Source organism: Lagenorhynchus albirostris, chromosome 3 (assembly GCF_949774975.1).
Source record: "Lagenorhynchus albirostris chromosome 3, mLagAlb1.1, whole genome shotgun sequence".
In the NCBI taxonomy this organism is placed as follows: Eukaryota; Metazoa; Chordata; class Mammalia; order Artiodactyla; family Delphinidae; genus Lagenorhynchus; species Lagenorhynchus albirostris.
This window is the reverse complement of record NC_083097.1, coordinates 125,814,271-125,942,776: the sequence shown is the minus strand read 5'-3', so window position 1 is coordinate 125,942,776 and position 128,506 is coordinate 125,814,271. Positions and strand designations below refer to the sequence as shown.

Sequence of the window (128,506 nt, the reverse complement as noted above, 5' to 3'; positions counted from 1 at the left end):
TGGGGAAACTGCCTGCATCTCAGGGCATGGGCTGGGGCTGGGGTTGAGTGGTCAGGAGAGTGGGGGCTGAGCTCTCCCTGCCATGGGGTCCGGAGGTGCCAGGAGCCCAGAGCCAGGCAGGGAGATGAGTACAGGCCCTCGGGGTGTGCAGGAGCGTGACGGGCCCACACAGTTGCTTCAGGACATCCTAATGTTCAGGCTGACATGCAAACCCTTTGCAAAGCTCCTCTGCCACAGGAAGGAGTCATGGCAGTCTGGGGTCCCTGTTCATCACCCTCCCGGCAGCATCACTGCAGCTTCCCCAGTTAGGGTCACCCCATGAGCCCAGGGCACTCCCACCCACATTCATGGGTCGTCAGCACCCTCACATCTGAGAAAGACCCAGGGTCACCTTGTGCATTTTGATGGTCATTAGCAAAGTCTTTGCAGCCAGCTCTGTCACCTGCTGGCTCTAGGACCTGGGGCAAGTGCCTAACCTCTATGAGCCTTGGTTTCCTCATCTGCAAAATGGGAATAATTAACAGAACAGGTCTCCTGGTTGAGATGATTAAACGAGATAAATATGCAAAGAACCTGGCATGGTGCCTGGCACATAAACAACACGTGGATGATATTAGGCCTCCAAATGCCATATTTCCAGGAGGGTAGAGTGCCTTCCTGCTCACAGAGCTTTGGAACACAGCATTCGTTTGTTGATTCATTCATCCTTCAGACATCTAAAATCAGTGGATCAGAATGGTCAGGTATACCACAGGTTCAAGAGGCAGGAAAACCCTCACCAGCTGTGTGACCTCGAGAAAGTGACTTAACTCCTCTGAGCCTTGGAATAATAACCACACCTACCTCTAGGGTTGAGGATTCAGTGAGAAAATTCCAAAGAGAGCTTGGCATGCTGCCTGACATGTGGTGAGAACCTGATAAACCTCGGAGGCCTGCAAGTGAAAAGAGAACTGAGATGGGTGTGAACCCAGAAGGCTTGGGATGCGTAGGCAGAACCCCTGCCAGCCTGGCAGGGACAGGTAGGGAGTCCAAACTGTTGGAGTTATAGCTGGGTGAACAGAAGTGACAGCTTCCTCTGATCTCTGGGATGGAGACAGATTCTACTGAGGTGGCCTATGTCACTCCTTGGGGTCACTGTGACCTCCATCCCCCTGGGTAGCCATATCCCTTCTCCACCTCAACGCCCTCCATCAGGGAGGGGTCCCCGCCAGCCCAAATCAGGGACTTTGTGAGAATTGAATGGAAGCTGAGCGCCCAGTCCTGAGACCAGACACGAACTTCACCTACATCTTAGAGATTCTCAGCTTTCCTCAAGGCCATCCGTGGACTTTGGAGGACAATGGCCTCAGACACAAGGAAGCATCAGAATCCCCTAGAGAGCTTGTTTCCTGTGCAGGTTCCCATATCCCACCTCTAATTCCACAGGCCTGGGATGGCCCTGGAATCTGCATTTTAGCAGGTACCCCTGTGATTCTGAGGCTGGGGTCCCTGGACTGTACTTGGACCCAGACTGTACTTGGAGGTACCCCCCCTCTTCCAGTTCCCATGAAGAATCCTGGCCTGTAGGATAAAGCCTAAAACCCCAGCCGCATGGTCAGGAACACTTTGCACTTGGACCTCGCCCCTTCCTACTTCTGCCTCTGCTCCCTTCCTCTGGCCGGCCACGGGGAGCTCTGACTTTTCACCCTCTCTGCCTTCATGCCGGTCACACTCCTGGGTTTCCTTTCTGCCTGGAGGAGTCCTCCAAGGACCAGCTCCAAAGTCACTGCTCTGGAAACCCTCGAAGCCTCTCCATCCTATCCCCCCATGCCACCTGATTGTGCCCCTGTCACCACACGAAGGGGCTCCTTCCAAATATATTGGACTTGAAAAAGTTAACGTCACATTGCTGACCCTGCATATTGTTGAAGATCTGATGAGGGTGAGGATGACCAGATGTGTTGGGAGACCAGGTCCCAGGAGGACCGCTAAGGGATGAAGTGCTTGCCCTAGAGACATGGTGCCTCCAGGGGCCACAGGGGCTGCCCCCACACAGCTGGCCTGTTGGGGGACAGGGAACAGAGTTGCCGGGGGATCCTGAAAACAGCACCAGTAGTGACAGGTGAGTACCCCAGGGAGACAGATCTGTTCCCTGGTAGGGAAGAATGGGCTACAGCTTTCTAACTACAAGAGGTACGCAGGTGACCTGCCAGGAATGCTGTGAGTGTGTGGGGAATGGTATTGGCCAATTGACCTGGCAGCCGGGAGGGGTATCCTGGACCTGAGTCCCTGAGAATCCCAGTACTGCCTCTAAGTCTTCCCCAAAGTGACTGTGTGACCTGAGTTAAGTCACTTACCCTCTCTGACCTTTCTTCTTCTTATCTCTAGTGGAGATACTATGCACTTCACTGAGTCCCTGTGGCCCAGGCCTCTATGAGAAAATGGAAATGAAAGTGCCTTGTAAACGATTAATGGCTCAGCCTTCCTAAGCAAGACACAAAGCCCAGAAACCAGAAATGAAAAGACCAGCACATTTGACAACAACAAAGTAAAACTTCTGTGTAAACAGAGATACCAGAAAAGAAAGTTGAAAGAGAAGTGGTGGACTGGGGGAGAATATTTTCAATGTATCTGATAATACGGTTAATAGACAAAATACAGAATATAAATAGTGCCAACAAATCAATAAAAGGCAAGAAACAAATGGGAAAATGAGGCAAGGATATCTGTTGAAGAAATCCAAATAGCCAATATACATGTTAAAAAAGCAATCACTTTACCATCAACCTCACAAATGCATATTAAAATCCCAATGAAATAACATTTCTTTTCTATCAGATTGGGAACATCTTTAAAGGTCAGTAAAAGCCAATGTCAGCAAGAACGTAGTGTAGCTGGTTTCCTACACACTGTTGATAGGAATGCACATTTACACACTCTTTTTTTAAAAATTTGTTTTAATTTGTTTATTTTTGGCTGCGTTGGGTCTTCCTTACTGAGCGCGGGCTGTCTCTAGTTGTGGCAAGCGGGGGCTACTCTTCGTTGCAGTGTGTGGGTTTCTCATTGCGGTGGCTTGTCTTGTTGCGGAGCACGGGCTCAAGGCGTGCAGGCTCAGTAGTTGTGGCTCACGGGCTCTAGAGCACAGCCTCAGCAGTTGTGGTGCACGGGCTTAGTTGCTCCACGGCATGTGGGATCTCTCCGGAACAGGGCTCAAACCCGTGTCCCCTGCATTGGCAGGCGGATTCTTAACCACGGCGCCACCAGGGGAGCCCCACACAGCCTTTGTTGGAGGCAGTTTAACAGTGCCTCACATTTTACTGGACCCACCCTTGGACCCAAAACTCCGGAATGGATCCCGCTCAGATGATGTCACACACGCACAATCATCTAGGTGCTCAGATGTGCACCGCAGTATTGTATACAGTGGAGAAAAATAAGGTAACTAAAGTGTCCATTCAGTAGAGGAATGGCGAAAACAATCATGGTATGTTTATCTCATGAATACAGTGTAGCAATTTAAAAACTGAGGTAGATCTCAGCGTATTGACATGGAAAGACTTCTAAGATGGGTGATTAAGTAATAAAACCCAAAGCCCCACAGTGCAATAAACAGCAATGGCTACTGTTTTTTAAAACCACAAAATATGGCTGAGGGGATGGATGAATGGACCCATGGATGAGCATATAGCTGTGTGGACAAAAGTCAGGAAGGGTGGAGCATATACATGATTCGTACCAGTGGCTGTTGCTGGGAAAGGGGCTGTGGTTGGGAGAAAGGTTTGTTAGGGGGACTTCCATCCGGGGGGAGAATAGATCCCTCTGTATGTATGACTATCTTGCAGTAAGCACTGTGGGGCAACAGGACTATAGGATGCTGCTGGGAAGGGATTCCTGGCACTACTGCTCTCTGCCTGGGTTCTATAACTGCTAGTGGCCAGCTAGCTGCTCTGCTAATGGCCTTTGCTCTTCATTTCTTTCTAAATGCCCTTTCTTTTTTCTTCCCTGCCTCTGCCTGGCAAAACCCAACCCTCCCCAGGCTTGGCATTTATCCCAGATCAATACATTACCAGTTAGCTTCCCTTCTATAGCATTCAAACAAATAAAACCCCACAAATCTACAATAATAATAAGCAACATTTATTTCTCTCTCATCTACACCTCGTGTGGCTGATCCTGTTGGACTCTGTAGGGTTCACTCATGCATCTACATGGCGACTGGGGATTCTGCTCCAGGCTGGGCCCAGCAGAGGTACCTTAGCTGGTGCAGCTCTGCCTCCCATGTTTCTCATCCTTGCCTTAGGACCAACAGGCCAGCTCACTGATGCTAGAAGCATCTTCTTGTGTCTCTGCAGAGATTTGTCCATTTTATCTAACTTGTTGAAGTGATGTACCTAGAGCATTTTCTACTATTCCCTTTTTATCCTTTTAGTGTCTGTACACTAAAACGGTGATGTTGGTGATGATGTCCACTCTGATTCCTGACATTTGTAACTTGTGTCTTTCTTGTTTTGTTTTTCTTGAATATTTTATTCTTTTTTTTTTTTAATGAAACGGCTTTTGGCTTTACTGATTATTCTCTGACATTTTCTGGATTTCATTCATTTCTGCTGTTATCCCCTTTCCTCCCTTATAGTTGCTATGGGTTTAATTTGTTCTTTTCTGGTTTCTTAAGGTAGAACTCAGATCATTGATTATTTTTTCATTCAATTAAAAACATTGACTAATTTTCCTTGGGATCTCTTCTTTGACTCGTGGGTTGTTTATAAGAGTGTTGTTCAATGTCCATATGTTCGGATTACCCAGTTATTGTCCTGTTAATGATTTCAAGTTTAATTCTGTTATGGTACAAGAAATACTTCGTATGATTTAGATATTTAAAGTTTTTATGCTTTTAAAATTTTTAATGGTTTTTCATATACATGAGTATATGGTACATCTTGGTGACTGTTCCATGTGTCCTTGGGAAGAATGTGTATTCTCTTTTTGTTAAGAAGAGTATTCTCTAAATATCAATTAGGTCAAGTCGGTTTGTGCTTTTGTTCAGGTCTTTTATATTCTTACTTTCTCTGTACTTGTACCATCTGTTACTGAGAAAGGTGCGTCACCAGAGATTTGTCTAGCTCTTCTTTCAGTTCTCAGTTTTGTTTCATGTATTTAGAAGCTCTCTTCTGAGGTGCACATACATTTAGGATAGTTGTATTCTCGGATAATTGACTTCTTTGTCATTATGTAATATTCTTCACTATCCCTAGAAATATTCCTTGTTCTAATGTCTGCTCTGTCTGAGATTAGTACAGCACTCTAGCTGTTTTTTTGTTTATTCTGATTACAGTTTCCATGTAATATCTTTTTCCATCCTTTTACTTTTACCCTACCTATGTCTTTATATTTAAAGTGGTTTCTTTTTTTTCATTGTTATTGAGGTATAGTTGATTTACAATGTTGTGTTACTTTCAGGTGTAAAGCAAAGTGATTCATATATATATATATATATATAAAATTTAGATTCCTTTCCATTTTAAGTTATTACAAGATATTGAATGCAGTTCTCTGTGCTATAAAGTAGGTCCTTTTTGTGTATATATTTTATATATAGTAGTGTGTAGCTGTTAATCCCAAACTCCTAATTTATCCCACCTTCCACTTTGGTAACCATAAGTTTGTTGTCTGTGAATCTGTTCCTCTTTTGTAAATAAGTTCATTTGTATAATTTTATTTTAGATTTCACATATAAGTGATATATGATATTGTCTTTCTCTGTGTAACTTACTTCACTTAGTATGATAATCAGTAGGTCATGTTGCTGCAAATGGCATTACTTCATTCTTTTTTATGGCTGAGTGATATTTCATCATATATATATATATATATATATATATATATGCTACATCTTTATCCATTCCTCTGTCGATGGACACTTAGATAGCTTCCATGACTTGGCTGTTCTGAACAGTGCTGCTATGAACATTGGGGTACATGTATCTTTTTGAATTAGAGTTGTCGTCTTTTCAGTTTTATGCCCTGGAGTGGGATTGCTGGATCATATAGTAGCTCTATTTTTAGTTTTTTAGGGAACCTCCATACTGTTCTCCATATTGGCTGCACCAGTTTACATTCTAAAGTGGGTTTCTTGTAGAAAGCGAATATTTGGTTTTGCTTTTTTATCCAGTATGACAATGTCCTTTAACTGGTGTAGAGCTGACCCTTGAACACTGGGTGTTCATCCACCTATTGCTTATCATCATCCCTCTGTATTCAAGGTTCCTCCTCATCCGGGGGGTCAACCAAGGCAAGGCCCTCAAATCTGTCTCCTTGGCAGCCAACCTCATAATAAAGCTCTTCCTTCTCTCAAAAGCCAGACCCATAGTGATGGCTCTTATGCACGTTGGGTAGCGAGCCCTTGCTTAGTAACAATTTTGGACTCCATGAAGGGACTCAGTCTTTTGGCAGCCTGACCGAGGCACTGTAACCTCTTGCGGAGTGTGGGCCCTCACCACAGACCCTGAGTGGCCACCCAGACCAAATTCATCTAGAGGGTCAGCTGTCGAGTTCCTGCTTCCCCGCTGTGGCCCTCCAGGCCCCTCAGTGCTCCTTTCACTTTTGTGAGAAGAAACAGCTCCGAAATCAGATGTCTTTGGGGGTGAGTAAGCTTGTTAAAATGCACCAGTGCCTATATTGTTGAATAATCTCATCAGGATTGTGGGTTAGAGTCCCACCTTAAGAGAGACACTCTAAAAGGTTGCAGCCACTGAGGTACCAAAGGATCAATCAGGTTAGAATCCCAATCCCTGAGTTAAGCCCCATGCCTTTTTGTTTGCCTATGTCTGACTGTTTCCTTCTTAGGATTGGCTGATAGGGGTTGGTTCCTGGATAACTATAGCAAAACTTTCTGGACCAGGATTAATGGTGGGGGGGCGGTCCTCTGACCCAGGAGGTAAAAGCCATCGCTCCCTGATTAGAGAGCTTGCCTTACAGAGCTGTTGGGAGTTTTCGCCTGTGCCTAATATAATTACCTGGCGCTATTGATAAAGGTGTGTATTCTTAAACCAGCCCGGATTACCTTGTTGGGGCGAGAGGGTAAAGGGGAAATGAGGGAGCGTGAAGCAGGAAAATCTCGACCCCAGAAGAATGTCACCCGTGTCTGGATTAAAAGAATTTCATATAGTTGGACGTTTTCGGTTTTCCTCACTGAGAGTTTTAACCCTCTATTGCATGAGCCAAACTAGCAGGGAGTTAGCATTGAAATGCCTTTCAATTTGTGTGAGAGAGAGTGTGTGTGTGTGAAAGTTTGCTGGAGGAACAAGCATTGGTGGTGATGCTAAAGGCCACATGCTATATGGAGGTCTTGGGCGGAATGTATTCTACCTGGAAATTTCCCAGGCGCTGAGCTGAGCGTCTCTTTGATTTCTGCTGGGGAGGTAAAATGTTTCGCTCATCTACCTGGAAGATTAAACCCCAACATGCCCTCAAAGGCAGTCAGAGCTTGGGTGTTTCAACCTGTATACTCCTGAATTCGTCTCTCAAATTCAGCTCTGAGTCTCAGACAGCCTCCTCACTTTGGTTTCTTCAAGGTGATCCTGTCACTGCCTCCACCTGCCTCGCCATGAGGTAAATTTATCCAGGCAGTGCGTGAGACAGAGCCTGGGCTCTCCCAGGCCCCTCTGCAATAGGCACGCCTGCCCTCAGTACTCGGGTAGAAACTCTTAGGAGCCTCTGACCACCGTGGCTGAAGCCTCAGAACTGCCAGGACAGATTTCTTGGCAGACAGGCAGCACGCGTGACGTTTAGGCTACAGTGCTTGGCAACCATCTTTAATGGAAACCTTTTCAATGTTCCCTAAGGGAACCCTCAAATCCAAGCTGGTCATCTTTGAGGCTCTCCATTCCCCTTTGTGGCTTCTCTAGGGAATTCGGTTTTTTTCTTTTTAAGTGAAAAGTATTTTTTTTTCTTTTTTTTTGGCTGCGTTGCGTCTTAGTTGCTGCACGCGGGCTCTTCTCTAGCTGCGGCGAGCGGGGCTACTCTTCCTTGTGGGGCGTGGGCTTTTAAGGGCGCCTGAGGGAAGGCCATTTTCTAGAGACTTGCAGTCCATAGACTGTTCTCAGATCTTGGGTTTGAAACCTGTGATATTGACTAAGCCTTTGACTTCGGGGTTGCCCTGTTTTCATGCTCTCTCTCCCAAAACATCCATTCTCAGGGGGGCAAGCTAACCACTCAGAACAGGCACTAAGGTGGGGAGTAGTTGGCGGCGCAAGCGGCCCGTGTGCCCAGGTGCTGCCTATATAGGAACAAAGGGTGCTCGTAGCCACAGATTGGCAAGTCCTGGTGCTTTCCTTCATGTCCCGTGAACGCCCAGGTTTTCCAGGTGCAGCCAACTTTGCAGCATCACGCAGACCTGAGTCTCTGATAAGACTGCTGATTGGTGTGTGGCCCCAACCATAAAGGCTGGGAAGCGGCAGGCGTTTGGTGAAGGTAGTTGTTGCAGCCTCTTCTGGGGTTTTGCTGGCCAAGAAGTAAACTATCTTGAGCACTGCAGCGGAGGAAACCCAGTCAGCCAGCTGCAGAGCCCAGCTTCACTAAGTGCTTGTTTTTCTTCGAGGAAGGACTCCTGGCTGTGCTACCGTCAGCTCTCTGCCGTGCACTGTGGTTATCAACTTTCCTCAGATCAAGAGTAGCAGGTACGTCTGACCTCCACTGGTTTTTCTAAGTTATTTTGCAAAGTAAGAATTTGTGGAAGAGATGTAAAATTATGGTTCAAGGGAGGACCCTCACTAAAACCTGTTCTCCCTGGCGGATTTTAAGGTGTATTCTTTTTGTTTTGTTTTGTTTTTTGTTTTTTTTTTCCTGCGGTACGCGGGCCTCTCACTCTTGTGGCCGCTCCCATTGCGGAGCACAGGCTCTGGACGCGCAGGCTCAGCGGCCATGGCTCACGGGCCCAGCTGCTCCGCGGCATGTGGGATCTTCCCGGACCGGGGCACAAACCCATGTTCCCTGCAGGCAGACTCTCAACCACTGCGCCACCAGGGAAGCCCTAAGATGGATTCTTAACCACGGCGCCACCAGGGGAGCCCCACACAGCCTTTGTTGGAGGGCAGTTTAACAGTGCCTCACATTTTACTGGACCCACCCTTGGACCCAAAACTCCGGAATGGATCCCGCTCAGATGATGTCACACACGCACAATCATCTAGGTGCTCGGATGTGCACCGCAGCATTGTTTACAGTGGAGAAAAATCAAGTAAAGTGTCCATTCAGTAGAGGAATGGTGAAAACAATCATGGTACGTTTATCTCATCAATACAGTGTAGCAATTTAACAACTGAGGTAAATCTCTATTGACATGGAAAGACTTCTAAGATGTGTGATTAAGTGCTTAACCCGAAGCCCCACAGTGCAGTAAATAGCATTTACTACTGCTTTTTAAAACCACACAGTATGGCTGAGTGGATGGATGAATGGATCTGTGGATGAGCATATAGCTGTGTGGACAGAGGTCAGGAAGGGTGGAGCATATACATGATTCGTACCAGTGGCTGTTGCTGGGAAAGGGGCTGTGGTTGGGAGCAGAGTTTGTGGGGGGGACTTCCTACCGGGGGGAGAATAGATCCCTCTGTATGTATGACTATGTTGCAGTAAGCACTGTGGGGCAACAGGACTATAGCGTGCTGCTGGGAAGGCATTCCTGGCACTACTGCTCTCTGTCTGGGTTCTGTAACTGGTAGTGGCCGACTAGCTGCTCTGCTAATGGCCTTTGCTGTTCATTTCTTTCTAAATGTCCTTTCTTTTTTCTTCCCTGCCTCTGCCTGGCAAAACCCAACCCTCCCCAGGCTTGGCATATTTATTTATTTATTTAATTTTTGCGTTATACGGGCCTCTCACTGCTGTGGTCTCTCCCGTTGCGGAGCTCAGGCTCCGGACGTGCAGGCTCAGCGGCCATGGCTCACGAGCCCAGCCGCTCCGAGGCATGTGGGATCCTTCCATACCGGGGTACGAACCAGCGTCCCCTGCATCGGCAGGCGGACTCTCAACCACTGCACCACCAGGGAAGCCCCAGGCTTGGCATTTATCCCAGATCAGTACATTACCAGTTAGCTTCCCTTCTATAGCATTCAAACAAATAAAACCCCACAAATCTAAAATAATAATAAACGTTTATTTCTTATCTACACCTTGGGCGGCTGATCCTGTTGGACTCTGTAGGGTTCACTCATGCATCTACATGGCGACTGGGGATTGTGCTCCAGGCTGGGCTCAGCAGAGGTACCTTAGCTGGTGCAGCTCTGCCTCACGTGTTTCTCATCCTCGCCTTAGGACCAACAGGCCAGCTCACAGATGCTAGAAGGATCTTATTGTGTCTTTCCAGAGATGTGTCCATTTTATCTAACTTGTTGAAATGATGTACCTAGAGCATTTTCTACTATTCCCTTTTTATCCTTTTAGTGTCTGTACACTAAAACGGTGATGTTGGTGATGATGTCCACTCTTTGATTACATTTGTAACTTGTGTCTTTCTTGTTTTGTTTTGTTTTTCTTGAATATTTTATATATTTTTTCTTTTTCAGTGAAACGGCTTTTGGCTTTACTGATTATTCTCTGATATTTTCTGGATTTCATTCATTTCTGCTGTTATCCTCTTTCCTCCCTTATAGTTGCTATGGGTTTAATTTGTTCTTTTCTGGTTTCTTCAGGTAGAACTCAGATCATTGATTATTTTTCCATTCAATTAAAAACATTTTCTAATTTCCCTTGGGATTTTTTCTTTTACTCGTGGGTTTATAAGAGTTTTGTTCAATTTCCATGTGTTTGGATTTCCCAGTTATTGTCTTGTTAATGATATCAATTTACTTCTCTTATGGTACAAGAAATACTTTGTATGATTTAGATATTTAAAGTTTTTATGCTTTTAAAATTTTTAATGCTTTTTCATATACATGAGTATATGGTACATCTTGGTGACTGTTCCATGTGTCCTTGGGAAGAATGTGTATTCTGTTGTTGTTAAGTAGAGTACTCCCTAAATATCAATTAGGTCAAGTCGGTTTGTAATTTTGTTCAGGTCATTTATATTCTTACTTTCTCTGTACTTGTACCATCTGTTACTGAGAGAGATGCGTCACCAGAGATTTGTCTCTCTCTTCTTTCAGTTCTCAGTTTTGTTTCATGTATTTAGAAGCTCTCTTCTAAGGTGCACATACATTTAGGATAGTTGTATTCTTGGGTAATTGACTTCTTTGTCAATATGTAATATTCTTGACTATTTCCTAGAAATATTCCTTGTTGTGATGTCTGCTGTGTCTGAGATTAATCCAGCACTCTAGCTGGTTTTTTGTTTTTTGATTACAGTTTCCATGGAATATCTTTTTCCATCCTTTTACTTTTTTCCTACCTATATCTTTATATTTAAAGTGGGTTTTTTCATTGTTATTGACGTATAGTTGATTTACAATGTTGTGTTAGTTTCAGGTAGAAAGCAAAGTAATTCAGATACATATACATATATAGTTACATATATAATTTAGATTCCTTTCCAGTATAAGTTATTACAAGATATTGAATGTAGTTCCCTGTGCTATGAAGTAGGTCCTTGTTGTTTATATATTTTATATATAGTAGTGTATAGCTGTTAATCCCAAACTCCTTTTTTATCCCCCCTTTCCTCTTTGGTAACCATAAGTTTGTTTGTTATGTCTGTGAATCTGTTCCTCTTTTGTTAATAAGTTCATTTGTATAATTTTATTTTAGATTTCACGTACACGTGATATATGATATTGTCTTTCTCTGTGTGACTTAATTCACTTAGTATGATAATCTGTAGGTCATATTGCTGCAAATGGCATTAGTTCATTCTTTTTTATGGCTGAGTGATATTCCATTATATGTGTTTATATATGTATATATATATGCCACATCTTTTTTTTTACATGATATCACTTACATGTGATATCCAAAAAATAGCACAAATGAACTAATTTACAAAACAAAGAGTCTCATAGACATAGAGAACAAATTTATGGTCACCAAAGCGTGGGAATGGATAAATTAGGAGTATGAGATTAACAGATGCACACTCCCATATATAAAATAAACAACAAGGATTTCCTGTTACAGCACAGGGAACTATATTCAATATCTTACAATAAACTAATTATAAGAAAAGAATTGAAAAAAAAGAATATATGTGTTTAAACAAATCACTTTGCTGTGTACCTGAAACTAACACCATTATACTTGTGTTATATTTATACTTGTGTATATTTATACTTGTGTTATATTTATACTGTAAATCAATTACATTTTAATGAAAAAAAAGTAAATTATCACTAGAGTATGGACCATGAGGTCACAGGGAGAGGTGGGGCTGAAGAGAGCAAAGGGTCTGGGTCTCAGAGGGTCAAATGGTGAGACTTGTATATTCTGATCATCTCCTGCTAACAGTGGGATCTGCAGAAGTGGGACACAGGGACCTGGGGTTCAATCAGCTGTAATACCAACCAGCAAACCTGCAGCAGGTTCATCACTTCTCTTCTCATCATCTCAATCACCATATTGGTACGATCAAGCTGACGCATCTCCTGGCAGCAAAGGCAGGAACTAGAGCAACCCAGGGCCCCACAGGGCTAAGGTGCTGAGGACAAAGCTTGCTGTTCTGCTCTCTCAAGAATAGTCACCTACACGTCCCTCCCCGAAAGAAGAGGCTGAGCTCTTCCTTCCAGGCTAGTGTGTTTTTAGAAAGTTCTCCAGGTGTTGCCCATTTCAGATGGGTCAGGGACATGTTGGAAGTTGAGAGGCCCTTAGCCTCTCGCAAACAGGCTGGGAGAGTCTTAGGTCAGAGCCCAAAGGAGAAGGCTGTGAGGTTGCTCATTGGCATCCAGGAGAGATGAAGCTTGTTCCAATACTTCTCTCTGCTCTTAGCTCCAGGCTCTGCCACAATGCAGGACTGTTGGAAAGTGGGAATCCTGACAGGTTCTGGGAAACAACAGGAGGCTCTGCCACATCTTCTTTATCCATTCCTCTGTCGATGGACACGTAGATAGCTTCCATGACTTGCTTGTTGTGAATAGTGCTGCTATGAACATTGGGACACATGTATCTTTTTGATTATTAGAACGTAAAGACGAAATTAGAGTTTTTCCAGTTATATCCCCCTGGAGTGGGATTGCTGGATCATATGGTAGCTCTGTTTTTAGTTTTTTAGGGAACCTCCATACTGTTCTCCATAGTGGCTGCGCCAAATTACATTTTAAAGTGGGTTTCTTGTACAAAGAAAATATTCGGTTTTGCTTTTTTTTTTTTTTTTTTTGCGGTACGCGGGCCTCTCACCGCTGTGGCTTCTCCCGCTGCAGAGCACAGGCTCCGGACGCGCAGGCCCACGGGCCCAGCCGCTCCGTGGCATGTGGGACCCTCCCGGACCAGGGCACGAACTCGTGTCTCCTGCATCGGCAGGGGACCCCGAACCAGTGCGCCACCAGGGAAACGCTCGGTTTTGCTTTTTTATCCAGTATGACAATCTCCTTTAACTGGCGTAGAGCTGACCCTTGAACACTGTGGGTGTTCATCCACCCACTGCTTATCGTCATCCCTCTGTATCCAAGGTTCCTCCTCATCTGGGGGGTCAACCAAGGCAAGGCCCTCAAATCTGTCTCCTTGGCAGCCAACCTCATAATAAAGCTCTTTCTTCTCTCAAAGGCCAGTCTCATAGTCTTGGGTTTTATGCACGTTGGGTAGCGAGCCCTTGCTCAGTAACAATTTTGGACTCATGAGGGGACTCAGTCTTGTGACAGCCTGCCCGAGGCACTGTAGCCCCTGGCGGAGTGTGGCCCTCACCACAGACCCTGAGTGGCCACCCAGACCAAATTCATCTAGAGGGTCAGCTGTCGAGTTCCTGCTTCCCGGTAACGCTGTGGCCCTCCAGGCCCCTCAGTGCTCCTTTCACTTTTGAGAGAAGAAACAGCTCCTAAATCAGATGTCTTTTGGGGGTGAGTAACCTTGTTAAAATGCACCAGTGCCTGTATTGTTGAATAATCTCATCAGGATTGTGGGTGAGAGTCTCACCTTAAGAGAGACACTCTAAAAGGTTGCAGCCACTGAGGTACCAAAGGATCAAACAGGTTAGAATCCCAGTCCCTGGGTTAGAGCCCCATTCCTTTTTGTTTGCCTATGTCTGACTGTTTCCTTCTTAGGATTGGCTAATAGGGGTTGGTTCCTGGATGACTATAGCAAAACTTTCTGGACCAGGATTAAAGGGGTTGGGGGGGGCGGTCCTCAGACCCAGGAGGTAAAAGCCATCGCTCCCTGACTAGAGAGCTTGCCTTACAGAGCTGTTGGGAGTTTTCACCTGTGCCCAATATAATTACCTGGCGGTATTGATAAAGGTGTGTATTCTTAATGAAGCCAGCCCAGATTACTTTGTTGGGGCGAGAGGGTAAAGGGGAAAGGAGGGAGCATGATGCAGGTAAGTGACCACCCCAGAAGAACGTCACCCGTGTCTGGGTTAAAGGAATTTCATACAATTGGACATTTTGGGTTTTCCTCACTGAGAGTTTTAACCCTCTTTTGCATGAGCCAAACTAGCAGGGAGTTAGCATTGAAATGTCTTTCAGTGTGTGTGTGTGTGTGTGTGTGTGTGTATGAAAGTTTGCTGGAGGAACAAGCATTGGTGGTGATGCTAAAGGCCACATGCTATATGGAGGTCTTGGGCAGAAAGTATTCTACCTGGAAATTTCCCAGGCGCTGAGCTGAGCTTCTCTTTGATTTCTGCTGGGGAGGTAAAATGTTTCGATCATCTACCTAGAAATTAAATCCCAACATGCCCACAAAGAAGTCAGGGCTTGGGTGTTTCAACCTGTATACTCCTGAATTCGTCTCTCAAATTCAGCTCTGAGTCTCAGACAGCCTCCTCACTTTGGTTTCTTCAAGGTGATCCTGTCATTTCCTCCACCTGCCTCCCCATGAGATAAATTTATCCAGGCAGTGCGTGAGACAGACCCTGGCCTCTCCCAGGCCCCTCTGCAATAGGCACGCCTGTCCTCAGCACTCGGGGGCAAACTCTTAGGAGCCTTTGACCACCGTGGCTGCAGCCTCGGAACTGCCAGGACAGATTTCTTGGCAGACAGGCAGCACGCGTGACGTTTAGGCTACAGTGCTTGGCAACCACCTTTAATGGAAACCTTTTCAGTGTTCCCTAAGGGAATCTTCAAATCCAAGCTTGTGGTCTTTGAGACCCTCCATTCTCCTTTGTGGCTTCTCCAGGGAATTCTTTTCTTTGTTTTTAAGTGAATGGTATTTTTTGTTTGTTTGTTTGGCGGCGATGGGTGTTGGTTGCTGCGCGCGGGCTCTTCTCTAGTTGCGGCGAGCGGGGCTACTCTTCCTTGTGGTGGGCGGGCTTTTCTTTTTCTATCAAAAATATTTTCTAATGTAGGATGAAGTACTGTAAAATATCCAGAAACAAGTCACGACGAAACAGAGGGCTATCAAAATTGGCCAAATCGGACTTCCCTGGTGGTCCAGTGGCCAAGACTTTGCCTTCCAATGCAGGGGGTGCAAGTTTGATCCCTCTTCGGGCAGCTAAGATCCCACGTACCTGGCGCCGCCGCCCCTGGCTCCGCCGTGTGCAGGCTTTTATGGGCAACGGAGGGAAGGCCATTTTCTAGAGATTTGCACTCCATAGACTGTTCTCAGCTCTTGGGTTTGAAACCTGGGATATTGACTAAGACTTTGACTCAGGGTTTGCTTGTTTTCGTGCTCTCTCTCCCCAGACATCCATTCTCAGGGGGGCCAACTAACCCCTCTGAACAGGCACTAAGGTGGGGAGTGGTTGGCGGGGCAAGCGGCCCGTGTGCCCAGGTGCTGCCTATATAGGAACAAAGGGTGCTCGTAGCCACAGATTGGCAAGTCCTGGTGCTTTCCTTCATGTCCCGTGAACGCCCAGGCTTTCCAGGTGCAGCCAACATTGCAGCATCACGCAGACCTGAGCCTCTGATAAGACTGCTGATTGGTGTGCGGCCCCAACCATAAAGGCTGGGAAGAAGCGGCAGGCGTTTGGTGAAGGTAGTTGTTGCAGCCTCTTCTGGGGTTTTGCTGGCCAAGAAGTAAACTATCTTGAGCACTGCAGCGGAGGAAACCCAGTCAGCCAGCTGCAGAGCCCAGCTTCACTAAGTGCTTGTTTTTCTTCGAGGAAGGACTCCTGGCTGTGCTACCGTCAGCTCTCTGCCGTGCACTGTGGTTATCAACTTTCCTCAGATCAAGAGTAGCAGGTACGTCTGACCTCCACTGGTTTTTCTAAGTTATTTTGCAAAGTAAGAATTTGTGGAAGAGATGGAAACTTATGGTTCAAGGGAGGACCCTCACTAAAACCTGTTCTCCCTGACGGATTTTAAGGTGTATTCTTTTTGTTTTGTTTTTTGTTTTTTTTTTCCTGTGGTACGCGGGCCTCTCACTCTTGTGGCCGCTCCCATTGCGTAGCACAGGCTCGGGACGCGCAGGCTCAGCGGCCATGGCTCACGGGCCCAGCCGCTCCGCGGCATGTGGGATCTTCCCGGACCGGGGCACAAACCCGTGTCCCCTGCAGGTGGACTCTCAACCACTGCACCACCAGGGAAGCCCTAAGATGGATTCTGAACCTCGGCGCCACCAGGGGAGCCCCACACAGCCTTTGTTGGAGGGCAGTTTAACAGTGCCTCACATTTTACTGGACCCACCCTTGGACCCAAAACTCCGGAATGGATCCCGCTCAGATGATGTCACACATGCACAATCATCTAGGTGCTCGGATGTGCACCGCAGCATTGCTTACAGTGGAGAAAAATCAAGTAAAGTGTCCATTCAGTAGAGGAATGGTGAAAACAATCATGGTACATTCATCTCATGAATACAGTGTAGCAATTTAACAACTGAGGTAAATCTCTATCGACATGGAAAGACTTCTAAGATGTGTGATTAAGTGCTTAACCCGAAGCCCCACAGTGCAGTAAATAGCATTTACTACTGCTTTTTAAAACCACACAGTATGGCTGAGTGGATGGATGAATGGATCCGTGGATGAGCATATAGCTGTGTGGACAGAGGTCAGGAAGGGTGGAGCATATACATGATTCGTACCAGTGGCTGTTGCTGGGAAAGGGGCTGTGGTTGGGAGCAGAGTTTGTGGGGGGGACTTGCATCCGCGGGGAGAATAGATCCCTCTGTATGTATGACTATGTTGCAGTAAGCACTGTGGGGCAACAGCGCTATAGCGTGCTGCTGGGAAGGGATTCCTGGCACTACTGCTCTCTGCCTGGGTTCTGTACCTGCCAGTGGCCAGCTAGCTGCTCTGCTAATGGCCTTTGCTGTTCATTTCTTTCTAAATGCCCTTTCTTTTTTCTTCCCTGCCTCTGCCTGGCAAAACCCAACCCTCCCCAGGCTTGGCATTTATCCCAGATCAATACATTACCAGTTAGCTTCCTTTCTATAGCATTCAAACAAATAAAACCCCACAAATCTAAAATAATAACAACATTTATTTCTCTCTCATCTACACCTTGGGCGGCTGATCTTGTTGGACTCAGTAGGGTTCACTCATGCATCTACATGGCGACTGGGGATTCTGCTCCAGGCTGGGCTCAGCAGAGGTACCTTAGCTGGTGCAGCTCTGCCTCACGTGTTTCTCATCCTCGCCTTAGGACCAACAGGCCAGCTCCGTGATGCTAGAAGCATCTTCTTGTGTCTCTCCAGAGATTTGTCCATTTTATCTAACTTGAAGTGATGTACTTAGAGCATTTTACAGGATTCCCTTATTATCCTTTTACCTAGAGCATTTTATAGTATTCCCTTATTATCCATTTAGTGGCTGGTGATGTTGGGGATGTTGTCCCCTCTTTGATGCCTGACATTTTTAACTTGTATCTTTCTTGTTTTGTTTTGTTTTTCTTGAATATTTTATTGATTTTTTTCTTTTTCAGTGAAACGGCTTTTGGCTTTACTGATTATTCTTGATTTCATTCATTTCTGCTGTTATCCTCTTTCCTTCCTTGCAGTTGCTATTGGTTTAATTTGTTCTTTTTCTGGTTTCTTAAGGTAGAACTCAGATCATTGATTATTTTTTCATTCAATTAAAAACATTGTCTAATTTCCCCTGGGAGATCTTCTTTGACTCATGGGTTGTTTATAAGTGTTTAATTACCATATATTTGGATTTCCCTGTTGTTGTCCTGTTAATGATTTCAAGTTTAATTCTGTTACAGTACAAGAAATACTTTGTATGATATAGATGTTTAAACTTGTTTTGCTTTTTAAATGTTTCATGGTTTTACATATAGATAAGAATATGGTACGTCTTGGTGAATGTTCCATGTTTCCTTGGGAAGAATGTGTATTCTCCTGTAGTTAAGTAGAGTATTCCCTAAATATCAATTAGGTCAAGTTGGTTTGTACTTTTGTTCAGGGCTTTTATATTCTTACTTTCTCTGTACTTGTACCATCTGTTCCAGAGAGAGATGTGTCACCAGAGATTTGTCGATCTCTTCTTTCAGTTCTCAGTTTTGTCTCACGTATTTAGAAGCTCTCTTCTAAGGTGCACATACATTTAGGATAGTTGTATTCTTGGATAATTGACTTCTTTGTCATTATGTAATATTCTTCACTATCCCTAGAGATATTCCTTGTTCTAATGTCTGCTCTGTCTGAGATTAATCCAGCACTCTAGCTGTTTTTTTGTTTATTCTGATTACAGTTTCCATGTAATATCTTTTTCCATCCTTTTACTTTTATCCTACCTATGTCTTTATATTTAAAGTGGTTTCTTTTTTTTCATTGTTATTGAGGTATAGCTGATTTACAATGTTGTGTTAGTTTCAGGTAGAAAGCAAAGTAATTCAGGTATATATATATAGTTATATATGTAATTTAGATTCCTTTCCTTTATATGTTATTACAAGATATTGTATGTACTTCCCCTGTGCTATAAATTAGGTCCTTGTTGTTTATATATTTTATATATAGTAGTGTGTAGCTGTTAATCCCAAACTCCTTTTTTATCCCCCCTTTCCTCTTTGGTAACGATAAGTTTGTTTGTTATGTCTGTGAATCTGTTCCTCTTTTGTAAATAAGTTCTTTTGTATAATTTTATTTTAGATTTCACATACAAGTGATATATGATATTGTCTTTCTCTGTGTGACTTACTTCACTTAGTATGATAATCTGTAGGTCATGTTGCTGCAAGTGGGATTAGTTCATTCTTTTTTATGGCTGAATGATATTCCATTATATGTGTTTATATATGCCACATCTTTTTTTTTTACATGATATCACTTACATGTGGAATCTGAAAAATAGCACAAATGAACTGATTTACAAAACAAAGAGTCTCACAGACATAGAGAACAAATTTATGGTCACCAAAGCAGGGAAGGGATAAATTAGGAGTATGAGATTAACAGATGCACACTCCCATATATAAAATAAACAACAAGGATTTACTGTTACAGCACAGGGAACTATATTCAATATCTTACAATAAACTAATTATAAGAAAAGAATTGAAAAAAAAGAATATGTGTTTAAACAAATCACTTTGCTGTGTACCTGAAACTAACACCATTATACTTGTGTTATATTTATACTTATGCATACTTATACTTGTGTTATATTTATACTGTAAATCAATTACACTTTAATGAAAAAAAAATAATTATCACTGGAGTATGGACCATGGGGTCACAGGGAGAGGTGGGGCTGAAGAGAGCAAAGGGTCTGGGTCACAGAGCGTCTAAATGGTGAGACTTGTATATTCTGATCATCTCCTGCTAACAGTGGGATCTGCAGAAGTGGGACACAGAGGGCCTGGGTTCAATCAGCTGTAATACCAACCAGCAAACCTGCAGCAGGTTCATCACTTCTGTTCTCATCTTCTCAATTACCATATTGGTAAGATCAAGCTGACGCATCTCCCGGCAGCAAAGGCAGGAACTAGAGCAACCCAGGGCCCCACAGGGCTAAGGTGCTGAGGACAAAGCTTGCTGTTCTGCTCTCTCAAGAATAGTCACCTACACGTCCCTCCCCGAAAGAAGAGGCTGAGCTCTTCCTTCCAGGCTAGTGTGTTTTTAGAAAGTTAAATTCTCCAGGTGTTGCCCATTTCAGATGGGTCAGGGACATGTTGGAAGTTGAGAGGCCCTTAGCCTCTTGCAAACAGGCTGGGAGAGTCTTAGGTCAGAGCCCAAAGGAGAAGGCTGTGAGGTTGCTCATTGGCATCCAGGAGAGATGAAGCTTGTTCCAATACTTCTCTCTGCTCTTAGCTCCAGGCTCTGCCAGAACGCAGGACTGTTGGAAAGTGGGAATCCTGACAGGTTCTGGGAAACAACAGGAGGCTATGCCACATCTTCTTTATCCATTCCTCTGTTGATGGACACGTAGATAGCTTCCATGACTTGCTTGTTGTGAATAGTGCTGCTATGAACATTGGGGCACATGTATCTTTTTGATTATTAGAAAGTAAAGATGAAATTAGAGTTTTTCCAGTTATATCCCCCTGGAGTGGGATTGCTGGATCATATGGTAGCTCTGTTTTTAGTTTTTTAGGGAACCTCCATAGTGGCTGCACCAAATTACATTCTAAAGTGGGTTCCTTGTACAAAGAAAATATTCGGTTTTGCTTTTTTTTTTTTTTTGCGGTACGCGGGCCTCTCACCGTTGTGGCCTCTCCCGTTGCGGAGCACAGGCTCCGGACGCGCAGGCTCAGTGGCCATGGCTCATGGGCCCAGCCGCTCCGCAGCATGTGGGATCTTCCCAGACCAGGGCACGAACCTGTGTCCCCTGCATCGGCAGGGGACCCTGAACCACTGCACCACCAGGGAAACCCTCGGTTTTGCTTTTTTATCCAGTATGACAATCTCCTTTAACTGGTGTAGAGCTGACCCTTGAACACTGTGGGTGTTCATCCACCTATTGCTTATCGTCATCCCTCTGTATCCAAGGTTCCTCCTCATCTGTGGGGTCAACCAAGGCAAGGCCCTCAAATCTGTCTCCTTGGCTGCCAACCTCACAATAAAGCTCTTCCTTTTCTCAAAAGCCAGACCTATAGTGTTGCTTCTTATGCACGTTGGGTAGCGAGCCCTTGCTCAGTAACAATTTTGGACTCCATGAAGGGACTCAGTCTTGTGACAGGTTGCCCGAGGCACTGTAGCCCCTGGCGGAGTGTGGCCCTCACCACAGACCCTGAGTGGCCACCCAGACCAAATTCATCTAGAGGGTCAGCTGTCGAGTTCCTGCTTCCCGGTAACGCTGTGGCCCTCCAGGCCCCTCAGTGCTCCTTTCACTTTTGAGAGAAGAAACAGCTCCTAAATCAGATGTCTTTTGGGGGTGAGTAACCTTGTTAAAATGCACCAGTGCCTATATTGTTGAATAAACTCATCAGGATTGTGGGTTAGAGTCCCACCTTAAGAGAGACACTCTAAAAGGTTGCAGCCACTCAGGTACCAAAGGATCAAACAGGTTAGAATCCCAGTCCCTGGGTTAGAGCCCCATGCCTTTTTGTTCGCCTATGTCTGACTGTTTCCTTCTTAGGATTGGCTAATAGGGGTTGGTTCCTGGATGACTATAGCAAAACTTTCTGGACCAGGATTAATGGTGGGGGGGTGGTCCTCTGACCCAGGAGGTAAAAGCCATCGCTCCCTGACTAGAAAGCTTGCCTTACAGAGCTGTTGGGGGTTTTCACCTGTGCCTAATATAATTACCTGGCGGTATTGATAAAGGTGTGTATTCTTAATGAAGCCAGCCCAGATTACTTTGTTGGGGCGAGAGGGTAAAGGGGAAATGAGTGAGCATGAGGCAGGTAAGTCTCCACCCCAGAAGAACGTCACCTGTGTCTGGATTAAAAGAATTTCATATAGTTGGACGTTTTCGGTTTTCCTCACTGAGAGTTTTAACCCTCTTTTGCATGAGCCAAACTAGCAGGGAGTTAGCACTGAAATACTTTTCAGTGTGTGTGTGTGTGTGTGTGTGTGTATGAAAGTTTGCTGGAGGAACAAGCATTGGTGGTGATGCTAAAGGCCACATGCTATATGGAGGTCTTGGGCGGAATGTATTCTACCTGGAAATTTCCCAGGCGCTGAGCTGAGCTTCTCTTTGATTTCTGCTGGGGAGGTAAAATGTTTCAATCATGTACCTGGAAGATTAAACCCCAACATGCCCACAAAGAAGTCAGGGCTTGGGTATTTCAACCTGTATACTCCTGAATTCGTCTCTCAAATTCAGCTCTGAGTCTCAGACAGCCTCCTCACTTTGGTTTCTTCAAGGTGATCCTGTCATTGCCTCCACCTGTCTCGCCATGAGGTAAATTTATCCAGGCGGTGGGTGAGACGGAGCCTGGGCTCTCCCAGGCCCCTCTGCAATAGGCACGCCTGCCCCCCGCTCTAGGGGGGAAACTCGTAGGAGCCTCTGACCACCGTGGCTGCAGTCTCCGAACTGCGACGACAGATTTCTTGGCAGACAGGCAGCACGCGTGACGTTTAGGCTACAGTGCTTGGCAACCACCTTTAATGGAAACCTTTTCAATGTTCCCTAAGGGAACCTTCAAATCCAAGCTGGTCATCTTTGAGGCTCTCCATTCCCCTTTGTGATTCTCCAGGGAATTATTTTTTTTTGTGTGTGTTTAATGGTTTTTTTTGTTTTTTGGCTGCGTTGGGTCTTAGTTGCCGTATGCGTGCTCTTCTGTAGTTGCAGCGAGCGGGTTTACTCTTCCTTGTGGTGTGCGGGCTTTTTTTTTTTTTGTATCAAAAATATATTTTCTAATGTAGGATGAAATACTGTAAAATACCCAGAAACAAGTCACGACGAAACAGAGGGCTATCAAAATTGGCCAAATCGGACATCCCTGGTGGTCCAGTGGCCAAGACTTTGCCTTCCAATGCAGGGGGTGCAAGTTTGATCCCTCGTCGGGCAGCTAAGATCCCACGTACCTGGCGCCGCCGCTGCTGGCTCCGCCGTGTGCGGGCTTTTATGGGCGACTGAGGGAAGGCCATTTTCTAGAGATTTGCACTCCATAGACTGTTCTCAGCTCTTGGGTTTGAAACCTGGGATATTGACTAAGACTTTGACTCAGGGTTTGCTTGTTTTCGTGCTTTCTCTCCCCAGACATCCATTCTCAGGGGGGCCAACTAACCCCTCTGAACAGGCACTAAGGTGGGGAGTAGTTGGCGGCGCAAGCGGCCCGTGTGCCCAGGTGCTGCCTATATAGGAATAAAGGGTGCTCGTAGCCACAGATTGGCAAGTCCTGGTGCTTTCCTTCATGTCCCGTGAACGCCCAGGTTTTCCAGGTGCAGCCAACATTGCAGCATCACACAGACCTGAGCCTCTGTTAAGACTGCTGATTGGTGTGCGGCCCCAACCATAAAGGCTGGGAAGAAGCGGCAGGCGTTTGGTGAAGGTAGTTGTTGCAGCCTCTTCTGGGGTTTTGCTGGCCAAGAAGTAAACTATCTTGAGCACTGCAGCGGAGGAAACCCAGTCAGCCAGCTGCAGAGCCCAGCTTCACTAAGTGCTTGTTTTTCTTCGAGGAAGGACTCCTGGCTGTGCTACCGTCAGCTCTCTGCCGTGCACTGTGGTTATCAACTTTCCTCAGATCAAGAGTAGCAGGTACGTCTGACCTCCACTGGTTTTTCTAAATTATTTTGCAAAGTAAGAATTTGTGGAAGAGATGTAAAATTATGGTTCAAGGGAGGACCCTCACTAAAACCTGTTCTCCCTGGTGGATTTTTTTTGTTTTGTTTTGTTTTTTGTTTTCTTTTCCTGTGGTACGCGGGCCTCTCACTGTTGTGGCCGCTCCCTTTGCGGAGCACAGGCTCGGGATGCGCAGGCTCAGCGGCCATGGCTCACGGGCCCAGCCGCTCCGCGGCATGTGGGATCATCCCAGACTGGAGCACGAACCCGTGTCCCCTGCATCGGCAGGCGGACTCTCAACCACAGCACTACCAGGGAAGCCCTAAGATGGATTCTGAACCTCGGCGCCACCAGGGGAGCCCCACACAGCCTTTGTTGGAGGGCAGTTTAACAGTGCCTCACATTTTACTGGACCCACCCTTGGACCCAAAACTCCGGAATGGATCCCGCTCAGATGATGGCACACACGCACAATCATCTAGGTGCTCGGATGTGCACTGCAGCATTGCTTACAGTGGAGAAAAATCAGGTAACTCAAGTGTCCATTCAGTAGAGGAATGGTGAAAACAATCATGGTACGTTTATGTCATCAATACAATGTAGCAATTTAACAACTGAGGTAAATCTCTATCGACATGGAAAGACTTCTAAGATGTGTGATTAAGTGCTTAACCCGAAGCCCCACAGTGCAGTAAATAGCATTTACTACTGCTTTTTAAAACCACACAGTATGGCTGAGTGGATGGATGAATGGATCCGTGGATGAGCATATAGCTGTGTGGACAGAGGTCAGGAAGGGTGGAGCATATACATGATTCGTACCAGTGGCTTTGCTGGGAAAGGGGCTGTGGTTGGGAGAAGGGTTTATGGGGGGGACTTGCATCCACGGGGAGAATAGATCCCTCTGTATGTATGACTATCTTGCAGTAAGCACTGTGGGGCAACAGGGCTATAGCGTGCTGCTGGGAAGGCATTCCTGGCACTACTGCTCTCTGCCTGGGTTCTATAACTGCTAGTGGCCGACTAGCTGCTCTGCTAATGGCCTTTGCTGTTCATTTCTTTCTAAATGCCCTTTCTTTTTTCTTCCCTGCCTCTGCCTGGCAAAACCCAACCCTCCCCAGGCTTGGCATTTATTCCAGATCAGTACATTACCAGTTATCTTCCCTTCTATAGCATTCAAACAAATAAAACCCCACAAATCTACAATAATAATAAACAACATTTATTTCTCTCTCATCTACACCTTGGGCGGCTGATCTTGTTGGACTCAGTAGGGTTCACTCATGCATCTACGTGGCGACTGGGGATTCTGCTCCAGGCTGGGTACAGCAGAGGTACCTTAGCTGGTGCCTCCCATGTTTCTCATCCTCACCCTGGGATCAACAGGCCAGCTCAGTGATGCTAGAAGCATCTTCTTGCGTCTCTCCAGAGATTTGTCCATTTTATCTAACTTGTTGAAGTGATGTACTTAGAGCGTTTTGCAGTATTCCCTTGTTATCCTTTTACCTAGAGCATTTTATAGTATTCCCTTATTATCCTTTTAGTGGCTGGTGATGATGGGGATGTTGTCCCTTCTTTGATTCCAGACATTTTTAACTTGTATCTTTCTTGTTTTGTTTTTCTTGAATATTTTATTGATTTTTTTTCAATGAAAGGGCTTTTGGCTTTACTGATTATTCTCTGATATTTTCTGGATTTCATTCATTTCTGCTGTTATCCTCTTTCCTTCCTTACAGTTGCTATGGGTTTAATTTGTTCTTTTTCTGGTTTCTTAAGGTACAACTCAGATCATTGATTATTTTTTCATTCAATTAAAAACATTGTCTAGTTTCCCTTGGGATTTCTTCTTTGACTCGTGGGTTTATAAGAGTGTTGTTCAATTTCCATATATTTGCATTTCTCAGTTATTGTCCTGTTAATGATTTCAAGTTTAATTCTGTTATGGTACCAGAAATACTTTGTATGATTTAGATGTTTAAACTTTTCTGGCTTTTTAAATTTTTAATGGTTTTTCATATAGAAAAGAATATGGTACATCTTGGTGAATGTTCTATGTGTCCTACGGAAGAATGTGTATTTTTGTTAAGAGTATTCTCTAAATATCAATTAGGTCAAGTTGGTTTGTACTTCTGTTCAGGTCTTTTATATTCTTTCTTTCTCTGTACTTGTACCATCTGTTACTGAGAGAGATGCGTCACTAGAGATTTGCCTATCTCCACCAGAGATTTGTCTATCTGTTCTTTCAGTTCTCAGTTTTGTTTCATGTATTTAGAAGCTCTCTTCTAAGGTGCACATACATTTAGGATAGTTGTATTCTTGGATAATTGACTTCTTTGTCATTATGTAATATTCTCCACTATCCCTAGAAATATTCCTTGTTCTGATGTCTGCTTTGTCTGAGATTAATACAGCACTCTAGCTGTTTTTTGGGTTTTTTTTTTATTACAGTTCCATGAAATATGTTTTTCCATCCTTTTACTATTTTCCTACCTATGTCTTTATATTTAAAGTGGGTTTTCTTTTTCTTTATTATTGAAGTATAGATGATTTACAATGTTGTGTTAGTTTCAGGTAGAAAGAGATGTGATTCAGAGATATATATATACGTACATTTATATATAAAATTCAGATTCCTTTCCGTTATAAGTTATTACAAGATATTGAATGTAGTTCCCTGTGCTATAAACTAGGTCCTTGTTGTTTATATATTTTATATATAGTAGTGTGTAGCTGTTAATCCCATACTCCTAATTTATCCCCCTCTTCCTCTTTGGTAACCATAAGTTTGTTTATGTCTGTGAATCTGTTCCTTTTTTGTAAATAAGTTCATTTGTATAATTTTTAGATTTCACATACAAGTGATACATGATATTGTCTTTCTCTGTGTGACTTACATCCCTTAGTATGATCTGTAGGTCTTGTTGCTGCCAATGTCATTAGTTCATTCTTTTCTCTGGCGGAGTAATATTCCATTTTATGTATTTATATATATATATATACATATATATATATGCCACATCTTTTTTTTTTTACATGATATCACATGTGGAATCCGAAAAATAGCACAAATGAACTAATTTACAAAAGAGAAAGAGTCTCACAGACATAGAGAACAAATTATGGTTACTGAAGCGGGGGAATGGATAAATTAGGAGTATGAGATTAACAGATACACACTACTATATATAAAATAAACAACAAGGATTTACTGTTACAGCACAGGGAACTATATTCAATATCTTACAATAAACGAATTATAAGAAAAGAATTGAAAAATAAGAATATATGTGTTGAAACAAATCACTTTGCTCTGTACCTGAAACTAACACAATAATGTAAATCAATTATACTTTAATGAAGAAAAGATTAATTTTCACTAGAGTACAGACCATGGGGTGACAGGGAGAGGTGGGGCTGAAGAGAGCAAAGGGTCTGGGTCACAGTGCGTCTAAATGGTGAGACTTGTATATTCTGATCATCTCCTGCTAACAGTGGGATCTGCAGAAGTGGGACACAGGGGGCCTGGGGTTCAATCAGCTGTAATACCAACCAGCAAACCTGCAGCAGGTTCATCACTTCTCTTCTCATCATCTCAATCACCATATTTGTACGATCAAGCTGACGCATCTCCTGGCAGCAAAGGCAGGAACTAGAGCAACCCAGGGCCCCACAGGGCTAAGGTGCTGAGGACAAAGCTTGCTGTTCTGCTCTCTCAAGAATAGTCACCTACACGTCCCTCCCCGAAAGAAGAGGCTGAGCTCTTCCTTCCAGGCTAGTGTGTTTTTAGAAAGTTAAGTTCTCCAGGTGTTGCCCATTTCAGATGGGTCAGGGACATGTTGGAAGTTGAGAGGCCCTTAGCCTCTTGCAAACAGGCTGGGAGAGTCTTAGGTCAGAGCCCAAAGGAGAAGGCTGTGAGGTTGCTCATTGGCATCCAGGAGAGATGAAGCTTGTTCCAATACTTCTCTCTGCTCTTAGCTCCAGGCTCTGCCACAATGCAGGACTGTTGGAAAGTGGGAATCCAGACAGGTTCTGGGAAACAACAGGAGGCTATGCCACATCTTCTTTATCCATTCCTCTGTCGATGGACATGTAGATAGCTTCCATGACTTGCTTGTTGTGAATAGTGCTGCTATGAACATTGGGGCACATGTATCTTTTTGATTATTAGAAAGAAAGATGAAATTAGAGTTTTCTTCTTTTCCAGTTATATGCCCTGGAGTGAGATTGCTGGATCATATGGTAGCTCTATTTTTAGTTTTTTAGGGAACCTCCATACTGTTCTCCATTCTGGCTGCCCCAAATTACACTCTAAAGTGGGTTTCTTATAGAAAGAAAATATTGGGTTTTGCTTTTTTATCCAGTACGACAATGTCCTTTTACTGGTGTAGAGCTGACCCGTGAACACTGTGGGTGTTCATCCACCCGCTGCTTATCGTCATCCCTCTCTATCCAAGGTTCCTCCTTATCCGGGGGTCAACCAAGGCAAGGCCCTCAAATCTGTCTCCTTGGCTGCCAACCTCATAATAAAGTTCTTCCTTTTCTCAAAAGCCAGACCTATAGTGTTGGCTCTTATGCACGTTGGGTAGCGAGCCCTTGCTCAGTAAAAATTTTGGACTCCATGAAGGGACTCAGTCTTGTGACAGCCTGCCCGAGGCACTGTAGCCCCTGGCGGAGTGTGGCCCTCACCACAGACCCTGAGTGGCCACCCAGACCAAATTCATCTAGAGGGTCAGCTCTTGAGTTCCTGCTTCTCTGCTGTGGCCCTCCAGGCCCCTCAGTGCTCCTTTCACTCTTGAAAGAAGAAACAGCTCCTAAATCAGATGTCTTTGGGGGTGAGGAACCTTGTTAAAATGCACCAGTGCCTATATTGTTGAATAAACTCATCAGGATTGTGGGTTAGAGTCCCACCTTAAGAGAGACACTCTAAAAGGTTGCAGCCACTGAGGTACCAAAGGATCAATCAGGTTAGAATCCCAACCCTGTGTTAGAGCCCCATGCCTTTTTGTTTGCCTATGTCTGACTGTTTCCTTTGTTAGGATTGGCTGATAGGAGTTGGTCCTTGGATGAGTATAGGAAAACTTTCTGGAACCAGGATTAATGGGGGAGTATGCGGTCCTCTGACCCAGGAGGTAAAAGCCATCACTCCCTGACTAGAGAGCTTGCCTTACAGAGCTGTCGGGAGCTTTCACCTGTGCCTAATATAATTACCTGGTGGTATTGATAAAGGTGGGTATTCTTAATGAAACCAGCCCAGATTACCTTGTTGGGGTGAGAGGGTAAAGGGGAAATGAGGGAGCATGAAGCAGGTAAGTTTCCACCCCAGAACGTAGCCCGTGTCTGGGTTAAAGGAATTTCATACAATTGGACATTTTGGGTTTTCCTCACTGAGAGTTTTAACCCTCTTTTGCATGAGCCAAACTAGCAGGGAGTTAACACTGAAATACTTTTCAGTGTGTGTGTGTGTGTGTGTGTGTGTGTGTGTGTGTGTGTGTGTGTGTGTGTTGTGTGTGTGTATGAAAGTTTCCTGGAGGAACAATCATTGGTGGTGATGCTAAAGGCCACATGCTCTATGGAGGTCTTGGGCAGAAAGTATTCTACCTGGAAATTTCCCAGTAGCTGAGCTGAGCTTCTCTTTGATTTCTGCTGGGGAGGTAAAATGTTTCGATCATCTACCTAGAAATTAAATCCCAACATGCCCACAAAGAAGTCAGGGCTTGGGTGTTTCAACCTGTATACTCCTGAATTCGTCTCTCAAATTCAGCTCTGAGTCTCAGACAGCCTCCTCACTTTGGTTTCTTCAAGGTGATCCTGTCATTTCCTCCACCTGCCTCCCCATAAGATAAGTTTATCCAGGTGGTGCGTGAGACAGACCCTGGCCTCTCCCAGGCCCCTCTGCAATAGGCACGCCTGTCCTCAGCACTCGGGGGCAAACTCTTAGGAGCCTCTGACCACCGTGGCTGCAGTCTCGGAACTGCCAGGACAGATTTCTTGGCAGACAGGCAGCACACGTGACGTTTAGGCTACAGTGCTTGGCAACCACCTTTAATGGAAACCTTTTCAGTGTTCCCTAAGGGAAACTTCACGTCCAAGCTGGTCATCTTTGATACTCTCCATTCTCCTTTGTTTATTCTCCAGGGAATTTTTTTTTTTTGATTTTTAAGTGAATGGTATATATATATTTTTTTTGGCTACATTGGGTGTTGGTTGCTGCGCGTGGACTTTTCTCTAGTTGTGGCGAGTGGGGCTACTCTTCCTTGTGGTGCGTGGGCTTTTATGAGTGCCTGAGGGAAGGCCATTTTCTAGAGATTTGCAGTCCATAGACTGTTCTCAGCTCTTGGGTTTGAAACCTGGAATATTGACTAAGACTTTGACTTAGGGGTTCCTTGTTTTCGTCCTCTCTCTCCCCAAACATCCATTCTCGGGTGGGGGCAGCTAACCCCTCAGAAGAGGCACTATGTGGGGTGTGGTTGGCAGGGCAAGTGGCCCGTGTGACCGGGTGCTGCCTACAAAGGAACAGAGGGTGCTCGTAGCCACAGATTGGCAAGTCCTGGTGCTTTCCTTCATGTCCCGTGAACGCCCAGGTTTTCCAGGTGCAGCCAGCATTGCAGCATCTCACAGACCTCGAGTCTCTGATAAGACTGCTGATTGGTGTGAGGCCCCAACCATAAAGGCTGGGCAGAAGCAACAGGCGATAGGGAAGATGCAAGCAATGTTTAACAAAGACCTAGAAGAATTAACGAACAGACACCCAGAAGAATTAAAGAATTAAAGAACAAACAGAGATGAACAATACAATAACTGAAATGAAAAGTACACTGGAAGGAATCAATAGCAGAATAACTGAGGCAGAAGAACAGATAAGTGACCTAGAAGACAGAATGCTGGAATTCACAGCTATGGAACAGATTAAAGAGAAAAGAATTGAAGACAGTCTGAGAGACCTCTGGGAAAACATTAAATGTAACAACATTCGCATTATAGGGGTCCCAGAAAGAGAAGAGAGAGAGAAAGGATCTGAGAAAATATTTGAAGAGATTATAGTCCAAAACTTCCCTAACATGGGAAAGAAAATGGCCACCCAAGTCCAGGAAGCACAGAGAGTCCCAGGCAGAATAAACCCAAGGAGAAACATGCTGAGACACATAGTAATCAGTGACAAAAATTAAAGACAGAAAAATTGTTGAAAGCAATAAGGGAAAAATGAGAACATACAAGGGAACTCCCATAAGGTTAACAGTTGATTTCTCTGCAGAAACTCCACAAGCCAGGAGGGAGTGGCATGATATATTTCAAGTGATGAAAGGGAAGAACCTACAGCCAAGATTGCTCTACAACCAAGATTGCTCTACCAGGTAAGGATCTCATTCAGATTTGATGGAGAAATCAAAAGCTTTACAGACAAGGAAAAACTAAGAGAATTCAGCACCACCAAACCAGCTCTACAACAAATGCTAAAGGAACTTCTCTAAGTGGGAAACACAAGAAGAAAAGGATCTACAAAAACAAACCCATAACAATTAAGAAAATGGTAATAGGAACATACATGTTAATAATTACCTTAAATGTGAATGGATTAAATGCTCCAACCAAAAGACAGGCTCACTGAATGGATACAAAACAAGACCAATATATATGCTGTCTATAAGAGACTCCAGACCTAGGGACATATTCAGACTGAAAGTGAGGGGATGGAAAAAGATATTCCATGCAAAGGGAAATCAAAAGAAAGCTGGTGGGCTTCCCTGGTGGCACAGTGGTTGGGAGTCCTCCTGCCGATGCAGGGGCACGTGGGTTCGTGCCCCGGTTCAGGAGGATCCCGCATGCCATGGAGCGGCTGGGCCCGTGAGCCATGGCTGCTGGGCCTGCGTGTCCGGAGCCTGTGCTCCGCGGTGGGAGAGGCCACAGCAGTGAGAGGCCCATGTACCACAAAAAAAAAAAAAACTGGAGTAGCAATACTCATATCAGATAAAATAGGAATATTAAAATAAAGAATATTACAAGAGACAGGAAGGACACTACATAATGATCAAGGGATCAATCCAAGAAGAAGATATAACAATTATAGATATATATGCACCCAACATAGGGGCACCTAAGTACATAAAGCAACTGCTAATAGCTGCTAATAAAGAGGAAATCGACAGTAACACAATAATAGTGGGGGACTTTAATACCTCACACCAATGGACAGATCATCCAGATAGAAAATTAATAAGGAAACAGAAGCTTTAAATGACACAATAGACCAGATAGATTTAATTAATATTTATAGGTCATTCCATCCAATAACAGCAGATTACACTTTCTTCTCAAGTGCACGTGGAACATTCTCCAGCATAGATGGCATCTTGGGTCACAAATCAAGCCTCGGTAAATTTAAGAAAATTGAAATCATATCAAGCAACTTTTCTGACCACAATGCTATGAGATTAGAAATCAGTTACAGGGGAAAAAACGAAAAACACAGACACATGGAGGCTAAACAATACGTTACTAAATAACCAAGAGATCACTGGAGAAATCAAAAAATAGCTAGAGACAAATTACAATGAAAACACGATGATCCAAAACCTATGGGAGTTGTGACTGGTTGGGTCAGTTGGTTAGAGCATGGTGCTAATAACGCCAAGGTCATGGGTTCGATCCCCGTATGGGCTATGGGTTCTTTTACTCCTTACCACCCAAGGTGGTTACACGTCTCTAGCTGAGACTTGGAAGGCACAGGTTACTTAAAGAAAAAAAAAATCAACATGTCAAAACCTATGGGATTCATCAAAAGCTGTTCTAAGAGGGAAGTTTATAGCAATACAATCCTAACTCAAGAAACAAAAATCTCAAATCAACAATCTAAACTTACACTTAAAGGAACTACAGAAAGAAGAACAAACAAAACCCAAAGTTAGTAGAAGGAAAGAAATCATAAAGATCAGAGCAGAAATAAATGAAATAGAAACAAAGAAAAGAATAACAAAGATCAATAAAACTAAAAGCTGGTTCTTTGAGAAGATAAACAAAATTGATAAACCTTTAGCCAGACTCATGAAGGAAAACAGGGAGAGGACTCAAATCAATAAAATCAGAAGTGAAAAAGGAGAAGTTACAATGGACATTGCAGAAATACCAACCATCCTGAGACTACTACAAGCAACCCTATGCCGATCAAATGGTCAACCTGGAAGAAATGGACAAATTCTTAGAAAGGTATAACCTTCCAAGACTGAACCTGGAAGAAACAGAAAATATGAACAGACCAATCACAAGAAATGAAATTGAAACTGATTAAAAATCTTCCAAGGAACAAAAGTCTAGGACCAGATGGCTTCACAGGTGAATTCTATCAAACATTTAGAGAAGAGCTAACACCTATCGTTCTCAAACTCTTCCAAAATATAGCAGAGGGAGGAACACTCCCAAACTCATTCTACGAGGCCACCATCACCCTGATATCAAAACCAGACAAAGATACTACAAAAAAAGAAAATTACAGACCAATATTTCTGATGAATATAGATGCAAAAATCCTCAAAATACTAGCAAACAGAATCCAACAACACATTAAAAGGATCATACACCCATGATCAAGTGGGGTTTATCCCAGAGATGCAAGGATTCTTCAATATATGCAAACCAATCAATGTGATACACCATATTAACAAACTGAAGAATAAAAACCATATGATTGGGCTTCCCTGGTGGCACAGTGGTTGAGAGTCTGCCTGTTGATGCAGGGGACACGGGATCGTTTCCTGGTCCGGGAAGATCCCACATGCCGCGGAGCTGCTGGGCCCGCCTGTGAACCATGGCTGCTGAGCCTGCGCGTCCGGAGCCTGTGCTCCACAACGGGAGAGGCCACAGCAGTGAGAGGCCCGTGTACTGCCAAAAAAAAAAAATCAAAAGATGGGCAGAAGACCTAAAGAGACATTTCTCCAAAGAAGACATACAGATGGCCAAGAAGCACATGAAAAGCTGTTCAACATCACTAATTACTAGAGAAATGCAAATCAAAACTACAATGAGGTGTCACCGCACATCAGGTACAATGGACATCATCAGAAAATCTACAAACAACAAATGCTGGAGAGGGTGTGGAGAAAAGGGAACCCTCCTGCACTGTTGGTAGGAATGTAAATTGATACAGCCATTATGGAGAACAGTATGGAGGTTCCTCAAAAATCTAAAAATAGAATTACCATATGACCCAGCAATCCCACTACTGGGCATATACCCAGAGAAAACCATCATTCAAAAAGACATGCACTCCAATGTTCATTGCAGCACTATTTACAATAGCCAGGTCATGGAAGAAACCTAAATACCCATCAACAGACGAATGGATAAAGAAGATGTGGTACATATATACAATGGATATTACTCAGCCACAAAAAGGAACGAAATTGGGTCATTTGCAGAGACGTGGATGGATCTAGAGACTGTCATACAGAGTGAAGTAAGTCAGAAAGAGAAAAATATCACATATTAACACATACATGTGGAACCTATGAAAATGGTACAGATGAACTGGTTTGCAGCGCAGAAATAGAGACACAGATGTGGAGAACAAACGTATGGACACCAAGGGGTGAAAGTGTGTGTGGGGGGGATGAATTGGGATATTGGGATTGACATGTATACACTAATATGTGTAAAATAGATAACTAATAAGAACCTGCTGTATAAAAAATAAAATTTAAAAAACAAAACACAGCTCTCTGTATATGCCTGAATGCCCTGTTCCCTTGTTGGGAGATCTACAAACAGAATTAAATGATTTTCTCACCAGAAAAAGTAGGCCTTAGAGAACTCCCAGATCAAGCGTACGCCCTGCAAACTGTGCAGGAGACAAGCCTCAACCAGAAGGTCCTGAACAAATTCTACAAAAGGTTAAGAGTGGATGTTTGGGCTGATGGGAGGCAGGAAGTGCTAAGAGGGCTGACCCAGTAGTGGTAAAATTCTGTCTAGATGCTAAGACTCCAAATGTAAAGCAATACCCTTTAAAGAGGCATGTGAGGGAAGATAGAAAGTCTCTGATAACCACCTTTCTTAAGCGCCAATTAAACTGACCTTGTCAGATACAAAAAAACTGGTACTGGGAATTACTGTTTTGTACGGGATTTGCGAGGCACTAACCAAGTTGTAGATATGTACATCTGGTAGTACCAAATCCTTACACTTTGCGTACAACTTTATTTGGAGACTTTTGCTGGTTTACAGTTCTGGACTTAAAAGCTGCCTCTTACTGCATATCCCTAAGTCCTGAGTCCCAGAAACTGTTTGCCTTTGAATGGGACAATCCAGAGATAATATATAACAACTGTATTGTTGGATGGTACTCCCACGGGATTTAAGAATGCCTCCACCATCTTCAGGGAAGTCTTATCCAAGGACTTAAGTGATCTCCCATTAAATGAGGGAGTCTTACTGTGATATACTAATTACTAATAAAAATAAGGGAGCCTCAGACCAAAATACAATCCTCACTTTAAAGTTGCTGGCAGACCGGGGATATAAAGCCTCCAAGGGAAAATTGCAAATCTCTCAACCAAGTGTAAAATACCTAGGATTTGAGTTATCAGAAAGACGGAGACCTTCGGCTTGGAGGGGACCGAAGTGCAACTTATTCAGTCCTCCCGAATCCAGGTTCATCTGACCCCAGCTGCCTCCACCCTGCCGCCTAAGTTGGACCCCAACGATACCAAAGTTGTATACCCGAGGTGTGTCAGTGGGGAAGTTTGTGCCACATCTGCCCTGGCCCCCGAGATCTGCCCCTGGGTCTATCTGAAAAAAATGGTTGGTGAGGACATCGCCAAGGCAACTGGTGATTGGAAGGGTCTGAGGAGTACAGTGAAACACCATTCAGAACAGACAGACCCAGATGGATGTGGTACCTTCTGCTTCTGCCCTGATCATCAAAGCCCTAAGGGAACCACCAAGAGATAGAAAAAAGCAGAAAAACATTAAGCACAGTGGAAACATCACTTTTGATTGTCAACATTGCCTGATAGATGCATCATCAATCTTTAGCTAGAGAACTCTCTGGAACCATTAAAGATATCCTGGGGACTGCCCAGTCTGTGGGCTGCAATGATGATGGCTGCCACCTTCACGACATCATAGATGACATCAACAGTGATGTGGTGGAATGCCCAGCTAGTTAAGAACTGCAAGGAGAAATAATTTAATAATGGGATATTTGATAACCATTTAAAAAAAAATTTAGGGCTTCCCTGGTGGCGCAGTGGTTGAGAGTCTGCCTGCCAATGCAGCAGACACGGGTTCGAGCCCTGGTCCGGGAAGATCCCACATGCCACAGAGCAACTGGGCCCATGAGCCACAACTACTGAGCCTGTGCGTCTGGAGTCTGTGCTCCGCAGCAAGAGAGGCCACGACGGTGAGAGGCCCGCGCACTGCGATGAAGAGTGGCCCCCGCTTGCCACAACTAGAGAAAGCCCTCGCACAGAAACGAAGACCCAACACAGCCAAAAATAAATAAATAAATTTATTTTAAAAAAATGAAACACTTGACATCCAAAAAAAAAAAAATTTCCTACTGGACCATTAGCTAGGGTGACTGTACCCACCATCAGAAGGCAATGGCGAGGATTCTCAGGAATGGCTAGGTTTTGTCCTATTTGGATCCCTAACTGTGGTCTCATGGCCAATTCCTATGTTAGGTTCTCAAAGGAAATGACAGCCATTAAGCTGGACTGTGGAATGCCAAATGGAGTTCTATCCCATACAAATAATCAACAACGTCTGTTCTAGCAGATTTGACTGATCAGCCTTTAGAAAATTGGAATATGGAAATGTTCATGGACAGGAGCAGCTTCATGGACCAGGGACTCCGAAAGGCTGGGCATTTAATAGTAACTCATCAGGAAGTCCTAGAAGCAGAAGCCCTCCTCCGGGAATGCCTGCCCACAAGGCAGAGCTCAAAGCCCTCACGAGAGCCCTGCACCTTGGAGCAAAGAAAAAGGTAACCATTTATACTAGTTCTATGCTTTCTCTGTTATACATGAACTTGGGGCCATATGGAAAGAGAGAGGTGTACTATTTCAGGAAGGAAAGAAATTAAACATGCAGAGGAGATACTGGCCTTATGAGATTCTGTTATAATGCCAGAAGAAGTAGCCAAAGTATATTGCCCAGGCCACTGAAAGACATAGTTACATAGCTAAAGAAGGTAATTTGGGGCTTTCCTGGTGGCACAATGGTTAAAAGTCCGCCTGCTAAGGCAGGGGACACAGGTTCGAGCCCTGGTCTGGGAAGATCCCACATGCCGCACAGCAACTAAGCCCATGCGCCACGGCTTGTATCTGCACTCTAGAGCCCGCCAGCCACAACTACTGAAGCCCAGGCACCTAGAGCCCATGCTCTGCAATAAGAGAAGCCACTGCAATGAGAAGCCCGCGCACCACAACAAAGTAACCCCCACTCGCTGCAGCTAGAGAAAGCCCGCATGCGCTAATGAAGACCCAATGCAGCCAAAAATAAATACTTATTTAAAAAAAAAAAAGTAATTTGGCTGATCAGGCCACAAAACAGGTGGCCCGAACCACAAGCCCAGATCCCAAGGCCCTAGCACTCATTCTGAGTGTGGACCTATCCCTTTTAAGCCTTGGTATTTGGAAATGGATCTAGAGAGTGCAGACGAATGGGGATTTCATGTCGACCCTTGAGACTTGGTGATCAGTACCAAACAACCAAAGAAGGCTGGATTGATAGTGAACAGAGACTAGTGCTTATACCTGAGCATTTAATGGAAAGGAAAGCATTATGGGAGGGACTCAGCCTATCACTGGTTACAAAAGCCTGTTGATCCACAAATGCAAAGGACTATCTAAAAGGTAATATAAAATCGCCTGATCTGTGCCAGAAACAATCCGTAAGCTGGGCCACACCCAGCAATAAATGGGGTGCAAACCCAAGGGACAAAACCAGGAGATGACTGGTAAATACTGTTATGCCAAGAGCCATGGGACATAATATACACTTGCTGGTGTTTGTGGACACCTTCACAGGATGGGTCAAAGCTTTTCCAGGCTGGATAGAGAAGGCTTCCAAGAAAACAGTGGCCTTACTAAAAGCATTTTTCCCTCATTTTGGTTGTCTCTTTCAATTCAAAGTGACAACAGAGGAGCTTTCATAGCCACGGTAACTCAAGAGTGTCTGGGCCCCTCAGAACACAATGGAAATTACATGCTTCATGAAGACCTCAGTCTGTGGGAAATACTGAAAAGATGAATCGTACCTACAAAAAGACAATCGCCAAAATGTCAAGAAACCAACTTAACTTGGCAAAAGGTCTCACCAGTTGCCCTGCTTAGGCTAAGAGTAGCCCTAGAAGCCCGGTCCAGCTGAGCCCTATGAAATGTTATATGGGAGACCCTTCCTTAAGACTAAGTGTTATTAGTCTTGAAAGTGATCATATTGTAAGATAATTAGATACTATAAAACGTGTACAGTTTCTACGTGTTACTGTATCTGCTATACATAAAACACTTCTAGGTGATGAATGTTTCCCACAGATATTGCCCTGCTCTGCATAAGCTGGGGGGTTGGGTCCTCCTCAAGACTTGGAAAAATCAACACCCTGAGGACAACTGCAACCTAAGTGCAATGGAGCCTGCAACGTTCTTCTGGTTACACATTCTTATCTTGTATTTTTAAAAAGGCCTCCCACACTCGCCTGATGATTGCCCAAGACTTAAGAGTTCAAGGTGGGACTTGCAAATATTTCAATTTCATTCCTCTTATAAAAATCCATGCTCCTAATCAGCAGAAAACAGCTAGAGCAGCCCTCCCCCTATTTCCCTCAAGGCTGAGGAATGTACCAGAAAAAAGGGGGGAATTGAAACAGCACCAAATTAAACTGGTTTGTGTCCTTAAATAGGTTGTAGATCAAACCTATTTAAGGAGCTGTTTTGCAGACAGAGATGGGAACACACGCCTACAGGGTAACCCTGAAACCAATAATAATTAGTCTGTGGAACTCAAAGAATAGAAAAGTTGCCACCAGAGTCCTTTACAAAGTGCTAAATCCTTCGGAAAATCTGGCTTCCAGCAGCACATGTAGCTTCTATGGACTGATTCAAGACTAGCCAATCACCTTCCAAGCTTGAAATTTCCCCAACCCCTTAAATTTTCCCCAATCCTGGAAAGGAGAGAGAGGTTTGAGAGCCTTGCCTCCTGTCTCCTTACCAGTTGACTGTGCAATAAAACTCTTCGTTTCTCAGAAGCCAGTGCCACAGTATTGGTTTCTGTTCATGTCTGGCACTGAGCCCTTGCTCGGTTACACCTAGGAGTGGAATTGCTGGGTCACATGGTAATTCTGTGTAACTTTTTGAAGAACTATCAAATTCATTACCACAGCAGCTGCTCCACTTTAAACTCTCACGAGTTGTACAAGGGTTGCAGTTTTTCCACATCCTTTGCAACGCTTGTTATTTTCTGACTTTTTAAAAAAAATGATGGCCAACCTTGTAGGTGTGAGGTAGTTCACACTGTAGTTTTTATTTGCATTTGCCTAATGACTAATGATATTGAGCATCTTTTCATGTTCTTGTTGGTCATTTGTATATCTTCTTTAGAGAAATATCTATTCAACTTTTTTGCTCACTTTTAAATTGAGTTTTTGCCTTTGTTGAATTATAGGAGATAACTCTAGGATATATGGGTATATTCTAGATACTTAACACTTGTCTATATGGTTTGCAAATACTTTTTGCCATGTTGTCTTTTTATTCTCTTGTTGGTATTCTTTGCACCAAAATGTTTAATTTTGATGAAGTACAATTTATTTTTTTCTTTGGTTGTTTGTGCTTTTGGTGACATAGCTGTGAAACCATTTTCAAGTCCAGGTCATGAATATCTACCCCCATGCATTCTTCTAAGAGTTTTATACTTTTAGTCTTTGTATTTAGGTCTTTGATCCATTTTGAGTTAATTTTTGTATATGGTATGAAATAAGGGCTCGACTTCATTCTTTTGTATGTGGATATCCAGTTCTCTTCACACCATTTGCTGAAAAGACTGTTTTCTTCCTGTTGAAAGGTCTTGGCACCCTTGTTGAAAATCAATTGACCGTTGATGTGAAGGTTTATTTCTGAACTATCAAGTTTATTCTAAGAATAAATCTCTGTATCTGTTCTTAGTCCAATAACACACTGTTTTCATTTCTTTAGCCTTGTAGTAAGTTGTGAAATTCAGAAGTGGGACTCCAACTTGGTTTTTTTCCAAGATTGATTTGGCTATTTGGAATCTTTTGAAATTCCATGTGAATTTGAGAATCAGCTTTTCCATTTCTGCAGTTAAGTCCATTGGGATTTTGAAAGGGACAGTATTGAATCTATTGATCATTTTGGGGAGTATTGTCATCTTAACAACATTAAATCTTCCAATCTATGAATAAAAATCTTTCCATTTATTTAGGCTTCTTTCAGCAGTGTGTTGTGGTTTTCAGTATTTATGTCTTGCATCTCTTTGGTTACACTGGTTCCCAAGTATTTTACTCATTTTGATGCTATTTATTCCAAAAAAAATCAGTTTTTAAATTTCTTTTTTGGGTTGTTCACTGCTGGCATAGAGAAATACACGTGAGTTCTGTGTGTTGATCTTGTATCCCGTAACTTTGCTGAATACATTTCTTAGCTCTAATAGATTTTTGAGGGGTTTTGTAGATTCTTTAGGATTTTTCTGAATATAGGATTCTGTCATCTGTGAATAGAGATAGTTTTACTTCTTGCTTTTAATTTGGATGCCTTTTATTTCTTTTTCTTCATGATTGCTCTGACTAGAACCTCCAGTACAAGGTTGAAGAGAAGTGGTGAGAGCCGCTGTCCTTGCCTTGTTCCTGATCTAAAGTCGGGGAGGGGGGCGGGGCGGGCAGGGAGCTTTCAGTCTTTTATCATTGAGTTAGCTGTGAATTTTTTATATATGCCCTTAATCATGTTGAGGATGTTTGTTTTAATTCCTCCGCTTTTAGGTGTTTTATCATGAAAGCATGTTAGATTTTGTCAAAGACTTTTTATGCATCAATTGAGTTAATCACGTGAGATTCTGTTCTTGCTCTGTTGATGTGGTGTATTAGATTGATTTTCATGTGTTGAACATCTTTGCATTTCTGGGATAAATACCACTTGGTCATGGTGTATGATCATGTTAATATGCTGTAAGGTTTGGTTTGCTAGTATTTTGCTGAGTACGTTTGCATCTATGTTCTTAAGGGATACTGGTCTCTAGTTTTCTTGTGATGTCCTTGTCTGTTGTTGGTATCAAGGTAATGCTGGCCTCATAGAATGAATTGAGAGGTGTTCCCTCATCTTCTCTTTTCTGAATGAGTTTGAGCAGGATTGGGGTTAATTCCTTAAATGTTTGGTGCAACTCACCAGCGAAACTATCTGGTCCTGGGCTTTTCTTTCTTGGGAGGTTTCTGATGATTGATTCCATCTCTTTGCAAGTTAAAGGTCTGGTCAGAGTTTCAATTTCATCCTGACTCAGTTTTGGTTGGTATTCATGATTACTAAAGGTTCAAAACACTTTGCTAAAACACAAATGTATTTACAATGTTTATATATCTAAGTAGATGGAAAGAATGATCATCTTCCTGGATCAGTGTTATATGGGTTTTTTCTCTTTGTTTTGTTTTTTAGTTTCAAGAAGTAACTTTATAACCATGTGAATCGAAATAAGAAGGAAAATACTAAGAGAATCAACTAAAAGGGGTAAACACAATTGCCTCCAGGAAAGGAGGGGGCAGAGAATCTAATCTTGTTAAGAAATACAGGGCTTCCCTGGTGGCGCAGTGGTTGAGAGTCCGCCTGCCGATGCAGGGGACGCGGGTTTGTGCCCCGGTCCGGGAAGATCCCACATGCCGCGGAGCGGCTGGGCCCGTGAGCCATGGCCGCTGAGCCTGCGCGTCTGGAGCCTGTGTTCTGCAACGGGAGAGGCCACAACTGGGAGAGGCCCGCGTACCACAAAAAAAGAAATACAGCAGCACAATTAGGCTCTTTGTAAAAAATAAACTTAATTAATCCACAAAAAGAAAGTTCTTCAGCCAGGCTGCCTGGATTCAAATTCCACCTCTACCATTTGGTATATGACCTTGGGCAAGTTTACAGCGTTTGATCTCCATGAACCTCAGTTTCCCATCTGTGAAATGGGAATGATAACAGTACCTACTCTATAAAATTTTTGTGGGAACCAAAGGAGACAGTGGAACGTAAAGGGCTTGGCTAGTGAGTGTCCTATGAATGGAAGCTTCTTGATGCTGTTTATTATCAGGCTTGTCCAGACCAACCTAACTTCTCTTTCAGCTGAGCAAGAGCCACCTGGTCACTCTGGGGACCCCCATTTGTGCCGTTGACTGCCTGTCTGACACTGGGCATGTTTCTTCTCCCAGAGCCCCTCAGAGGTGGCTTCAGAAGGGCCTCAAACTTAGCCAGTCCTGCCCCAGACTCTAACCCCTCCCCCTGGGGGTCATGGCTCTGTTTTTTAGTTTTTTTCTTTTAAACAAAGATTTCCAAACTCTGTGGTTGCCTTGCCTAGCTAAAAGGGGAAGAGGGGGATCAGCCCAAGAAGAAGGAGGAAGAGACAGACAGCCAGTGCAGTGGAGAGGAGCTCATGTCCAGTCGTCCTGGTCCCTGCAGAGCCAGTGTCCAGGAATCTAGCTCCCTGACCACCCCCAAGCCCTGCGTCGGCCTGCCGCCTTCCCCCTGAGGCTATGGGCCCAGGGACTCTGCTGATCCTGTTGGTGGCCACAGTTTGGCACGGTAAGAACACATCTGGAGCCTTGGGGGATTGTGGGGGGTGACGAGGATGTGACAGAGAGGGCTCCTGTGGAAGGACTCTCTAAACCCCTGCCCCTCACTGGGTGTCCCCACTTCGTGCTTCCATCTCCCAAGCCCTGGGCTGTAGGTATGTGGGTGTCTGCTTTGGAGAGGCAGTGGGGGGAAAAGAGGGTATGAATGGGGTGGAACTAGCCTGGCCAAGGCTGTGGATCCATCCCAGCTCAGATGTTGACTGTCCGTGTGTCCTGAACACGTCCCTGATGCTCTCAGGGCTCTTCAGTGTCCACTAAATAGTCAATAGCAAGTTGTTGGGGGCGGTGATGGACTAGACTAAATGGTTTTCAAACTTCACCGTGCATCCAAATTCCCCAGGGATCTTGTTACGGTGCAGATTCTGACTCAGTAGGTCTCAGATGTGACTTGAGATTCTGCATCACTAACAAGCTCCTAGGAGATGCCAATGCCCCTGGTCCAGACCTACACTGGGTAGGGAGGCCCCAGAGAACCCCTGATGGCTCTGCTGGTTCTGCCAGCCTGTGAATCACTAGGCAGACTAGGCAGGATCTGACTGGGAGAGGCCTGAGAGGCAATGATCCTTCCTTGGGCGGCTTGGGCAAGGGGTTAGAAGGAGACATAAGAGGCTAGCCTCCGGGCTTCCCTGGTGGCGCAGTGGTTGAGAGTCTGCCTGCCGATGCAGGGGGTACGGGTTTGTGCCCCAGTCTGGGAGGATCCCACATGCCGCAGAGCGGCTGGGCCCATGAGCCATGGCCGCTGAGCCTGCGTGTCCAGAGCCTGTGCTCCACAACGGGAGAGGCCACAGCAGTGAGAGGCCCGCGTACCGCGAAAAGAAAAAAAGAAAAGAGTCTAGCCTTTCTGGCCCAGGGCTCAGAAGAGGTAAATTTGGGCGGAGAGAGTACAGGGCAAGAGGCTTTTCCGGGGGAAGGACAGCAAGGGTCTCCTGGGCTAGAGCTCTCCCAAACACAGGCTGCTGGGGCTCAGGATGGAGAGCTGTGGGGCAGACCCCAACCTAACTCCATCCCTCTGGCAGCAGCAGTGATGCAGGATCTCCATCTAGGAGGGTGGCTCACTGGAGGTGAGGGGCTGGGTGCTTGGCTTGTATCTACAGCTGGCCCAACAAACACATTAAATTTTATTGCTTATTTGGAGGGAGCTCAGGGAAGGATGGGGGCTGTGGGTGGGATGGGAAGGCAGCCCTCAGCTCTGGCCTCCCCACCATCCTGGGGCTGCAGGACCCTGGGGAGTAGGTGCGTCTGGTCCCTGAGGAGGAGATGGCCCACTGAAGGTCTTTTTCTGGCCCAGTCTGTCCCACTGGGCTTGCATGTCCGTTCTCTTTTGTTGAGATGTAATTTACACATAGTAGAAAGCACAAATTCTTAAGTGTACATTCGATGAGATGTGACAAGTGTACACACTTGTGTCCCCACCAACTCAGTTAAGATAGAGACTATTCCCCTCACCCTAAAAAGCTCCGCGGGTTTTATTTCACTGCTTTGTCCTGTCCTCCTGCCCAGAACCTGCCTGTGGGGGACTGTTGGAAGGTGGAGGGGCTATCCAGCATCTAGCCTCAAAGGAAAGAAGAGATGGGGACAGCAGGGTGGAAACCTAAGCTTTCAGCCCAGTAGACCGGTGGTGAGTGGCGGGGGGCAGGGGGCTGCTGTGAGAAAGTTGGGGGACAGGATCAGAGCGCGCTAGCGACCGGGAGAGGCGCGCCAAGAGCCTGGGCTGAGGAGGGAGCTCTGCCCCAGGCCTTGGTCTGTGCTGCGTGTGTGTGTTTTGGGGGAGAGGAGCGGAAGTTGGGGCACATCTTGGGAGCTGATGATGGAGAGGGGTCTCCCAGACAAGTGGGAGGGTGTGGGGAGGTTTGGGGAGATGAGACGGTGGGGTGAAGGGGCAGAAGGGGTCCAGCCCCAGCCCAGGGAGGACGGCCCTACCAGGAGCAGGCTTTTTCTTCCTGTCAGCCAAGCCAGCAGTGGGGAACTGGGGCGGAAGTTGAGGGTGTCAGCCCTGTCCTGCGTGAATATTTGAGATGACAGGACGAAACAAGAGAGATGCCTCTCTGACTACATTTCCAGGAGGCCGAGGCCAGAGCTAGAGGACAGAGCAGGGGAGGGGAAGGGAGTAGGCACCTGTGAGACCAGGCGGGGGCAGAAGCGGAATACAGAATCACAGAATCTGAGACCAGGGGAGGTTACAGGCATAGGCTGTGATCTTTAAAAGTTAAAGACTTCAGCTATCAGAGTGTCAGGACCAGAGGGAAGGCTAGAAGTGTAGCAGTTGAAGCCAGTAACCCAGGGCAGGAGAGTTGATGAGCCAGAGGCAGCATATCACCTCACTGAATCCTCCTAAGACCTCTCAGCGGTGGGAATTGGGATTCTTCTCATTGGATGGAAGAGTAGCCTGAGGGTCAGAGGTTAAGCAACCTACGCAGTTAGCAGGGGAAAACCAAGTTTTAGACCCAGGTTGGTGTGACCCCACGATCCAAGCTCTTTCCTACGATACAACCCTGCCTGGGGCCCTGCACGGCTGCAGCAGTAATAGGCCAGCACCCACTCGGTTGGGACTTGCCAACAGCCTGCCAGAAATGATGTTTGTCCCCATCCCTGGTGTTCAGCAGCACAGGAGTGCTGGCTACAACCCTCAGGTGCTGGCTTTGGTAGTATTCACTCAATCCTTTATGCCGATCAGAAGCTCGGGCAGAGGGGCTGCGCACCTCTGATGGGTACAAAATGAAAACATAAGCCATCCTGATATCATTTGACAGAGAGGATCTTTCCAGTTCTGGCGTCTATGATGAGGGCGGGGTGGTGGGGCAGTGGATGGAAAGACCTATTTAAGGAACTTTCGTGCAGGACGACGTAGAGTCCCTGAATTTAACTGGTGCCCTCAGGGCTAGCGTGTCCGTGGCCCCATCGCTGGGACAGAAGGTTTAGACTCACTAGGGGTACCTAGTGGGTCAGTGGCAGAGCCAGGACCCACAGCCTGAGATATGCCAATGCCCAGCAGGTGGTATCCCCTGTCCTGGGGGCGAGGGGTTCTCTCCCCGTGGCCGGGAAGCAGAAGTGAGAGCATCTCTGGGAGAAGGGCTGCAGGCTGAGCGGAAACCGGGTCTGGGCCGGGCGCCAGCAATGTGCTTCCGCCTGCACAGGCTGGAGGGCGCCTGGCAGCCCCTCCAAGGCCTTGAATCAGCTCTCACTTCCCTCCACTGCCCCTATTTTAGGCCCTGGAAAAATGCTGACGCTGCAGAGGCGATGGGCCTTCTTCCCGGAGGGTCTGAGATGAGTTTCAAGTTCTCTTTTCTCCTTCAAGAAAATTTTCCTTAAAAGAGATTGTCTCCCTAGTAAACGCAGCAGTGCTGGGATGTCAGGGTGGGTTGCTGGGGGTGGACTAGGTAATAAACATAAGGGCTAACCTTACTGAGTATTTATATTTGGTGACAGGTGATGTTCTAAAGGCTTTCCATGCGTTTAAATCTCCTGGTATCTATCCCAATAAATGGGTACAATTATGGTCCCCATTTTATAAGTGAGGAAACTGAGACACAGAGCCTCTGAACCATCTTACTGTGTTCTAGACCAGACGTCCAATGATGGGAGTGGGCACGACAGAAGACTTCTGAACCTGTCTAACTCTGCTGGGCTAAGATCCTACACTGCTTTTCTTCTTCCCCGTGTAAATTAACTCAGAGGACTCTGCCATGAACATTCCATTCATTTGTTTCTTCCTTTGCTTGTCTGAAGCCCCTTCTTTGAGCTGGGTGCTGGGCTTAGCAGCAGGGATGCAGCCCACTTTGTACATGGGGCTGAAGGAGTCCACTCCTGGGGAGAATGATGCAGTCATTGCCAGTGAGACTGAGGCCAGAAGCTGGGGGAGCCCCCATGGGACAGCGGCTGGGTTGGAGGCCGAGAAATCTCCCAATACCCTTCCATCAGAGACATCAGTCATCACAGCAGCTTTGGGCTGGGGGCCTGAGCAAGTGACCAGAGAGGGGCAGGAACTTGTTCAAGGTGATCCTGCAAGTCAAGGCTGAACCCCAGAACCAGCATCACCCCTGCCAGGGCAGCACCCATCTCAGAGGCAGGGTGTGGCCAAGGCGGTGTCACCTCAGGCCTCAATTCTGTTTGCCACCCCCCCCCCGTCACCAGGTCAGGGGGTCCCGGTGATAGAGCCCAGTGGCCCTGAGCTGGTCGTGGAGCCAGGCACAGCCGTGACCTTGAGATGTGTGAGCAACGGCAGCGTGGAATGGGATGGCCCCATTTCCACCTACTGGACTCTGGACGCTGACGCCCCCAGCGGCATCCTCACCACGAACAATGCCACCTTCCTAAACACGGGAACCTACCGCTGCACTGAGCGTGGAGACCCCCTGGGGGGCAGCGCCACCATCCATCTCTATGTCAAAGGTGAGGACTGTGAGCCCACTCCCAAGAGGACTAGCCAAGCAGGTCCCACCACGAATGCGCAGGAGGGCTGGGCCCTAATGTTAACAATCACAATAAGCCAGCTGCACATTTGCTGGATACCTGCCACGAACAAGGACCTGTGGCAGTGCTTCTAATTTAACGTTGTCCTCACAACAACCCTGTGAGGTGGTTCTGTGATTCTGCCCATTTTCCAAAGGCTCAGAGAGGTTGAGTCATTTGCCCAAGGTCACACAGCATTAAATAGTGGGGCTGGACCTGGCTTCAGAGCCCCAAGCATCAGCTGAGCTTCCCTGGTATAGTGTGACCTCAGGCAAATGATCAGCATCTCCGAGCTTCCCTGTCACCAATGTCCAGGGACCTCTATGGCCTGGTGGAGGGAAGGCAGTTGTAACCCTGTATCCCCACGTTCCCCAGACCCTGTTCGGCCCTGGAGGGTCCTGGTCGAGGAAGTGACGGTGATGGAGGGTCAGGACGCGCTGCTGCCCTGCCTGCTCACGGATCCAGCGCTGGGGGCAGGCGTCTCGCTGGTGCGGGTGCGTGGCCGACCTGTCTTGCGCCAAACCAACTACTCCTTCTTGCCCTCGCATGGCTTCATCATCCACAAGGCCAAGTTCATCGAAAGCCAGGACTATGAGTGCAGTGCTCGGGTGGACGGCAGGATGGTGAAGTCCCTCAGCATCCGGCTTAAAGTTCAGAAAGGTGTGTGGGCCGGGAGGGACAGAGAGCTGGCGCCTGGCCTGAGGGGAGGTAATGGGGGAGGGGGGGCAGTGGGGGGCTTTGTTTCATCTCTTCCTCCTAATCGCGACAGAGTGATCTATGGGGCATCTACTGGGGCAAGACGGTAAGGTGTCGGGCACAGAAAGGCAGGGCACACATAAGCCAATAACTCAACGGGCAAGGTGGTCTCAGATCGTGAGACAGGCTGTGAAAATCATTGAGCAGGGAGATGGAATAGAGTGTGTGGGAGTCGGGGGGTGGCTCATGGAGAGAGTGACATTTTATTTGAGCTGAAATGTGAATTATGAGAAGGTGGAAACAGCAGAGGAAACAGCAGGTACATAGTCATGAGCTGGGAACAGGCTTCGAATGTTCCAGGAACGGAAGGAGGGCCCGAAGCTCTCCCACACTCTCAGACGTGGATTTCCCACTCAGTGCCGGTCTGGTGCTGGGTGCTGGGCACAGGAAGGGGGGTAGTGAGCCAGGCAATGGGACATCGTGGTGGCGGGTGCGTGGGACACCTCTCTCAGGGGGGCAAAAATGCTGGTGAAGTCTCACTCCTATTCCGCCTTGTCTCTGCTGGGCTGGTGGACGGGATTCTGGTTTCTGGAAGGATTGGTATGCGTCAGCAGGACCCCAGGCTCGTAACCTGGGCTTGAGACAGGAATCAGGTGCCTGTAATGAGGCCAGGGTCAGAGCGGCATGGCTGACCCAAGGCCCTGTGCTCTGAGGCCACGAAACTGTCCAGGAAGTCAAAGGACCCCACTCTGTGGGCAGAGGGAGCCATGAAGGCCCTTTCCCTGCACTTTGCAGAGAGCGCGCTGGGCTCTAGTTCGGCCATGACCCTCTCAGTGACCACGGGTGAGTCCCTTAGTGTCTGGACCTTGAGGAACTGAATTAGGTTATCTTTCAACAACAGCAACAGCTAGAAATATTCATTCAATTCCTACTATGTGTTAGGCACTGGGCTAGCTGTGAGGGATAGCGTCTTCATGGATCTGACATTTACTGGGGAGACAGACGGGAGAGAAAGTCAATAAATACCAATTGTGATGATCAAGAAATCAAGCTGAAGAAATATGGGGCGGGGGGATGGGGGATGAGGCTAATTCAGCGAAACTGTGACAGGAGGCCTCTCCGAGGAATGTCTGAGCTAAAGATCTGAAGGATGAGCAGAGGCAGGCAGTCAACGCGTGGGAGAAGGCATTCCTGGAAGGAAGGGCAAGTGCAGAGTCGCTGGGTGGGAAAGGTAGCTGGGGGAGTGGAGGGTGGCAGGTGTCCACGGGTCGGGAGCGGGGCCTGGGGAGGTGGGAGGGACTTCGGCTTTTATTCTGAGAGTGATGATGAGAAGCCACTGAATATTGTCACGAGAGAGAGGCATGATCCAATTTTCATCGCAAAGACCTCCCTTTGGCCGCTGCGAGGAAGGAGGGAGGCCTCCCAGGTGCCTGAAGGGGTCCAGAGCAGAGAATGAGGGTGAGACTGGGGAGAGGCACTGGTGATGGAGCAAAGGGGACTTTTCAAGGTCTATTTAGGAGACAGGACTTGTCGTGGGGAAAACTGAGGCGTCGGGGCTGCCTCCCAGGATTTGGAATGGGAGCCTGGCCCATGGCAGGAAGCAGAGTGACAGCTCTGGCCTGGATGTTCATGGGTCCCTTGCCCTGACCTCAGTCATCCCAGGACCCCCGACCTTGACACTGAAGCCTACAGAGCTGGTGCGGATTCGAGGAGAGGCTGCCCAGATCGTATGCTCAGCCAGCGACGTTGATGTCAACTTTGATGTCTTCCTCCAACACGGAGACACCAAGGTCAGTCCCTGGGGAGTCTGTCCATCCTTCTGACATGCCAGGCCCTGCAGGATGCAGCCCCCAGCCCCACCTCAAGCTGGCTCTCTGGGCTGAGGGCATGGCCCAGACCCAGAGAAGGGGAGTGGATTCACCCAAGATCTCACTGCCAGTCAGTAGCTGATCCAGAAGCAGGACTCAGGCTCGTGCCGCTAAATCTTGTGGGGGTTGGTGGGAGGAGGCAGTACTCCACCCCCTTGACCCATGACCTTTGCCCCAGCCTGTAGACAAGAGCCGCATGTCAGCTCACTTCTGACTCAGCGAGGAGTTCCTAGGCCACCTCTGAAGCCCAGGAATGTAAGGGTCCTTTCAGAAAAACTCTGGAGAGAGGACAGAAGAGGGGCTCTTCTCAGGAGGAAATGGCGGCTGCTTCTAAGAACAACCTTCCTCCTTGTGCCTACCGTGTGCCAGGCTAGCCCTGTGCCATTTGCCTGCTCCTTCTCACTCTACAACCCTAAGAGCATGGGGCCAGTGTCAGTCCCATTTTGCAGATGAAGAAACTGAGGTTCAGAGTTCAGTCCCTGCCCAAGGAGAGGCAGATAGTAATTCTTAAAGGCTGAGAATTAGAGACCAGATCTTTCTAATTCCTAAACGACCTCAGTATACCATTTCCATTCCTTCTGGCTGCAGCTCACAATCTCTCAACAATCCGACTTCCATGACAACCGTTATCAAAAAGTCCTGACGCTCAACCTCGATCACGTAGGCTTCCAAGATGCTGGCAACTACACCTGCATGGCCACCAATGCCCGGGGCATCCACTCCACCTCCATGGTCTTCTGGGTGGTAGGTAAGCATCAGGGTGGTGGGGAAGGGTCATCAGGGATCCTGGGGTGAGGGGGTGCATAAGGGGATTGAGAGAGAGGGAGCTGATGGCAGGGAAGGAGGAGACATTGTTAGAACAGCTCGCTAGAGTCCCCTTTTTCTGGGCCTGGTTAAGGAGCCATGACACTGACAGCCCTCCCAGGTCCCCCGCCCCCTGCCCCAGAATCCCTCCCTCCCCCCTTGGAGGTCCCACAGTGCATGGCTGCATCTCATTCCAGCATCATTAGTTCTGTTTGGGGATTGGTGTCCAGTAGCTCCCTCCTGGGCTTCACTGTTCACTCATTCATTCCTTCCTTCATGCCTGGGAAACTCACATCACAGGGACACGTGAACAGACAATGATTACCCAGTGCGGTCATGGGGGGAGTGTGGGGTGTCCTGGGAACACCAAGCGAGACTCCCAACCAAGGCTTGGACAAAGTGGCCTCTATGCTGGGACCAGAAGAATGGAGGTGGGTTAGCCAGGCAGAGGGGTGGAAAAGGAAGGGGAACAGCACTGCTGGCAGAGGGAACAGCATATGCAAAGGCTCAAAGGCAAAGAGAGCAAGAGCATGTGAGACATCCAGAGAAGCTGACAACAGCAGGGACGTGAAGGGGAGGCAGGGATGGTCACAGGAAAGCAGTGCTGAAGGTAGTGTCTGAGGGCAAATTGGGTGGGGAGTTTGCATCGTATCCGGTGGAGGTCGTTAAATGTTTTAAGAGGAGAGTGATGAGATCAGATTGCACAGAGGGTCCACTGTGTGGTGGTCAGGAACCCGCACTCCTGGGGCACATTCCAACCCGGCTCCACCAATGACTTAGGCAGGTTCCTTACTCTGTTTCCCCATCTGCAAAATGGGGATGCTAACAGTAACTGTCTCATAGGATTGCTGTGAGAATTAAATGAATATATGAATATATATATATTTGAAGTACCTAGAATAGGACCTGGCATACAGTAAATGCTAAGTGTGCACGAGGAGATGGTATTTGAGGAGGCTCAGCCCTACGCCGTGTGGATTGGATGGGAGACTAGAGGCTGGAGACCCATGAGGGCGGTTAATGCAGTGGTCCAGGCTAGAGATTGCGAAGGGTGCTGGACCACGGCAGCGGCCCAGGAGAGTCTGTCATCCAGAACGATTTCGGAGGGATAATGGACTTGGTGACTGCTGGGATGAAGGGGTGAAGGATAAAGGAGCCAAGATGACTCCCGGGTCTTTGGACAGAGTGATTGGGTGAGAGGCAGCAGCGGTCACTGGGCTGAGAATCCAGAGCTAAGGGGAGTTTCTTCAAGGTGGGGACAGGCTCTGAGTCACTTCAGTCTGGCCACACCTCATGTGTTAAAAGTTATGGGAGTCCGAGGGGAGGCGGGGAGGGGGGAGCATGAGAATCGCTACCCTCACAGCACAAACAACGCATTAGGCTTACGGAAGCACCTAAGCTTTGCTGTGGGCCCATCCTACGCCGGGAGATTTGAGGGCTAAGGCGGGAGAGGAGAACATTGAACCGTCTCCCAGTTTTGGATTCTAATCCTAACTGTTTTCTAGTGCAGACATACGTAGTCACTCAGCAGATGTTTGTTTTCCTTCACACATCTGGCCGGATACTTCTCAATGCTGAGAATACAGCTACAAATGAAAGAGATAGAAAAACCCCTGCCCACTTGGAGTTTGTACTCTTGTTGGGAGAAGACAGCAATAAGCAAAATAAATTATAAAAAAGCAAATCAGTTTAATAGGGTTTTCAGTTTAAAATAGGGTGATCATCAAGGAAGATCTTACTGGGAAGCTGACATTTGAGCAAAGACTTGAGGTGGGTGAAGGACCAAGCCGTGTAGAATCTTGGAGAAGAGAGCTTCAGGCAGAGGGCAAGCAATGTTGTTAAGGCAGGTCCATGCTCACCACATGCAAGGAGCAGGTCAGCCAGTGTGGCTGGGCTGGAGCTCAAGAGGAAGAGCGGTAGAAGCTGAGGTCAGAGGTGAAGGGGAAGGTCCCCGTAAGCCAAGGTGAGGACTTGGGCTTTTCCTCTTGAGAGAGATGGGGTGCCATTGGAGGGTCTGAACAAAGGAGTGACATCATCTGACTTGGAGGTAACAAGATGTAACATGGCTTTCTGGTGCTCTGTTGAGGACTGTCTATATGGAGATGAGGGTAGAAGCAGGGAGACAGGAGGCTACTGCTAGCCTGAGCTAGAGGTGATGGTGGCTTGATTAGGGTGGTAATGGTGGAGGTGGTGGGAAGTGGCTGGAGTTTGGATGGATGGATGGATGGATGGATGGATGGATGGATGGATGGATGGATGGCTAAGGGGAGAAGAGAGAAGAAAACAGCCTTGCCCTAAAAGCTCACAGACTCAGAGAAGACAGCTACCTCAAGGAGGAACCAGATACATGAAGTAGTGTAGATGTGGTGCCTAATGAATGTGTCATCTCAAAGGGCAGCAGAGGGTACCATGCTAAGTGAAATAAGTCAGAGAAAGACAAATATTGTATGATATCACTTACATGTGGAATCTAAAAAAGTACCACAAATGAATGAATATAACAAAAAAAAGCAGTCTCACAGATATAGAGAACAAACTAGTGGTTACCAGTGGGGAGGGAGAAGATGGGAAAGGCAGTATAGGGGTAGAGGATTAAGAGGCACAAACTACTATGTATAAAATAAATAAGCTACAAGCATATGTTGTACAACACAAGGAATATGGCTACTAATTTATAATAACTGTAAATGGAGTAAAACTTTTAAAAATTGTGAAGCACTCTGTTGTAGACCTGAAACTTATCAAATATTGTACTCAACTATACCTCAATTTAAAAAAAAAAAAAAGCAACAGGAATCCAGAGGAAGGAGAGCTCCCTTTAGCCTGGAGTGGATGGATGGAGTCTCCCTAATGGGTACAAGTCTTGGAGAATGAGAAGGATCTAAATAGAAGAGAGGAAGAATATGGGGTTCCTGGTGCAGGAAATGACTTGAGCACAACATCCAAGGTTGGAATGACTGTGGTGTGTTCAGGGGACATGAGAACATCGAGATGGGTGGAGAAGTGTGTGTGTGTGTGTGTGTGTGTGTGTGTGTGTGTGTGTGTGTGAAGTGCGGACGTGGCTAGATGGGCATAGGGAGACTTGAATGAGAAGAGCCTTGAATGCCAAGCTGAATAGTGGAGGTGATGGGGAATCACAGGGAGCTTTTTGAGCAGGAACAACACAGGGTAGAAGAGTGAATTTTAGATGTCATAGAATTGAGTAAGAAGAGGAGCCCTGAGAGATCATCTGGTCTTTTTGCAAAGCCTTGGGATTTTAAGAGGGTATTAGAGTAGCTTCCATGAGAGGCAGAGAGAGGCTGAATGGATGGGGGTTTTTGCACCTCTCCTTTGCCTACAATTCAATCAGAGCAGCTTGATTTTAATTCATGCATTTACTTAGAAGAAACCAGCCAAGACTCTTTCAGTTATAGGTACTAGAAATCAACTCAAACTGGCCTAATCAAAAGAGGAATTATAGCTAAAACCCCCATGGATATGAGCTTCTGGTTTCGTTAGATTTAGGTGTTCAGGTGTGGACAAGAATCTGTTGCTTCCCAACTCTTAGCTCTTTATTTTTCTTGCGGGGCAGCACCAAGTTTGGAAACCCCAGTGGAATGAAAGCTTCTCTTTCCCTCGAGTTCCAACAAAAATCATGGAAATTAGAGTCATGGACTCACATGCCTGGCCCCAAAACCAATCACTGGTCCCAAGGGGACAGATTACCCTGATTGGCTGGCCTGGATCACGTGCCCACTTTAGAGCTGGTTATGGAAGCTGCATTGACTATACTACTGAAAAAAGGGGAAATGGGTGAGAGCATATGGAAAAAAAAACCAAACTTTTTTTTAACTGCTAGAAAAATTTCCATAAAGTTATAACAACATAGATATATTCAATCTCTTCATTATATAAATAAAGATGTACAGGTGCCAAGGAGGATAGGAATTTGCCCAAGTTGTCCCAGGAACTCAGTGAAGAAGAGAAGAGTTTGGAGCCCTGGGAGTGGTGGGAAAAGAGATGAGAGAGGGCAAGTCTGGGTTATGGGCGGGGTCTGTGTGCCTGGCACACGGTAGGTGCTCAGGGAGGGCCCAGCTGAAAGACTGGCTCAATGGGTGGATTGCTAAATGAACACACACACTGGGGTATCTTCCCACTAATGCCAGATCTCTGTGCATTCTGCTTTCCAGACAGTGCCTACTTGAACTTGACCTCTGAGCAGAACCTCCTCCAGGAGGTGACCGTGGGTGAGAAGATCGAACTCAAAGTCAAGGTGGAGGCCTACCCAAGCCTGCAAAGTTTTAACTGGACCTATCGGGGACCCTTCCTTGGCCACCAGCCCAAGCTCAATTTTGTAACCAACAAGGGCACATACAGGTATCACCTATTAGCTCGCATCCGCATAGCCCACAGCCAGATGGAGCACCTCAGCCAGGAGTCAGGTCACTTGGGTTCTATCTCAACCTTGCTGCGTGACCTGGAGCGAGTCCTTTCCGGTTTCTAGGTCTCATTTTTCTTGACTATGTAGGACCTCGATATCCGTCATCAGCGTCTGAGATGCAGATCAAATTAGTGTATCCCTCTGTCCTATATCCTTGGAAAATCCAATGTCCTCTTCAAGAATTCTACCATTTCTTGGGGGCGTGCCTTCTGATGGTCACCCAAGGTCTCGATCTTATGCCTCCTTTTCTGTGACTAATCCAAATGCAGAAGACACCCCCCCATGACTTCCACTCATAGTCACACTCCTAATAGCAATCGCACGACGTATCTGCCACATACACAGGTTTGGGGAATAGAGGGAATTAACATCTCTCAGTCACAGATACATCAGAAGTTCTTTAAAAGCCTGTGGTCATCCACCCCTGAGAATTTCTCACCAGCTGTGCTCTTCTCCACAGGCTCAGAGCTCTTCTTACAGAGTGCCGTGTGACTCTGCGTCCTCCCGTCTCTCCACTCCCAGAATCCTGCTCATCCCACATGCACAACATTTTAGAAATCTCTTTTTCTTGTCTCCTGTGGACTCTATCCTTGGGGTCTTACTTCCTCATCCAAAGTGACCTAACCCCAGGTAGTTTTCTAAACAAGAGAGTTTCTTCCCCAAGGAGGAACACTGATACCAAGTGTGAAAATGATAATTTCTTTACGCTGTTCTATTTGAATGAGAGAGTACAGCTCCATCAAGGACAGCGAATATGTGGTGTGTGTGTGATAACTTCCCCTCCCTCACTCGTGACCGAGACCCCTAATTAATTTTTTTTTTTTTTTTTTTTGCGGTATGTGGACCTCTCACTGTTGTGGCCTCTCCCGTTGCGGAGCACAGGCTCCGGACGCGCAGGCTCAGCGGCCGTGGCTCACGGGCCCAGCCGCTCCGCGGCATGTGGAATCTTCCCGGACCGGGGCATGAACCCGCGTCCCCTGCATCGGGAGGCAGACTCTCAACCACTGCGCCACCAGGGAAGCCCCCTAATTCATTTTTGAACCCTTTCCTAATTCATTTTTGAACCCATCCTGCCAGATGCAGCCTCAGAGTCCTTCTCAACACAGTCTCTAGGCTATATTTCCATCATAACTGGCTCATGAGAGGAGACCTGCTCGCCATCCCTGGGCTAGATAATCCCTAGACATCTTCCAACTCCCAAATTCTCTGGAGTTCTCTTCCTAGCTCCAGAAGCCCAAACCTCTTTGATTCCTGGATTCTTGTGTTGTCGATCATCAGAATCAACAAGGATGTTCCCTTGTCCTTATCTTCCTCTTCCCAGTTCCCTTCTTGTCCTTTCCGGCCAGGATTTCTAGCTTCCCGTCGTCTAAAGCAGAAGTTCTGAATCTGGAGTCTGCAGACCCCTGGAAGGAGGCTGGTCCATGGATAGGTTTCAGGGGTCTGTAAGCAACAGGGACACTGTGGAAAGGAACCATGGAGATGCCCTCAAACATAGTAATCTGGGGCCATTCAGCACAGGGCAGATAAGCGTGGGCACCAAAGAGCCCACGTGTGTGTTCATAATGGTGATTTTGACTCATGCAGAAAGTTAAATTCTTTCAGTTTAAGAAGGAGATGTTAGTTATCTCAAGGATTGCTCTCTGAATGCCATGGGGTTTAGTCTAGTAATGGCTGCAGATATTTTCCAGTAAAGAGACAAGTGCCTACAATGAGTCAGGCACTCTATCAGGCACTCTGAATACATATCCCTTTAGTCCTTAGGTTGAGTGTGTGGATTAATTACTGTAAGTGTCACCCTTACAGAAAAGGAAGCAAAGGATCAGAGAGGTTAAGTACTTGTCTAAGGTCACACAGCTAGGAAATGGCAACATTAGGACTTGAGCCCTGTTCTCTGGAGCCCATGGCTACATCCTGCCTCTCTCCCCTCTCAAGGCCCCTCTTGGCAGGATTGGCGCTTTAGGGATGGAAGCTGACGTGGGTGCTGGCATCTTCAGCAAGGATTGTTTAGCCCAGTGATGGTGGTGAGAGTAGGTACATTCACTGGGGCCTGTGATGTGCCTCCCAGTGTTGGCATTTTACAGACATCACGTCTACTAAACCTCAGAACAAAAGTGCTTTATGGATGAAAGAAGCAATTAAGGGAAGCGGGTTGGGGGTTTTTGCGTGTCTCAGGGGCACTCAGACTGGGTACTTGAAGGACTTTGTGCCCCGGACACTTTACCAAAAATAAATCCCTTATAAGGTGGTTGTCTGAGCCCACTGTCCTCACCCCAGATGGCCTGCTCCTCTCATGCAGGTACACCTCCACCCTCACCCTGCTTCGCCTGAAGCCCTTCGAGGCCGGCCACTACTCCTTCCAGGCCAGAAATGCCAGAGGCGAGGAAACCCTGACCTTTGAACTCACCCTTCTATGTGAGTGATGGAGTGGGGCTGGGGACATGGGGTTCCTGAGGCTGCCGGGATGGCTGGGCTGGGGGAGAGAAGACTCAGTGTCGGGTGGTCAAGCCAGGAGGCGGGCCTCTGGAGCTGACTCCTCCCTCCTTTGCCCCTCCCTCTACTTCAGACGCCCCAGAGGTAGAGGTCACGTGGGCCCTCATCAACGGCTCTAAAACCCTGCTCTGTGAAGCCTCAGGGTACCCCCAGCCCAATGTGACGTGGGTGCAGTGCAGGGGCCACACGAACAGGTAAGCGGGCTCTGGCTGCCTTCCTCACCTGGGCGCAGGGGCTGGGGCAGGGACCAGGCACCCTGAAACTCTGAGCCACATTCTGTTCTTCCCAGATGTGATAAGACCCAAGTGCTGGTCCTGGACGACCCGAACCCTGAGGTCCTGAGCCAAAAGCCCTTCCACAAGGTGACCGTCCAGAGCCTGCTGGCCACTGGGACCTTGGAACACAACAGGACGTACGAGTGCAGAGCCTACAACAGCCTGGGGAACAGCTCCCAGGCCTTCGGGCCTGTCTCTGTAGGTGAGCCTTTGACCCGCCTGCTCCAGGCCAAGATGGGAAGGGGGCCCAGGAAACTGCCCCACAGCCCCACCCCTGGGAACCGAGGGCCAGAGTTCCAGTGCCAAGCAGATCCCAGCCATACCGAGTTCTAGCTCTCTGCGTGTGACTCCAGGGCCCCTCCCGACCAAAGCTCTCCTGAAGTGGCAAGATGGGGGAGTCTAGAACCCGTGGGGCTGGAAGTAGTGGGGAGAAGGGCAGAGGGGATGCAGACGTGAGATCCAGAGAGAAAGCAGCCTGAAGCAGCCACAGCCTTATCTGGCCCCTCTCCTCATATTCCTGCACTTGAACTGACTCATTAGTTCATAAGTGTGTATTTGGGACTCACTTCGTGCAGGGAGCAGTGCCTCCCCGGAGCTTAGTCTGGTGATGTGAGCAGGCGACAAACGAACAGTCCCCTCCCCGCCTCCCCCAATCCCAGGGCCGGCCTTGACGGCCTTCTCCATCCCTCCCAGATTCCCTTCCTGCCAGACACACAGTCCTATCCATTCAGGGCCACTGTCCAGGGCGGGGGTCACTAACGCAGCTGCATCATCCGTCTAGAGGAAGAGGCATCTTTCTCTGCATTGCACAAAGGCTGCATGTGGGTTAGTTCTCTGATTCTGAGAGGCCCAAGGCTGCACAGGCCCGCAGAACCCTCAGGCCTCTAAAAAGCAGGTTCAGCACCCACTGTGTGCCAGGCCCAGAGAGGACAGAGTGGGAGCCTCTGCCTGGCTCACAGGGGGCCCGCAGGTGCCCCAGCTGCTGGCCTTGCAGCAAGTGGGGCTGAGGCCCGATTCCACATGCCGCTGCCTTGGCTGCTCTGTCTTGCAGCTGGTGGTCGTATATGACAAATAATAAAGCCAACATTTTATTGAAGGCTTACACTGTGCCAGGCATAACGCTAAGCCCTTTACAGGCATTATTTCAATGAACTCTCCCACCCCTAGGAGGTCAGTACAGTCTTCCTTCCCCCCTGGGGCATGATGAACCTGAGGCTTAGAGAGAAGCCACAGGGTCACTGTCACACCTCCCAAGTGGCAGAGGTGAGACTGGGCCTCAGACTCATGCTGCTGACCTGGGCCAGGAGGTGGAAATTATGTCCTTCCAAACACATCAAGGGAACTAGGGCTGTTGATCTGGGAAGAGGAGACCCCGGGTCCATGAACCCGGCTTTCAGACTCCCAGAAGGGCTGTGTGGTCCCAAAGGGTACTCGGGGAAGCTGCAGGGAAATGCTGGGGAGGCAGATTTCAGTCTAACCTCTGGAAGGTCTTTCCATCCGAGCTGGCCGGAGGTGTAGGTGGTAAGTCTCCACACTGGGGGAGTGTGCAAGTCATGGCTGAGCCCCAGGCCAGGCTGCTGCAGAGGCTCCTTGCACGGGCCGTGGGTGGGCCGTGTGACCTGAGGGGCTCCGCTGGCCACAGAGGCCGCGAGTCTGGGCAGGGTTTGGAGCTGGTCACGAGCAGTGCTAGAGAGGTGGTCCTCCCTGCCCCCGGCTGGGGGACGGTCTACGGGCTTCCCGCTGAGAGGACTCCTCGTTCAGTCAGTAAGAATTTAGTGGGCACCTACTGAGTTCCAGGCAACTGGCCTGTTCCAGTGGGGAGCAGGGGGTCTCAAAGGCTCCTTCTGCTGCTCACTCCTCTGCCCCACCCTTTCCAGGAGCCTACACACAGCCCCTTGACGAGCCCCTCTTCACACCGGTGCTGGTGGCCTGCATGTCCGTCATGGCCTTGCTGCTGCTGCTACTCCTGTTGCTTTTGTACAAGTACAAGCAGGTGAGCCTGGGCAGGGCTGGGGGGCGGCCAGGCACCCGAGTGAGCCAGACCCTGGGGCAGTGCCCCCAGGCTGTGTGGATCCACCCTTCAGCCCCTGTGAATACGAATTCACCTGTCAGCCAGTCATTGAACCAACAGCTCTTTAATGGGCGCCTGCTGTATGCCAGTGTCAGTGGCTGGGTGAGCCAAGCCTCGGAGCCTCTGAGGTTTTGCCCTCGTAGAAGTCTCTGTCTAGTGAGCTAGACGGTTGCTAATCGAACAGCCACGGAAGTGAGGGCGTGGATCACAGAGGGAGAGATGCTACGGGGAGAGCCGTGGCCGTTGGGGAGAGCATGAACATGGGAACTTGTCCCAGCTGGGGGCTTCCAGGGACACAGAGAGGGTATCATGGGGCCAGGCCTGTGTCTCTGTCAGGTGGCAGGTAAGTTAGTGGAGGGGAAGGCCTGACCATCATCGTCCTTGTCATTATTTAATATGATTATTAATCAAGTCTGCCGTTAATTGCACGTTGACGTTTAGTACACTGCCTGTCGCTCTGAGTGCTCAGTCAGTGATGGTGATTTTAGGGGCATTGTTATGAAGCATGTTACCTACATCCCCTCATTTACTGACCTCAACAACCATGGCATGTGGGTAGTATCACTACCCCATTTTACAGAGTTGGAAGCTGAGGTTCTGGGAGGTTGAGACAGTTGCCCTAGTCTACAGCCAGTCAATGGCAGAGGCTGGTTTTTTAAAAGCCATTTTGTAAACCAATGGAATCCTCTTATTTTACCCTCAAAACAATCTAGAGGCAGGGACTAGAGCAGTCAGCATTTTACAGTAAGGAAGCAGGCTCAGCAAGGTTGAAGGACCCGCCCAAGAGTCCCAGTTGCCTTGCACCCCAGAGCCTGTGGCCTCCACCACTTAGCCTCACTGCCTCCCTATATAAAAGACTACTTCTGGTGCAGTCAGGCACTGAGAGGGCCAGGCCGGAAGGCTCTGGGAGGCCAGAAGTGGAGGGATCTTTTCTGGCTGGCAGGGAAGGGAGTCTGCTTGGAGGAGGTGGCTTGGTGTGGGTGGGACAGGTCTTGGAGAACGGGGCAGGCAGCCAGGGGGAGATGAGATTCAGGGAAAGGATGTCTCTGGGGGAGAGGGCGCTATGTACAAAGAGGCAGGTGGGGGGAAGACCAAGGTGAGTTCCGGAAATACTGATGCCTGGAAGAGGACCCAGGTGGGGACAGGTTGGGGGTCTGAGGGGTTGGACCCCATCCTGTAGGTTCAGCAGGTGTGAACAAGGGGGTGAGGTGAGTTAGGGGTGAATAACCCACCTTGTGGGCTCCTCTGCTGCCTTCTCTTCCCCACACCTGCCTTGTGGGTTTTAGTGTGAGTAGAGGACTTGGAGTAGATAGGTAGGTGGTATGTGGGGGGTGCCCAGTGCTTATGTCAGCACACAGCATGAGGAGGCAGCTCTGAGTGCAGAATCCAGGGCCCCAGGTCAAGTCTTCAGGGATCTGGGTCCTGCTCGGACACTGCTTTGCCATGAGACCTTGGCTGGGTGACTGCCCTGTTTGGGCTTCACGCAACCTTGGCGGGTGGACTGCCCGCTCTGGGCCTCATTTTCCCCACCTGTTCATGGTGGGGTGGGTGACCTTTACAGCCTCCTCCTGTGACATGCCAAGAGCCTGATGGTCTCGTTTAAGAGCCAAGGGTTGGGAGTTGCATGGATCTGGGTCTGAATCTTGGATGGGCCCAACCTCAGACCGCCCTCAAATCCCAAGATGCATGAGCTATCTTGAGTTCCCCAGCCAACTTCCTCCTGGGTCCAGGGTGTGCAGCATCCACTCAGAGCCCTGTCCGTGCCCACCACCCTGCTCAGCCCTCTACACGCCGTCACCTTGTGAACCTTCAGCACAGTCTGGTGCGGGGGCTGCCATTATCAACACCATTTCACAGATGGAGAGACAGAGGCTTAGAGACACCGATTTTCCTAGAGTCCTAGAGCCTGGCAAGGCGGGATTCAGACCCAGATCCATCCAACTCCGCCCGCCTCCGGGGACAGGACTTCAGTCATTGTGGTGGCCTCCCATTCCTTCTCTGCACAGCTCTGTTGCAAAGTTCTTCCTTATATGGAGCTGAAAACAGCCTCTCCATCCCCACAGAGCTGCCTCCTCAGCCCTGCAGAGATTCTAGAGAAGGGCCCAGTTCCCCTCCAGCCCTTTCTGCCTTGGGCCGCCCAGCCCCCTTGGCCAGCCGTGGTTTGGGGACACCTTACGCTCTCTTCACGGGACCATTTTTGGAACATGTACTCCAGTCACCTCTTATCCCATTTAAGAAACTGAACTGGCCCGTGAGCTGACTCAAGGCCAAGAGAAGGAGGGCATCCCAGGGGTCAAGATGACCATGCCCTGCCTCAGGGCTTGTTGTCCAAGTGTCCTCTGCTTTGCTCCACAGGGTTCTGAGTCTTGTCCCTTCACTGGGGACTCAGCCTGGCTTGTCCTCACTACTCAGGCCTGAGGGGAGGGGTGGCCCCGCTTGAGGGAAGGGTTGCTTCTGTCTCAGGGCTGACTCATCGCCTTTCTGGCCCCCAGAGAGACCACAAGGGGGGCCAAGGGGGGAGAGAAAAGGGCAGGAGTCAGCAGGCTGGAAGGAGGAAGGACATGGGGAAGAAAGGATGATGGTGATGGGGAGGACAGGAGGAGACGGGGAAGCCACTGGAGAGGCTGGAATTCTGGGGGTTGGAACTGAGCTCTGGGGATTGGGAGGTATGTGGGGGAAGCACAGGAGGGTCCCCAAGATTTCCAGTGGAAACTGTTCAGATCTCCCCCTTCCTGAGACAGAAAACATCCGCCCGCCCAAAACAGCAGGCCTGGATGGGGAGTTGTGGGGACTCTGATGATTCCATGCCTACCTCGGTCACCAAGGGGAAGTGGCCTGGGCCTGTTGTGAGCATTAAGTGAGATGACGCACGTTGAGTGTGGAGCCCAGCGCCCACTCACAGGAAGTGCTCGGGAGACGCTCACTGATAGCATTATACTCCGAGGCTGCCCATCCTGGCCTCCCCATTAGGGTTCTCCTTCAGAGGAGAGGCCCCTCTGGGTAGAAGCCCCCGGGAGTTACACAGGAGCCCTGTCTAGGGATAACAGAGGCTGAGCAGAGCTAGTGTCTGCTTTCCAGGAAGAGGGGTGGGGATGCCTGAGGCAGGCGTGGGAGAGCTGCGTCGTCCTCCAGGTATCAGGTCTGGGATTCAGAGAGAGAGCTGAAGTTCCAGCCAGAGAGCCAGCTCGCGGTGGGCTGGGGAGGGGCTGACTCAGGCCCAGCTGCGGGGCCAGAGGAAGGAGAAGTGGCAGGGGGGGAAAAACCAGCCGTCACCACAGTGGCTCCTGGAGATAGAAGTGGCCAGGCAAGGTCAAGGAATCCCTCCCGGTTCTGTGTCCATCCTTTGCGTTGGGAAGGCACCCACACACAGGGTTTGAATCCTCTGACACTCCGGAAGTCCTCTTCCTGTCCCGTTTCAGACTATCTGCTGAAACTGTAACATGGATGTCCTTAGGTTCACCGCTAGTCTCTCGTCCTGAATCAGGACCTGGAAATCTTCCTTATGTCTAACTGCAGTCTTTCCCCCCCGAACTACCATCTGGAAGTCCTTCCCTATGGCTCTCTGGAGTCTTTTCCCTTAACCTGGTGAGACTTGTCACCCTCCTCCCCAGCACCCACTTTAGCTCCCCCTGCCCAAGTGGGGTGCCCCATGTAGGAGCCCAGCTGCTAAGCACAGCCCAGCTGGTCCCTGTCCCCCACAACGGACCGGAAAGCGAGCTGGACTGCTGACCCGAGGCCTCAGTGTCCTCCACCGCCCCAGCCCAGCTTCCACTTTCCACCTAAACTCTGTCTGCCATCAGCACTTCTCATGGGTACCCCTGGCGCGATGCCCCCATGCAGCTGCCACCAGGGGCAGGAGAGAGAGGCAGCCACTCCTCCTCCGCTTACGCTCTGCCGCCAGCTGGCTGGTTGGAACAGCGTGGAGAGCCTGAGGGGAATGCAGGTCCTCCAGACGCCCGCTGTCTTGTACGTGGGGTCTCTCTCTGTTGGTCCTTGAGCAATGTAGAGTCGGATGCATCGCTCGCCTGCATCGAGCCTCAAAGGGTTCCCCTTGCGCTTAGAGAACTCACTTGCTGATTGCAGCCCTCAAGACTTTCCTGCCTCCAGAACCGCCCCCCGCTCCCCTCCAGCCACACGGCACCTTCCAGTCCCTTAGACTCGCCCAGACCTTTCCCACCCCCAGGCCTCCACTCCCTGCACCCGCGAAGTGCTTCCCCTGCTGCTCACGTGGCCAGCTCCCTCTCGCCTCCTCAGAGGCCCTCCCTGACTTGTGTTCGGTTGTCCCCGGCGCTCTCTGTCCTATTACTTTGCTTTCTTATCTCCATAGCGCTATTCGAAAATTTCCTACATATGTATCTGAGTTGATTGTCCGTCTTAGCAACTAGAATGCAAACTCCAGGGGACAGGGACTCTTGTTTTGTCAAACTCTGAATCAACGATGCCTGAAACAAACAGGTACTCGGTGAAATATTTGGATGGGATAATATTCAGCCTTAAAAAGGCAGGAAATGCTGACATAGGCAACAACATGGATGAACCTTGAAGACATCATGCTAAGTGAGATAAGCCAGTTACAAAGGGACAGATCCTGCATGATTCCAGTTAAATAAGGTACCTGGAACAGTCAGATGCATGAGATAAGTGGCTGGGGGCTCGGGGGAGAGGGACACAGGGAGTTGTTGTTTAGTGAGTACAGACTTGAAGCTTTTCAAGATGAAAAGAGTCCTGGAGGTTGGTTGCACAACAGTGGGACTGTCTATAACACTACTGAACGGTATACTCAAAACTGGTTGGGATGGTAAATTTTGTTCTTACCACAAGTGAAAATAAAACAAACAAGTAATAATTGGATGGGAGGATGGATGGATGGATGGATGGATGGACCTACAGTTCCACCCTCCCTCCTGGCTCAGGAATTACTACCTTAGCTGTCAAAACCCTCAGAGGTGGTCCTGTCCAAATCTTTCAATACACAGGTAGGGAAACTGACGCTTGGAGAATGGACGGTCCCATGGTAAGGCCAAGCCAGGCAGGGACGGGGCTCTCCGTGCCATGGGCATGAGATGACACAGCCCCTCTCACCACGTCGCAGGCCATACCGACCTCCTCCCGCTGTGCGGTGGGACTGCCCAGCCCCTGTCCTCCCGGGTCGGGATGATGTCCAAGACCCACCTGCCAGGCCCAGCTGACCCATGCCTCCTCCCTCTCCCTCTGCAGAAGCCCAAGTACCAGGTGCGCTGGAAGATCATTGAGAGCTACGGGGGCAACAGCTACACCTTCATCGACCCAACCCAGCTGCCCTACAACGAGAAGTGGGAGTTCCCCCGGAACAACCTGCAGTTTGGTGAGCCAGGGTCTCAGCACCCAACACGCCCTCCTGTCACAGGGCCAGCGTGGGTGGCAGGGAGCCTGTGGGCCCTTAGGTGCCCCGGGACCTAAGCAGGCTTTGTGTGTGGCAGGTAAAACCCTTGGAGCAGGTGCCTTTGGGAAGGTGGTAGAGGCCACGGCCTTTGGTCTGGGCAAGGAAGATGCTGTTCTGAAGGTGGCTGTGAAGATGCTGAAGTGTGAGTACAGGAAGCAGCTTTGGGGTAGCGGGTAGGAGGTGGCATATGCCAAGGGAGGGTCTGTTCTGTCATCACAAGGGCATCACCCACATTTTCGGCCTGTCAGGGCCTGTGGAACAGAGCCTGGGATCGGGGGTGAGGACTCTCAGCTTCCTTTGTGAGCTCCCAGCTCCCTCTGACTCCTGGGTGTGGAAGGGCTTCTGCCTGAGCCTCGAAGGGGCTCAGGTGCACAGAGGCCATCCTGGCCTATGGCCTGGCCACAGGTTGGTCTCCTGCCACCCACAATCAGCTCAGTAACAGGCCATCTCTCCTCTCTCTCTCCCCGTAACGCCCATCGTGTGTCCTCATTTCTCCTGCCTCTTTCGGCTTCTGATTGCTTTGGGGCTCTGGGTCCCCTCTGCTTTGCTCCCCTGGGCACCTGTGTGCACGGCTCTCCACGTCCTGCCCTTTCTCTGTCTGTGGGACCTGTGGCCCCATCTCCCAGCCACGGCTCACGCTGACGAGAAGGAGGCCCTCATGTCGGAACTGAAGATCATGAGCCACCTGGGCCAGCACGAGAACATAGTCAACCTCCTGGGAGCCTGTACCCACGGAGGTAAGGGGCCCATCGTGGTGGGGCCTCTTGGGTGTCTGAGGGTCCCAGGGCTACCTCACTCCATCTTCCCCGTCCCGTCTCCACAAAGTGAAGGTGGGATCCCTGTCTCAGCAACCCTTGAATTCCTAGGCCAGATGCCTGGGCTGGTCAGAAGCTGCTTATGGATGACAGGCAGTTCTGTGAGATCTGATCAGTGGCTCTCAGACATGGGTGGGCATCAGAGTCACCTAGAAAAGGAGAAAAGAGTGCAGATGCCTGGGCCCTGCTCCAGGGAGTCTGACGCTATGGGTCTGGAGTGAAGCCCTTCAAATCTACCTTTTAGGAAGCCCCCACTCAAAGAGGCTTGGACACTCACCACAGGGCCCACAGAAGTGCCCCAGGGCCTGTTGGGACTCTCAGTCCGCTCCAGTCTCTTCTCCTCTAGCAGCTTTGACTTGTGTGGAACTGTCATAGATTTCCTTCGAAGAAAGAATTATTCACCTACAGTTTTTTGGAGGTTCCTCTGCTTTAGACAGTTGGGTCACTGAGGTCACCCAGAAAGCAGAGAGGGCTGCTTGTAGACAGGCAGGATTAGAACCCGGGGCTCCTGAGTTCCAGTCCAGGTTCTTATTGCCCCCGCCCCATGTTCCTGTCCACATGGGGTGGTGTGTTAGGGGTGCACTGACCCCACTCTTGGCTGCTCTAGGCCCTGTCCTGGTCATCACCGAGTACTGCTGCTATGGCGACCTGCTCAACTTTCTGCGAAGGAAGGCTGAGGCCATGCTGGGACCCAGCCTGAATCCAGGCCAGGATCCCAAGGCAGGCACCGGCTACAAGAATATCCACTTGGAAAAGAAATACATCCGCAGGTAGTATCCTGGTGAAAGACAGGAAGGAGGCCAGGACTGGGAGGTGGGGCCCCCATGTCTGTCCCCGAAGTCAGCTCCGGGTTGGGTGGCTTGCGTGGCCCTCGCCTTCCCGTTTGTGCTGTGCGGAGTAGCCACCCATATTATGTGGGGGACTCAGTTTTCCTCCTATTTATTCCCATCATCCAACAAATATTTGAGCCCCTACTATGTTCTGGGAGTATTGAGGGCAAAGATGGGCCGCTCATAGTCTGGTGGAGATGGGCATTAATGAGATCATTATCTTAGCATACGTAAAAGATCAACCAAGGTCCGTCCGGGGCCCTCGCCAGCGATGGGCAAATCTTGGGGATAATGGCCCTGTTTCTCCCATAGCATGTGCTGTCGGGGGCTGGAGGGCACCCATTCCACTTTTGAGTAGCCATGCAGAAGTGGGATAGAGTCTTTCGGGCGTTGAATGAGCAGGGGCAAAACAGCATAGCTGTGGCCAGGTCCCTGGTCCACTTGGGCCTCGGCTTCCCCCCTGCCATCAGGGGTTGAACCCCTCAGGGTCTCTCTGCTCTCTCGTTCTGTAATGCTGTGATTCCTGGAAGCCACCCAGAGGCAGATGGACAGAGCCACATTGGGGAACCAGAGAAAAGAAGTGGCCTTTGTGTCACACATGAGTCAAGGGCAGAGGCGGAGCCTGGCTGGATTCTGCTCTGTTGACTCCTTGTCCAGTGCTCACCTGAGCTACACTGATCTCCTGGGAGTCTTGGACTCGGGGCTTGTGAGGCTTCAGGACCAGGCTGCTGGGTCAGAACAAGGGTATATATACACTGGGCTCCTATCCTACCAATGTCAGCTACCAAACCAGGGGAGGCAAAAGGGGAAGGAGGCCATTTCACTCCACCCAGTGACCTCGAGTATGGGGGCTGGCAGGATTTTCTCTGATTTTCTGACACCCTTTTGAGTGGGTGGCTCACGCTGGGCCTCAGCAGGCTGGAAACTCAGGCCAGAGCAACTCAAAATGAGAACTGAAGTCAAGTATTAGCTTCCATCTTCAAATCTACAGATGGGGAAAGGATTCCGAGTCGGGTGATTTCAAGGGCAAACGGCATGTGAACCAGTCCTACTAATGAGATCCCAGGCTACCTTAATAGAAGTACACTTTCTAGACCAAGGGAGTGGATAGTTTAATGGTCAAACCATAAATAAAGCACTAGGTTGTTTTTCTGGGAACAGGAGAGTAAAGACATCGTCAAGGTGCACAGCTGTATCACAGAGGGAGCAGCTGAGAGGTCCTGACTCCTATCTGGTTGGAATATTAGAAGGAGTGGTGGCTATTCATTGTGGAGCAGTGCTTCTCAACCTGAACAGCCACCCGAAGCACAGGCTCACAGGCTTCTGAGAGCTGTTAGGAATGTACAATCTCAGGCTGCATTTAAATAAGATTCCCCAGGTGATTCACATGCACATGGATAAGTTTAAGAGGCACTGCTCTAGACCAGTCCTCAACTCTGGCTACACACGGGAGTTGCCTGGATTAACGTGTAAGTGGGAATGACTGGGTTTTACCACTAGAGTTTCTGAAGTCTTTGGTTCGATGGTCTGAGTATCTGGAACTCCCTGGGTGATTTTAATGTGCAGCCAGAAGGGATAGCCGTGATGTAGACAAGAGGGCTCAAAGAAGGGGCCCTGGAATATGCTCGAAGCCCTGCTGGGCTTTTCCAGAGAAGAGGGAGATGCTTCTGGAGGGCAGAGCGAGGACCAGGAGGAGGAATAGCCCGGGGGCAGATTAACATTAGGAACGGTGGAGAACTTTCTAACAGGTAGAGCTGCCCAAAGAGAGAACAGGTTGTAAGCTCCCTCACTGGATGGCCAAGCAGAGGTCACTGATGAAAGGAGGTGTCAGAAAGGGAAGTTCAAGTTGACCCTGAGGTCCCTTCCTTTCTCTGCTGAGTGGCTGGGAGAGGCCTGAGCTGGGCAGTGCAGTGACAGGCACTGACCAGCCCGCGGTCCCCTCTCCTATGCAGGGACAGTGGCTTCTCCAGCCAGGGTGTGGACACCTATGTGGAGATGAGGCCTGTCTCCACTTCTTCATCAAATGATTCATTCTCTGAGCAAGGTGCGGAGGAGGTATCAGGGCTGAGGGAGACGAGAGGGGCTGCTTGGGTTGAGGTGGGGAGGCCGCCCTGACACCTCTCCCCACACCAGACCTGGACAAGGAGAACGGGCGGCTGCTGGAGCTGCGTGACCTGCTCCACTTTTCCAGCCAGGTGGCCCAGGGCATGGCATTCCTCGCTTCCAAGAACGTGAGTCAGAAAACAGGTCCCTATGATGTGTGGTCACCCGGGGTGTGGGAAGCGGGGGAGGGGGTGGCAGGGGCAGCCAACACCCCGTGAGGCTGGATGGGTGAGGACAAGGGGGAGAAAAGGGAGTGTGTGAAGGGGGCCATCCTCCTTACAACACAGGCCTGGGAGTCTAGAGCCTGAATGCTGGCTCTGCCGCTTGCTGTGTGGCTTTGAGCAACTGCTGAACCTCTCTGAGCCTAGGTTTCTACACCTATAGAAACGGGCACAATCGTAGAATGGCATGAAGGTGGAATTGGGTTACAACGTGTGCAGATGTTTAGGGAAGGGCCTGGAACGGCAGGGCCCTGAAGGTGGCAGCTCCTGCTCCTGTTAGGAGCCCCAGGGCTCACTGCTCCTGGGCCCGTGCAGACCATCTAGCTCTGAGGCAGCTCCTGCCACGCAGGGCCAGAGTCATGATGGTTTCTCAACACTGACTGTATGCCCACATTAAATTTTCCTAGACCTGGGTCTTGGTAGAAGGTAGGGACAGGATCCAGGGTACAGGACCAAAACTGATGCCCACTTCCTCGAGGAGGACCCCAAGCCTTCTGGGTGGGGTCCTGGCTGTTCCTCCCGCACCTTGGGTTCAAGTAGCGGGGGGGTCAAGACTAACCCTACAGTGCTTTCCCTCAGTGCATCCACCGGGACGTGGCAGCCAGAAACGTGCTGCTGACCAGTGGCCACGTGGCCAAGATTGGGGACTTTGGTCTGGCTAGGGACATCATGAATGACTCCAACTACATCGTCAAGGGCAACGTGAGTGCTGGGAGGGCTGGGCCAGGCCGGGGAGGGGTGGTGACCCAGGGTGCAAGGTGACTGGGGTCTGCTGTGCCAGGCCCGCCTGCCCGTGAAGTGGATGGCCCCAGAGAGCATCTTCGACTGCGTCTACACAGTTCAGAGTGACGTCTGGTCCTACGGCATCCTCCTCTGGGAGATCTTCTCACTCGGTAAGCCGCTGGCGCCGTGCAGGCTCAGCGTGGGGCTGACTGGTGCTTGGTTACCCACGGTGTCCTACACCTCGTGGAGGATGCTAGTCCAGGACACTTGGTGGTCAGGGCAGAGCAAGGGCTGCTAAGAGTGGAGGGATGGGCGAAGTATCTTAAAACCAAGCGTTGCAGCTCCGGAGTGGGCGGGGCACTCCCTCCAGGCGGTGTCCTCACCTGTCTGCTTGTGCAGTTGCTGTTTCCTAGAATGCTGTTTGCCCTCACTCTCTGAAACATGCATGTCTTTGAAGATACAGCTCCCATTTCTGGAGCACTAGGCACAGGAAGTTGGGCTAAGCCCTTCAATGTACTCCTCTACCAAGCTCTTATTCCAAAGCTTGTGCTGGGATTTTGTGGGTGTGATGAGGCCTGGCTGAAGACTTTCAACGTCCTAGAAGCCTAAGCCGTTTGCAGTGCCCGGCATATAGTAAACACTTGTTAAGCGGAGCTGCTGTTCTATTATCGCAGTCCAGCTGGGACCCTGCACAGCCAGCCCTGCCAAGATGTGTGGGGGAAGGTGACGGTGAGCACTGAATATGGTCTTTTCCATGATCCTGTCCTTTGCAGGCCTGAACCCCTACCCTGGCATCCTGGTGAACAGCAAGTTCTATAAACTGGTGAAGGACGGATACCAAATGGCCCAGCCTGCGTTTGCCCCAAAGAACATGTAAGTGAAGGACCCCAGGGAGGAAGAATACCCCAGGATTTGTTGGAAGTGGATGGGAAGGTGTGTGGCCTGTCTTTCCTGTCCACAACGTTCCAGGGTCAGGCTTCCACTTGCCCACAGTGGACTAAGACCCCTTTTTTATCAACTTCAGGGTTTCCACTGGTTTCCCAGGTAGCACGGGGGACATTCTCAAAGAGGGCTCTCAGCTGGGGCCGGCCCTAAGACGGATGATGAATGTTTAACTCAGACTCTGTTGCTATGACCTCAAGAGGGCTCTATGACCTCAAGAGGGCTCTCTCTTTCCTTCCCTGTCCTGGAGCTCTGTGGTGGCGGCCAGCCTCTCACTCAGCATAGCCAGCCAGCCGCTGCAGCCTCTTAACTGCCTCACGCCAGCCAGCCCACCCCAGGCTCCTCACTGGCTCCCTGCCCTCACCACAGCCTTCCCCCACACTCGCTGGCCCATCTCACCCACTGCATCTTTCTCCAGCCACTGTCTCTCCACGGCTGCTCCCTATATGCCACCCAGACGCTTACTGCCAAGGTGGATGCACTCAGCCAGCTAGCTCCTCAGCCACTTAAGTCCTACCATCAACTGGCCTCTTAAACCTACCTGCAGGCAGCAGGAGTGCCCCTTCTTCATCCCAGGAGCGTGGGCAAAAGAGCATCTCTGAGCTTTTTTCCTCCTCAGTTACCACGCCCATTTTGACAAAAAGCCCCTTTTCCCGCGGTTACTGGAAAGATTAGATAATGCACACCAAGGGCTTCGCACTGGCCTTGTGCAAAGCTCACTTCTGACTTGGTTTTGGGACCTCTGCGGGGCAGGACCCTGTAGTGTGTGTGCGTGCGTGCACAGACATGATGAGTCCCAGGCCCACAAGTAGCTTCTGTCCTGCCTCAGATACAGCATCATGCAGGCCTGCTGGGCCCTGGAGCCGACCCACAGACCCACCTTCCAGCAAATCTGCTCCCTCCTTCAGGAGCAGGTTCTAGTGGATAGAAGAGAGCAGGTGAGTGGTGCCAGGCTCAGGGTGGGTGGCTGGTTAAAGCTGGGCCTGACTGATCAGTTCTGACCATCCCCTGACACCCCCCGCCCCCACCCAGGACTACAGCAACCTGCCAAGCAGCAGCAGTGAGCCGGAGGAGGAGAGCTCCAGCGAGCACCTGGGCTGCTGTGAGCAGGGGGACGTTGCCCAGCCCCTGCTGCAACCCAACAACTACCAGTTCTGCTGAGGAGGTGGTCACAGGGCTGTACTCTCTCCCCTCCTCCATGGATGGGGCACCAGGGGGAGAACACAGACTGTGCCCTTGGTCATTTCCCTCAACAGCCCAGCCCTGAAACTCGGGAATGTGGGAGCTACAGGAGGTTGGAGAGAACCCCACTCCCAGGGCCTGGGCCATCACTGCCAGTCAGGGGCTGGGGCTCAGCCCCGCCCCCCGCCAGTTCTCAATGCTGTGGCCTCGTGTGTGCTATGCCAACTGGGAGAATACCCAGCTCACTCTTAGCCTGTTCCCGCTTCCTCCCCTCTTTCCCTCCTGTTTCAAGGGAAATGGACTGGTTTTGTGACTGAAGTCCCCAGGAGCTGCCCAAACCTTGAGGAAAAAACAAGGCTCCCTGGCCCTTGGCCGAATGGAAGAACACCTGCTGAGTGGATCAAGGAGAGCAGGCCGGTGCTCAGGGCTGCACTTGGTTCAGGCCCTTGGAGCAGGGTGACTCCTCTGTAAGAATCTAATTGTCCCTCTCTGCCCTCTAAGCCTTCTCTCCACGGCCCCACCCACCCTAGGTCTGGTATTGCTGCAATGAGCCAGGTGGCAGCTAAAGGTTGGGGTGCTCTGTCCGGCCCCGCCCCGCCATTCTGAGCTGGAAGGCAGGGGCCCCGTGTGGCTGGCCACACCAAGCAAGCAGCACACGCTCCAGGTTGACTCATCATAACTAACAGTCAGTCACGCTGTGGGATGTCTCTGTCAGCATTAAACTAACAGCATTAACACAGCTGGCCTCTGGTCTTTGTGCCATGCGGATTCTCGGGGACCTCCGTCCATCCTTCCGCGGTGAGTGCCCAACCCCAGCACCTCTGGGGCCCAACCACACTGAGCTGCATACAATGAGGCTGGAATGGACTCTTGTTGCACCCAAACCATATAATTTAATAAACTTTATTCTGGTCGGGGAAGAGGGAGGGGAAGAAAGCCACCTATTCCACTCCTCTCAATAAATTAAATAACACGGCCAATTCCCGTGCCCTAAGCAAACTTTGGGCACTTGAGCCAGTCCTGCTGTTTCCTTACGGCCCAGTCTGCTTACCCTTCACAGAAGGGAGTTTTTCCTACTGCCCCCAGGTTACATCATGCTCACGGGCCACACCCCCTCTGTGACGAGGGTCCAGAGAGGATGCAGGCTGCAGCAGCAGTGACCAGGAAAGGAGGAAGGGGCTCCTCTTCCTCAAAGCTTGGGGCAGGGAGGCTAGGCCTAGAAGAGAGTTGTGGCTCACCCTTTCTCAGCTGCCCCCAGATGTGGGTGCAAAGGGAATGCATTCCTCCTCTGGGAGAAGGACCCCTGGAGCTAAGGAAGCCCCCAAGGCCCCGAGTCAAAGGCAACAGGCCGCAGGGGCTGGAAACGGTGTCCCTGGGTGGGAAGGGAAACCTCAGCAGCCTTGGCCCACCCAGGACCTCCACCCCCACCCACAGGCGCCCCTGGGAAGCCAGCAGCTACCTGCCTTCTCTCAGCCTCCCTGCCCCTTTACTGAACATATGGTGCCACCCAAAGAGTGTCCTGGTGCCTGTCCCGACCCCCAGAAGGTTGAGAACCAAGGACCCTGGGCTCCACCGTGCTCAGGAAATGGAAGCTCTTTGGTCAGTCCCAGCGTCAGAGGCTGGTCCCCTGGATGGATCTGCCTCGGGCAAGGGCCTTACTATGGCTTCAGAGAGATGGTGCGGTCCCTGCACAAGAGCCCGGCTTACTCTGCAGCTGTGGCCACCTCCTCTTCCTCAGCGTCCTCCTCCGTCTCCGTCTTGATCTGAGCAACCCCGAGGCGGTACAGGGTGTCTCGGATGACCACCTCGCCAGGCTGGCAGCTCTGCACAATGTCATGGATCTGCCGGTTGACAATCTCGCGACTGGTGAGGAAGTCCATGAGGCGGTTGTAGAGGTAATAGTGGGTGGCATTGTCAAAGGCAATGGGCCGCTGGCGGACGCTGTTTGGTTTGCTGTCTGCAAAGGAGGACAGGATGGCTGCGTAGGGCGCCAACTCAGGACACAGGGCCAAGGAGTGGTGCCCAGCACTGGGGTCGCCAGGACTGGGCTGTGTGCCTGCATGGACGATGCGCCGTGTGGCAGTCTTGGTGACCGGGTGCTGGACAGAGTGCTCAGCCTCCGACATATCCACCGTATAATGCTGGTCCAAGAGTTCTGGGCAGGACACGCTCTACAAGGGAGATGATAAGCCACTGTGACGTGAGGGAAGATTAAGGTCCAAGCTGTGGGTGAGCCAGCTCTGTTTAAATCCTACCGTCACCACATAACACGTTTCCCAGGGCAAGTCCCCCTTTCCTCCTCCCCTGTGCCTCCGTTTCCTCATGTGAGAATGGGGACAGTAACAGTGGCCACCTCCCAGAACAGATGCTGGATTACCTGAGCTAATATTTATATCTGCCTAAGCAATCAGGCTGGGGCTGCAGGGGAACAGGAAGGAAGTGGTTCCCATGGAGGCTCAGATGCCTCACACCAACCTTACAAACCCAGTGAGCCCCATGGACTAAGGCAAAGGCCAGCGAGGACAATGATGGCCCCTTCCTATTACCAGTCCTAACGTCTCTTCTAGCCAAGGGCATGTGCCTGTGCTAAGAACCACAGCCTGATACAGTGCACCAAGACAGAGACCAGGGCTCTGCCATTCATCTGCTGTGTGACACTCAACAGGTCCATTTTCACCTCGGGCCCTTACTTTCCCCTTTTAATTAGAGGAAAGGGGTTGACATGGTCAGCGTTTTCTAAGCCACTGTGTCTCTAGATCACAACACAAGGAGTGCCACACAGCATATTCGGTCAAAGCCAAAACAGGGCTGGTCTGGGCCTGTAGTATGTCAGCATGTTAGTACGTCAGCATGCACAGTGTCCTCAAAGGTGGCAATTTTCTAGGCTTAACTGCAAGGTGACCCCTTTGACCCCAAGATACCTGGGGTCACCCTGGGCACCCTAAATGACATGCTGTGGCCTCACACACACGCATGGGGTGGGTCAGTAAAAATTCGTGGAGTAAATGCTGGTTCCAGAGCACTGAGACAAAACACACTGGTGGAGAAAAAAGGTGGTGGATGGTTCGCAGAAGGTCTTCCCAACGAACCAGGGGGATGCGTCCCAGTTCCTCAGAAGGGAACTCACCACAGGCGGCTCCGTGGGGCTGGAGAAACAGCCCTGATTCCTCCCCCACATCTGGTTGGTCAGCTCTGGGTAGCAGAGGTCAGCACACAGGGCCACTGGTGTGGCCATGTCGACCACATACACAGGAGGCCAGTGGCGGGAGGAGACGAGCAGATCCACATGGTCGAGGGCACTCTCGCCCCGCACGAGATACTTGGAGCCACACACCACCTGGTGGGGAGATGGAGAACAGCAAAGGGTGAAGCAGCCAAGCTGCTGACAGACCGAGTCAGGTCCACCCGCTTCCTCCCAGGAAGATGGACAATCAGGTTTTATGACTGAGGTCACGCCATCCTGCCAGAGCCCGTGACATTCTGCTTCCCTCCTACTTCTGGCCCTAAATGAAGTCGCCAGCTCACTGCAGCCTGGGAGAAGAGCTGGGAGCATCTGAGCCTCCAATGAGGCTGAGAGATCCCCCCCCATCCCCACCCACCAAGGCATCACCTCCAAACCCCACCCTCCCCATCACCCCACCAAACACCAGCTAGTCCAGTGGTTCCCAAGCTGCATGGCACCAGCAGCTAGGAGGAAGTTCCTGGGTCCCACTCCAAATCTACAGAATTAGCCACTGAAGGTGGAGTCTAAGCATCTGTATTTTGAGCAGACCCTGATGGTGCTGTCCAGATGAGAACCCCTGATGAAGGTACAGCCTTCCTCAAATCCCCCAAATACCACTCCACTGCTGGGCAGCTGTGTGTCCACTGGAGAATTCTGCCTCTACCTCCCTACCTTCACACCTACCAGTCCTGGCTATCGCCTCCAAGTAATACCACTGGCCCACCACAGCCCCGAGACCTATAGCTCTCACATCCCTGTGTTGTCAAGGGCTTCTCCTGAGATGAACCCCAGTCACATGAACACAAGGCTCTGAGCAGCCTCTGACCTGCCAGGGGTTGTTGAGGGAGTTGACGACCTGACTGTCTTTCGACAGCTAGTCGCCCTGCCCCACTCAGTGAAGTGGAGGCTCTGCGAAGCCGTCTTCCCCATTTAGCACTGTTCAGGGGCTTTTCTACCCTGGCATCTTCTTGGATTGGGACGACTGTGTCACACAGGGCACAACCTTCCCAGTGCTATCCTGGCGCCTACCCTGTGCATGCTCTCTACGGGCCTAAGGAGTGATCTTCTTAGAACCCAGATCAGACCATTTCCCATTCAAACCATCCAATGGGCCCCTCTCATCACTCTCAGAAGAAAACCCAAACTGTTACTCTTGCCTCCAAAGCTCTACATGAACTGGCCTCCGGGGACCCCTCCCCGCTCAGGACATAGTGGTCACATCCCTTCCTAAGCTTTACATGGGGCTCTCAGCCTCCTCTGGCTGCCCCACAGACAGCAGGTCCCTCTCCGCTACTTTCTATCTCTGGTCCTTGTCTAGTTCCTACAGAGCTGGTGCCACAAGCCATGGTGACTTTGTCTCTCAATATGAGGTCACCCAGGGAGGAATGACATCTTCGCTGCTCACCTTTGTACCCTCAACAGCTGAGGCAGGGGCCAGCGTACGGTAGGGTGCCTAACACTCACTGGTGGTGACCCACAGGAGCTATTCCACAGCTGCCCAGTGACCTAAGTGCCAGCTCCAGGATGAGCTGGATCAAGCAGATCCTCTGTGTGGGCAGCTGACATGGACAATTGCGCCCTGAGTTCTTCCTCCTTATCCTCCTACCTGATGGGGGCACATCTTGTAGATTTTACCCCCTGTGAGATGAGGTGGGGGCTGTCGAGCTCTGGCTCCATTCTGAACAGATTCGTAGAGGGCCAACAAGGAGAAGCAGAGCTGGTCCTAGAGCACAAGGACAAGATTAAACACAGCAGTGAATGCTAAGCGACCAGGCTTGGTACACAGCACCAAATGCTCACTCAAAGCAAATGGATAAACTGTTAAGGCCAGATTGGGCCTTGGAGCCTCACCAGCCCAATGTCCTTTAGGTACATATGGGGACGCTGAGGCCCTGTAAGCCAGCCAGACTGATCAAGCTGCCAGACTCTGAGGCCTGGGTTCTATTTTTTTACAAGGCAGGGCAAGTGTCAAGGAGGAGCCAACATTTGAGTCTGAACTTGAAGCATAAGATTTTCAAGAGCACATTAGTATGAAGGGAAGTACATAATGTATGGATAAAATACACACACCCCTCCACATCCTTCTCTATGGACGCCATGGCGCTTGTTTTCTAAGAGCCTGGATAGGTGATAACTAGACACTGCAAACTTCATGAGGTTGGTATTTTGGTTATTTCCACTTTGCAAATAAGGAAAATGAGGCTCAGATGTGTAAGGCAGCTTATCCGAGGCCACACACAGTTAGCAGGAGAGCCTGGATTCCTGAACCTGAGTCTGGACCCACTGCCTAAACAGAGGAACTGCCTGGATGGGAAGGCCTTGCGTGCATGTCACAATCTGGCTGCTGGCTATCTCCCAGGCCTCCCTGCCCACCAAAACTCTGTGTCCAACACAAGTGCCCAGTCACGGGTATTCATATCCCTGCCCAGAAAAATGGCCCACCAGTCTGCTCCCAAAGTCCCTACCCCCAGCGCTGCCCTGAGACTCACCCTGGAGTCTTCTGCCCCGAAGGGGATGCCACACTGCCTCAGCAGGCAGTGCAGCTCCTCCTCACTGTAGGAGCCGATCTCCTCAAGCTTGCAGGTGCCCTCCTGGAGCAGCCGTACCAAGGCACCGCCATTGCCTGCAAGAGACGTCGTGCTAATGGGAGGGCGCTACTGCCAGCCACCTGAGGTCCTGCGAAGTCCCTCATGCACGAGGATGGGAACAAGGGGGCCTGGTCCACAGTCGAGCAGGCTTTGCCCTGAGCACTGCCCTGGGGGCTGGGAGAGGGGGACTCAAGGCAGGTCTTAAGCTTCTACAGATACCCGAAGTCTCTGAGCCAGCTTTCTGCCTTTGAACATCTAGGGGAGATACCCTGCAGAGCACCCATGCAAAGAACCCTGAAATGGGTCAGCTTTTAACCTTTTAAGTTTTTCCAGAACCATGACCTCAGATTCTTAACACAACTGCAGCAACATGAGGAACAGTAATAGCTCTCATTTTAAAAATGCTCTTTATACACTATGTTCCTGAACCTGATCAACAGAACTATGCAGGGGCCTTACTTATAAAATCAATTTAGCAGATCATATCCAGGATTTTAAAAATGAAATAGAATAGAAAATCAAGTATGTTGCATTTGGTAAGGGAAAGTACTGCTTTATGAAAGTTGTTTTAGTTACAGATATACACAGACGGGTTACTTATATGACCATCACGCTGAGTCATGATGTAGAACCTATTGCTTACTCTGAGTTGCAGTTAAAAAAAAAAGGCCATCACTCTAACTGTATTAGCTCACTTAATCTTCACAGCAACCTAGGTGGTGGGTAGCAATGTCATGCCCTCTTTGTAAATGAAGCAACAGAGGCTCGGGGCAATGAAGGGATTTGGTGGAGGTCACATGGTCACTGAGGAGCAGAGCTGGGAATCAAACCCAAGTTGTCAGAAACTGACGCCCTCAAAAGAGCTAGCCCAGGGCTTCTCAACGTATAAGCACAGAGCATCTAAAAAACCACGTGAAAGAGCTGTTTAGAAGGCAGACTCCCTGCCTCCCCCTACATCTCTCGGTGAGAATCTTTGGGGCTGGAGCCCTACCATCAGCATTTTTCAGAGGGTTCCCACTGCTCGGTGTAGGGCATCCCAGAAGGCTGACAGTGGGCTATGTGGGTCAGTCCTATACAATGTGGCTGGCAGCTCTTCAACACTCTGCACATGACTTTCATCTCCAGGGCATTTTGTCACAGGTTGTCATTATCTTTCCAGAAAGAGCCCTCCAGGTGGGCCTGGCCCCCTCTCAACCATACATGCTGTCTTGCCATGGACAATGTTCCATACGCGATGGGACCCTTCCCTGACCCCAGCTACCAGGTGGCCTTACCAGGTACTGGCTGCACATCCAGGTTTTTGTCTTTCTCAGTGTTGACGACCACAGCTCCTCTCATGAGTGGTGGGAAGAAGGGGGCAATAACAGAGGCATCAAACTTGGTGATAGGGATGCTGGCGGGGAAGGCCACCTGCTCAATCACTTCTGTCTCCATCGTGGCCCAAAAGTCCTCCACATTTACCTCACTAGAGGCCAAGAAGTCAGGCCAGGTGAACTAAAAGGTCAGGACAAAAAGGTCAAACTGTAGGAGCCACAGAACGTCAGCAACACAACAGCCTACCTTCTCCATACAGGCTGAGCAGGGGGAAGGAGTCAGACAGCCACACACTGCCGGGACACCCCCGAATCTAACATCTTAGTGCCAAACTGCTCCTTGGCCTCATTCCTTTCTCCCACACCACAGCACTCCCCAAGGCCTAAGTCCCTTCTGCGTCTATGCCTTTATTCATGTCCTCTTCCCTGCCTCGCCAGGAGAGGGCAGCTACCACTGCCTGTCATGTGCCAGACACCGACTAATTAACTACTACTATACAAGCCTGAGGGTGCCTGAGGTGAGAGCACTGGAGCGAGGGGCAGTCTGAACGAGAACGCGAACAAAGATCTAGTTCCAAAGCCCAAGCCCTTAATCCTTATGCCTGGCTGGCAGGAATCATCAGAATAAAACTTAGTGGCACTCCACCCACTTGCAAGGCCCTGTTGATCCCTCACCTCCTCCCGAAGGTCCTCCCAGACCATGCCAGCACATGGCTATCTCCTCTACGTGCAGCATGTACTTACCTACTGTAGACATTTAGCACTGCGCTACTCAATTTTTCTTCTTGTAAGCACTCTTATGCAGCCCTCAGAGTGAGACCCTGATCCTATTACCTCATCAGAATCATTTGCGATACTCAGCAATGCTGATATCCGGGCTGCACCTCCATCTGTATGAACTAAATCCCTAAGGCTGCATTTTTAAAAGATTCCCTAGGTGAGTGGTTCTCAAAGCGTGGACCCGTGGCATGAGCAGCACCTGGGAACTTGTTAGACATGCAAATGCTCAGCCCACTCCAGACCCACTGAATCAGAAACCCTGGGGGTGGGCCCCAGCAAGCCTCTCACACTGAAGTTTGCAAATCATTGCCCAATGTAATTCTTATGCCCACAAAGTCTGAGAACCATTGCTCCACATAGAGACGTCTCTTATCAGTCCAGAGGGTCCTCCTCTACCAGTCCCCAAGAGGCGTGCCCAACCCTACAATCTCCTCGTGGACGTTTGTTTTGTTCAATACCTTTCTGTTTTATTTCACTGACTTTAGAACACCCCCAGCCTGCTCTCCTCGTACGCACTACCCAACTCTGCACTCCGCACACAAAAGGGAGAAAAAGTCCTGGTCTCTAGAAAGAAACACCCAGAAACAAAGAAGAGAAGAGACACGCATACGGAAAGTGAAGGGAATGCTACTCCATTCTGTGCGGAACAAGGCGGGTACCAGGCAGTACTAGGATATGTGAGTTTTTGCAGGGAGGCGGGCTTCTGTCTATTCTAGAGAGCAAAGAGCCAAAAGCCTGTGACCAGATGTGTTTAAAAAAACAGAGCTCAGGGGCTTCCCTGGTGGCGCAGTGGTTGAGAGTCCACCAGCTGATGCAGGGGACACAGGTTCGTGACCCTGTCTGGGAGTATCCCACATGCCGCGGAGCGGCTTGGCCCGTGAGCCATGGCCGCTGAGCCTGTGCGTCCGGAGCCTGTGCTCCGAAACGGGAGAGGCCACAACAGTGAGAGAGAGGCCCGTGTACCGCAAAAAAAAAAAAAAAAAAAAAAACAGAGCTCAGGGTCCCAGGAGGTACTGGTGAGCATGGTGGTGCTTATGAGCTCAGATTCTGGAGTGAGGGAGCCAGACCAAGGTCAAATCCCAGCTCCACCCCGTCCTGACTGGATGAGCTTGGGCAAGCCCCCTTCATCTACAAAAATATCACAGGGTTGAGAAGTCAGCCAGAAAGTTATGCACTGAGTACAGAGTAACTACTTGGTATATGTAATAAAATGCTCAATAAATCATAGCTGCACTATTAATATTTCCATTAGACAAGCAGATTTGAATGAGTCTAGAAACAGCCTTTGTGAGATAACACACAAAAGCAAATTTTTTTTACAGTTCATTTTACCTACAGGGAACACTTCGAAGGCTCCAGTAGCATTATGCTTGTTTTCATATATCTCATTATACACCACCACCCTCAAAACAGAACTATTTGATCACCGTATGTACTTATTTTTTTAATTGGGAAGAGAAAGAGGAATATGCATTAAATCCCTCATATGCTCAGCTGGCCGTGTCAAAATACACCAGAGCTTTTCTCCAGAGGTCCTGTACCACTCCCGGGGGCAAACAAGTGAGCTGCAGGTCCAGTGCTTAAAGAGTCCCTGTGGTAGAGTTCAGACATGGAAAGCTACTACTAGCATGCTCACGGGGCACTCCACACCTATGCAGGCAGACCAGACCTCTCAGCATAAAGACGGGAAAGAGTTCACCTATGGGATTTTTGAAAAATTCCCTGTACCAGGTTAAATAATTTTCCCTATTAGTCTTAATTTGTGAAGAGTTTTATCATAATGGGCGCTGAATAAAAAAGAAAGCCTTTTTTAGACATCCAGTGAAATAATCATATGGATTTTCTCCTTTAAACTGCTAAGTACTGAATTACATTAGTATATTTTCTAATGTTGAAACAATCTTGCCTTCCTGGGATAAGCTTAGTCATGATTTTATTTTACTCACTGTTAGATTTGTTCTGCAATTATCTTATTCAGAACTCTGACATCTATATTCATGAGTACTATCAGCCCAAATTTTCAGCTTATATTAAATGTATGGTTTTGTTTTCAGTTATATGGTCTTACACAATGACTTATATCCACTTTTGCTATTCTTCTACGACTGGAATCTTATTTCTTGGATAGTTGTTAGAATTAATGTATAAAGCCATCTGAGTTTGGTGTTATCTTCGTGTGAACATTTTTTAGTTAAGAACCTAAGTCAGGTCAGTCCACTCTTCCTCAAAACCCTTCACGGGCTCTCCATCTCACTCAGTGGAAGTCCTTACAATGGCCCGGGCCACCCATAGCCTCTTGAGCCTCACATATCCAACCACTCTACACCCTGCTCACAGAGCCAGCCACATCGGCCACCTTTCTCTTCCTCAACCACACCCAGCAAACCCTCTTCAGATCCCATTCTTGCTGCTCCCTCTGCCTGGAATGTTCCTCCCACTGAAAACTACACGGGCTTCAGAAGGCTCTACTCAAATGCCCTTGTGTCAGACAGGACTTCCCCGACTACCCTCTATAAAGCAGGAGCCCCTTCTTCCCACAATACTGCTCTCTTCCTTACCCTGCCTTACTGTTATTGTTACTTTAAATTAATGTATTACATATAATATATATTAATAGTATTTTAATATAATATACACAATTATTAATGTTTGTGTCCTGTCTCCCCAAATCAGAAAGTGAGCTCCATGAGCTCAAAAACTCCGTGGGTTTAACTGCCATTTCCCAAATGCCTAAAAAGTGCACCTAGAGTTCATGTTTAATAAATCTGTTGTTGAATAAGTAACAGGTGCCTCCATTTCCGCCTGGCCTGCCTTAGATGAAAGCCTGGGAACTGGCAAGAAAAAGCTACTCACCTCACCCAGGAGAGAACTAGAGCCATCTGCTCCTGGAAACACCATGTAGGAAGGTGGCTGCCAAGTGTGCAGACATTTCTAAAGGTCACCTGTGGTGACCAAGAGGCACTTACCTCCACACTCTTTAGTGCCAGCACGTTTTCTTCACTCCTCTGGGCAACTTCCACTTTGGGGGCCACACCACAGACGCCACAGATCATGTCATTGTAGTCTCGGACAGTGAGGCACTCAAAAGCCCAATAGCCATTGCACAGCAGCTCCTGCAGCTGGCTCAGCTCCTCTGAGGTAAGAGTCTTCTCTAGAAGGAGAGCAAGAGCTCTGAGAAGTTCACAGAAGAAGACCTGGAGGCCACAGGGGATGAGCAATGGCCAGCAAGAATAGCAATTCTGCAAGACTGCTTCTCTCCTAAGAACACCCAAGAGTACTAACCACCAAAGGGTCAAGCACCCTAGCCATTAGGTGTTCGGGTAGCAACTCAAAGGGCAATTCCAATGAGAGTTATAGCTGCCCTGTACTCAGCACCCACTAGGACCTAGATGCTATGCTGAGAGCTTTGAATACATTCTCTCATTTAACTCTCACATCTTTATGAGCCAAGAGTATTATTATCCTCACTGAGTAACTGGAAAAACTGAGGCACAGAGAATAACTTACTCAAAACCACACTGCCACTAAGTGGTATAGTGCAGACTCAAACACAAACCTGTCTGACCCTAGAACCTTTCCTCTACTCCATCTGACCTCATAGCAGGGAAGGGGCAGGGGGCCTGGATTCTGTAGGAAGGGATGGAAAAAGCATAAACAGAAAGAAATGCGGAAAGCAAAGGGAAAAATAATTTCTAATAATAAGGAGGGTGGTGTCCACCTTCATGTCTCAGCATGAGCCTAGGAAATGGGAGCAGACCTCCAGAGGCTGTGTATTCAGAATGAGTCTGCTTAGCATGTAGTAACGCCAAGTCTACCCATGACCAAAGGATGAGCTTCTATGAAGTATGTTTAATCTTGTGCTGAAGGTCTCTGGATACACGGAAAGACTCATGCTTTCCAAAGTTTGGCATTCGTAAAATTCAAGAGGAGGAGTATGTTAGGAAGTCAAGAATGTCTTCTTTTCAAAGTATCAGACTCTCCTCCAAGGTAATTATGTTAACGAAAGCCCATCACTGAAAATTCCCAGGGAGCTTAGAAGTAACCTTGGGGAAACGGAGGAAGCCAACCTTTACCTGTCTGATCCTGCACTGACTTCAGAAGAGTGCTGATGGATACTCTGGGGTCCTCTCCCAGCTTGATCTGGTTTCGGATTGCAAAAAGCAAGTCCAGGCTCACTAGCAGCTTGTTTCCCACATTAAAGAGACCTGCAGGTTAAAAAATGGCAACAGAGACATTCACTGTTAACAACATCCACAACTGCAAAAAACAGGAGACTAACTAAATGCCCACCGATGGGGGAACATTAAAAAATAAATTGTGGTACATTCATAAAATACAAAACTAGAGGTCACCTGCTAGTTGGTAACCTACAAGCAGCTGTGAAGGAAACTGTTTAATTGGATCCCACTGTACCCAGAGCACAGAGCAGCCTTTTCAGCATGCAGGGGCTGCTGAGAAACCTTGCCTAGAAGATGGCAGAAGAGAAGAACATGAGCTCATCTCTTCTTACGAAAACACCAAAATCACAACTAACTGCAGGAACAACCATCAACAAAAAAACCCACTGGAACCTACCCAAAAAAGCTATCCTACATCCAAAGAAAGTGTAGAACCCACAACAAGATGGTAGGAGGGGAGCAATCACAATAAGATCAAATCCCACACCTGCCAAATGGGTGACCCACAAATTGGAAAATAATTATATCGTAGAGGTTCTCCCACAGGAGTGAAAGTTCTGAGCCTCACGTTAGGCTCCCCAGCCTGGGGGTCTGGGAATGAGAGGACGAGCTCCCAGAGCATCTGGCTTTGAAGGCCAGAGGGGACTGACTGCAGGAATTCAGCAGGACAGAGGGAAACAAACTCTAATCTCAGAGGGTGCACACAAGGTCTTGTGCACACCAGGACCCAGGAGAAAAAGCGGTGACCTCCTAAGACCCTGAGCCAGACCTACCTGCTGGTATTAGAGGGTCTCCTGTGGAGGCAAGGTCGGCTGTGGCTCACTGCGGGGACAGACACTGGTGGCAGTAATTCTGGGGAGTACTAATTGGCATGAACCCTCCTGGAGGCTGCCATTTTCTCACCAAAACCCGGCCCCACCCAACAACCTGCAGGATCCAGTGCTGGGATGCCTCAGGAAAAACCACCAACAGATCAGGAACACAGCCCCACCCATCAGCAGACTGACTGCCTAAAATCTTCCTGAGCACACAGCTGCCTGCTAAACACACCCCTTGACACAGCCCTGCCCACCAGAGGGACAAGACCCAGCTAGACCAACCAATGTGCAGCGACCAGTCCCTCCCACCAGGAAGCCTGCACAAGCCTTGCAAACTGGCCTCATCCACCAGGAGGCAACAGCAAAAGCAAGAAGAACCTGCAGTCTGTGGAATGGAAACCACACTCACAGAAAGTTAGACAAAAACGAGACAGCAGAGGAATATGTCCCAGACGAAGGAACAAGATATAACCCCAGAACAACTAAGTGAAGTGGAGATAGGAAATCTACCCAAAAAAGAATTCAGAGTAATGATAGTAAAAAGAATTCAGAGTAATGATCCAAGATCTCGGAAAAAGAATGGAGGCACAGGTGAAGATAAAAGAAATGTTTAACAAAGACCTAGAAGAACTAAAGAACAAACAAACAGAGATGAACAATATAATAATTGAAATAAAAAATACACTAGAAGGAATCTATAGGAGAATAAGCGAGGCAGAAGAATGGATAAGTGAGCTGGAAGACAGAATGGTGGAAATCACTGCTGCGGAACAGAATAAAGAATAAAAAGAAATGAGGACAGTCTAAGAAACCTCTGGGACAACATTAAATGCACCAACATTTGCATTATAGTGGTCCCAGAAGGAGAAGAGAGAGAGAGAGAACCTGAGAAAATATCTGAAGAGATATAGCTGAAAACCTCCCTAACATGAGAAAGGAAACAGTCACCCAAGTCCAGGAAGCGGAGAGTCCATACAGGATAAACCCAAGGAGGAACATGCCGAGACACATAGTAACCAAACTGACAAAAATTAAAGGCAAAGAGAAAATATTTAAAGCAACAAATAATATACAAGGGAATTTTCGTAAGATTATTACCTGATTTTTCAGCAGAAACTCTGCAGGCCATGAGGGAATGGCATGATATATTTAAAGCGATGGAAGAGAAGAAACTACAACCAAGAATACTCTACCCAGCAAGGCTCTCATTCAGATTTGACGGAGAAATCAAAAGCTTTACAGACAAGCAAAAGCTAAGAAAATTCAGTACTAACAGACCAGCTTTGCAACAAATGTTAAAGTACCTTCTCTAGGTGGAAAAGAAAAGACCAAAACTAGAAACAAGAAAATTACAAATGGGAAAGCTCACTGGTAAGGGTAAACATACAGTAAGGGTGGGAAATAATCCACACGCAAATATGATATCAAAACCAGCAATCATGAGGAGTGTACAAATGCAGGATATTGGAAATGCACTTGAAATTAAAAGACCAGGAAGTTACAACAATCTTGTTTATATATAGACTGCTATATCAAAACCACATGGTAACAGCAAACCAAAAGTATACAGCAGATACACACACAAAAAAGAAAAAAGAATCCAAACACAACACTAAAGTTAGTCATCAAATCACAAGAAGAGAACAAAAGAGGAAGGGAAGAAAAAAGACCTACAAAAACAAATCCAAGACAATTAACAACATGGCAATAAGAACACAGATATTGACAATTACCTTAAAAGTAAATGGATTAAATGTTCCAACCAAAAGACACAGACTGGCTGAATGGATACAAAAACAAGACCCATATATATGCTGTCTACAATAGACACACTTCAGTTCTAGGGACACATAACAGACTGAAAGTGAGGGGATGGAAAAAGGTATTCAATGCAAATGGAAATCAAAAGAAAGCTGGAGTACCAATACTCATATCAGACAAAATAGACTTTAAAATAAAGACTATTACAAGAGACAAAGATGATCAAGGGATCAATCCAAAAAGAAGATACAAGAATTGTAAATATATATGCACCCAACATAGAAGCACCTCAATATATAAGGCGAATGCTAACAACCGTAAAAGGAGAAATCAATGTAACACAATTTAATAGTGGGGACTTTAACACCCCACTTACATCAATGGACAGATCATCCAGACGGAAAATCAATAAGGAAACACAGGCCTTAAATGACACATTAGACCAGATGGACTTAATTGATATTCAGAGAGCATTCCATCCAAAAGTAGCAAAATACACATTCTTTTCAAGTACACATGGAACATTCTCCAGGATTCATCACATGTTGGGTGACAAAGCAAGCCTCAGTAGATTTAAGAAAACTGAAATCATATCAAGCATCTTTTCCAACCACAATGCTATGAGATTAGAAATCGATCGCAAGAAAAAAAACTAAAATCCACCATCACCCTGATACCAAAACCAGACAAAGATACCATCAAAAAAGAAAACTACAGGCCAATATCTTTGATGAACATAGATGCAAAAATTCTCAACAAAACACTAGCAAACCGAATACAATGCATAAAAAAGATCATACACCACAACCAAGTGGAATTCATCCCAAGTTCACAAGGAAGGACCAACATACAAAAAATAAATGTGCTATACCACGTTAACAAAAGAAAAGACAAAAACCACATGATCATCTCAATAGATGCAGAAAAAGCATATGACTAAATTCAACATCCATTCATGATAAAAACTCTTACCAAAATGGGCATAGAGGGAACATATCTCAACATAATAAAAGTTATTTATGACAAGCCTTCCTGCTAAAATCTGGAATAAGACAAGGATGTCCACTCTCACCACTTCTATTCAACATAGTATTGGAAGTCCTAGCTACAGCAATCAGACAAGAAAAAGAAATAAAAGGTAAACAAATTGGAAGGGAAGAGGTAAAACTGTCACTATATGCACATGACATGATGCTATACATAGAAAACGCTGAAGACTCCACACAGAAACTAACAGAACTGATAAATGAATTTAGCAAGGCAGCAGGATACAAGATTAACATACAGAAAGAGATTGCATTTCTTTACAACAACAATGAAATAGCAGAAAGGGAATGTGAAAAAAACAATACCTTTTAAAATCACACCCCCAAAAAACCCAAAATACAAAACTTAGGAATAAACCTGACCAAGGAAGTGAAAGACTTATACGCTGAGAATTAAAAAACATTAATAAAGGAAACTGAAGATGATTCAAAGAAATGGAAAGATATCCCATGCTCTTGGATTGGAAGAATTAATATTGTTAAAATGGCAACTACCCAAAGCAATCTACAGATTTAATGCGATCCCTATCAAATTACCCAGGACATTTTTCACAGAACGATAACAAATAATCCTAAAATTTATATGGAATCACAAAAGACCCAGAATTGCTAAAGCAATCCTGAGGAAAAGGAACAAATCAGGAGGCATAACCCTTCCAGACTTCAGACAATACTTCAAAGCTACAGTAATCAAAACAGTGTGGTACTGGCACAAAAACAAACAGATCAACGGAACAGAACAGAGAGCCCAGAAATAAACCCACACCCCCATGGCCAATTAATCTTCAACAAAGGAGGCAAGAATATACAATGGGAAAAAGGAAGTATCTTCATCGAGTGGTGCTGGGTAAGTTGGACAGCTGCCTGTAAATCAATGAAGTTAGAACACATCCTCACACCATGCACAAAAATAAACTCAAAATGGCTTAAAGACTTAAATATAAGACAAGACCCCATAAAACTCCTATAAGAGACTGTAGGCAAAACATTCTCTGATAGAAACTGTACCACTGTTTTCTTAGGTCTCCCAAGGCAACAGAAAATAAACAAAATAAAAACAAAAATAAACAAATGGGAGTCTGCCTGCTGATGCAGGGGACACGGGTTCATGCCCCGGTCCAGGAGGATCCCACATGCCGCGGAGCGGCTGGGCCCGTGAGCCATGGCCGTTGAGCCTGCGCATCCGAAGCCTGTGCTCTGCAATGGGAGAGGCCACAACAGTGAGAGGCCCACGTACCGCAAAAAATAAATAAATAAATAAACAAATGGGACCTAATCAAATTTACAAGCTTTTGCACAGCAAAGGAAACCATAAACAAAACGAAAAGACAACTTATGGAATGGGAAAAAATATTTGCGAACAATGTGACCAGCAAGGGCTTAATTTCCAAAATATACAAACAGTTCATACAACTCAACAACAACCAAAAAAAAAAACCAAACAGCCAAATCAAAAATGGCTAGAAGACCTAAATAGACATTTATCCAAAGAAGACAGATAGATGGTCAATAGGCACATGAAATGATGTTCAACATCACTAATTATTAGAGAAATGCAAATCAAAACTACAGTGAGGTACCACCAACTCACACCAGTCAGAATGGCCATCATTAAAAAGTCTATACACAATAAATGCTGGAGAGGGTGTGGAGAAAAGGGAACCCTCCTTCACTGTTGGTGGGAATGCAAGTTAGTGCAGCCACTATGGAAAAGAGTATGGAAAACTAAAAAGATATTACCATGTGATCCCACACCTGGGCATATATCCAGAAAAAGACATAGTTCAAAAGGATACACGTGGGCTTCCCTGGTGGCGCAGTGGTTGAGAGTCCGCCTGCCGATGCAGGGGACACGGGTCCGTGCCCCAGTCTGGGAAGATCCCACATACCGCGGAGCGGCTAGGCCTGTGAGCCATGGCTGCTGAGCATACGCGTCCAGAGCCTGTGCTCCGCAACGGGAGAGGCCACAACAGTGAGAGGCCCGTGTACCGCAAAAAAAAAAAAAAAAAAAAAAAGGATACATGTGCCCCCATGTTCACTTCAGCACTATTCACAATAGCCAAGACATGGGAACAACCTAAATATCCATCGGCAGATGAATGGATAAAGAAGATGTGGTGCATATATACAATAGAATACTACTCAGCCACAAAAAAATAATGGCACATGCAGCAACATGAATACAACTAGAGATTACCATACCAAGTGAAGTAAGCCTGAAAGAGAAAGACAAATACCGTACGATATCACTTATATGTGGAATCTAAAATAGGGCACAAATGAACCTATCTATGAAACAGAAACAGACTAGGACATAGAGAACAGATTTGTGGTTGCCAAGGGGGAAGAGAGGTAGGGGAGGGATGGACTGGGAGTTGGGGTTAGTACATATTACATATAGACTGGATAAGCAACAAGGTCCTACTGTATAGCACAGGGAACTATATTCAATATCCTAGGATAAACCATAATGGAAAAGAATATTTAAAAAGGATGTATATATGTATATAACTGAGTCACTCTGCTGTACAGCAGAAATTAACACAACATTGTAAATCAACTACACTTCAATAAAAAATAAATTTTAAAAATATATTTCAGTTTTTACCTATCGAATTGACAAAATGTAAAAAATTATAATACTAACCTACAAAAAGTTCCTAAAGTTAATAAGCGAGTTTTGCAAGGTCACTGAATAAAATCAATAGACAAAACCCAATTGTATTTCTATACTAGCACTGAACAGTTAGAAATTGAACCATGTCATTTAGTATAATCTAACAAAATATGTACCGGAACTATATGCTGAAAACAACAAAACACTGATGAGAAAAACAAAAGAAAATGTAATAAAATGGAGAGATAGACCATGTTCACGGATTGGAAGACTCAGTATCTTTAAGTATGTCAAACATCCCCAAACCGATATACAGATTTAACACAATCCCAATTAAAATTCTAGCAGGGGGGCTTCCCTGGTGGCGCAGTGGTTGAGAGTCCGCCTGCCGATGTAGAGGACGCGGGTTCGTGCCCCGGTCTGGGAAGATCCCACATGCCGCGGAGCGGCTGGGCCCGTGAGCCGTGGCCGCTGAGCCTGCGTGTCCGGAGCCTGTGCTCCGCAACGGGAGAGGCCACAACAGTGAGAGGCCCGTGTACCGCAAAAAAAAAAAAAAAAAATTCTAGCAGGATTCTGTAGACACTAACAAGCTGATTCTAAAATTTATATGGGAATGCAAGAAACTAAACAGTTAAAACAATTCAGGAAAAACAAGGGTGGAGGATTCACACTACCTGACTATAAGACTTACTACAAAGCTGCAGTAATCAAAAGACAACATGCGGTATTTGCTAAAGGATAGACAGCATAAACCAATAGAACAGGGTGTAGAAATAGACCCACACATACATGGTCAATCGATTTCCAATAAAGGAGCAAAGGCAATTCAAAGGAGAAAGGACTACTTTTCAACAAACGGTGAAAGAAATGGATGTCCAAATGGAAAAAAAAAACCTTCAATCTGGGCCTCATACTTTATATAAAAATCAATTAAAAATGGATCATAGACTTAAATGTAAACGTTAAATTATAAAACTTTTAGCAGAAAACATAGGAAAAATACTTATGACCTCCACCTAGGCAAAGACATCTTAGCAATAACATCAAAAACAATCTCTAAAAGAAAAAAATGATGAATTGGTCTTTAAGAACTTTCGCTCTGTGGGAGATTGTGTTAAGAGAATGAGAATACAAGCCACAGACCATAATAAAATATAAAGTATCTGCAAATCACTTATCTGACAAAGAACCTGTATCCAGACTATATAAAGAACATTTAAAACTCAACAGCAAGAAAACAACCCAGTTCAATGGGCCAAAGATGGAACAGGTACTTCACCAAAGAAATACAGATGGCAAATAAGCCCATGAAAAGATGCTCAACATCATTAGTCATTGAGGAAATAGAAATTGAAACCACAATGAGTTACTACTACACACACCTATTAGAATGGCTAAAACACACACAAAAAACTAGACATTACCAAGTGCTGACAAGTGAGGCAAACTGGAACTCTCACCCATTGTTAGAGGGAATGCAAAATGGCAGCAACATTTAGGTAAACGGTTTGGCGATTTCTTATAAAATTAAATATACACTTATCACATGGCACAGCAATCTGACTCCTAGGGTATTTACCCAAAAGAAATGAAAATTTTTGTTTACACAAAAGCCTGTACATGAACAGATGTAGAGAACAAACATACGGATACCAAAGAGGAAAGGGGGGCGGTGTGTGGAATGAATTGGGAGATTGGGATTGCTATATATACACTATTGATACTATGTATAAAAGAGAGAACTAACGAGAACCTACTGTATAGCACAAGGAACTCTACTCAGTGCTCTGTGGTGACCTAAATGGGAAGGAAATCCAAAAACGAGGGGATATATGTATACGTATAGCTGATTCACTTTGCTGTATAGTAGAAACTAACACAACATTGTAAAGCAACTGTCCTCCAATAATTAAAAAAAAGCCTACACATGAATGTTTACAGCAACTCTATTCATAACTGCCAAAAACTGGTAAAATCCCAAACATCCTTCAAGGAGTGAACAGATAAATCAAGTGTGGTGCTCCACACAATGGAAAGCTACTCAACAATAAAAAGGAACAATCTACTGATACAAAGAACAATATGGATGAATTTCAAAGGCATTACACTTAGTGAAAGAAGCCAAACTCAAAATGGTACTACAGATTTGTATGATGCTCTGGAAAGATAGAACTATACGGAATGAAGAAAACATCAAATGGTTGCTAGAGGTTGGGGTGAGGGGTGGTTTTGATTACAAAGGGACAGAAAAAGAATGTTGTGAGGTGATGGAACTGTTCTATATACTGATTGTGGTGGGAGTTACACAACTCAGTGCATTTGTCAGAACTCACAGAACTGCACAACAGCAAAGCAAATTTTACTGCATGTAAATTTAAAGTTAAAATTAAAAAAATATAAATAAACCCTAGGTATTACAGGCTGAGATAGACTGCAGGGAAATGGCATTCTCATTAACTGCTGACAAGAGCATAAAGTAGTACAAACTCAATCTGGCAAAACAAGACAATAAAAGCATGAATTCAAAATAAGGCACCATAAGGTTCTGAAGATAAGGAGAATAATAAATACTCTTTAATCTTCAGCACTCCATTCTCCATAAGGCACCATAAGGTTCTGAAGACAAGGAGGATAATAAATACTCTTTAATCTTCAGCACTCCATTCTACATATAAAACCCAAGATTCAAATTTTCAGAGTGGTTGGTACATGGTCAGTGTTCAATGAATGATGCTGATGAATGAATGGAAGGAAAGGGTGAATATGCAGCAATTCCACTTTTGGGCATTTGCCCAAAGGAAATAATTAAGGCTGTACAAAAGACTTAATTATTAAGAGGACTATAAAATGCAACATCACACACTCCTTAAAAATGGTCATGTATTTCTCCACTTGCTGGCATAGGAAGATGTCCATGATACATCACTGTATTTAAAAAGAACACTCCAAAACAACATCCAGCACAGCCCCACTTTTGTTCAAAGAAAAACTATAGATCTATAAATCCTATATCTTCTTTTATTCTGCAGAGATGAATAACACATCTGAAAGACTACAGAGCACAACATTAAGTGTTCATCTCATGGCAGTAGGATTACTAGTGATTTTTAGTTTCTTTTTACTCGTCAGCATTTTGTTTTTTCCACAACGAAGATCTGTTATTTTACAATTAACTTTGTTTAAAGAGCACTGATAAGAGAGTCCTAACACTTCTGATATAAACAGAATCTTCTGAGGCTGAGATATCCAGGAGGAAAAACACCCTCTTCCTCAGAAGCCCTATCTGAGAGAAGATCCAGTCTCAAAGGACTAGAGGTCTGACCCACAGAGGCTGTTCTCAAACATGACCTCTGAGGGAAAAAAGGCTGGCACCCACCTGTATAGATGTCCATGAAGCTGTGCAGGGCCAAACAATGGGGATTCAGACACATCTTCACCTGGGCAGTCACCACCTGCAGCCAGCTGGCTGTCAGCAGCCAGCACTCCTGGGGCCCGGCCAGGGAGCTAGTACCAAGAACATCAACAAAAAAACAGAAGGGAAATCAACTTACTGCAGTTCCTGGGCTCAATGATCAATGGCAAAAATCCTCAAGACTTTAAAAATAGTAGGCAAATGAAGGTGTTGGACCTTGCGTTCCAAGGATTTTCTAGGTGGGTGTTCCCACTTCCCTGGACTGGCCTATAGAATCACCCCTCAAGTTAATATAATTCTGAACTTATAACCCAATTTAACCAACCCCAATGAATTCCCAAATCCAAGCATTATGCCAGGCAGTCCAGAAGTAAACTAAATCCTAAGTTGGTGATAGGAACATTTCAAGAGAAATGATGGATAATCACTATTATCATTATTATTTTATTTCTGACAATTGGAAAAGTAAAGGAAAGCTTAAGAAAAGCTGAGAAGAACATCTTCAAAGGTTATAGCCTTAAAGGTATTTGAAGAAAGGGGCAGTACAGGCCATGTAAGATGGGGCAGCTCGGGAAGGGTAAATCTGAAAGAGGTGCTTACTTTTGTCCCCCTTTGAACAATGGGCTGCTACAGAGAAGGCACTGCGTGGATGGAGACTCATAATAATTCGACCAAGAAGTCTGCTCGATGGTGACTGTCTCCTCGCTCACGTTGGACAGGACGAGTCGAGAGCTATTGAGTTCATGAATCAAGGTGAAGACCTCAGCCAGCTCTGACTCATTCTCAGGAATCTGCAGGACTTTGCGCAGCAGCTGCAGCGTTGACTGGCGCTGGATCTCCCTCTGGGCTGCGCTCAGGGGCTCTGTGGCGCTCAGCACATCCGAGAGTGGTGAGCTCGCCTCCTGAAGAGAGTGGATTGATCACTAAGCGCCCAGGGCATAAAGAGCCAGCGTGAGGCCAAAACCATGAGTGGCAGAGAGATGGGCCCATGACGGAGAGCTGGGAAACCTAGGTTCCTAACCAACTCAGCTAATAACTCACTGTGTGACTCACGGCAAGTGTTTTCTCTCTCTAGCGCTGTTTCTCCACCAGTAGAATGAGAGGATTATACACACCTCTTGGTAATGGTTTCAAGAGTCAGCTCCCATTCACCGGGTATTGGGTTTGGAGGATAACAGTCCAGGGGTTCAATTCTGGTTAGGCCACTGAACAGCTATATATATGGGTGACCCACAGCAAGTTACTTAATCTTTCTGAGCCTCAATTTCCTCACCTACGAAATGAAGGATCAAAATACTAATAATCTCCTAGAGTTGTTGTACAGTAAATGAGACAGTATTGCAACAAAAATTCTATGAATGGTAATTATGATTTATAAACAAGTACCTATACAGCTTAAAGCATTTATCTTTAATAGTGTGTGGCTTCTTGGTACAAGGGAACTTTATACACCAGTCAGAGGCTTCCAGGAAACAAGGTTCTGAAACACTCACTGAAACAGGTCCTTCTGAGGCAGGTCCCTTCTCAATGGAGGTCCCTCCCTGATCCCTTGTGCAAATGCAGTGTGAAATCAAGCCCTCCTTCTTGCTCCCAGAGTCCACTCCTTTACTGCAGATTTCATTTTCTCACAGTTGGTAAACCAGTCCCCTGCCCTGCTTATTTACTGATTCCCAATACCACCATGAGAGCACACAAAAGATGCTAATTCATATTTGCTAGACACATTATTTTGTTTTATAGAAGTTAACTGCTTAGTAACAACTTATTACTCAGTATAACTACGACAACTCGTCTCACTATCTGTAAGTCTGGTTACCTATCTTTCCCCCCAACTAGACTGTAAGCTCCTAGAGGGAAGTGGCCATGTCTTATTCATCTTTGTAGCCCCCAAAGCCTGACCAATAATAGGCATTCAATACATGCTTGCTGAAAGAAAGAATGAATGAATGGCTGTAGAAGAGCTGAGTGACACTAGAATGAGTTGCCCCAGGAGGCTGTGTGTTCCCAGTCAGGACTATGTTGAATCATGGGCTGGAAGATCGGTTGGAAAGCGTACTATCCTTTGGCTCTGAGCCACAGATGAAAGATGGAAAGGAATGAAGATCATTCCAGCCCAGAGATGTTGTGGTCTTAATTACAGCCACTGGCAACAAACTGCACAGGAAATGTATGGTCACCAGAGGACTCCAAAGAGAAGGTACACAAAGGACCTTGGGTTTCTGACCAGTGTTTTATTTTGTGGAAAACAATAATTATATTTTGCTTCTCCAAAATTTAGAGAATTAGAAGGTGAGGGAATGTCTGAAGATGAGGGTCATGGTGGTAAGCAGCTACCAGTTAGCCCAAGATAGAAGAATATAATAAGAGTGGGATTTGAAACCAATTGGCAAAAGGTGCCTAGATAACTCCTGTCTAACCTGGAAAGTTAAGTCACCTCGTCATTCCAGATCTAGAGACCAACATCCATTTTCACACTGTAAGTCACATCAACAGCTACAACGAAACAGGAAAAAGGAATGTTCAGAGCCATCTACCTACACAGAACTCAATCCCATTCCATAATCATGGACTGACACATTATATATGTAAGCTCCAGCATTAGAAGTATGGGAGCTGGGAATTCCCTGGGTGGTCCAGTGGTTAGGGCTCCTCGCTCTCACAGCTGAGGGCCCAGGTTCAATCCCTGGTTTGGGAACTAAGATCCCACAAACCATGCGGCCAGTGGGGGAAATAAAAAGTAGTAGTATCGGGGCTTCCCTGGTGGCGCAGTGGTTGAGAGTCCGCCTGCAGATGCAGGGGACACAGGTTCGTGCCCCGGTCCGGGAAGATCCCACATGCCACAGAGTGGCTGGGCCCGTGAGCCATGGCCACTGAGCCTGCGCGTCCGGAGCCTGTGCTCCGCAACAGAAGAGGCCACAACAGTGAGAGGCCCACGTACCACAAAAAAAAAAAAAAAAAAAAAAAAAGGTAGTAGTATGGGGGCAACAGACACACCTGTCCTACAAGTAATCGCGGTCTCACAGGGAGCTAACAGAGAGTCAAGACAGGGTGTGGTCAATATTTTCTATTTCTCTATGCTTCCTTAGAACCTTTATATCCACATTTCTACAGAGTTCTAATCAGAGTACCCATACCATCTAAATTTTTTCACTTATTAGATCATAAACCATTTCAATTTTGCAGACTAATCTTTATATTTATCTTTTTATGCAACATCTTAATATTTAGTTATAAAGATATGTTATAATTTATTTTATTTCAATGGTGGACACAGGTTATTTCTAATTTCATCTGTTGTAATTACAGAATGTATGATGTTCTAGATGGGCTTTAGTTCAGATATTTTGTTTAATTCTGTCTAGAAATATGTATTCTCATATTTGTCAAAAACATGTGCTCTGAATTTGATTCTCAACACCTATCAAGAACCACGAAAATGTGTGCTGTGTGTGTGCACCAACAGTTTTACTCTGGGAAACTGACTTAAGGAAATAGTTCAAACAAAGGATGTCTGAGTAATACAATGTTATAATGTTTCTTCATACTTTATTTAAATTCTGGGAATGGTAGCATAACTTTATTTTTTGTAACTAATGCTTTACCTTTTTTTTTTCTTTTTGCATTTCTATAACCAAATAATTGACATGGAGTTCATTTGGGGTGTAAGTTGTAGATATAAATCAGTTTTCTTTATATTGCACTACAATCATCCCTATTTATTAAATAACACGCACTTTCTTGAAGGAAAAAAAAAAAAGACAGGGTGTGGTCGATGCTTTTAACGTGAAGCGGAGCACATTAAACACATGGAGAAGCCAAAAGGAAAGCTCACTGCCAGCAGAGGGCACCGTGTGGGACAACAGAATATGATGGAAGGTATGGAACCATTTTACATGCAATTTCAAGCGTTTACAGACTCCTTTAAGCTCAATTCTGAGTGTTCTCTAGGGCTCATGGCCCTGAGAATAAAATGCCCAGATCTAATCCACCTTGCCTGCCTTGTTTTACTGATGGGGAAACAAAAATTCAGGAGAGGGAAAGCGAGCAGCTTAGGGTCACTCCCAGGCAGGTCTCTCAATTCCTAGTCTCAGTGTTTTTTTCCTTTACTTTAGTTCCACTTCCCTTTCTCACAAAGATGATAACCTCAGAACACCATCTCAAGCACAGACCTGAAGATCAAGGGGGTGAGATTCACCTGCCAGAAAGCCCCTCCCCTCCATATGCACAGAAAACTTAGCTTGAGGCAGTCCCCGCCCCCCTCAGTCCTGTCCACTCCCAAACCCCCTGACCTCCTGACGTAACCTTCTTCTGGGTCTCTCCCTGACTCAAGGACATTCAGTGTGACCCCACTGCCTAAAAAACAAACTGCCAGGTCTTAGCATTAAAGATCGTCCATGATATGGCCCCAATATGCCTTTCAAGACTTGTTTTCCATGATCCTCCCCACACACTCTCTCCTCTAACCCAACGGAACGAACACCAGACTCCCTACCTCTTCACTTCTGCTCATACTAGTCCCTGAGTATATGGCATGCCTTCCCCTTCCACCCACATCCTGCACATCTTGTGAGGTGCAGCTGAGATCTGGAGTAACCAGGCTCCATCTTGGATCCTGACCTGTTGTTCCGCGTGCCATCCTCTTTCCCTGCAAAGCGGATGAATGAGATCTCTCTTCTTAGCCTCATCCTAGTCATTCTATTCCCTGCCTTAGGTACTACATCTTTCTGTTCACTTAAAAAAATTCACATGTGGAAATTCAGAGGCCCTCTGAAACTGCCTATTTTCCCTGGTTCTAATAAACCAACAAACAACAACAAAAAAAACAAGCCCTAAGAAGCCAAGTGGAATGTGTTTACTATCCAAACAGTTTGGCCCAACTTCAGGGAGGAGGCCTGCCACACTGCTAGAAGTAAAGCTTTGTGGTTGGCCAAATGCTCTGCAAGAAACCTGAGAAGCAGTAATCTCATCTACAATGTCCTGGGGTTGGCACTCTGTATTTACCAAAATTCTATTTACAGGCCCTTCACCAGCCTCAGAGCTAAAAGGATGTAACCCTTCCACCCCTGTCTTCTTCAGAATCCTCTTTAAGGTCCATGTTGGCTTCCCCCCGGCACCCCCGTGAATGAACTTTTGGTCCACTGAGCTAGAAGGTTCACAGAGATCAAGGTATCTGGTCAGCCCCCACAGCTTGGCAAAGAGGACAAGGAAGCCCAGAAAGAAGGCACCTGCCCAGGTTCAGAACCTGTAACTTGGTTCCAGTTCGGGTGCTAACTACTACTGTGTACTAAGAAATCCTTTTATTTCTCCTAAAGCTGGTCTGCTAACAGAGCCCAATCCAAGGCTGTGGGGTGTGTTTGGGGAAGGAACTCACGAGAACCTTGGTGGTTTTCTCAGTCCGGTCTTTGGCAAGGTTAAAACCACAGCTGGGACAAATCCGCGGTTTATGCCGATTGGTGTAGACATAGCTACAAGAGGGATTCTTGCACTTTCCCCGACCTCTTGATGTAGCCAGGCCCAAATCCTAAAAAAGTAAGACTGCAGTTCAATTCTACAAGTCAACTTACACCTGGGCAGAGCCGAGAATCAGGATGACCTGCTGTGGGTAAAACAGAGAGGGCAATCACAAAACCAGATTTAGACGAACTCTCCAAGAGCCTTGAAGCAAGACACTTTTTCTGCAGCTATCCCCTTTCAGTCTTAATACAGCCTAAATAATTGTGGCAAGTCCTTCCCTATCTGTGAAACAAGTGAGTTGAATCTCAAAGGTCAGAAATTCAACTGCCTTCAGGGTCCAGGCAATCAGCAGAGTGAAACAGGCCTGTTCTAACAGAGTGCCAGAGACTGTGGTGAACTGAAGATTTCAAGCTCCAATGAAGATAAATTGTGACTTCTGGACTATTTAAGCTCAAACCTCTGGCACCTAGACTCCTACGACAAGCTACAGTCTAATTAGCCGAAGAGAAGGTCCTGGGCAGTTCCCACCAGATGGTATCCCTAGTGGCCTCTCATAGCCAAACGGAAGAGATAGTGAAGGGATGGATGGCATGGAGAAGGTAGTAATTAGGTCTTTAGAAGAAGAAGCCTGAGCAGCTCTCTAGGATAAGAGAGACACTCTCCCCAAGGATCAGGCCAGATGAGGCACTGACCCACCATACTATGCGCTGTCTTGTTGCTACTGAATCCTAGCACAGGGCATGGCACAGAGCAGGTGCTCAATAAAGTTTCTGAATTTTTAAAAATCTAGCTGCTTTCTCAAGATCTGTGTATCTTACTCATCCAGGGAAACTGCCAAATGATACCTGGCTGATTGGTACCTTAAGGATCAACAAAACTAGAGAACGTTGAGGAAGAGAAGCCCTAACATGCTTTCTAAACCAACAGAGTATTTTACAGACTGAAAACTGAGGACCAGAGAAGGAAAGAGCCTTGCTCAAGGTTAGATGCCATGCTAGCAGCAGAGCCAGAACCACTTTTGGACTAGGTCTTTCGACACCCAGTGTTTACTCCACTGCTCCAGGCTGCTTACCCTGCAAAAGGACGACCCCAGAGTCACACATTCATTTATTGGGATGTTAACATGTGTTATGTTAAAAATAAAAGTGGGGGAGGGAAAACCTTGGTGAGAAACACCAGGCTAAACAAAAGTTGCTTCACTAAAGCACTTCTCAAACCCTTTCAGATACTAGTACTGAATGTGACTCTGTTTTAGGGAGGAAAAAAATACATTTCTCGAACTTATATGTAGACCACACTTTTGAGGCTAAAAGGTCCAAAGACTGCTGAATGTTGAAGCTAGACTGGATTCTCATCTCCAGCTACTCTCAAAAGAAGTATCCTGGTCTCAGCTGGCCTACACTTCATGGATCTCATCTGGGAAAAAGAGCAAACCTAGATGATTCACCCAGTAGCTATCATCTGTACCACTGACAGGATCTTCAGAATCTATGATCTAGCCCTCACCCTACTCTCACTCCCAAGTACCACTCCCCACCCACCTCAGACTCCTACTCACTCTCAACCACACAATCAAACCACCTCTATGTCAACCCATCACCTGTCTGCACTTACCAGTGTGACGGTGCAGCTATACTTATATGGAGGAAACATATCAGGCTTGACCTCTACAACTTTCACCTGAGATGTCCTGTTGGCTGGGCCATTTGGTAGCTGTAGATCAAAACAAATTATTTTAGTGCTTCTGAACCTCAGTCAAACTCCTGAGGTCCTGTGTCCTGAAACAGCTTGAGGAAACAGTTGCCCAGGCATTTGTAGAGCTACGCTCCAAATGAGCCCTCTGGAATGCTAGTCAGCAGTCACCAGCCCACCAAAGGTTGAGTGTCACTTTCAACTCCAGGGGTTCCCACACTCTTTTGCACAGCTTCTAACACTGCATATCAGAAACACTATGAGTCTGATTTACAATGTAATAGCTCTGTACACAACTATGTGGTTGAATTATGCTGACATAAAGAAGTCTGGGGAATTCCCTGGTGGTCCAGTGGTTAGGACACCACACTTCCACTGCTGGGGGTCTGGGTTCAATCCCTGGCCAGGGAACTAAGATCCTGCAACCTGCAACCTGCATGGCACGGCCAAAAAAAAAAAAAAAACAAGAAGTTTGAAAGATTATTCACTAAAGTGTCACAGGTTGAGGGAAAGATCATGGTTGTTTTCCATTTTACCACTATCTATAAAAATTTTCAAATGTTCTATATGGAATGTAAAAAAGAAAAGATGAAGAAAGCATTCTAAATTAAAAATAATTATTCTGTAATAATGAATTTAAGTTAATTTTCAGAACATAAGATTTCATGTAACTTAACGGGTTTAAGACTAGTAAAAGGGTTTATGGCTTTTTAACAAATACCCAATTTGCCAATTAAAAGGAAACTACACAGAAGACTGGGAATTTACACACATGAAGGGAATCTAAGGGCTGGAAATCTAGGAAGCAGCTGAAGCAGACTCGATTACCGTCCTTCTATTCCCCAAGATCACACATGCACCCAGTGGTGACACCACATTTGGGTGAAAACAGATCAACCTTCAAAGTAGAAGCTGGCTGATAGCCTTGTTGGGGCAAATTTAGAACTATCAAACAAAAGCAGTTCCCTGACAGAGAGCACATGGCAAGGGAGATGGCAGACTTGATACTCCTATTCCAATTTGGTCCATGTCAGGGTTTTCAATTTCAAACTGAGGGATTGTGAAATTAACTTAATGGGCTGAAACCAGCATTTTGGAAAAAGAAATGGAAAAATGACTGCATAAAATAAGGGCATAGCTTCATTAAACTTTTCATGTGTATATATATGTATATATTTACCGGGCTGTGATGTAGAAATGTGTTTGTTACTGACGGCCATGCTCTCAAAAGTGCTGATTTAGGGATCTTTGATCATATTCAAGTCACAAATGGCGAAACAACTAAAAAAAAAAATCTAATAATAAATATACTTGAACACATGCAATTTTGACACCTGAGAAATCTTTAATAGCTCTATCATTAAATGGAATGAACTGTACTGGTTACAAACCAGTACATGGAGAAAGAGCCATGCTTTTAGGTTTAAAAAATTACATTTAAAAGATAAACACAGACTAATGCAGGAAAGAACTTGGCTGAATGAGCGCACACCAGACCATCAATAACAGTTATTTCTGGGTGGCAGGATCAGAAGAGGCTTATTTTCTTTCTGCCTTACCTGAATTTTCTTTGTTTTCTATAACAACCATGCATTCATTTTTTCTAAAAAGACATGACAACTAAATGCAGCATATAAGCCTAGATCGGATCCTGTTCTAACGTAGAAAATGCTATAAAGGACACAATTGGGTAAAACCGACGAAACTGGAATACAAATGATAAAGTATCAATGTTTCAGTAACAGAATATCTCTAGTCTTAGGAAATACACACTGAAGCATTAAAGAGTAAAAGGCCATGTTACCTTTAAATTATGTGTATTTTAAACATACATATATACACACACACACAATGGGGAAGATAAATGAGCACAAATGATAATGCAAAATGGGCTAATATGTTAACAATAGGTAACTAGGTAAAGAGTACATGGGTGCTCTTTGTACTACTTTTACTCTTGCAAGTTTTCTTGTTTTAATTATTTCTAAATAAAAATTTTAAAACATGCATTCATTTTTATAACCAGAAAAAGAAACTAATTAAAAAACAGATAACTCATTCATGCTAACCCTCCTCCCACAGTTCTACCAGTGTTAAGAATAGGCTTTTTGCCTATGGCTTTGAGACACTCAATGGAAGTCCTGTTCTCGGAGCTGTCAGCCGCCCCCCCAACAGATGGCTCCCCCTCTGCGGAAAGGGTCTTACCTTCACCTCACCAGTGCTAGATGGCTGTTGGATGGGCTGGCCCAGCTGCTTCAGCGTGCTTGGCTTCAGGCCACAAGTCCTCACAGAGGGAGTCTTATCTGAAACAACCAGGAGCCAGACTGGTGACTTAAGTGCATTCAGAGTCTCCCTAAGTCTCTCATCTCCATGCTCAACCCCCACTCCTGTCCCCTTCCCTTTAGAGAGTCCCTCCTCCCGAGTCTGTCCCAGACCTTACCACTCAGGGGAAAGGCCTGCCTGGCCCTGGGCAGTCCCATGCTGCTGCCTCGACCCACGTTAGCTGGGGCTGGAAGAATTGCTCTCATGGGTCTTGCTGCAGCCAGTAACGAGGGCTTGCCCCGTGCTCTGCCTTTAAGCTCTGGGGCTCTGGGCACAGGAATAAGCAGGTCAACTCTGAAAAAAAACAAGAAGGGAGCTCTCCTAGAAATTCCAGACCAGGGGGAAGAAAACCGAAGTGCAATCTTCAGATATCACTTTATTAGAATAATGTCCTGGTTAAACTGTCAGGCTTTAGACATTAATTAAACCATTAAATAGCTGTGTAACCCTGGGCAAGAAATCTTACTCTTCTGTTTACCTCGTTTGTAATATGCAATTACATGTACTTCATGGGGTCATTATAAAGATAAAAAAGTGCAAAACAGTGCCTACAGTGAGGGATATCAATAGCTACTGTAGTTATAACATCTAATCTGCCTCTAATCAGCCCAAGTATTTAAAGTGTATCAGTCTCCCACATGAGGGCGGCTGAGAGACCCTGGGGAACAAGGTTCATGTTTTCTTCATCTTTGTAGCTCCAGTGTTGAGCATAAAGTCTGCCCATAGAAGGCCTCAATACACATTTGCTAAAGTGCTTCACCTGCCCCAAAGTGCACAGCTTCATTCTCTAAGGACACGGAACCATCTCAAAGTATACTGTTAAATTTTAAAAGACAAGATGTCAAAGTATGTATGTTATGCTACCATTTGTGTAAAGAAAGGTGGGGGGGGGCTTCCCTGGTGGCGCAGTGGTTGGGAGTCTGCCTGCCGATGCGGGGGACGCCGGTTCATGCCCCGGTCTGGGAAGATCCTACATGCTGCGGAGCGGCTGGGCCTGTGACCCATGGCCGCTGAGCCTGCGCGTCTGGAGCCTGTGCTCCGCAATGGGAGAGGCCCATGTACTGCAAAAAAAAAAAAAAAAAAGAAAGGTGGGGGGAAAAATATACATCACACACACACGCACACACACAGCTGACCTTGAACAGCACGTATTAGGGGCACTGACCCCCACAGAGTCAAAAGTCCACTGATAACTTCACAGCCCTCCATATCCAGGGTTCCACATCTGGCAGATTCAACCAACTGCACACCATGTAGTACTGTAGTACATACATACTGAAAAAAATCCACGTGTAAGTGGACCCACGCAGTTCAAGTCCATGTCTATTCAAGAGTCAACTATGTACATGTATATATATATGTGTGTGTACACACATGTATTTTTTCCCTACCTTTCTTTACACAAATGGTAGCGTGACATACATACTTCGACATCTTGACTTCTAAAATTTAACGATATTAATTATAAACACACATACACTCCTATTTGTTTGCATATACTTAAAATTATCCCCCCAAACACAGAAAGTTGGGAATATTGTCTCTGGGAAATGGGAATGGAGCACTCAAGGACGGGACTGAAAGGAGATTTGTTTCAGTATATATTCCTTACACTTTTTCAGTCTGAACTATGTGAATATATTTTCTATTCAACAATAAAAGTTTTTTTACTCGTAATAATATAAACCAGAATTTCTAAACCTTGGCACTACTAACATTTTGGGCCAAATAATTCTCTGTTGCAAGAGGCTGTCCTGTGCATTGTAGGATGTTTAGCAGCATCCTGTGGCCTCTACCCACTTGATGACAGTAGCACTCCCTCCCCAGTGGTATCAACCAAACATGTCTCCAAACATTGCCACAATGTCCCCTGGGGTACTGCTCCCCTTTGAGAACCAATGATATAAACAAAAAAGAGCCTTCCATTTTAAGACCATAGCTGCCTCTGTAAAGGAGCTACATACATGGAGAATTCAGTCAAGCCTCTAAGGTGAGAAAGCCTTCAAGGAAGGGAGGAAAAACAGCCCACACTCACAGACCTCTCCTATCTGCAAGGCACTGGGCTGCAAGCTTTACACACAACCTTTTTCAGGCTGTGTGGTCAGCCATTGAGGATACGATTCTTTTTTATAACACCCAACTCAAGATTTTTCAGAGGGGAAAATGGGTATGAAGTGACTATGCCCACGGTCAAACAGAAGCCCTGGACAGAGTCACAACCAGAATTTAGTTCTCTGACCACCAGGACAGGAATCTTTATTATATAAAGATGCCCTAATAAGGCTTCTCTTTTCAAATGCAATATCCAGAATTGGATACTAGGTTTGTAACATTGCCCACAGCCTGTACCAACAAAACTCTGTAATAACTGCTTTAGGGAGACTGACAAGAAGAGATGTATAAGGGACGGGACAGCAGTGAATAGACAGCAGAGTGTAGGAGGACAGGCAAATAAATGTCTCTAGGCCTCAGCTTCTGTATCTCTAAAATACAAACCATGAATTGGGCTCTGCTATCTCTCTCAGGAATGCTGTAAGGATATGGGACAAAATAAACACAGGGCACTACGCAAGCTGCTGTTCTAAACACAATGCTGTAATATATAAACACATTGGGGGACCTCCCTGGTGGTCCAGTGGTTAAGAATCCGTCTTGCAATGCAGGGGACGCTGGTTCGATCCTTGGTCAGGGAACTAAGATTCCCACATGCCGCGGGGCAACTAAGCTCACGCACCACAACTACAGAGCCCGCATGCCACAACTGCAGAGCCCACGTGCTCTGGAGCCTGCGCACCACAACTAGAGAGCTCGCATGCTGCAACTACTGAGCCTGCACGCTCTGGAGCTCACGCGCCACAACTAGAAAGAAGCCAGCGCACAGCAACGAAGAGCCCACACGCTGCAACAGAAGATCCCAATGTGCCGCAACTAAGATCTGACGCAGCCAAAAAAATAATAAATAAATAAATATATAAATGTTTTTAAAAATAGGGGGAAAAAAATAAACACATTGGGTTACCCTGTAGGCTTTTTAGGAGCAGGGAGTGAATTGGAGGTGCTGGTCCCCTCAGCTGGTGGTGGCACGTCTAGTCCAGGACTGTCATTCTCAGTTGTCCCCAGAGAGACCTCACGCTGCACACCACTCTTGACCACTGGCTTCTTAATGACTGCTGTACCACGATTCCCAGGAGTTTCCTTGACCAAAACATGGGCATCTGAGATGATCACTTCCTCCCACTCATTCTCCTCACCCACGTCTCTTTGAGGAGCTATACTTAGGAGCTGGCTTACAGCTTCTGAGTTCTCCAGAGTCAGTTTGGAAGAGTTTTCCTTAGCAGAATTTTGCTTGGAGGTGAGAGGCTGCTGATTTCTTTTAACCACAGAGCCTTTGGAGGAGACTCCAGAAGTCAATTCCACTTTGACTTTGGCTGGCTTTTCCTAGAAAAAAAAAGAAAACCTTTCATGCATATAGCATTTTACAGTTGACAACACATTTACAAATATTCTCTCATTTGACCCTTGTAACAATAATGTATGAGCAACATATAAGAAGCTGAGGCTGAGAAAGGAAGAGGCTGACTTCAGGTCCCAAGTATAAAACTGGCCTGAACCTAACTCTTCTGATTCCAGTTCCCTTTCACCACTGTATTCAATGTCCGAGTTAGGATAAGCCTATTCTAATAAATTTCTTAACGACATGTTTCTTCAGGTTTCAGCGAACAAATGCTGACATTGTTTTACCTCGACCTTTGATTGTTCAAGGCCCTCTCCTTTATGTCTACAAAGAGGCTGATATACTGCCATATTGGGCCTAGAAGTATTAAGTTGTTTATCTTGGTGGTCCCTTTATGAGACTCACTTAATCACAATGTGGTCACAACGTCGCAAAGACTGAATGCTTGCAACTCCACTGGGGAAAACTCTCATCTTTTTCCCAGATTTTTTCAGGTTGAGTCCTAAAAGTCAGCGTAAGGCTGATTTACACATACACCACAAACTTCTCACTGGGTCAAATCAGATCACACACGTTAATTACATGCTAGAAAAGGTTCCGACTCACTAAAAATACCAGCTGCTGCTATCTCAGACAGACCCGAGGTTTACATACATATATGTACACACGAACACTTAAAAAAATTTAACAGTGGACTTCCCTGGTGGTGCAGTGGTTAGGAATCTGCCTGCCAATGCAGGGGACACGGGTTCAATCCCTGGTCTGGGAAGATCCCACATGCCACGGAGCAACTAAGCCCGAGGGCCACAACTACTAAGCTTGCACGCTAGAGCCCACGGGCTCTAGGGCCCCCATGCCACAACTACTGAGCCCACATGCTGCAACTACTGAAGCCCGCGTGCCTAGAGCCCGTACTCCACAACAAGAGAAGCCACCACAATAAGAAGCCCGCGCACTGCAACGAAGAGTAGCCCCCGCTCACCGCAACTAGAGAAAGACTGCACGCAGCAACGAAGACCCAACACGGCCAAAAAAAAAACCAAAAATTAACAGTGTTCATCTCTGTGGTAGGTCTCAAAGGTTTTTTCCTTCCACGTGAATAGTGAAAGGCACTATAAACTAGGAGACAAAACACAAAAGCTGCACTCTGTCTAGGCTCTGCTTCAACCTAATTGCTTATGTCACTTAAGGCAAGCTTCATCTGATTCCTCATTTTCCCATTATGGAATAAGAGAGCTCTGTGTTTGTCAACAGCAGCAAGATAGCCTTTTGGGTGGCCCAGCTCTTCATGGTGGAGGGGCAGGACCCCCTACACTTCACAGGAAATTCAGCATCTGTGCCCAATGCCATTAAATTTCAGTATTATCTCCCAGTCACTGACTATCAAAAACCCCTTACATTTCAGAAGTCCCTCTGGGCAACACGGTGCCTCTGGTTAAGAATCAATATAGACGACCTTAAGAAATCTCCAGTAAAGCATTCTCAGATTCTAACACACAATTACAAACCATGAGGACAAGAAAAATTCCAAGTAACTGTACTGAGCTTACTGACTGCTAAAGAAGGAAGAGTCAGCAGAAAAACAGGAGACAAGATAAACTAAACCCCTGAGATGAGAACTTTGAGCAGAACACTGCCCACTAAGTAGGCTATAGACAAAAATTCTTTGCAGGAAGACTGGATATTTAAGCAATCAGAGCAAAAAACTCCAGCTGGTGATCTCACATTTCCTTAACTCAGCCTACCCTTTTTAGATGTCACTTTCTTTCAAGATGGAAGGCAAATACTACCAGTTCCTCGACCAGAGACCTCAATTACTGCTATCAGAGAGCCCACAGTAATGAGGCCTTGAGCTATATACCATACCTTGAGCCTTATATACCATCTTTTGTTCCATCCAACTCACTGGGAACTGTGCCACGTTTCTTGGGCTAATTTTAGCCAGTATGAACTCCAGAACAATATAAGAAAAGGTGAGTCATTTCCTGACTGGCATGGACACATTTGGAGCTTTTAGAAACTATTTATAATTGCTCTTTCAAAAATCAGAACTCAGGAAATCTTAAGATTCTGCAGGTAAACAGCACAGCAATGCCTGAGAAGTATGGTTTAGTGGAAAAGGCGACGGCATAATTAGCAATGTGAATGTAACCAGTCACTTCTCCTGAATCTCTTTTTCCTTAGCTGGAAATTTGGGAGTTGAGCTAGCTGATAACCAACGTCACCTTTATCTCTAAAAATTTTAAGTGCATTGATGCTACATTGTTACATTTTTCTTCTCACACTCAGGTATTCTGTTCCTATGAGATTTAGAAATCACAGTATCTGCTCTTTACATGGTAATTCTTGCAAAAACCTTTGGGAAGAATATTCTGACTTAGCAAGTAAAGACAGGACAAGTAGCTAAGAAAAAAATTGTTTTCATGTCATGAGTTTGATCTCAAAAAGAGAATGGCTCAAAAGTTATTCAATCAAAGGGGGAAAAAAGACAAAATGAAAAAGGAAAGAAAACCAAAGTAAAAACAGAATCTGAAGCAGACTAGGCACAGGATCGGTTACACTCTTTCATGCAAAAGCACAGGAAATAAGGTCATTTGACAGACCTGCTGTGCATCAGTGAAGAAGGACCAAGGAGGAGTCCAACAACTATCCAATTCAATCTTCCTACTGCAGGTGGGGAAGTACATTTTGGGAGAATAATTAGGGTAGGAATAAACGAAATGGCTTCACAGTGCACACTAAAAACTCCACAAGGCCCTAGGTACTTCCTGCCCCTTGAAATGTTAATTGTCTCTACTGTTGCTGTTAATATTAATTATATTGCTGCCAACAATGGAAGCAGTGAAGCGCTACTGAGGATTGAATATTTAATACACTAGGAATGTGCCATCCACTTCGCATGGATCATTTCATCTGACCCCTCCAATAACCCTAATGAGGTAGGCACTATTATTAACTTCCATTTACAAATGAAAGGAAGCCTAAATCAAGAACAGAGACATAAAATGACTTGCCCAGGGTTACAAAGCTAAATACTTGGGAAGTAGGGTTTGAACTGAGGAAGCTGACTCCAGAATTGTATTCTTAATTATTAACCTATTCTGCCTCCGAAATCGGTGCTATCCTGAACTCCAACACTCAGCCAGAGGGCAAAAGTCACCATCCAGTAATTTTCTGAGAGTTGTTCTGTGGAAACCGCCCAAAGGAACTTAAGTATGCTGCTATTTAAGTTTTCTCTACAGAACTGAGTTTGGACCATGAGTCAAACACATGACGAACACAATCCTAACCTAAGCTACTTTCACAAAAACAACGCCTTCTTTCCTCTTCTATCTACCCAAATTCTACTGATGTTTCCAAACCATCTCCTCTATAAAACCACCTGACTATTCTAGTCCTTTTGTCCCTAAATAATTTATATCAAAATGTGGCAAGTATGTATGATTCATGTAGTCAGCATACAACAGGTAACGAACATGTGCTGAACTGAACGTCACAGGGGCTCAGCTCTAACGCTCATTTATTTACTGAGCATCATTTATTTGGAGACAGAGGTATACATCTGGAACATTAAGCTATGGGAGACCTGAATATCGGGTTAAAGACCTCCACTTTTAATAGGAACTATATGAAACTAAAAGGACTCTGAGCTAGGGAATGAGATGTGCGCTGTGCGTGTGAATAGCTAAGCAGTCAGTGTGGAGGGTGGATTGTTAAAAATGTAACCCTAACAAGAAATGAATGATTTAACATGGTGTAGTCATTCATGGAAAACTATGAAGCAATTAAAAATAATGTTTTTGAAGAATATTTAATGGCATGATACGTTAAAGGAAAAAAAGGCAAGATACAGAACTTGTATATCCACAGAAAAAGACTGGAAGAAAATATACTGAAATCTTAACAATAGCTTTTCTTTGGATGGTATGAGATTACGGATAACATTTTATTCTTTCTTTTTAAAAAGAAAGAAACTGACTTATTTGTGTCGTCAGAAAATTAAATGAATGTTAATTTAAGTCATCTGTTCTTAAAGGGAATAATAAGCCTACTTTGTGGGGTTTCCAAAGCAGTGATGGCCAATGAACCTTACCTTTGGGATCCACTTCCCTCCTAGGAAGTTACCACAGGTAGGGCACTTAGGTGGTTTGTGCCTCGTGACATATGTGAAGGAGCAGCCTGGGCTGGTGCATGTCCCATGGCCCCGTCGGGTGTACGTAGTAGTCTGTGTTTAAAAAACAAATAAAAAAGAGCAAGTCAGAATCAACACCACAGTCTAATCTCTGTCAGATCCTGATGACCATTATAACCACAACAATGCCAGGAGGATACCAGCTTGCAGAAGGTTAGCCAATTCATGGTATCTTAAAAGGTCAGAGTTGGAAAGGTCCTAAGATACAACTAACTAGTTCAGTTTTTAGAAATGGAGAAAGTGAATTCAAATGAAGAAAGACAGCTGCCCAAGGTTACAGAGTTAGGTACCAGAAGTATAAAGGTAAGAAGAGTTGCAATTAATTAAGCAAAGTACCACACAGTGCTAAACACTCTACCAATATCTCATTTAATGTTCTCAGCAATGCTATGAAGTATTATTACTACTGAGGTTCAGAGTAGTTAAATGCTTTGCCTCAAATCATGTAGTGACTCAAGGACAGAGCTAGACCTAGAAGACAGATCTTATTGATTCCTGGTCAAGATTGCTTCCATGCATCCTGCTGCACCCTCTGGCTCTCAATACTTCAAAGAATTTGCTTCTTCATTCTTGTTAGTTAAAAATCAGAGAACCTAGGACCTACGGTTCAAAGATATAAAAAAAAAACAGTCCAGTCGCTAAAATAATGAGAGGGAACTCCAGTTGAAACCAGGTCCTCTGACACTCCACAGAATTTGATCATCTGCGTACAAATATATTCAGTCACTGGCTTGCACCATCTCCGATGATTTCCCTTTGAACAGAATGTATTACATTTCAGCTACAAATAGAAATTAGCCACACTCCATTTCTTGATTAATGCTGGAAAGAAAACACTTCCCTGTCAGATTTGTTCTGTCGCTTATGGTTTACTCAGCTACTAATCCCAACCTCCCTAGCCTGGCCAGAAAGCAAAAACTTCCCTTGGGAAACACCAAGCTGCCTCCAGGCTACCTCTGGCCAGAACACCTAAGGAAAAGGTGATTATGACAGTGATAGCAGGTCAAAGATGAGTGTGAAGTTGTGTGGCACCAAGGAAAGAGACCAGGGTTTGGGTTCCAATTTTGTCACTGACATACTGAATGAGCTGGGGGTAAGTCATCTTAGCTCTTGGGCCCTTGGTTTCCTCTTCTGCAAAATCACCTGCCCTTTCTGCTTAATGGATATATCCTGAGGAGCAAAAAGTCTGTGAGACTATTATTAATGGGTAAAACATTATATCTTATCTTTTCTCAGACTGTGGCCCCACATGGAATATTCATTCTGAATACACCCTCAGAGCAAAGTTAGTGCTATAAATAAATTACCATGAATTTGGAAATACTCCTGAACAGCAATTTATAGAAATGACTTCAGGAAATAATGCTAGCATTCAAGGCTGATGCTGCCTTCTTAAGTATTTCTAGAAGAGCTTGGCTGACACTTATTAAACCACGAAAGAATACAAATTTCCAGAACAGGAAAGGCTCAGGAAAAATAATTAGTTTATTACAACTTTCTTATTGAAGAAAGTATTGTTTATCCACAGCAGGGGTTTTAGAGGATAAGACAGATTGTGACAAGTTAAAGCTATGTATTATTAATCCTAAAAGAAGCCAATACAATAACCAAGACAAAGTTAATAGCTCATAGGCCAACAAAGGAGATAGAATGGATTCATAAAATATACTTAATTATTTCAAAAGAAAGTACAACAAAACAGATAGGACCAAAACAATAACAACAAATAGTAAGAGGACTGATTTAAACCAAACCACACTAATAATCACATTAAATACATACAGCCTAAATACTATAATTAAAAGGCAGAGATCATCAGATAGGTCTTGCTCTTAGAGCCAAACTATATGCTGCCTACCAAAAAAGGTACGGTAGAAATACAAAGGTACAAACAGGTCAAAGGATGGAAAAAGATATACCTTGCTAATAACAATAATCAAAAGAAAGGTTGATATCAGAACTAAGTAGATTTCGTAGGCAAGAATACTGCCAGAGATAAAGGTCATTTCATAATGAAGAAGCATTCAGTTTATCCAGAAGACGTAACAATCCTAAATGTTTGTGTACTTAGTAACAGTCAAAATACATGACACAAAAACTAATAGAACTGCAAAAAGAAACAGATAAATCTACAATGACAGATGGATGCTTTCTCTCAATAATTGACAGAAACAGTAGACAGAAAATCAGGAAGGATACAAAATCAATAAGGAACACTATCAATCAACTCAACCTAATGTGAAATGTATAGAACACTCCACCCAACAGCAGGAATACATATTCTTTTCAAGTGCACATAGAACATTTATCAAGACAATCCATATTCTGAGCCATAAAATAAACTGCAATCAATTTAAAAGGATTCAGGCCTTATAAAATACAAAGTTCTAACCACAATGGAATCAAATCAGAAATTGATAAAGACAGACACCTGGAAAATCCCAAATATCTGGAAAATAATTAAGTAACTCATGGGTTAAAGAAGTAAGTTAGAAAATACTTTGAACTGAATGAAAATGAAAACTGCACCATATCAAAATTTGTGGGATGGGCTTCCCTAGTGGCACAGTGGTTAAGAATTTGCCTGCCAATGCAGGGGACACAGGTTCAAGCCCTGGTCCGGGAAGATCCCACATGCTGCCGAGCAACTAAGCCCATGAGCCACAACTGCTCAGCCTGCACTCTAGAGTCACAAGCCACAACTACTGAGCCTGTGTGCCACAACTACTGAAACCCGCACACCTAGAGCCTGTGCTCCGCAACAAGGGAAGCCACTGCAATGAGAAGTCTGCGCACCACAGTGAAGAGTAGCCCCTGCTCCCTGCAACTAGAGAAAGCCCCACGCAGCAACAAAGACCCAATACAACCAAAAATAAATAAATAAAATAAATTTATTAAAAAAAATTTGGGGGGGATGCCACTAAAGCAGTGCTTAGAGGGAAATGAAGCACTAAGCAGCTATATTACAAGAGAAGCTCTCAAATCAATGACCTCAGCTTCTACCCTAAGAAACTAGAAAAGACCAAATTAAACCCAAAGTAAGCAGAAGAATGACAGAAATGAGTGAAACAGAAAGCAGAAAAACAACAGAGAAAATCAATGAAACCAAAACCTTGTTCTCTGAGAGCAATAAAATCAGTAACCTCTAGCCAAGCTTATCTGGAAAAAAGAAAGAAGACCCAAATTACCAGTATCAGTAATGGAGAAGTAAACTCACTACAAATTCTATAGATATTAAAAGGATAAAAATTCCACAAAACTTTAAACATAGAATTACCACATGATCCAGCAATTGTACTCTTGAGGTATATACCCAAAAGAACTGAAAGCAGGGACTCAGACATTTGTACACCAAAGCTAATAGTAGCACTGTTCACAACAGTCAAAAGGTAGAAACACACCAAATGTCCATCAATGTTTATGAATAGATAAAAAAAATATAGTATACACATGCAATGGAATATTATTCAGCCATAAAAAGGAATGAAATTCTGATACATGCTACAAGATAGATGAACCTGAAAACATTATGCTAAGTGAAAAAGTCAGACCAAAAAGGAAATATTTGCATGATTCCACTTATTTGAGGTACCTAGAACACACAAATACTAAGACAGAAAGTAAAATAGCAATTACCAGGGCTTGGGGTGGAAACAGGTAGGGTGGGGAATGGGGAGTAACTGTTTAATAGATACAGAGTTTCTGTTTGGGAAGACGAAAAAGTTCTGAAAATGGATAATGGTAATGATTGCACAACATCGTAAATATATTTAACAGCACTCGAATTGTACACTTAAAATTGATTAAAATGGTAAACTTCATGTTATGTATATTTTACCACAGCTTTTTAAAAGAAGAATAAGGGAATGTTTTGAACAATTTTATGTCAATAAATTTGACAATTCAGATGAAATGGACAAATTCCCTGAAAGACAAACTATCAAAGCTCACTCAAAAATAGATAATCTGAATAGTCCTATATATATTTTAAAAATCGTACTTGCCATTATAAACTTTCCCACAAAGAAATCTCCAGGCCCAGATAAGTTCACTGGTAATTCTAACCAAACATTTAAGGAAGAAATAATGCCAGTACTACACAAAACTCTTCCAAAAACAATTGGAAAAGCAGAAAATATTTCACAACTCATTCCATGAGGTAAGCACTACCTTGATACTAAAACAAGACAAACACTGTACAAGAAAATTAGAGACCAATAATATCCCTCGTGAATATAGATACAGAAATTCTGAACAAAATGTTATCAAATCAAATCCAATAATATATTAAAAGGATAAGACATCATTGCCAAGTGGAGTTTATCCCAGGAACACAGAGTTGATTTAACATTTGAAAAATCATATTAATCACATTAACAAACTAAAAAAGAAAAAAAGAACACACAAAAAATTTTGACAAAATCCACCATCTCAAAAGACACACAAAAAATTTGAAAAATCCAACATCCATTCCTGATAGAAGCTCCCAGCAAAAGTAACTTCCTAAACATGATAAGGGTATCTCTGAAAAACCTACAGCCAATATTAAACCTAATGATGAAAGACTGAATACCTTCCCCCTAAGACGACGCATAAAACACAGATATCGGCTCTAACCACTTCTATTCAACACTGTACTGGTCCTCGACAAAACCATAAGACAAGAAAAAGAAATAAGGAATCCATATCAGAAAAGAAGAAATGAAACTATTAGACAACACTGCCATCTATGTTAAAAATGCAATAGAATCTACGAAAAGGCTAGCAGAATACATGAGTTTATTAGCAAAGTTGCAGCACACAAGTTTAATAAGGAAAAAATCAATTGTATTACTATATACTAGCAGTGAACTATTAGAAATTGAAAATAGTTTTAAAATACCATTTACAGGGACTTCCCTAGTGGTCCAGTGGTTAAGAATCCCCCTTACAATGCAGGGAACGTGGGTTCGATCCCTGGTCGGGGAACTAAGATCCCACATGCCGTGGGGCAACTAAGCCCGGGCACTCTAGAGCCCACTGGCCACAACTAGAGAGCCCATGTACTAGACAGAAGCCCACGTGCTGCAATGAAAGATCCTGCATGCCGCAACTAAGACCCAATGCAGCCAAATAGATAAATATTTTTTTAAAAATAAAATACCATTTACAATATCATAAAGAAACATGAGATATTTAGGAGTAAATCTCAGCCCACATGCTGCAGTGTGTGATGGAAAAAACATTTGAGAATCAAAAGACCCAGGGTCCTCGTTCTGCCTTGTTTTGCAGCCCAGTGGCCTTGAATCAGAGAGAGAAAAAGTCCTTTCTCTTCTCTGGACCTTTTTCCTAACCTGCACAACAACAGGATTGAATTAGATCAGTGATCCCTCAATTTTTCTAAAACACGTATGCTTCAGAAATTTTATTTTATTTATATATTTTTTTTGCGGTACCCGGGCCTCTCACCACTGTGGCCTCTTCCGTTGCGGAGCACAGGCTCTGCACGCGCAGGCTCAGTGGCCATGGCTCACGGGCCCAGCCGCTCCGCGGCATGTGGGATCTTCCCAGACCAGGGCACGAACCCGTGTCCCCTGCAACGGCAGGCGGACTCTCAACCGCTGCGCCACTAGGGAAGCCCTGCTTCAGAAATTTTGATAAAAGCCATGGAACCTATCCCAGGAAAATACTCTCTCAAGGAGAAAAGTTTGTATGTAACTTGAGGAGTTCATGGAGGTCCAATGAACTGGACCTCCTTGAGGAGGTTCCTGTGGAGGTCCATTCACAGACCCTCCCCCACTCCCTCACCCCCAGTTAAGAATACCTGAACCAGAAAAACCTCTGAGATCTTTGCCAGTCCCAATGTCCTAAGTTTGTTAAGACTTTTAGAAAACTACCTGGAAGAGAATTCTTATGGAGCCTTAATCTCCTTGAACTCCCCACACACTGACCAGTTTGATGGAGGTGGGGTTCTCCACAACCGAGTAGGCAGGAAGAGGCAACATGATGAATTGTGCAGCTGGCGCAGAGGAGCTAATCTCACTGGAATCCTGTAGGTACATGGAGAGAAGAAAGTTTTATTGAGATGGAGTGAAGAACACCCAGGACCATCCACAACACTGAAGACCAATCAAGTCCAATAACCATACATAATCTGCTTATCCAACGGGCACATCAAAAAAATGAATGAATCTATAATTATCTCAAAATAAAAGTTTAATTAAGAACAAACAGAGACAGAGAAAACCAGTACCACAAGGAATGTGCTATCCTCATTTTACAGATGAGAAAACTGAGGTTCTGAAGAGACTCAGAACTCCTAGATCACATAAGCAGTTAGTGAGAGAACCCAATTCTTCTGACCCTGTCAAATGTTCTTAGCGACCTATTAATCTGCCTTAACTAGCGGCATGCTTCATCATCATAAACAGCACTGCGGCAACAAGTAATAAAACAGATTTACGCCTGGCACAGAATCCTCTGCAGGGCTATCTGCTCGCATCCATCTAGGCCATAGGGGCCGCTGCATGCTGGTCCTCTTAGCCTAAGCAGAACAGCTACCTCTTTGAGGATGCCATCGCACCCGGAGTAATAGCATGGTGGCAGCTCCCCAACTCTCCACTTCCAGGGGACCAGGCTGTGGAATCACGGAAATCACTGTTCTTTCTCCTCAACTGGGCATGACAGAAAAGCCACTGGGGAGATACCTCCCTCTTCTTTCTCAGCTATTAGTCCCATCAACCTGGCCCTGAAGAGAACTTCCTTCTTCCTACTTACTCTGTGCCCAACAAGACTATTTAAAAAAATTCTCCTGAACAGTTCAAGGTGCCATTGTGTTTGCTGAAACAATCTTAAGGGAACATAAAATTCTAACTAATACTAATAGCCAAACAGATCCTGGCTCTGACTCATGGACAGCCCAAATATCATCCCCATCCCTCCTGTTAACGTACCTTATCTCATGTGAAGAAAATGTTGGCTATACTGGGCAAGAGGAGTTGGTGAGAGTGCCTAAGAAACTGAAGCCTGGGGACTTGGACCAAGCCTGGGGACAAAAAGGTTCAAGAGAACTGCAGTCCAACTAGAAGTGCACACCAGTATTCTTACTTACCACTATTTCAGAATCACCCTGCATGGTGCTAGCTGCCTTTTTAACAATCCCAGGTAAAGCAAAATCATCAGAACCAAAGTCACTTACCCTCATGACTGTTACCACGGACATGCTCTCCCCAACCTGGGGGTGGGGCACAGCCAGGCTTCCAGTGGGGAGGTCTGGTGAGCTGTTCACTAAGGTCTCTTCAATTACCAGGCTTGTCTGGTAAGGTTGGTGGCTCTCCCCTACCTCCAGGGAAGCCTCATTTAGGAGCACATCCGGGCCGAGGATCTCTGAGGTGGTGATCTCCTGTACAGCACCTGGCTGGGCAAGGGCTCCCACATCCTCAGCTAAGGCCTCCACAGCCAGACATTGTTCTGCCATGCCTGCATGGCTGGGCACTGTCTCCAGGGCAGTGTTGGACACAAGGGATGGTCCTCTAGGGGACATTTGGTTCTGGGCCACACACAGCTCTAGCTGAGAACAGCTCCGCTCCTCCTGCAGGCTGCTCTTGGGGATGATGATATAATCTGAGCGAGGGAGGATCTTGCGGAAACCTGGGATGTCCGGAACCACAGCGGTCAGTGCAGAGAGTTTAGAGTTCTGAGGATGAAAAAGCCAGGTCGGGGAGACAAGCAGAGATAAATGGAATAAGACCACATAGATATATACTTATAAGCCTTTTTTTTCTTCGTTTTTTTCTGCAAAGGAACCAGAAAGACTCCATTCTCTTGACCTAAGACTTAGACAGGGTCAGCCTCTGCCAATAGCAATGTCATCTTCAGCTGAATCACACTTTAGCCAATGTAACTTACTCAATCACATAGGAGACAGAGAACGTGGATTAGATTCCAGAAAGGGCACTGATCTTGGCATCTTAAACTGTGAGCTGAAATCCCAGGTCTGGCATAGTCTTAAACAAATCCTTTCCCGTTTTTTTGGCCTTGCTGCCCCATCTGTAAAATGAGGGAGCTGAATCTGGCTATCTATGAGTTCCTTTCCAGCTTTGATACTTTAGGATTCCAAAGTAGCTGAAGATTTAGATACCAGAATGTATAATGCTCAGTGAAACCTTTAGAAGCATCAAATACAAACCAACAGGCCATGTTGGATCTCAGGGCAGCAAGCAAGGATTCTGATATCACTGGCTTCTTCCAGACTTGCAAAGAAGAGAATGAACAGATCACAAAGCTATCAATCAATAAGAAGGCTTCACGAGAGAATGTGTATAGGGAAGTGGTTATCTGATAAGCACTGAATATATTGGGAGGTGATGGGGAGGGAGAAGAATATAAATATTAACAATGACCTAGGATCTTAAGGTTCAGAAAATAATTTCCTGACTTTTAAAGCAATACTACTAAGTTAGGTACTATTATTATTCCCACTTCACAAATGAGGGCACTGAAGCTCAAGGAGGATAAACTTTCCCAAAACACATAATTAGTAAGTAGTAAAGGTGGGACTCCAGGCCAGGTCTTCTAAGGAGCAAGGAGACCAGGTACTAGAAGCACAGCCCTGCATGGCTAACTGGCACCAAGAAAAAGGTGCTTTTATTTTTTTCAATTTAAACTGAAAGTTACCCAATGAGGAAGACAGAAAAGTTCAAAATGAACAGATAAGTGAGAACTGAAATTAAACAGACCAAAAAATAATTTCAGAAGCATCATTTAAAAGGAACTAAGTCAATTACAAAAGGATCCTTAAATAAATCAAAAGCAAGAAGTCAATGAGACTACTTAGGGTACAAAGGAAGCACTCAGAGATGAAAGTTAAAAGAAGCACTGAGACGAAACATGAAAGCAGACTGTCCAAACCCTTTATGGAGCCTTTACTGGAGAGATAATGAAGAAATGATATTCTCAAGTCACGCTTTGAAGCAGACAGGTCAAGAGAACAAGACTAAATGGTGGCAAATACATAGGTTGGTCTGGACTTAATCAACAAATCCAAGCACAAGAAACCAGGGCAGCATGAATGGCAGTCATCTTACAGACTGTAAGGAATGACACTGGAACCATGGGCCCAGCCACTTGGCAGGAGACCTGAAGGGCTGCCAGGGAGACAGCCTGCCCCAAGGTCTCTGACAGGCTCCCTAAGTATGCAGGCAAGAGGGTCCCACCTGTACACCAGGTAATCAGGGAGAGGTCAAACAGCATATAAAGCCTGTCTTGGTACATTCCAGATGCTCATTAAATGCCACCTTTTCTTATTATATGGTCACTGGACATTTAATCTACTAAAGAGTGTTATTTACTCACCAAGTCAGAACTCAGCTAGGTGTTTTACATTGTCCATTTTAAACATTGTGAATAGATACTATTTTCCCCATTTTACAAATGAGGAAAGCAGGACTCAAAGGTTAAGTGATTCTTCCAAGGTTACAGCTAGTTAATATTAGAGCTAGTCTATTAATGATCTTGGGGGTATTGGTAGAGATGATGATAGATATAAATTTACATATGGATAAGGAAAAATCATTGTAGATGATCTACTTAATTTTTTTTAAAAAAGCCTTAATAAGGACCTATATTAGTGTCTGGTTTTAAAAACCGTATCACTCCAAGATTAGGTAAAATTTTCTTATATCATGGGCAAAAAGTTTGTGACCTTATAATGGAGAAACCAAAAAAAATGTGTGCCTTTCCTTGACTCCGCCTCCCCCTCTCCACAGGGATTGTTTCCTAGACTCACAGTTTACAAACAAATCATCTAGAGGAGAAGTACAGAGAGGCATCTCCAAGACTGTACGTAACACAAAGCTCTTCCAAGAAGGTAAATGCCAAGCCAACAAGGACAAAATAATCTAAATGGCATAATCAGTGGCAGATGGGCTCCACTAAAGGAAATACAACCCATTCTGCTATAACATAGCTGTTGCATTCCTGAAGAACCTTTGCTCTTCATTATAAAAAAAGAAGTTAGAGACAATTGTTTCAATTGAAAAAAAAAGGAGTTAAGGTTAAAAGGTTTCAGCTTGCAATAACAAGGTTATTTTTCCTGCAGGAATTTCAGTTAAAAAAAAAAACAGCAGGGCTTCCCTGGTGGTACAGTGGTTAAGAATCCGCATGCCAATTCGGATGGGTTAGAGTCCTGGTCTGGGAAGATCCCACATGCCGCAGAGCAACGAAGCCCGGGAGCCACAACTACTGAGCCTGCGCTCTAGAACCCGCGTGCCACAACTACCGAAGCCCACTTGACTAGAGCCCGTGCTCTGCAACAAGAGAAACCACTGCAATGAGAAGCCCGCGCACCGCAACGAAGAGTAGCCCCCACTCGCCACAACTAGAGAAAGCCTGCACGCAGCAACGAAGACCCCACACAGCCATAAATAAATTAATTAAATTAATAAATTAAAAAAACAGCAGTGTTAACAGTTGTCAGTCCATTTTATTCCTGTGAACTAGAAATAACAAAATGGCTGACAGACACAAACCTAAGTGCTTCCTTGCTTATTCTTTAATCCAAGCACTCAAAGGCTCAATGTCCTCCCCATCAATTTCACCTTTAGCCTTCCACTTTTCCTTCTAGCACAGTTCAATACCACCAGTAACCAGTGGTAACAAAAGAACGTTGCCTTAAATAAAGCAGCTGTGTCTACCTCTAAACTTGCAAGCCTAATTGCTGATTACGTTATAACTGACAGTGGTGAGCACAACACAAATTAATTATACTTACACTCAACAGATAACATGAAACGTGGTGTAGGTAAAATGCCTGTAGAAGCTACTCTATAAAAGAAAAATAACACTAACTACCCACAAGGACAAGTGGCTCCAAGTTTTGCTAAAATTCAGAAAAGGAACCTAAGGCTCACTGGAGATCATGTACTGCTGCAAGCAAAGAGTAGAGAGTGCAGGGCATGACTGAAATGGAAACAGACAGGGAGTTCCCTGGCAGTCCAGTGTTTATGACTTGGCACACTGCCATGGCCTGGGTTCAATACCTGGTACCTGGTCAGGGAACTGAGATCCCCCAACCCACGCAGCGAAGCCAAAAAAAAAAAAAAAAAAAAGAAGCAGACAATATCAGACTCAAGAAAGGTAAAAATGACTCAACTCAAAGTTTTCCTAAGAAGAGAGAAGGAAACCGGAGAACAGGGGGTTGGACTCCCCAAAGCCTCACCACTAAGGCAATGGAGGTATTAGCTGAAGAAGAGGAAAAAAAAAATTACTTACAGGATCCAAACCTTCTTTCTCTAGTTTGGCTTTCTCCAAGTAGTAACTCCTCTCGGCCACACTGAGAAGCCTCCAACTCTCACTAATCTTCTTATTGATCTCAGATTGAGGGAGGTGGGGGAGCTCCTGCTGCACTTTCAGGTAGATGTCATAATAGTACAGAAGGTAAGCAGACCTGAGGAAGCAAGGACTTCTTAAGGTTTTCCCTCACTCAACCAGTAAATACTACAATGTTTGAGTAGTGAAGAGCTAAATACAAAACCTAGCTTTTCATTTCAAAAGCATTTCTCTAAATAGAGACTGAAGCAAAGAAACATTTAAATAACACCCCCAAAAGGTGAACAGGGGGAGGTTTCTCCCTCCAGAAACGTGGAAGCAAAGGCTTGTCTGGTCTACTTTTCCATGACCACATTTTCTGCAGGGCTTAAATCCCAACATGGGCAAAGATAGATAAAGGTGTCCCGTCATTCCACTTTCAGGAAAAGGTTAATTAGAGAACTAATTACCACTCACACCCTACTCTTCTACACAGCCTTTGGTCATCTCACTGGTCAACAGCACCTCGCCAAGGCTGAGGGAGGGAAGCAAGCAGAACTATCAAAGTGACCCAGTGCTGGGAGCCTCAGCAAGAAGTCTGGAGTGTTCACAGTTAAGGGGGAGCTTAGAGCTGCAATTTGGATATTCTTAATAGATATCATTGGCGCTATTTGTAATTCCAAATTTTTATTGATGTCCTAATTAAATATTTAAATAACAATGGCATTAATAATAAATACAGTGGTTCTCTTGTAGCAAGCTTCCACCATTTGTATGTATATTTCCTGATAAAGCCTAGAAACACGACCAAGATTTGGACAGGAATGGCAACTGCTGGCATCCATCGGCCACTTCCCACTCTCAATCACCGTCTCCCCCCAACCCCACTGCCCATCAGGAGACTTCAACAAATGACATGGCACTCTCAGTGAAACTGGACACAGGCTGAAGTCTTCTTCAACACAGCTCTCCAAGCAGCTTCTGTTTATAAATGCCAGCTATCAAAATGTGTTGGCTAACCTGGGTTTCTTGGCCTTTTCTCCATGTATTTTATACTTTTTCTTCTTCTTGGGTGGCCCAGGGGAGGTGTAACAGTAGGCTTCCTCAATTTCCTCCATCACGACAGTTACCTCAGTACCATCATATGATGCATCCATGGCTAGAGGAAAGTCAAACATAAACAAGGTTCAAGAACCTACCCTAAAGGGGAGAGCGGCCTCCTGATCCAATGATCCTTATCTCTGCCAGGGCCTTAAGACTCAGTCATTTGCCAAACTCATCAGATGGATCCTAAGAAGCACCTGGGGAACCTACTAAACATTCAGATTCCAGGGTTCCACCTCAGCCCTTCTGAATCAGAATCACTAAAGGGTGTGGCAATCCATGTGCTTAACACGTGCACCTGGTGAGTCCTCTGACTAGGCAAACCTGGAATCACTAGCTTAGAGAGCCCTTTCACTTTTACTCACTCATGGGATGCTCAGTAATCCTTCAACTCAAAGATTAGCCCCACATTATAAGAATTCCATATGGTAACAGGTAAATACTTGGCCAGGAGTCAGTTCTGGACACTCCCTCATGGCATCACCTTAAGCAAAATGCTTCACTGATTCACTCATTCATTCAAACGTGTTAAGTGCCAATATGTAGCAAGTTTCTTTACATTCTGCCAGTTTGTATGACTTTGGGCAGGTCCTTTAGCTGCTTTAGGTTCAGTTCTCTCACACATTAACAAGAGATGTCTCACCCACCTTACCACGCTTATAGTGATAAGGCTCAAGGACATAACTCCATTTGAGAATAGTGCTATACAAAAAGGGTTCATTATTAAAGATGAATCATCTCTGCCTGAGATGCTTAACGACCTGCCCAAGGCCACCACACCCAGGAACTTGAAAGGCAGATTTTTTAGTTCAAAAATCCAACTGTGAGCCTTCTTCCATTATACTATACTGCTCCCATCTCCACCCACAACCCTCTAAACCAGCACTGTTCAAAACACTTTTTGTGATGACAGAAATGTTCTTCATCTGTGCTGCTCCAATACTGTAGCTACTTATGGCTACTGAGCACCTGAAATATGGCTTGTGTGATTGAAGAACTCAATTGATTTCATTTTATTTAATTGTAATTGGTTTAAATAACCACACATGGTTAGCAACTACGGTACTGAACAGCTCAGGTCTAAATAGTAATCTGACAGACTGATATTAACTCTCTAGCACTGGCCTAAGAAACAGAAAACCTACTAATAGCTTTTCCTAGGGAAAGGAAGGCATTAAAAAAATTCAATGACTAGTTCAAGAAGAGTTAGTTTATTTGTGGACACATTCTAAGTTGGAGTTCTACCCACAGACTCAATCCTTGGGTTCAAGAAGAGTTCGTTTATTTGTGGCCACACGCTAAGCTGGAGTTTTACCCACAGACTCAATCCTTGGATGGAGAAAGGCTCCCAAAAACCACTTGAATTTTATGAGAGAGAAATAATATAGTTGCTCTGGGAAATCTGTCAGAAGATAATTTAGGATTCTGGGAAGAAGGAGCTGTGTAAGTAAATACAGAACTGATAAGTGTATTACAAGGCCTACTCACATCTCATTTAGAACTCACTCCACAAATGATGAGGTATCTGATAAAGTATAATGAGAAAAAAAGCACTGTGTGTTGAGTCAAGAGACCAGGATCCAAGTCTAAATTCTAACCATGCGATCTCAGATAAGTCTATTCCCCTCCCTAAATTTCAATTGTTCCTCAAGTGAGACTGAAGAGGCTGAAATCAGTGGCTCCTAACTTTTTGAGAGGCAAGAATCCCTTTGAGAATGTTGTAAAGCAGGAAAAACCCTCTCCCAGAAAATGCAGACAGGTGTTTCACCTATAATTTCAAAGATATACCTGAGGCTAAGAACACGTTATTCCTAAGGTTCTTTCTAGTTCTGTACCATGTCTAAATGATTTCCCTTCCCATTGGAAAACAAAACAAAAACAACAACAAAAGAACCCCACTGCATTCTGTTATAGTGCAACTCTGGAGAACATAACCCACAACTTGGCTCGGTAAGAGATAGGCCAGTGCCTTCATTGGGTAAGGGATGCTAGGGTTCAAATCAAGGCTATGTGGGGATGTGCTTTTTTTGCCTTTCATAATTGACTTCTCAGCCCTTGAGTCTTGCAGAGAAAAGCAATACTGCAGGAGAGCTTCTGTAAAGAATGACATACAGGGTTTTAGCACCCAGAACAAAACAAAGTCATTACAATCATATTGGGGTAGGGGCAAGAAGAGACTGAGTTTTGGCTTGTTTGAGTAGCCCGGTTTAAGCCTGGGTCCAAGAGTATTTTCAGATCCTAGGCCTCAGTACAGCAATGCAAAAAAAAAAAAAAAAAAGGCACGATAATATAAAGGTTAAAACCAAGGGCTCTGGAGGGCAGAAAATCAGGGTACTAAATTTAAGTTACGCATTTTAACAGGACGCGCACAGAGCTCTATGACCTTGAGCAATCTACTTACTCTCTCTAAGCCTCAGTTTTCTCATCTGTAAAAGAGAAGTAAGGCAGTACTTGAAATCTGTGACACGCTTTCACCGTCCTATCAGATCCTCCTCGGAACCTCATTAAATGGCTTCTGACAGCTCAGCAGTCGGCCATGGTCGGCCTACGGGCCTTAGATGTCCCAAAGGTACCGACGGCGGGAGGTAGAAACTAAGGCTCACTACTCCTACTTCGTAGAAGAGGCAACAAGGCTCAGAGAGCCGCAGCTCCCAGCTCGTGGGCGCCCAGCCGGTGCGGTGCGGCGCGGCGCTCGAAGGTGGGACTTACCCGAAGAAGCGTGCAAGCCGCGCGGCTCACATTCCCGGAGGCGCCCGGCCAGGGGGCTCGACGGGGGGGCTGGCCAGCGCACTCGCGCTCCCCGCTGTCGGAGAGAGGCGGCTCCAGTCGTGGCAGTGGCAACAAGGAAGTGGAGACGAGGACTCGCGCGCGCATCCCGGGGGCTAGAGGAGCCCCGGCCCCGCGGCCCCGCCCGGCGACACACGGCACGGAGTCGCGACAGCCCCTCTCTCTCCCCTTCCTCGGAGTCGTGATATGGGGTTGTAGAGGGCGGGTGTGGGAGCGCAGGTTCTCTCTGCAGGCTCTTCACCGACGCCTGCCGAGAGCCCCGGGGGTCAAGCCCCGGGGAGCCCGAGGAACACAGCAGGCACACGGGCGTCGCCGCGGCACCGGTTCAGCAGCAGCAGCAGCACATCTCGGATCGCTAGGAAAACCCGTCCCGGCTGCCCTCGCGGCGCGCCGGAAGCGGCCGGCTGCGCGTGACTGCTTGCGACCCCTTGCGCAGGCGCAACAGTCCAGCCCGGGCTGAGGGGCGGGCCCCTAGAAACTGCTTAGAGACTTAGAAGGGGGCCGCTAAGGCGGACGGACTACTTCCGGCTAGAGGTTCCGGGAGGAGGAGGAAGCTGCGGCCGCCCACGGTGGGCGCCTTCAGCCCCCGGGCGTTGCCGTAGGGCGTTCAGGTAAATAGGGCGGGGCTGTGGCGAACGTGAGGGGTCGAGGCTCCGCCTCGCTTGTCAAAGCCACGTCTGGCCAGCAGAGCCCGAGCACCACCCTCCCAGCACGGAGTTCAAGGCCTGCCCCCAGTCCTCTTCACTCTGTCCCGGCTTGTTCAGGACAGGGTTCTTCTTAGTGCCGCATGAAGACGTCCTCCTCACCCCAGTAATCTGCCCTCAATCCGTCTCTCCCACCGTCCCACACTCAGTAATGGTAGTGAGTGATTCAAACGGAGCTGAATGACCATGTGGAGAGGCTCTGGAATCAGATAAGGATTGTATTGTCCCTTCCCGCCAATGTCACAGATGGTGCCACATTCGTACAAGTCCCCTCACCCTCACTACCTTGCAAGTGCATTTCCAATCTGCCTACTTTTCTCCATCTACCACCGTCACCAGTCTTCTCCTAGTCACCGTCATCTCCTGCCTGGACTGGGGCAATTTCTTCCCATCTCCTCTCTTTTCCCTCTACAATCTATTCTCCACAACACGCAAATTGATCTTTCTGCACTGTAAGCCTGATTAGGTCACTCTCTGCTTAAGACCCTCCAGTGTCCTCTTGTTTACTTAGAATAAAATTCAAACTTATCTCGACCTACAAGACTTTGGTTTGGCTCTTGATTCATTCTTTCCACATCTCTTCTCAGTACTGGTTGTTCCCAGAACAAGCTATATAGCACTCTGTGGTGTTCAGAATGCTAGCTTTGTGCTGAGCCTCCTTGGGATTGAATCCCAGTCCTACCACATGTAAGCGATATTAAGCATGGAAAGTAACAAATTATGATTACAAAGGACCAATAATTGGTTCTCATTTCAGTAAATGGCATCACCATCCACTCAATTGCTCAGTGCTCAAGCCAGAAATCTGGGAATTATCTTTGACTCCTCTTGCACCTCACATCCAGTCCATCAGCAAGATCCGCAAAAACATAGTCCCAAACTGACTACTTCTTACCATCTTCACTATTACTCTATCCAAGCCACCATTATCTCACATCTGGACTCCGGCAACAGCCTCCTAACTAGTCTCTTTCTTTTTCTCTGACACCCTTCCATTCCATTCTTCACACAGCAGTCATCTTTCTCCTTGCTTAAAATCCTCCAGGAGCTTCTTGTTGCACTCAAATTAACATATCCCAACTATATATGGCCTACTAGGCTAGCCTGCATTTACCTTCAGATTTAGGGCCACCTCTTAGGAAAATGGACTTTACCTATTAGGTTCTCCACCTTGCAACCAAAAGACTCTTTCTAAAGTGCAAATCTGATCATGTCATTCCAAAAACAAAAAACAAAACTCCAAAGGCATCTTATTGTCCCAAGATCCTTGTTCTCTTCTCCAAAGACTTCTTTTTTTCCTGATCACGTCTTTTTATTTTCTATAGTACTTCATTGCCTTTACACGTTTCCTTCTATCTCATGAATTCCTATTTGTTTATACTTTAAGTCCCAACATCAATATTTTTTCCTCTTTGAAGTACACTGCCCATCTGTGTCCCACCCAGTTGATCATCCCACTTCTGTCTTCTCGTCCACAGTACTCTGTAACCTCTGTTATAGCACTCCATACTCTAGTTTTGTCTTCCCTGGTAAGCCCCTCAATGGTAGGCACTATGCTGCATTCATCTCTGTATGGCTGGCATCAAGCACAGTGCTTAGCACACAGAGGATGCCATGAATGGATAGACAGATGTGTGGGGGTAGTGACAAAAGTCAGTCCTTAAAAAGGTGCAGTCACAGCCTGAAGCACAGCAGCTTCTCTTGTTCTTTGAGGACTCTCATGATAAAAGGTTTAAGCAGGCAGTTACCAAAACTGCTACTGTTGGGTCACGTTTATTTCCTTCATAGCACATATCACACTCTGTAATTAACTAATTTATCTGTTCACTTATTATGTCCCTACACCACATTGTATTATTTCATAAGGGCAGGGACCTTGACTATGTTGTTCTTCACTGTGTCCTTACCACTTGGCACCTGTAAATATTTATTAAATGAATGTGTGGCTATGAGAAACATCTTCCGGCAATGAAAAATCCTTCCAAGCCAAGCAGCGATAGAGCTATGAAGATCTCACTGTGGTGGAATTTCAAGCAGGACTATGG

The 128,506-nt window shown here is 46.4% G+C and overlaps 2 protein-coding genes and 1 pseudogene across 6 annotated transcripts; 2 read left to right on the top strand and 1 right to left on the bottom strand.

The window, feature by feature from the left end:
- Positions 1-23,262: 23,262 nt before the first annotated feature.
- Positions 23,263-72,666, top strand: CSF1R (colony stimulating factor 1 receptor). The gene is made up of 23 exons (XM_060143979.1): positions 23,263-23,372; positions 23,504-23,578; positions 42,146-42,369; positions 46,551-46,808; positions 47,244-47,528; positions 49,218-49,354; positions 50,021-50,180; positions 54,406-54,592; positions 56,953-57,068; positions 57,220-57,340; positions 57,436-57,623; positions 59,299-59,414; positions 64,710-64,836; positions 64,952-65,056; positions 65,541-65,651; positions 66,337-66,499; positions 68,512-68,603; positions 68,693-68,790; positions 69,463-69,585; positions 69,665-69,776; positions 70,380-70,479; positions 71,378-71,486; positions 71,581-72,666. Exons 3-23 carry the CDS (start codon positions 42,321-42,323, stop codon positions 71,707-71,709), a joined length of 2,886 nt encoding a protein of 961 aa, XP_059999962.1. The 5' UTR covers positions 23,263-23,372; positions 23,504-23,578; positions 42,146-42,320; the 3' UTR covers positions 71,710-72,666.
- LOC132518411 (large ribosomal subunit protein uL11-like) lies at positions 28,900-35,757 on the top strand (annotated as a pseudogene).
- On the bottom strand, positions 72,618-126,119 carry HMGXB3 (HMG-box containing 3). Of its 5 annotated transcripts, XM_060143975.1 has the most exons (21): positions 125,680-126,119; positions 122,887-123,025; positions 121,831-122,005; positions 117,758-118,255; positions 116,511-116,609; positions 110,482-110,613; positions 106,226-106,372; positions 105,954-106,129; positions 103,053-103,228; positions 102,818-102,915; positions 100,535-100,633; positions 98,838-98,987; positions 94,067-94,368; positions 93,431-93,558; positions 83,708-83,839; positions 82,601-82,785; positions 78,816-79,035; positions 77,443-77,576; positions 76,560-76,676; positions 74,858-75,067; positions 72,618-73,901 (listed from the first exon to the last, which is right to left on the bottom strand). In XM_060143975.1, the coding sequence occupies exons 2-21, from the start codon at positions 123,021-123,023 to the stop codon at positions 73,434-73,436; spliced, it is 3,783 nt and encodes a 1,260-aa protein (XP_059999958.1). In that variant the 5' UTR covers positions 123,024-123,025; positions 125,680-126,119; the 3' UTR covers positions 72,618-73,433. The 5 variants fall into 5 exon arrangements, with proteins under 5 accessions (XP_059999958.1, XP_059999956.1, XP_059999957.1 ...); XM_060143973.1 differs by having other exon boundaries at positions 105,954-106,372; XM_060143974.1 differs by having other exon boundaries at positions 98,844-98,987; positions 105,954-106,372.
- Between the last annotated feature and the right edge of the window lie 2,387 nt (positions 126,120-128,506).

Coding starts and splice junctions, on each gene's coding strand:
- CSF1R (XM_060143979.1), top strand. CDS start 42,321: ATGGGCCCAGGGACTCTGCTGATCCTGTTGGTGGCCACAGTTTGGCAC. Junction 57,341..57,435: donor TGCAGGGGCCACACGAACAG/GTAAGCGGGCTC, acceptor TGTTCTTCCCAG/ATGTGATAAGACCCAAGTGC. Junction 70,480..71,377: donor GCGTTTGCCCCAAAGAACAT/GTAAGTGAAGGA, acceptor GTCCTGCCTCAG/ATACAGCATCATGCAGGCCT.
- HMGXB3 (XM_060143973.1), bottom strand. CDS start 123,023: ATGGATGCATCATATGATGGTACTGAGGTAACTGTCGTGATGGAGGAA. Junction 83,840..93,430: donor CTTCATGGACATCTATACAG/GTGGGTGCCAGC, acceptor TTTAACCTGCAG/GTCTCTTTAATGTGGGAAAC. Junction 76,677..77,442: donor TCGGGGCAGAAGACTCCAGG/GTGAGTCTCAGG, acceptor CTTGTGCTCTAG/GACCAGCTCTGCTTCTCCTT.